General features: G+C 40.1%; 2 protein-coding genes across 10 annotated transcripts; one reads left to right on the forward strand and one right to left on the reverse strand.

Moving 5' to 3' along the window:
- Window positions 1-10,548: 10,548 nt before the first annotated feature.
- NMRK1 (nicotinamide riboside kinase 1) lies at window positions 10,549-37,906 on the reverse strand. 8 transcript variants are annotated; one of them, XR_003512268.1, is made up of 11 exons: window positions 37,574-37,774; window positions 37,141-37,176; window positions 33,202-33,255; window positions 25,133-25,223; window positions 24,797-24,845; window positions 18,020-18,167; window positions 17,868-17,939; window positions 17,137-17,243; window positions 14,899-14,982; window positions 11,606-11,700; window positions 10,549-11,262 (listed from the first exon to the last, which is right to left on the reverse strand). XR_003512268.1 is itself a non-coding variant. In XM_027549487.1 (10 exons), exons 3-10 carry the CDS (start codon window positions 33,228-33,230, stop codon window positions 11,243-11,245), a joined length of 600 nt encoding a protein of 199 aa, XP_027405288.1. In that variant the 5' UTR covers window positions 33,231-33,255; window positions 37,141-37,176; window positions 37,760-37,906; the 3' UTR covers window positions 10,549-11,242. The 8 variants fall into 8 exon arrangements, 6 of the variants coding, with proteins under 6 accessions (XP_027405288.1, XP_027405287.1, XP_027405285.1 ...); XR_003512269.1 differs by lacking the exon at window positions 14,899-14,982 and having other exon boundaries at window positions 37,574-37,775; XM_027549487.1 differs by lacking the exon at window positions 11,606-11,700 and having other exon boundaries at window positions 37,760-37,906.
- A 154-nt stretch (window positions 37,907-38,060) lies between these two features.
- OSTF1 (osteoclast stimulating factor 1) lies at window positions 38,061-99,239 on the forward strand. 2 transcript variants are annotated; one of them, XM_027549482.1, is made up of 11 exons: window positions 38,069-38,310; window positions 69,445-69,491; window positions 76,147-76,197; window positions 79,110-79,173; window positions 81,002-81,055; window positions 82,533-82,640; window positions 83,540-83,589; window positions 87,275-87,353; window positions 90,513-90,611; window positions 98,252-98,282; window positions 98,664-99,180. In XM_027549482.1, exons 1-11 carry the CDS (start codon window positions 38,277-38,279, stop codon window positions 98,689-98,691), a joined length of 645 nt encoding a protein of 214 aa, XP_027405283.1. In that variant the 5' UTR covers window positions 38,069-38,276; the 3' UTR covers window positions 98,692-99,180. The 2 variants fall into 2 exon arrangements, with proteins under 2 accessions (XP_027405282.1, XP_027405283.1); XM_027549481.1 differs by lacking the exon at window positions 98,252-98,282 and having other exon boundaries at window positions 38,061-38,310; window positions 98,664-99,239.
- Window positions 99,240-144,179: the final 44,940 nt, after the last annotated feature.

The following is a 144,179-nucleotide window of genomic DNA, read 5'->3' on the forward strand; positions in this document are numbered from 1 at the left end:
CTACTTGTAGGTGGTCCTGTTGTTTTGCCACACAGGTTTTTTGCACAGGACTGCTTGAGTCTTCTCACAATTTGTTTGCTGGTTTTCCCCAGATCAAGCAATCCAAGAGAACAAGGCTGATGTGGTATTATACAATTTTACAGCTGGGATGAAGCTGTCTTTGAGTGGGAGGAGGGGGACCATTATAGATGGGATATCTATTGTTCCAAAGGCTGAGGACCATCCTTACACAGTGCTTTAGGTCCTAGAGCAAATATACCATATGTTCCAACATACCTGTTCATTTTGTATAGGGTAAAAATGATTAAAATTGGAAGGCTTGAAGGTGAAAAATAAGAATTTTAAAAACCTCAAGGGGTATATGTGACTCACCTCTAACTGTGATGATAGACTTAGATCTGTCTTACTAAGTCTTTAGTATCTTTGACATTTGCAGATTCCTTTAGAGTTTCTTGGATGATTTCATAACATTTTATTTGATCTTAAGAATAACCTTAGGTTTGTAGGATGAAATCTGAAAGATAGAGCTAATAATAGTGAACACCCACCAAGTGCCAGGCATTTGACTAAGCATTTTATATTCATAACCTTTTTAACCAAATGCCATGAGGTTAATATTAGTCATTTCAGTTTTGAGGGAGGTTTAGCTTCCTTGGGCTCAGAGATGTTAAATGATGTGCCCACAGCCAAGCATTAGATCCAGAAGGAGAACCCAGGTTTTCCTCCACCAGTCCTATGTGCTTTCCACTTGGCTGCTTCCTTTTCCAGTCTCACCAACCACTGATGCTACTTTCTCCACAGGCTATGCCCTTGACTTAACCTTCATCTTATGGTAGACTGGGACTCCCAAAATACAGAGGACCCAATAATTGCAGACCCAGACTTACAGTACCCTAAGTACTGTTTTTTTTGTTTTCTTTTTTTTTTTTTGGCAACCACTTTATTACAAGCCTGTTGGAAAGAAAAAAAGAAAGGCAAAGGAAAATATATTGAAATAAAAAAGATAATTCACAGTTTGTACTGAAATAAATTCCATTTTCTAGGAAGGTGTACCTTTGTTTTATTTTTATTAAAAATCTGTCTCCAAACTAGACAACTTGAGTGGCCACAAATAGCATCTTGGCATCTCATTTTCCTTTGTTGTCTAGTTGGGTAATATTTCTTAAGTTTGGCCTAACTTTCATGGGTGTGGAAGGATGGGTGGCATGAAAGATAAAACGTACTTTGTGTGCCTACAAGTGTTTGAGTTAAATAATTTTCAAGAGGTAAACATCATCTCTATTACTAACGACCTCAAACCTCTAACTCCTCTTATACCATAAAAGTATGCAATTACATTTCCATGTTGTTTATGGCTTATTAAAAGCAATACATAATAAAAATACCTGAGATTATCAAAAATAGATATCAAGTCTCTCATCAAATAAATCTGTTATTTTTAGCATCTGTATAGCTAAGCAAAATGTCCTCCATTCGGTATTGTCAAGGTGATCATAGCTCCTTTTCTAAGCTCTGTACAACCTTTGCTTCAGTAAGGACCACATCAAAATAGAAATCTGGATGTTCTCTCCTGTTACATACCCTACATATCCTGGCTTACAGGACACTCAGCCAGTCATTTTTGTTGTTCAGTCAGTCATGTCTGACTCTTTGTGACCCCATGGACTGCAGCACACCAGGATCCTCTGTCCTTCACTATCTTCTGGAATTTGGTTAAATTCATGTCCATTTAGTCGGTGATGCTATCTAACCATCTCATTCTGTGTCATCCCCTTCTCCTCCTGCCTTCAATCTTTCCCAGCATCATGGTCTTTTCAAATGAGTCAGTTCTTCGCATCAGGTGGCCAAAGTACTGGAGCTTCAGCATCAGACCCTCCAATGAATATTCAGGATTGATTTCCTTTAGGATTGACTGGTTTGATCTTGCAGTTCAAGGGACTCTCAAGAGTCTTCTCCAGGACCACAATTGGAAAGCATCAATTCGTAGGTGCTCAGCCTTCTTTATGGTCTAACTCCAGTCCATACATGACTACTGGAAAAAACCATAGCTTGGACCTTCGTCAGCAAAGTAATGTCTCTGCTTTTTTATACGCTGTCTAAAGGTATAGACATATCCCTCTATAGCTCTCCTAGGTTTGTCATAGCTCTCCTTCCAAGGAACAAGCATCTTTTAATTTCATGGCTGCAGTCACTATCTACAGTGATTTTGGAGCCCAAGAAAATAAAATCTGTAACTGTTTCTACTTTCCCCCCTTCAATTTGCCATGAAGTGATGGGACAACATGCCATGATCTTAGTTTTCTGCTTGTTGAGTTTTAAGCCAGCTTTTTCACTCTCCTCTCTCATCTTCATCAAGAGGCTCTTTGGTTTCTCGTCACTCTCTGCCATTAGAGTGATATCTTCAGTGAAGTCTTATTCTTTAACCCCCTCATTCCAGTCCACCAATTGTGTAGTCAAGCATTCCTGTTATTATGGTAGAGTGTAGTGGTTAAGAGCATGAAATTGCAAACCAAGTTTGGATTTAGCTCTGCCACAACTTGTATGGCCTTCAGCAAGTTATTTTACCTCCTTGTGCCTCAGTTTCTTCATCTGGAAAACAACAGAATCTTCCACGGGTTTAAATGAGATAATATATGCAGGAAGTTTAGAATGATGCCTGGCACATGGTAAGCACTCTACAAGTGATGGCTACTTTTATTATCACATGTGTTTTTCATACATGGTTACTGTCTGTCATCATATGGAGCCCTTTCATAGTGTATAGATTAGGCGGCCAAGAGCTGTGGAGGTCTAGCCGCAAGCTAAGTGCAGTGACAACAGCAAGCTGGGTCACAGAGTTTCAGGACTAGCCTTGTAATACACAGCAGCACAGTGGTTCACCATTTACGTTCATGAAGTCTTTTTTTTTTTTTAGGGTCATGAAGTCTTGGGCTCCAAATCTGGTTCCAAAAAATGTTAACACGGTGACTGGGTAGTTATGCTATCTTTCAAAGCCTCAGATTTACATAGTTGCTGTGAGGATTAAATAAAGTAATATATGTAAGGTAAACTGTCAAGATATACTTTCCAAAAGTTAAAAACATGACTCTCATACAAATATAAAGTGAGCATGTGTAGAAGATTCACTTCACATATGACCGAGAGAGAACAGACAAAACGGTTTAAAGAACATCGGAGAGAGCAAAGTATTTATGGTGGCTAAAATAAAAAGGTTGAATAAGATACAAAACTGGTTAATGTACATAGCAATAAAACTATAACATGTGGGGTTGTCTTCTTTATCAGGTAAATAATTCACATCACTAGTGAACAAATTTAATTTTCTTCACAATCAGCAGTTGTTCTCAATTAGGGGTAATTTCTCCTTCCAGGGGATGTTTAGCAATGTCTGAAAGAAGCCTGGTGGGCTGTATAGTCCATGGGGTCACAAAGAGTTGGACATGACCAAGCAACTGAGCATGCATGCATGCAAAGACATTTTTGGTTGTTATAGCTAGGTGTGTGTGTGTGTGTGTGGCATCCAGTGGGGAGCGAGCAGGGATGGTCTTAAACATCCTTCAATGCACAGGACAGCCCCCAACAAAAAAGAAATATCTGGCCCCCAATGCCAAAGGTGCTGAGGTTGAGAAATATTGTCTATCAATTTCTACAAGTTAACATCTACTCTTCTGAAGTTTATCAATAAAATGTCCTAATCAAGAGAAAATAGCAAGTCAAACAAAGATACACACTCCTGGAAACTAGCTAACCCTTGGTGGCTGGGTGGGTTGGCTAGAAAATGCTGAGATAACTCTGAAAGGATATGCAGGAGCCCTTTGGCCTATTTCTTAGTTTTGGAAAATTTTCTTAACAATAATTGACATCATACCTAAAACATGGTAGGTACTAAGTGAAGGTTAGTTATTTCTATAAATTTATAGGCCATTAGATAGAAGTCCGAACACCCATACAGTAAAATAAATACCATACTTTTACATAAGCATTGTCACTGTTAAATATTTTTTTCCTGTTTAGATTGTTTCATCATGGTCACTTTGAAGTTTTAAGAAAGTCCTCCAATACAACCTTCGGACTTACGATGATAGATCTATTAAAAAAGACAAGTTATATTTAAAAAATTTTCCTGAAAGTCTGATTCAAAAAACTGAGCCTCTCCTCCTGCATGGAAAACTTTACTGTCACATTGAGACTATCCAAGATACCCTTAGGGAATCCATTTAAAGTCTGTTACAGAAAGGATGGTAAGGTACAGATCATAAGATTGCAGGCTGTGGCCCTTTTTACTGGTCAAAGTGTGGGGGTTTTTGACATTTACAAATTGAAGTATAATTGACATACAATATTAGATTTAGGTGTATGACACAGTGATTCAATATTTATATACATTGCAAAAATGATAACCATAATAAACCTAGTTACTGTCACCATACGAATTTATTATAATATTACTGACTATATTCCCTATGCTTTACATTACAAAGGCAAAAAAAGGAAAAAAAGCAGCCCCACAGTTGCCCAAATTCATCTTGTATAAGTCAGTTGAATAGTATTAATATATCCACTGGTTGTATCTATCCACTGGGTCCAATAAGGGAAGAAAAACCAGACTAATATGAACAAGAAAAGTTTGATATAAAGAATTTTATAAATTCTTTACATAAAAATCAATGTAATTATTTTAAAAATAATTTATAGAAATTTAATAAAGAATAAATAGAAAATGTACCAAAATGGCTGTAAATAAGTATATAACATATATTTAAATATATATTTATATAAAGCATATGTTTAAAGTATGTAAAATAAAAATGTGTAAATATATAACACATATAAACAAATTATAATTAAACAATTAATGATAATATTTTATAAATAAAACACCAGCAAGAGATAACATTTTATAAATAAAACACAAGGAAGGCTGCTAAGGAGTAAACAGAACTTTGAAGAAGATAGAGGTAAGGAACACCTAAAACCACAAGGGCTGAGAAGGAACACCAAAGGAAGAGACTTTACCATACGCACTCCCACCCCACCCCACCGCACCCCCCCACCCCACCGCACCCCCCCACCTCCACCCCCACCCCCACCCATCTCCATTACTAATGAGAGCCAGACCTTGCTGGCGAAGGTATTGCCAAGGCTCAGAGTGTCAGGGAAGTAGCTGTGGTGCAATGTTGGCTAAATTTGCTGGCAATCCATTCAATGGAATTTGGGGTAAATCCGCCTCTAGGATGCCATGGAAAAACTGTTCCTCAGGAGATGTCTCAGCAGAGGCACTCATGGACGGAGGAGCCTGGTAGGCTGTAGTCCATGGCGTTGCTAGGAGTCGGACACGACTGAGCGACTTCCCTTTCACTTTCATGCATTGGAGAAGGAAATGGCGACCCACTCCAGTGTTCTTGCCTGGAGAATCCCAGAGACGGGGGAGCCTGGTGGGCTGTCGTCTATGGGGTTGCACAGAGTCGGACACGACTGACGTAACTTAGCAGTAGCAGAGTCACTGCTTAGAGGCTCAGTCGGGTCCGACTCTTTGCGATCCCATGGGCTGTAGCCCACCAGGCTCCTCTGTCCATGGGGATTCACAGGCAAGAATACTGGAGTGGGTTGCCATGCCCGCCTCCAGGGGATCTTTCCAACCCAGGGATCGAACTAACATCGCCCGCATTGCGGATTCTTAACCGTCTGAGCCACCAAGGAAGCCTAATTCAGCGGAAGCTAAAAGCAAAATCTTTCTCCTGCAACGGCTCTCCAGCGCCCCCTATTGACAAAGCTTAACATTGTTCCACTTGACAAGAGAAAATTATTTAGAGGGCCCAGATTCATTTTCACAGAAGAAGCAAAAAAGAGATAATTTGGAGCTAAGAGTGAGTAAAACCAGTAACTGACACAAGAGTTATTCTGTAATACTTTTAAGGGCTGATAGTAGTGATAATTTCAGGTTGATGGTGTCTGAATAACAGCCAGTGTGGGTCCTCCTGGGCCTGCCCGCTGCTATTTGTCAGCTATAGAGCAGTAACTCCACATGATCCCTGGGTCAGCAATATCAACATCATGTGGGAACTTGTTAGAAATGCAGATTTTAGTACACTACCCCTAACCAATGGAACCAGAAACTCTGGGGTTGGGGACCAGCAATCTGGGCTTTTCATAAGCCCTCCAAAGAATTCTGGTACACACTAAGGTTTAAGAACCATTGTTAACAACAGTAAGTTCTAGAAACTTGCTGTTCAGGCACGAAGAAGAGTCAATAAGGATTTATTTGTATGAGTTTAAATCTCAATCTTTATTTTATTTATTTACTTATCTGGCTGTACTGCCCCTCATGTGAGATCTTAGTTCCCTGATCAGGGATCAAACTCAGCACCCCTTGCAGTAGAAGCATGCAGTCTTAATCACTGGACCACCAAGGAAGCCCTAGTCTCATTTTTTAATTTTGAAGAAGACAACCTAACTTCTTTAGGATCTGGAAGCTACCAGGGAGCATGTGATTTTAACCTCTGCTTTCACATTGATGATGTGTTTCTGGACATGTCGGCATGAATGCATCAACTATGCTCACTTTGGTAAGAAATTCTGTTTTTGATGTGCTCTTATATACAGGTCATGCTACCTTGATGAGGGCCCCAAAGTTGCTATTGCAATTTTCATTTGCTTCTATGGGTGCACAGATGTGGAGTGTAATACCTATTCTGCCTTTCCTATATCTGTGCTTTTTCCTAGGTCTCCACCATGGCTTCAGTTGTTGAAGAACAGCTGGAGCCACAAACCTAAGATCAGCAACAGCAGACAGCACCATGGAGCTCACATAAGCTCTCCACTGCACCTTGCCCCTCAGATAACCTCATGAGTTGGCTTGCCTCCTTGACAAGGCTCCAACTGTCCAGAACAGAAAGTTTCCCTTTCCCCTGACACAGCCTTTGCCTTTCCAAGCTCCTTAATTTTCACCTTCCAAAGGAAAGATGGAGAGATGATATACTCTAGCAAGAGATTTTCTGCCATTTTTTGCTTTAAAATGGAAAGTGTGTGTGTGTGTGTGTGTGTGTGTGTGTGTGTGCATGTTTGTATGTTGTAGGAATTATGGCCTGGCCCTGGTTCTGCTAGTAACTAGCTGCATGGGGTTGGGCAGGTCACCAGCTCTGGTTCTAATTTCTACACTCAAATACAGAGCATCAGACCAGCTGAGACTACTCCAACATCTTAAGATTCTATGTACTACACAAGTGTATCCTTAGAAGATAACTTGTTGGGCTTCAATGTCACCCTATAGTATAACAGTCTATGCACAAGGCCCTCTTCTAAACTCCTTCCTCTGGGCTTAACATTTAGCATAACAAAACCTTCCTACAGCAAATTCAACCTAAAGGGATTGAGGTTATTTATGCACAGAAAAGTGAAGTCTTCAGCAGATTTGCTCCTTTTAGCCTTTCTAAACAAATATCAGATCAGATCAGATCAGTCGCTCAGTCATGTCCGACTCTTTGCGACCCCATGAATCGCAGCACGCCAGGCCTCCCTGTCCATCACCAACTCCTGGAGTTCACTCAGACTCACGTCCATCGAATCAGTGATGCCATCCAGCCGTCTCATCCTCTGTCATCCCCTTCTCCTCCTGCCCCCAATCCCTCCCAGCATCAGAGTCTTTTCCAATGAGTCAACTCTTCGCATGAGGTGGCCAAAGTACTGGAGTTTCAGCTTTAGCATCATTCCTTCCAAAGAAATCCCAGGGCTGATCTCCTTCAGAATGGACTGGTTGGATCTCCTTGCAGTCCAAGGGACTCTCAAGAGTCTTCTCCAACACCACAGTTCAAAAGCATCAATTCTTCGGCGCTCAGCCTTCTTCACAGTCCAACTCTCACATCCATACATGACCACAGGAAAAACCATAGCCTTGACTAGACGGACCTTTGTTGGCAAAGTAATGTCTCTGCTTTTGAATATGCTATCTAGGTTGGTCATAACTTTCCTTCCAAGGAGTAAGCGTCTTTTAATTTCATGGCTGCAGTCACCATCTGCAGTAATTTTGGAGCCCAGAAAAATAAAGTCTGACACTGTTTCCACTGTTTCCCCATCTATTTCCCATGAAGTGATGGGACCGGATGCCATGATCTTCATTTTGTGAATGTTGAGCTTTATAGGTTTGGCCAAAAAGTTTGTTCAGATTTTTTTCCATAAGATCTGATGGAAAAACCTAGGGGAGCTTTTTGGCCAATCCAATCCCTCATTAACTGCTTTGATGAGTAACTAAATGTGAAAGCACATAGTGGAAATGAAATACTAGTATTCTTCATTTCAAATTCCCAATTTGTTTCTCATTGAGAGAAGTAAACAAAAACATTTCATTCTTCCCAAAATGATTTGAATGTTTCCATTTTTAATGTCTGTTAGTGTTGCACTACCCCCCCCCCCCCCCCCGCCCACCCCGCCCCAGCACACACACCAAGATAAACAGTCTCTCTCTGATCTATTTTCACATGCTGAAATGGGTAAAGTCAAGTGTGATGCTTCTCAATCAACAGTGACAATATTCTCTGTGGGGAAGAGTATTTCAGAAATTTGAGGAAATAAAGTTTGAAAAGTCATATCTAGATTTTGATACTAAAAAAAAGAAAAATCTTGGGACTTCCCTGGTGGCCCAGTGGCTAAGACTCTGCACTCATAATATAGGGGGCCCAGGTTTTGAGCCCTGGTCTGGGAACTAGATCCCACATGTAACAACTAAAGACCCTGTGTGCTGCAATGACAATTTAAGATTCCACATGCTGGAACTAAGACCTGGCATAGTCAAATAAATAAATATTAAAAAAATTTTTGTAACTGTTTGGATAAAACAAATTACATTCATCTAAGCTTGAGAAAATTATAGCCAGAGAAGATAAGCAGAAAAAAAAATGTGGTAATACTTGCAAAATACTTGCAATTGCTTATCTGTTTCCTCCTCTTTCTTTAGTAAAAGTGTTCCGCATCCCCTACCTTTCCTCAACTTGGCAACATCCCCAGGCAGTGATTTGTAACTGGTTAGAATCTGTCCTAACAACTTCTTCCCAGCTTCTTTTGCAGTGAGAGTGGCCATGGGAGCCATGGCTGCTGGGGTCACTGTTGGGTAATTTGGGGAGCCCTATGGCTGTCTGCCTCCCGTACCCAGTTCCTTCCTTGATAGTTGACACTGTGCTGGGAGCTTCTGTGGGGCCTTCCTGTGACCTCCTGGTGATAGCTCCACAGGCCAAGGATGAAAGACTGTGGCTTTTCTATGACACTTTCGAGTTGTTGAATTTCCGAAGAACAAGTCTTAAATATGTAATAGTTAGGACTTGAAAGTTGTTTAGAGTTTATCTGAAATTCAAATTTAACTGTGTGCCTTCTAATTTTGTTTTTTTTTTTTTCCCCCTTAAATCTGACTCTATGTAAAAACCCTAGACTACATGTCTTAAACTTTGTTATATAAAAAGGATTACCTCAGTAAGTTACTATTAGTCAAATTAACATACTGCTTGCATGTGAACTCATTCCTGATATAGTAGTAATTTATAAAGAGTACCCAGCATTTATTATTTCACTATGTGCTGGACACTGTGCTAGTTAACAGGGAGTATTTGTAATTGAGCCTCAGAGGTAGGTCTTGCCTTCAGGGAGCTTGCAGTCTAGCTGGAGAGACAGCCACTGAATGAGTGATTCTGTAAGTGGCAGAGTAATTACAACTGTGACCAGCACTTTGAAGGAAAAGTAGAGGAACCTTGAGAGCACCTATGAGGGCGGGGTAAGGAGAAGGGAAATCCTTGAGAAGTGGCATCACAAGAGTGAACTGAAGGCGGAGTAGGAGTTAGCGGGCCAGCTGGAGGGAGGGTTGCAGAAGTTTGCTTTAAGCCTCAGGAACAGCACGTGAGGCTGCTGTGACATGGGAAGAGTCCTGGTGAGTTTGAGGAGTGGAGGTTCCAGTGGCTGAGCAGCAGAGAGTTGAGTGATGGGAAATGCAGGCAGAGAGGCACTTAGAAGGTGGATCATGGATGCCATGGGGGCCATGTTAAGGATTTCAAAACTTACCTTACTCTCCACTATACCCACAGTAAGTACTGTTGTTATCCTCACCTTACAAAGAGAAACAAAGACTTAAAAGGGTTTGATCAAAAACATAAAAAGCTATTAAGTGAATGAACTATAATTTTAGCCCAGATTTTTTTTTTTATAGTGTATGTGAGCAAAAAACCCCTAATCATTACTGAGTGCAAGCTAGTTACAAACTTCTAAGTAATGGGAGCTGATTAGATGAGTCTGTAGAGATTATTTAAAGTTAATTTAAGAATATATTTTATAGTTATGTAAAAACTGTGAATGTGAGAAATCTATTATTAATAAATAAGAAGTTGATCAGTAATTTAAATTCCAGTATTGAATGGGGCATCAAGAAATTATACAATTTACAGATTACCTGTTTGTGCTTTCCAATGAAAGGTCCCCTATACTGCATACCACTTAAATCCCTGTGGCTTACTTATGCAATTTTAGACGATCGGTTTGACAAAAACAAAATAAAACATGCACACAAAAATCCTTATTTGTAACAAAGTCTCAATATAAGTGACACAAATGATTCAGCAGTTTTAGATACATATGAGAAACAATTACAGCAGTAACAAGGACAAAACATACAAAAATATACCATTGCAAATTGTTGATTTATTCAATATGATTGCTACTCCTGGTAATCCCATTATTTGCAGGAGGTGGGCATCAGTATGGGATGGTAACAAATATTTTTAAAAAATTAAAAATAGAAAAATATAAAGAGTAAACTGTATGTGAAGTAAATGTTATATGATAATTGATATGATGCATGCAACAAATACAGACACATATGCATACATATATAGACTCATCCACACACACATACACATCAATAGATTACATATATACTGGATTGTGATCTACATCTTATTTTTTACTTTGGGTCCCATTCATAAAAGTTTGAAAATCATTAGTGTAGTGAAATGACTCAGTCTTTGTGAGCTATGCTGTACCTGTGCACTTCTTGGTGTGAGAACAGCATTAGGGTAAATTTCTGTCCATTATCATGGATAGCCACTTACTGTTCCATGCGTTAAAGAAATCATGTGTGACAGAACAAACAAACAAAACAGCAGACTGTCACTGTACCAAAGCGCACAATGTGTCTTGGTTATGGCACTTGAGTAGATTCCTTTGAATTTCCCAGTTCACTCCAGGAAGGTTTCAGTCCCTTCCAACTTTATACTGTCACTTGCACACCTTGGGAACAATGACAAAAAGAAAAGACATTAATGAAGAATTCCAATTGTCATTTTATTACATCTTCACACTAACATTAAGGTGTGTTAAGATTACACAGATTCTGGGACCAGAAATGCTGGTTTTCTGTAAAGAACTAAATTGAGTCCAAATCTCATTCTTTTAATCCTTGTGCTAAATTTAAGCCTATTTTCAGATATCCAGTATTATTTGCAATTGCTATAACGATCCTTGACTCTAAGTAATAATTTGAGAACTAGAAGAATATCACAAAAGGTGGCTGATACAGTAATATTCTTGTTTTAGAATGATATCCTTAGTTTGAAGAAAGAAGTATTCTTACCTTTTTTAAAAGTAAGGACGTCGAGCTGAATATTTAGTGACTTTGGCTTAGAAAGTCAATGATCAGCCTGCCGCATTCTTATCACACATCTCATGCTAGAAAAGCACACATTTTTTTGTAATCTTTGAAGCATGCAAAATATAAAAATGATTATACTCTTTGACTCAGCAAGTGCTACTTCTGAAAATTTTAAATATCATTCAAGAAGAAGAAAACCAGCAACACACACAGATATTTTACAGTACATTATTTGCCAATGTAAAAATCTTTTTAACAATACTAAATATCTAACAGTAGGAAATGGTTCAATAATTTTATGGCAATTATAGTGTTACTTTATAATTGGAAATTATATTTTAAATTCAACATAGAAAAATATCCCCCCAAATTCATTTTATTAAATTTTTATTTTGCAATTTTTATCCCTCTGATTTGACATCTTTCTTCTGCAGGAAGATGTCAATGTCAGGTTTTATAATTTACTTTTACTGAGCAAAACAGAACTCAACCTTGAATCCTTTAACTGGAAGAGCTATTTAGTTTTATTGTTTCATTATATAATGGACTCTACAAAGCTTATTCAACATTAAATATTAATTTAAAAATAAAAGTAAACATGGCAATTAACCATGTAAACCATGTAAGAGAGATTTAAATTCAATCTTTGTTTCTGTTTCATTATTATTGCTGTATCACAATTATGATTCTATATGTTTAGAATAGAAAATTAGTTTATGAGATACTATAAGAAGCCTGAGGTATATTCAACTGAAATATTTGAAGGTGCCCAGAACAGCCTGGTTTAACCTCACTGAGGGTTAAACCAGGCTATGCTAAGGATCCCTCCAGGCTAGCTTTGCCAGGACACTGTGATTGGAAGAACTGGGAAAGGTGATGGGTTACTATAAATAACGCAGTAACTTATTTATACAACAGAAAAAAAAAGAAAAAAAAACGAACATAAATCTTGGAGGTAGGAAGAGCTGATATTCCTTGGATTTTATGTCTCATAATATTTCTATTATTTTTTTCTTTTAAGCTTTATCCAATATCTCAAACGAAGGCAAGATAGTCTTATGAAGGAATACTTCCTTACAAACCTCTAGGATGTAGGTAAGGAAAGAGGAGGGTGTTACAGACATGGAAATGTACTTTCCTGTGGGTTTTCAGCCCCCGTCAAAACATGCCAGCTTTTCTTGGGTCTTGGACCAGATGGCAAAAGCTGGCATTCTGTATGCAATCTGCCTGAGCTACATGATCAAGGCTTGTTTTTATCAGCAGATACAGCATAAGGCCAAACGTCAGCATGTGACTTGGTCATTAAAGGACAACTGGACCCAAGCCTAACCATTATTGAGAGAATGGAAAGGTATAGGTGTTCAACCACTGCAAGTATCAACACCCTGTAAGTACCCTATCAAGGTCAGCAAGGGAGCAAACAGCTCTCAGAGAAGTGGCTCTGGCTCAGGTGCTATCATTTACAAAGGCTGAGCCCCTCCCTTCACTCTACATTCTCTGTATCCACTGATGCTCAGTCTGAGCTTCGTGATGAGGGGCATGCCTTTCATCAGAGTAACAGATGGCAGGGGTGAGCAGGCAAAACTGGCAAGGATTTTAAGTTCCACTTACAGGAAGAAATTTTAGTATGGTCCTGACATTTCTTTAAATAGGTTCATGCCTACATGAAGGGCTGATTCTGAAACTAGGAGTGTGTTAGGATCAATGAGCTGCCTGGCTGGACTCAAACTTCTAGTCAGTTAGGAATTTACTGAGGACACAGGAAATCTAATTCTTTCTGAGAGATGATGACATTTGCACCAGAGGAGTTGCTTCTCACCAAAAGAGCATGTAATATTCTTCACTGCCAAAGTGACTCATACTGTCTTCTCCTGAGCCAGCTGATGACTGCATTTTGTATGTTAGCCATGAAAAGTGTTAGTTCAAACAGTGCCAGTGAAAGATCTACATCTATAGTTTTGTTTCCCCAGCACACTTTGTCATCCTTCTTCTGGTTTCTACCTCCTACTCTGCCTTCCCTTTGGGGGATTTCTCCCCTTAAATCAGGACGCCTTTCCTAAGGTACTCAATTACAAGATGAGTACCTGATCCACTTCTAGCCAACAAAAGTAAGCCATCTCTCAGGCACAGTGATTGGTTTAACCAAAGTCATGTGACCCAAATAGGACCAATCAAAATGTTTCCTGGGACTTTTCAGCTGGGATAATATGGAAAATTGATTTAAAAATGTTTAAAATAAAGAATTTTAAATATATGCAAAACTAGTGAGAATAACATATAGACCCTTCTGTATCCAATACTCAGCTTTATCAACTCATAGACAAGGATATGAGTTGATAAAGGATAAAACTGTCTTTTTACTGGGGCTATTGGATTTAGGAGGATAGTGTTGCCAAAATACTTCATGTCTGTTAGTGGAGAGAGACTGACCTCAAAATATACCCAAACAGAAAATGAGAAATTGAGGCAGAACCATGAGGACCCCATCGGCGCTCCTTAACTCAGTTGAGTCTGAAGCCACTGCCACTCCTGTATTTTTTTTTCTGCTTAAGCCAGATTTAGGAGGATTTCTGTCACTTGCAAAATGTATTGTCTGATATGAAAACCTTAAAGAAATACTCAATAAGTTATTTTTAAAATCTTGTGTTTATTTTGGGAAATAAGTATTTATGAAAAATCTTTGAGGAATAAAGGAGAAAGAGAACTCTATACCTATTAAAACAAGATTATCAGCATTTAATTTCACTCAATTATAACAATAATTTCAGTCCTATTGAAATAACAGCCATCTATTAAAAAATTTGAACTAAGTAACAGAAATATCATTAAGAGAGATAACAAAGGGTGAATATTTTCACCCTCAAAAGAACTCAGAAAAGTAATCAAGTCCCTAGACCCATTAAGAGTCTCTGATTCTGAACTGTCTTCAAAGCAACGAGTGAATGGATACGATCACTCTTACATTAGCATTCTGGTATACCATTCTTGGGGCTTCCCTGGTGGCTCAGTGGTGAAGAACCCGCCTGCCCATGCAGGAGACCTAGGTTCAATCCCTGGGTCAGGAAGATCCCCAGGAGATGGAAATGGCAACCCACTCCAATATTCTTGCTTGGGAAATCCCATGGACAGAGGAGTCTGGTGGGCTGCAGTCCATGGGGTCACAAAAGAGTCAGACATGATTTGGTGACTAAAATAACAACAACATTCACGGGTATGTAATGAAATATTTTTCCTGGTTGGTCCTTCACAATCCACTTTGATTGGACAATACTAACCCTTTTGTTTTGCTAGTTCTTGTATTAGATCTTCATATACTTGTGAAAAGAGGTCTTCCTCAGATTTTGTTCCATCTAGATAAACTGAGAAGGGGAAAAAAGAGTAGTTCAAATGCTAACAGGCTTATTAATATGGGATGCTTACTCTGGCATTTGGCATCTCTTGAGGACACCATTAGTTTAAAGAACCCAGGAACTTAATTTTAAAAGAAATTAATAGCCATTAAAAAGAAAAATATAAAGCCGGGTACAATAGGTAAGAGATTTGGGTTATTACAGAGAAATTCAAACTAGCTGATGTGAAAATTATAAAAACAAAAAAGACACAGAGTTAAGTGGCATTGTGCATACATCACTTTAGGAGCACCAAATAGGTGCTTTCTCAAAACAATCATTTAAGGGAATAGTTCTCAAACTTCTTTATCAGGATAACCTGTGAAGCTTCTTAAACCATGCCGTGTGTGTGTGTGTGTGTGTGTGTGTGTGTGTGTGTGTGTGTGTGTGCTGTTGTATGTGTGTGTGATTTCTGTCACGTATGTGCTGAATCTGCATTCTCCAGGCCATGAGATTTAAATTGCCATAGTCAGTTTGGTATAAGAAGTAAGTTATAAGAAAATTCTGTAGGTTAAAGGAAGGAAAGAGCCTTCTAGTCACAATACTCCAGAGGTAGGGGAGGTAGGAGAGAACTGTGCCTGTTAAGAAAAAGATGCTCAGTTTGGAAAGGCTAGAAGGTGGGGAGGCACGAACAGTATAGAAATTAGATTTAAGAGCAAGGCTCTGCCTTAGCCTTTGGAGACCTTGTGATCCTTCCTGGCTGTTTAGATTTTATCCCAAAGGGCTGGAGACTCTTTGGAACCGTTTAAGCAAGGTAGGAGCATGAGATGGCAGAGGCGGGGGGGACAGGCAGTAGTTAGAAGAAGACATCCCTGCAACCAATGGTCTAGGTTGGAAATAATGTGACCAAAAATGTCATGAGAGGCCCTGGGGATGTGGAAGAGGGGGTTGGACTGGACTGAAGAAGGGATCATAAGAGCCTCTAGACCATGGGGAGGTCCCGTGTGCCTTCCGTATTTACCAAACAGGCCATGAAGTCTCTCACAGTAGGGGCAACTCCCTTTATTCTGAAAAGATGTATCCGCTCTGGTTGCTCCGGCTCATCCAAAAGCCTCTGTCTCCAGCCTCCTGCATCTTCTCCATGTTGTACTCTGTATCCCAAGGATCTGTTCTCAGTCCAGCCCCATAGATCCAGGTATTTGTATCTAAATCACTGCTTTAAGTCTCTCAGGCATCTCAACTGCATTACTGGCATGCAAAGCAGACTTGCATTCCTCCTTGCAAATCTGTGAGTCCTTCACTTTTTTCTGTTCTCTGAAATAATACCTGACAATTCCTGAGCTGTTGTCCTTGACACCTCAACTACCTGCACCTTCCATATCTATTCTATCATTCAATTCCTCTGAATACATATGTCCCATTTCGCACCCTACACATCTACCCTTCACAAAGCCACATGGATCTGACTGAAACAAAAACTTTCTATCTACCATATCCTTGTAATAAACCTCTCTGTAGAGGCCTTCCCACTTTCCTTAGGACGATGACCTTTGGCCTTTTAAGGTCTGTACCCTTCCTGTACCACCAACATCACCTGTTGCTTTGTCTTTCTCTACCACAACCTTCTTGCCAGTGCCCGCTGGCCTTTCCATGCACCATACCCACTGTCTGGGGTGACCTTCTATCCCACCCCCACCTTTGTCCAGTTAAATCTATCATAAAGTGGTTTACATGTGGCTTCCTCAAGGAAGCCTTCCCCGGTTGCTAAGCCTGGGACAGTCCCCCTGAAGCTCAGTGTCACAGTACTCAGCATAGTTAGAAAGGACAGCTTGTGCAGCAAGTGTGTTTAACATCTGTTTCCCTGATAGAATGTTGGTGCATAAGACTGGAGACCAAGTCTGTCTTATTTCCCTTGATAACACCAGGGCAGTGCCTTGTTCAGGGAATGCATTCAATCAGTATTTGTTGAATGAATGACCATTTAGAAGTTGCTACACTTTGACAAGAGTCATAGAGAGAGAAACAGAAGCCAGGAGAGCCAATGTGGAAAAGGAGGGTTCTGGCTTAAAATGTCCTTTTACAATCTAATACATGAGAAATATGCCTTCTAAAATCTTGTGTACTCTTGTGTACTTTGAGGCAATGACAGTGAAAAGTCTTCCTTGAAGGGAAAAAGACACTCACCAATTTCCCATGAGACATTCTCCATTTCTTTTCTGTGTTTTAGGTACATGGGCCACACGTGGCCGTCAAAGTATCCTGGGGCGTCTGGAGGCTTGTACACCCTTGTACTGTCAAAATATGTAGGAAACTTCATGTTGACAGAAACACAAAACTGATAAAGTAAAATAATGGTCAGGACAATGGGGAAATTACTCAGAAATTGAGAAGGAATAAGACCATATTTTTTAGACTCAAGGCCAGTTACAAAGACAGCACAGGATAGACTCAGTGCTCTGATCTAAAAATGAACTTTGTAACTTGCTGACTATCATTCTTAATTATCTTTCTCCCCTCAAGTGATTTATAAAAGAATTAACAATATTAATATAAATAATGATAGCAATACTGTTATGTTGTAGTAAGCTTTAAACTAACCAGTGTCCTCAATGGCTATAGCAGAATAAAAGCCAATTAATTTAAAATCATAATCAAAATGAAATTGCTCCATATGAAGATTTAGGAAGGATAAGCCAAACAGCTTGTATTAATACAAGAGCCTTTTCTTAGAAAAGTAATTTGCATTACTCCATGTGGGTGGCCACTTATGGAAAAAGGTCTTGTTCTTTGGGAAGAGTTGAGGCTTCCCTTGCTTGAAAAATAACATATACACATTGTTCAATAATGCTGTTTCCTTGCTTTCCTTAAAGTTTGTCTTTTGGATTACAATCCACAAAGGCATTTTCAAAACTTACCTCCTCCTCCGCTTACATTCTTCATACGGAATTGTCAGAAAATAGCGTCTATTCCATATAGTGTCAAGGGGCCTAAAATAACAGCATATTTAGTGCATATTTAGTTTTTTCCCCATTCATTCAGAGTCATTAATAGAGTGGGGAATGCTTACTTATAATGGAAGAGAAGGAAACCTTCAATAATTAAGATGGGAATTTCCTTAATGCTTTCCTCATGTGTTGATGCCAGAGAGTGTGTTGGGTTTTCCATCCAGCAGGAGATGGCGGACATCATTTCTTCCATGTTAAGTGCTTCGAGCACTTCAAACAAACAGACACAAATATGAAATAAATACAACAAAAGTTTTATGCTGTGGCTTTTTATGATGAGGATATCCAGTGACCTATAAACATATGAAATAACACTATTCTATTTTTCCTTCAAAACACCTAATTAACAAACATTTTAGACAAAAAATATAAACTCTAACATTGATAAGGTGGTATGCTTGATATATTTTCATTTTGGAAAAATTTAAACACATACAAAAGTAGAGCGTAGAGTGCAATGAACTCCCATGTCCCCACTTAACCAACTTTGACAATTATAAACTCATTGCTTTATTTATAACTTCTATTCCCCCTTGACTATGTAAGTGTGTAACATTTTTGGATGACAAAATATTTATAAAATAGTTAGAAAGACAGTGACACATTGGGGAAATTACCTGCAATATACTTGGCAAAGAATGGGTATCCTTAATACATAAAGAGCTCTTACAGATAAATAAGAGGAGGTAAATCATTAAAATAATTTACAAAGGATACAAATATATAATACTCAAAACTTAAAAATGTGCATACTTTCAGAGGTTACAGTTGTTAATTCTAGAAAAGTACCCTATAACAGAGATTCTCAAAGCGTGGTACTTCCAGGAGCAGCAGCTGAGAACTTATCAGAAATGCAAATTCTCACTCCTACTTCAGAATAACTGAATTGAACCATCTGTGTGTAGAGATATTTTAGTGGAAGGTTTTAAAATTATGAATTAATCCCTTTAATCGAAATAGAGCTATTAAGCTTTTCTCTTTGTTCTGTTATTTGTTTTGATTAAGTTGCATTTGGTAAGATGGTTAATTTAAGTTTTCAATTTGCATAAAATTGTTCATAATATCCTCATCTTTTTGATATTTGTGGAATTTGTAATGATGTTGACTTTGTTTTTCTCTATTTTTTTCTTGATTAGTTTTGATTAACTTTGAGGGTCACTCAGATTCATCAATCTGTAGGTTTACATCTTAGGCCAAATTTGAGATGTCTTAGACCATTACTAATTTGAATACTTTTCAGCACCACACTGTTTCTCCTCTCCTTCTGAGGCTCTGATGATATAAATGTTAGATCTTTTGTTATTGCCCCATGTTTCTGTTCATTTCTTTTCAGTCTATTTTCTCTCTGCTGTTCAGATTGAATATTAATAATTTCTATTGTTTTGTCTTCAAGTTCACTGATTCTTTCCTTTGTCGTATTTATACTATTATGCTCATCCAGTGATAAAATTTTAGTTATTATATCAGTTTTCAGTTCTAAGATTTCTATTTGGTACTTTTTCAAATGTCCTCTTTATTGAGGCTTTCTAATTTTTCACTTGATTCAAGAATGGTTACAGTTGTTCACTGAAGCCTTTTTATGGATGTCATTTAAAATCCTTGTCAGAATTCCAGCATCTGTGTCATCGTGATGTCGTTATCTGTCTTTTCTTATTCCAAATTGAAAGTTGCCTGGTTCTTAGCATGACAAGTGATTTTCAGTCTCATCCTGGAAATTCTGGGTATTATGTTATAAGGCTCTGGAGCCTATTTAATCTTGTTTTTGCAGGCAGTTACTCTGTTCAGGGGTAGTGTGCAGGTCCAGGTTGGGTGGATGTTCAGCTGTCTGCTGAGCATCACCATACTGAGGTGTGGGGATAGCTGTGGAAGGAGAAAGAGGCATGCAGTAGCATCCAGGTATTGCTTCATTACAGTTCAGTGAGGACAGAAGTTCAGCTCTCCAGTGGGTCCTGCACACAGTAGCTGACACAAGTTGGTTAGGAAAAGTGGAATGCCAACTCACACCACCTCACACTGCCTTATTCTTTTTTTTTTTTTTGCTGCCAGTTAGGTGTAGAAGTTCAGCTTTCTTTTTAGCATTACTGATATGATTCCTATGCTAATATGGAAAGCCAATGGACCCTGCTGTGCTGGTGCTGCTGGTCCAAAAGTCTAGAAATGCACTGCGCCCTGTTAACACCATGAGGGGAAGTTGTTTTTCCTTTTGTTTGGCTACAGTAAAGTGGATATTGCCAAAGTAATTTTCTCTTCTGTTACGGCACTGTTTTCCTATTCCTTTGACTAAAGGGAACAGTTTTTTGGGCTCCAAAATCACTGCAGATGGTGACTGCAGCCATGAAATTAAAAGACGCTTGCTCCTTGGAAGAAAAGTTATGACCAACCTAGACAGCATAAAAAGCAGAGACATTACTTTGCCAAAAAAGGTCTGTCTACTCAAAGTGATGTTTTTTCCAGTGGTCATGTGTGGATGTGAGAGTTGGACTGTGAAGAAAGCTGAGTACCGAAGAAGTGATGCTTTTGAACTGTGGTGTTGGAGAAGACTCTTGAGAGTCCCTTGGACTGCAAGGAGATCCAACCAGTCCATCCTAAAGGAAATCAGTCCTGAATATTCATTGGAAGGACTGATACTGAAGCTGAAACTCCAATACGCTGGCCACCTGATGCAAAGAACTGACTCATTGGAAAAGACCCTGATGCTGAGAAAGATTTAAGGTGGGAGGAGAAGGGGATGACAGAGGATGACATGGTTGGATGGCATCACCAACTTAATGGACATGAGTGTGAGTAAGCTTTGGGAGTTGGTGATGGACAAGGAAGTCTGGTGTGCTGCAGCCCATGGGGTCGCAAAGAGTCAGACATGACTGAGCCACCAAACCGAACTGAACTGAAAGGGAACAGAGTTCTTGGGGGGTTTTAGTTATAGCTATTGATGGTTCCATGTAGCATACTTCTCTACCATCTTTTTCCAGATATATATGACAGGCAAAAAAAAAAAAAAGTGCCCAGGGAACTCACAGCAATGTCATTCCTCAAGATTCAAAGTCCCTAGTCAATATGTTCTCTTCATCTTTCAGAGTCTTTGCTTGTTGTATTCTATCCAGGGTTTTTAGTTTTAAGAGGGAGGAATAGCAAGTGATGGGGCCAAGCCATCTTGGGTAGAACAAGAAGTACCATTAGTTTTAATATATTTTCTTTACATTCAGTTAAAATATTTTCTAATTTTCATTGTGATTTGTTCTTTGACCCAAGGGATATAATGAGGAGTCTTGCTTCAGATAGAATATGATGATGTCTGGGATCTGCTTCAAAATAATACAGAAGGAGAAAGTGGGTGAGGGTACAGATGAAATATAATTGGCCAAGAGTTCATCATTTTAAAAGCAGAATGGTGAATTCATGAGAGTTCATTATACTTTTTTTGCCTCCTTTTGCATCTGCTTAAATTTTTCTATAACAAAAAGTTTTTAAAATCAGAAAAAAAACACTGATTAATTTTCAAACACTTTGGAATTTTCTACTTACTCTTTTGCTATTGATTTCTAATTCAGTTCTCTGTAATTAGAATATATCTCTATATTACTTCAAGACATTGAAATGTATTAAGACTTAAAAAAAATCCAAAGTCTGACAACCTGTTAACATGTTTAGTTGATTTAACTTAATATAGCTGATATATTTGATTTAAAGCTATCATTTTACACCATCTTCTATTTTTCCACCATCTTTTGATATTTTAGTTCTCTATTTTTTACTTCTTTTATATTTATCAGCTATATTATAATGATTCCATCTATTTATAAATGTGATAGCTATATACTTTAAAACTATTCTTTTGGTAGTTATAAAGATCATCATTACCTTGACTTACCTTAAACTTGTACATTTACCTAAAGAGCTCAGAATTCTGCTTAAGATAGATTCCTGGAGGTGGGACACTTGAACACATGGCATGAATATTTTAAGGTCTTTGGGACATATGCTCAACCTCCTTTTCAAAAAAGATTGTACCAATTAATATCCACCTCTAAGTTATTTTGGAGAAGGCAATGGCAACCCACTCCAGTACTCTTGCCTGGAAAATCCCATGGACAGAGAAGCCTGGTAGGCTGCAGTCCATGGGGTTGCACAGAGTCTGACACGACTGAGCAACTTCACTTTCACTTTTCACATTCATGCATTGGAGAAGGAAATGGCAACCCACTCCAGTGTTCTTGCCTGGAGAATCCCAGGGATGGGGGAGTCTGGTGGGCTGCCGTCTATGGGGTCGCACAGAGTCAGACACGACTGAAGAGACTTAGCAGCAGCAGCAGCAGCAGCATAAGTTATTTTAATGGGCCTATGCCATTATTAATTTATTAGTGCTTTAAAAATCTATTCATGAGGTAAGAGGGAAAAAATAAGCTTAATTCTTTAACTACTTTTGAGGTTGACTTTTTATTGTACATTCATTAATCAAGTAACCTTATGCTTCTATGAATAACTTATTCACATTATTGGACAATTTTCATTTGAGATATTAGTGGTTTTCTTATTAGTTTGTAAGAACTCATTTAAATTAGGAATAAATCTTTATCAATTATCAAAAATATTTTTTCCTTGGTTAACTCTTACTGTGTAATAATCTTTCTCACTAACCAATAGAAGGGAAGAGAAGAAAAAAATATACTGGCTCAAGACATAAGAGCAGATAGCCAGTCAAGGATTTTGCCTCTCTTAAAGCTATCATGTTTCTGTAAGAATTGACTACACACACACACACAAAAAGAATTGACTACATAATATTTTCCCTTCCAGGTTATCAAAGTTAAAAATAAGGAACATATCTCACGGCTCTTTAAGAGAGCTAGTTTGCATAAGTACTCAATTATCTTATTAAAAGTTGATAAGACCATTAAATATGGTTTCCTAGCACGATATTTCTTTACAGGTATCAGTTCAGTTCAGTTCAGTCGCTCAGTCATGTCCGACTCTTCGAGACCCCATGAATCACAGCACGCCAGGCCTCCCTGTCCATCACCAACTCCCGGAGTTCACTCGGACTCACATCCATCGAGTCAGTGATGCCATCCAGCCATCTCATCCTCTGTCGTCCCCTTCTCCTCCTGCCCCCAATCCCTCCCAGCATCAGAGTCTTTTCCAATGAGTCAACTCTTTGCATGAGGTGGCCCAAGTACTGGAGTTTCAGCTTCAGCATCATTCCTTCCAAAGAAATCCCAGGGCTGATCTTCTTCAGAATGGACTGGTTGGATCTCCTTGCAGTCCAAGGGACTCGCAAGAGTCTTCTCCAACACCACAGTTCAAAAGCATCAATTCTATGGCGCTCAGCCTTCTTCACAGTCCAACTCTCACATCCATACATGACGACAGGAAAAACCATAGCCTTGACTAGATGGACCTTTGTTGGCAAAGTAATGTCTCTGCTTTTGAATATACTATCTAGGTTGGTCATAACTTTCCTTCCAAGGAGTAAGCATCTTTTAATTTCATGGCTGCAGTCACCATCTGCAGTGATTTTGGAGCCCAAAACAATAAAATCTGACACTGTTTCCACTGTTTCCCCATCTATTTCCCATGAAGTGATGGGACTGGATGCCATGATCTTCATTTTCTGAATGTTGAGCTTTAAGCCAACTTTTTCACTCTCCTCTTTCACTTTCATCAAGAGGCTTTTGAGTTCCTCTTCACTTTCTGCCATAAGGGTGGTGTCATCTGCATATCTGAGGTTATTGATATTTCTCCCGGAAATCTTGATTCCAGCTTGTGTTTCTTCCAGGCCAGCGTTTCTCATGATGTACTCTGCATAGAAGTTAAATAAGCAGGGTGATAATATACAGCCTTGACGCACTCCTTTTCCTATTCGGAACCAGTCTGCTGTTCCATGTCCAGTTCTAACTGTTGCTTCCTGACCTGCATACAGATTTCTCAAGAGGCAGGTCAGGTGGTCTGGTATTCCCATCTCTTTCAGAATTTTCCACAGTTGATTGTGATCCACACAGTCAAAGGCTTTGGCTTTCTGGAACTCTCTTGCTTTTTCCATGATCCAGAAGGTGTTGGCAATTTGATCTGTGGTTCCTCTGCCTTTTCTAAAACCAGCTTGAACATCTGGAAGTTCATGGTTCACGTATTGCTGAAGCCTAGCTCGGAGAATTTTGAGCATTACTTTACTAGCATGTGACATGAGTGCAATTGTGCGGTAGTTTGAGCATTCTTTGGCATTGCCTTTCTTTGGGATTGGAATGAAAACTGACCTTTTCCAGTCCTGTGGCCACTGCTGAGGTTTCCAAATTTGCTGGTATATTGAGCGCAGCACTTTCACAGCATCATCTTTCAGGATTTAAGTAGATGCTTTTCTGATGGACTTTACCCTATTAGCTTCAACTCAGTGTTAGAGTGGGCAAGGGGGTGAAGTGAATCCATCTAAAAAATATTTACTAATCTTTTTTGAGCAGTGACAAGACCCAGTACTTAGGTCACTGGGAAAGTAAGGTCAGGAGGCACATAGTCCTAGAGTTTGACCGAGGCAAGATGGGACACAGATGATCGTCTAGGTAGCTGTGTGCGTGCTATGGAGGGATCAGAACAACAGAGACCTATCTTGCCCCACCTTCAAAAGAAAAATCTATTGTTCCAATGTTTTCAGTTTTAACCATGAAACAGGGGAAAGGGTTTCATTTATTTAAACAGCTAAACATGTATCAAAAACCCTTAAAAAAGCATGCTTAAAGTACAGCAACATATTTAAACTTATTCTTAGACTCTCTTCAGAGATAGCAAAGTTATTTGGGTTTGAAAAAGGAATGAACATTAGCACATGATGTTCTGTAAGCTCATCTACTTACCATCATACTGCAGAAATCCATTTTCATCTGTCTCTATCTCAGACTCTGGCTGGAAAAACAATAAAGTACCCAAAAGAACTTCAGTGCAGAAATAATACAGTCATAGAAGGAAGAGGTGACCAACCTTTAACAAATGCTTTGGTGATGAGGATAAATAAAATCAAAGATTAGCTCCCATAAGTGTGCCATCTGGTGGATAAGTAACACTATTGCATTGAGCCTGTCTTCACTACAAAAGCTCAATCACTTAGCAAAGGCTTTTGGATGTAATTCAAGTAACATTGCTATTATAACTGTTTCTATTTAAATAAATAATTTGAGAAGTTTCATAGATACCTTAAAAAAATCATCCTGAGATAGGACACTGCAGTTTGGAAGGTGTTTCTGCAAATTCTTAGCCAGTGTTGTCTTCCCACCATTTGTCACACTGAACCAAAAAAAAAAAAAAGAGAATACTGAGAAGGAAGATGCATTAAAAGAACATAAAACATTTTAAATTGACCTTACAAAAAGGATATTTCACACAATAGGTAATAACCAAGAAGAATTCTCTCCTTTATAGATAATATTTCTTTGTTTGGCAAAACTATAGGCCCAAGTAGGTCTTATGAAACAGACAGGATGGAGCAGAAAGGTAACTAACTGCTGCGAAAGTGAACTGGGTAATATTAAATACTAAGACTTAAATTACAGCTATTGTATTGGAAGTAAAACAAATTTTTGTCTATGCTGAAACATTTACAGGGTTCACATGGCACTCAGAGAAGGTGAGAAGCACATCTTAGTGCAAGTATATGAAACTGTACATGCTCACTATGATTCCGTCTCAATGTACAGTGAAGAAAAGTGGAGAATATTACAAGCCCACCTATCAAGACTTTTCATCTCCTTGGGGTGCCTCCTTTCCTTCTAATCTCTCTCCACTGGTTGGGCTGGTTGGGAGGTCCATTGTAGCTTATTGCATCCAGTCAGTTACTTGTCTCTTCTGGCTGGACTGTGACATTAAGGAGAATGGGGACCCTGACCACCTCCTCTGCGTATGTATCTAGTTTTCTGGTACTCAGAAATGTGCATAGTGGGTGGAAAGCACTTCTCGATTCAGTAACTCAAACAGATTTTTTTTAACCTGGGGTTGACATAACTCTAAAGAGTCTATGGACAGATTCGAGGTCTTTGTGAACTTGAAATAAATTTACATCTTTATTTTCACTAAATTCTAACAGATTTTAGGCATTTCCTTTCATTATAAATATAAATCAGAAACAACACTATTGTTAATTGTACCTGTGACTTTTTCACCAATAGAAATCACAAATAGATAGTTTCATAACATGTTGCACTTGGGACAGAAATCTTGTATTAATACCATTGATACTCATTATTACTTCAAATTTACTGTAGTTTTTAGACTTACCATTGGACAGTGCTATTTAGTGAGTTAACAAAGAAGCACGTATATCACAATGCTACAAATTTGCTTTTAAAAATATTTTTATAACTGTATTATTATCACAGTTGGTTTCCTTTGCATTCCTCTTTTATTTTGTGCACTTAAAACCACTATTGTAAGAAATCAAGACTTCACCATACCAACAAATGTCTATAGTACAAAAAACTCCTGACTGCACATGTATTTGTAAGAACCCAGTAAGATGAACTGTAATACGTTTATAATCTAGAAAGGGGAAAAGGATCTAATATTTTTTCATCAAAATTGTTTACTAGATATAATTCAGTTATTACCCAAATACCTTATACCTACAAAGTAAAAGAAACTTGATTCACAATTTTCTTGTTGTTGTTGTTTAACCTCAGTTCAGTTCAGTTGAGTCACTCAGTCGTGTCCGACTCTTTGCGACCCCATGAATCACAGCATGCCAGACCTCCCTGTCCATCACCAACTCCCAGAGTTCACTCAAACTCATGTCCATCGAGTTGGTGATGCCATCCAGCCATCTCATCCTCTGTCATCCCCTTCTCCTCCTGCCCCCAATCCCTCCCAGCATCAGGGTCTTTCCCAATGAGTCAACTCTTCACATGAGGTAGCCAAAGTACTGGAGTTTCAGTTTCAGCATCAGTCCTTCCAATGAACACCCAGGACTGATTTCCTTTAGGATGGACTGGTTGGATCTCCTTGCAGTCCAAGGGACTCGCAAGAGTCTTCTCCAACAACACAGTTCAAAAGCATCAATTCTTCAGCGCTCAGCCTTCTTCACAGTCCAACTCTCACATCCATACATGACCAATGGAAAAACCATAGCCTTGACTAGATGGACCTTTGTTGGCAAAGTAATATCTTTGCTTTTCAACATACTACCTAGGCTGGTCATAACTTTCCTGCCAAGGAGTAAGCATCTTTTAATTTCATGGCTGCAATCACCATCTGCAGTGATTTTGGAGCCCAGAAAAATAAAGTCTGACACTATTTCCACTGTTTCCCCATCTATTTCCCATGAAGTGATGGGACCAGATGCCATGATCTTCGTTTTCTGAGTGTTGAGCTTTAAACCAACTTTTTCACTCTCCTCTTTCACTTTCATCAAGAGGCTTTTCAGTTCTTCTTCACTTTCTGTCATAAGGGTGGTGTCATCTGCATATCTGAGGTTATTGATATTTCTCCCGGCAATCTTGATTCCAGCTTGTGTTTCTTCCAGGCCAGTGTTTCTCATGATGTACTCTGCATAGAAGTTAAATAAGCAGGGTGACAATATACACCTTGACGTATTCCTTTTCCTATTTGGAATCAGTCTGTTGTTTCATGTCCAGTTCTAACTGTTGCTTCCTGACCTGCATACAGATTTCTCAAGAGGCAGGTCAGGTGGTCTGGTATTCCCATCTCTTTCAGAATTTTCCACAGTTGATTGTGATCCACACAGTCAAAAGCTTTGGCATAGTCAATAAATCAGAAATAGATGTTTTTCTGGAACTCTCTTGCTTTTTCCATGATCCAGCGGATGTTGGCAATTTGATCTCTGGTTCCTCTGCCTTTCTTCACTGACTTAGCTGGAGCCAATGAAAAATAAGCACCCCATTTTTTTTAGACTCAGAGGAGACGGACCAGCTAGAAGGTAGTCTAGGTCAGAGAGATTTCGGGCAGGGGCAGAGGGGAGAATTTAACCTGTCTGAGCCTAGAACCTATTAGTCTGCAACCATCCTGGTGAGCTGACACCTTAAGACTCAACTCTTCTCCTTCAGTATGCTCATAACCACCTCGCACCAGGAGGCCCACAGCCTCCTGTATGTGCTCTCCAACCCCAGGGCCAGACTGTCCAGATGGAGCAGATTCCATCCTGGGATATGGGGAAGGAAATGGGTGTACTTTTGTTCACAAAACCCAAATAAATGCACAACTTCTAGTCCATTTTTCCAGTGTGACAAAAATTTTTAGTCTGTTTTTCGTGTGACAGGTAACAAGAGAGGTCACTGTATTTAGAACATGGTATCTGGCTAGGGAAATGGCAACCCTTTCTAGTATTCTTGCCTCAAAAATCCCATGGACAGAGGAGCCTGGTGGGCTACAGTCACTGGGGTTGCAAGAGTTGGAAATGACTTAGTGACCACCACCACCATCATCTGGCTAGGGAGGAGTTAAAAAAAGCTGTCTATAATTACTCCAACAAGTGGAGAATCCCTCCTGCAAGAGATAGATATTAAAATTCTCATTGTCCAGTTGAGGAACTAAGGGTTGAAAAGTTGTATGTTCATAAAAACTTGCCTAAGGTAACAACTGGAGATGAGATTAAAGTTCAACTCTAACACCCAGGGAGTTTACATTTTTTAACATCAAGGAACTTCGTGAGAATCTGATGAAAGTTATAAAACCTTTCCTTAGAAAAATGAATATCTTCACACAAGCATTCAGTTTCACAGGGTGCATGGATGCCCCTTGAATCCTTCAGAAATTTTTTTATTCCTTGCAGTCTCAAGTGAATACTTAGTTCAGTTCAGTTGCTCAGTCATGTCCGACTCTTTGTGACCCCATGAACTGCAGCACGCCAGGCCTCCCTGTCCATCACCAACTCCCAGAGTTTACCCAAACACATGTCCATTGAGTCAGTGATGCCATCCAGCCATCTCATCCTGTATTGTCCCCTTCTCCTCCTGCCTTCAATCTTTCTCAACATCAGGGTCTTTTCAAATGAGTCAGTTCTTTGCATCAGGTGGCCAAAATATTGGGAAGAAGGAAATCAGTCCTTCCAAAGAACACCCAGGACTGATTTCCTTTAGGATGGACTGGTTGGATCTCCTTGCTATCCAAGGGACTCTCAAGAGTCTTCTCCAACACCACAGTTCAAAAGCATCAATTCTTCAGCGCTCAGCTTTCTTCACAGTCCAACTCTCATATCCATACATGACTACTGGAAAAACCATAGCCTTGACTAGACGGACTTTTGTTGATAAAGTGATGTCTCTGCTTTTTAATATGCTGTCTAGGTTGGTCATAATTTTCCTTCCAAGGAGTAAGCGTATTTTAATTTCATGGCTGCAATCACCATCTGCAGTGATTTTAGAGCCCAGAAAAATAAAGTCAGCCACTGTTTCCCCAACTATTTGCATGAAGTGATGGGACCGGATGCCATGATCTTAGTATTCTGAATGTTGAGCTTTAAACCAACTTTTTCGCTCTTTCATTTTCATCAAGAGGCTCTTTAGTTCTTCACTTTCTGCCATAAGCGTAGTGTCATCTGCATATCTGAGGTTATTGATATTTCTCCCTGCAATCTTGATTCCAGCTTGTATTTCATCCAGCCCAGCATTTCTCATGATCTACTCTGCATATAAGTTAAATAAGCAGGGGGACAATATACAGCCTTGATGTACTCCTTTTCCTATTTGGAACCAGTCTGTTGTTCCATGTCCAGTTCTAATTGTTGCTTCCTGACCTGCATACAGATTTCTCAAGAGGCAGGTCAGGTGGTCTGGTAATTAGTTCACAGGGCAGCAAATTTTAAGTACAAGAATGGGAAAAACTAGAGATCTCTTCAAGAAAATTAGAGATACCAAGGGGACATTTCATGCAAAGATGGGCTCAATAAAGGACAGAAATGGTATGTACCTAACAGAAGCAGAAGATATTAAGAAGAGGTGGCAAGAATACAAAGAAGAACTGTACAAAAAAGAGCTTCACAACCCAGATAATCACGATGGTGTGATCACTCACCTAGAGCCAGACATCCTGCAATGTGAAGTCAAGTGGGCCTTAGAAAGCATCACTATGAACAAAGCTAGTGGAGGTGATGGAATTCCAGTTGAGCTCTTTCAAATCCTGAAAGATGATCCTGAGAAAGTGCTGCACTCAATATGCCAGCAAATTTGGAAAACTCAGCAGTGACCACAGGACTGGAAAAGGTCAGTTTTCACTCCAATCCCAAAGAAAGGCAATGCCAAAGAATGCTCAAACTACCGCACAATTGCACTCATCTCACATGCTAGTAAAGTAATACTCAAAATTCTCCAAGCCAGGCTTCAGCAATATGTGAGTCGTGAGCTTCCAGATGTTCAAGCTGGTTTTAGAAAAAGCAGAGGAACCACAGATCAAATTGCCAACACCTTCTGGATCATGGAAAAAGCAAGAGAGTTCCAGAAAAATATCTATTTCTGCTTTATTGACTATGCCAAAGCCTTTGACTGTGTGGATCACAATCAACTGTGGAAAATTCTGAAAGAGATGGGAATACCAGACCACCTGACCTGCCTCTTGAGAAATTTGTATGCAGGTCAGGAAGCAACAGTTAGAACTGGACATGGAACAACAGACTGGTTCCAAATAGGATAAGAAGTATGTCAAGGCTGTATGTTGTCACCCTGCTTATTTAACTTCTATGCAGAGTACATCATGAGAAACACTGGCCTGGAAGAAACACAAGCTAGAATCAAGATTGCTGGGAGAAATATCAATAACCTCAGATATGCAGATGACACCACCCTTATGGCAGAAAGTGAAGAGGAACTGAAAAGCCTCTTGATGAAAGTGAAAGTGGAGAGTGAAAAAGTTGGTTTAAAGCTCAACACTCAGAAAACTAAGATCATGGCATCTGGTCCCATCACTTCATGGCAAATAGATGGGGAGACAGTGTCAGACTTTATTTTTGGGGGCTCCAAAATCACTGCAGATGGTGACTGCAGCCATGAAATTAAAAGACGCTTACTCCTTGGAAGGAAAGTTATGACCAACCTAGATAGCATATTCAAAAGCAGAGACATTACTTTGCCAACAAAGGTCCGTCTAGTCAAGGCTATGGTTTTTCCTGTGGTCATGTATGGATGTGAGAGTTGGACTGTGAAGAAGGCTGAGCGCCATAGAATTGATGCTTTTGAACTGTGGTGTTGGAGAAGACTCTTGAGAGTCCCTTGGACTGCAAGGAGATCCAACCAGTCCATTCTGAAGGAGATCAGCCCTGGGATTTCTTTGGAGGGAATGATGCTGAAGCTGAAACTCCAGTACTTTGGTTGCCTCATGCAAAGAGCTGACTCATTGGAAAAGACTCTGATGCTGGGAGGGACTGGGGGCAGGAGGAGAAGGGGATGACAGAGGATGAGATGGCTGGATGGCATCACTGACTCGATGGACATGAATCTGAGTGAACTCCGGGAGTTGGTGATGGACAGGGAGGCCTGGCGTGCTGCGATTCATGAGGTCGCGAAGAGTCAGACACGACTGAGCGACTGAACTGAACTGAGATACAGCACAGTGCATTTGGAGGAAGGCAGGCAGGAACTATAGCTGAGTCTGGCAAGGGCTTTGCAGAAGCAGCAGCAGCAGTAAAACAAAATCCTCGCCCATGCTGAGGAAGAGACAGTGAAGAGAGGCTTTCTTAGGGAGTAATGCACATGACAAGAAAGCATGACCCAGATTTCCACATGGAGGGCTGGAATACTGAGATGAGGGGCGTTTACTCGAACGTATGCGGAATGAAGGTTGGACTGGATCCTGTAGTGGATCTGGTAGTGGCCTCCCCGGGCTCCCCCTCCTGCCACCCTGTTCCCAAGGTCTGGTTTGGAGTGACCCGCTCTCAACTTCAGAGCAGGGCCTCACTGGCCTAAACCAGTCAAGGTTGTCTCCTTGCTTTTGCCTTTGACTGTGACTGTGGGTATGTGACATAGCTGGTCAAGTCTAAGAGACCCTTGACCTAGGGGAAGCAAAGTCCCTGCCCTAGTGCTAGGCTCAGAAGTAGCACGAGGTCCCAGGAACTGCTGGTGGTCTCCTGTGACCAAATAATGCAACCAACTTTAGATGAATTCAAAAGGAGGAAGACACAGAGAGAAATGGAGTCTTTGGTGACACCCCTAAGCTCCTACATCAAATCTTTCCTGTACCCTGCCTGCCCCTGATGCTTATACATTTCATTATTTTGGATGGTCCTCATATATCCAGAAATTCAGACTGCATTTTAAATAATTGGGAACCACTGGATATCATTCATCAGGTGAGAAAATAATCTAAAAATTTTGTATAAAGATTAAACTGGTAGAGGTATGTAGGACAGATTAAGAGGAGGAGACTGGAATCAGGGAATATAAGGGCTTTAATTAGGATGGTGGCAATGAGCATGGAAAGCAAGGGATGGACAAGAGAAGCCAAGGCAGAGAAAAACTGAACTTCGTTCTAATTAGACGGGAGCAAGTCCAGGCAAAGTTCTGGCATTTAATTCACTCAATTTTACTTCTAACTGATGACTCACTATAGTAATGTAATACAATTATATGATGATCTCGCCCAAATCACAAACTTTTAATTTCAATAGTCTTAACTATTTTATTAACTAGACTATACATAATGTGAAAGTACTCAGAAGAAAGATGAATATAATGCACTAGCAAAACAAACAATGTCCTCTTGAGTTGCTGTAGTCTTATTTGAATGCCCACTTCTGGTTACATGGGTAGGGTGACCATATAATTTAGGATAATTTAGGACACTTCTAAGAGTGAGAGGGGTAAATGATTAATAATCATGCCACAGCAATAAGGACTACTTCAAGATAAAAAAGTATGTGGAAAAACGAGTAGAGGTGAAGTGGTTCCTCATTCCACATGTCCAAAACTGAGCATAACTGGAAAGAAACCATAGATTTTCTAAGTCACAGTGGAGGAGCTGTGTGGAGAATGATATATCACCCCAAACCAAAGTAGCATCTGATGAGGCCTTGCCGCTGGTGTCAGCTTCAGAAAATAAAGTCAAGCAGGTAGACTTTGTGTACTGACTCTCCTGTTTCTGTTTACAGGAAACTCTCCCATTTCTCGGCATCTACGTAGCCAATACTTAACTCTTTTAAATTCAATAGTGGCTTGTTCTCTTTTCTCTTTCCTTCTCACTGCTTCTCCTTCTCCTACCACATCCACATGGCAACACCCTTTGGACATCCTGAGTATCTTGACCAGCTATTGGTAGAAAAATTACTCACCCACTGATTCCAATGACAAATGTTTTCATAATTAGCTTTGAAAATCACGTCTTCCTAAAATTAAAAAAAAATCGAAGGCATATCACTTAGGTGTCCAAAGAGATAAAAGAGAGAGTCCTAACTTAGGAGGGCCAGCTGAAGGAGAAGATGCTACTGAACTCTGGGTTACCCTCCTTGGATTACCCACATTCCATAGGAGAGCTTCAAACAGTACCAGCTTCCCTCTGCCATACTCTCGTGCTAAGCGCCAACGGTGGGTAGTACTCAGGGCCCGAGAGCCAAGTCAAGGGAACTAAAAGGGCCCCTATGGCCAAGCACACATCCCTGAGGGTTTGTTTTCAAGGGCAGGGAAGAGCTGCAGAGCCCTGGGGCATATTACAGAGTTTCACGCTCCCCTCCGGCAGATGACTCTTCACCTACATGACTCAATCACCCAAGAATGACCCATTAACCCCAAGGCAAGGAGTTGGCTGAGATGGCCTCTTTCTCCTGAAATGGGGAGAAAGTCACTGCTGGCCAGAGGCTGGAGGGTGCTCCAGGCACTTAAAGGGTGCTCCCTTTAAGGGTGCTATTTCCTCACTCTAGGGCCAGGGTAGAAAAATTTTCAGTAATGGGCCAGCGAGTAAATCTTTGAGGCTTTGTGGGCCAGGAAGCAAAGTCAGGGTTATTATTTAAGAACTTACAAGAGAGAAACCATTTCCACAAACTTTTTGACAGAAGCCAAAACATAATAATAATTGAGTACTTTTTTTTTTTTTTTGTAATGCATGTCTACAAATGAGAAGAATGGGATTCCTTTTCTATTGGGATAACATTTCCCTTACTGGATTTCAGAATGAGTGTTTCCTATTACAAAATGTTACAAGTGTTCAGGCAAAGGGCTGGGTTTTAGCTGCAGGCCACTGCTGGCTGACCCCTGGTCTGGGGGATGGAGGGCAGTTTAATACATGGCCCCCTAAGATTTACCAAAGTACTCTTGTGGATATTCCAAGGACCACTGTCATCTCTTTAAGTGAGAAGATGAAGCCCAGCAGCAGGGAACCTTAGCACAATGGTTCTAGAAGGTTGTCTCTGACTGATGCTGCTCTTTATTCCTGACTGTTCTAGCGGAATGATTAGGAATCTAAGCTGTGCCACCCTGGGTACATGGTGGCTAGTCTTGGCTGCCCTCCCAGTTCCTACCCCGACCTGTGTCCAGACTCCCTCTGTGGGGATAGTAGGGAGAGAAATCTGGTAGAGAGAGGGATGGCGTTCCTTGGCTTTTCTTCAGCTCTTCCAGAACACAGTTGGCCCTTGGTGTCTGAGGGCTCCACAGATGCAGATTCAACCAACACTGGTTTGAAAGTATTTTGGGGAAAAAAATTTAGGAAGTTCCAAAGAGCAAAACTTGAATTTGCTGCACCAGCAACTATTTACATAGCATTTGCATTGAATTTACAATTATTTCCACAGCATGTCCATTTTATTAGGGATTACATGTCTAGAAATGATTCAAAGCACGTGAGAGGATGTGCATAAGTTAAATGCAAATACTTTGCCATTTTATGTAAGGGACTTGGGCATCTGCAGATTTTGGCATTCCTGGGTTGGTGGGTATTGTTCTGGAACCAATCCCTACCACCCTTAATACTGGAAACAACGGGTATTTCAAATTGAGTGCAACTGGGTAAGGTGAGGTTCCAATTTCATTTACTAGCCTATGTGAGACAAGAATGTGACTGTGACAGAAATAAAATAATACATCAGGTTGGACATCTGAGTTTTACTGGGAGTTGCATAATATTGAATATATTTATCCCCATCCAAATTGCCAAAGTGTATCAAGGGAACAATTACATATAATGAGTATTATAAAATAAATTTTTACATTGTAATTTTTCTGCTTTTGAATTATATTTTACCCTATTCTTATTTTCAGTATGTCAGTGCAAGCCTGCCAACTATCCTTTTTTAGGATGGGAAAGGCTGCCCTTTATCCTGAGATAGTAGCTTTCTTACATCTTAACATCTTACACTTTTAAAACATGTCCTTTTTCCTACAAAATTATGTTGGCAGTAGGTAATAGTAGATTCATGTCCTTAATTAGCAAAATAAGAACAAAAAAATTCAGACTTTGTTGTTTCTTGCTTCCAGCTCACCTATTTTTGGATAATTTATCACAGCCTAAATTCTCAAGCCTGGAGAGATACAATCTTAAGAGATCACATGGTCCACACTCCTTCATTCTACACAAGTTGAAACTGGCCCAGGCAATGGAGTGACTTGCTCAAGAGCACACATACAGTACATGAAAAACCAGAGGGAATTCCCGGGTGCTCCATGGTTTAGAACTCAGCACTGTCACTGCTGGGGCCTGGGGTTGGATCCTGGTGGGAGAACTAAGATCCTGCAAGCCACACGGTGCAGCCAAAGAACAAAACAAAACTAGAAACAAAACTCAACCAAATGAGTTAACTTCTAATCATCTTTCAAAGCTGCTAAAAAGCACTTTACTACCAGGAGCAGAGAAAGGATGCTGTACGTGTGCTGCCTTAATTGTGAGGCTCTCCTGTATAACAGATGTTACTTTGATTGATTTATTATTGGTGGGGTATTTTCTGTGCCCCATCTGGAAAAATCATAGCTTTGACTAGACAGACCTTTGTTGGCAAAGTAATGTCTCTGCTTTTTAATATGCTGTTTGTCATATGCTTTTAATAGGTTTGTCATAGCTTTTCTTCCAAAGAACAAGCGTCTTTTAATTTCATGGCTGAAGTCATTATCTGATTTTAAAGCCCAAGAAAATAAAAAAATAGTCTGTCACGGTTTCCATTTTTTCCCATCTATTTGCCATTAAGTGATAGGACCGGATGCCTTGATCTGTTTTTTAAATACTGAGTTTTAAGTCAGCCTTTTCAGTCTCCTCTTTCACCTCCATCAAGAGGCTCTTTAGCTCCTCTTCATTTTCTATCATTAAAGGCAGTAGTTATTTCCCCTGGCAATCTTGATTCCAGCTTGTGAGTCATCTAGCCCAGCATTTCTTATGATGTACTCTGCATATAAGTTCCATAAGCAGGGTGGCAATATACAGCCTTCATGGACTCCTTTCCCAATTTGAACCAGTTGTTCCATGTCTGGTTCTAACTGTTGCTTCTTGACCTGCATATAGGTTTCTCAGAGGCAAGTAATGTGGTCTGGTATTTCCATCTCTATATTTAAATTATTTCACTACTAAACAGTGTACATTTTGTATACTAAACTGCAAAACAGTCAGAGGTGGCATGTGTAGAATCAGCAGATTATAAGAAAGCTAGCAACTCCGTAGTTGGAATGGATGATGACAAAACTAAAAAGGTTTTTCAATCAGTTAAAACAGCAGCCTGGTTTTTCTAGAAGAGTGAAATGTTCCAGGACTTCTCACTCAATTTATTTTCTTCAACATTTGATTATTTTCTATGTGACAGGGAAGTCTTTTTCTACTATTTTTTTTTTTTTTTAAACTTTGCTCCCTTTTGGTAAACACCAAGGCTTGCCTGTCCGAATACACAACCCTTGCCCCTTTGTCTTGGAATCACTGTTTCACTTAATTCCTAGTAGACTTCGAAGCTTCATTTTACATAGACTCGCATGCAAGGTTTTTTCTTCTCAATTTTTATTCCTCCCCCCAAATACAAGTGATTTATCATATTGCCTATGCTATTCTAAATTTTCGCCCACTGCGTTTCTTGTCTGTTCTAGCCCCTGCCTCCCAGTGGAGATTCAACCTGCTAGGTCTGGGGTGGGCAAACTTGCTCTGCTAAGTTCTAGACCGTAAATGTTTGGGGTTTCGTGGGCAGCTGCTCAACTCTGCCGTTAGGAAGTGAAAGTGGCCGCAGGCAATTCAGAAGCAAATGAGCGTGGCTGTGTTCTAATAAACTTTATGGACATTGAAATTTGAATTTCATATAATTTCCACGTACCACAAACTCTACTTCTTTTGACTTCTTTTAATCCATCTAAAAAAAAATGTGAAAATCATTCTTAGGCTGTACAGTAACAGGCAACAACGAGGGGCTCTGTTAGTCACTCTCAACGCTAGAGGAGAAGACTGCCTCCTCCGGTAGGGATCAAGACCTCACCCCTACCCCAGTGACTTCTCCCCAAAACCTGTATGGTCTCCAGAAGACCGACTCCCATTTTAAGGATTATTAGGGGGCGTGAGAGTAGTACCCCATCAGGACAACACTTTCTCCTGGGCAGGCCACTTATCAGTCCATTTAGGGTGGTAGATAGCCTAACAGAGCTTGCAAGACACAGCCGGGCTCAGGCTCCAGCGCAGGAACACTCTGGAAACACCTCCAGGCCCCATCGAGTCTGTGTGGCGGGGAGCGGCGGAGTCAGGTAGGTACTCACCGGGCGCTAGTTCGTTCGACTGCTCCCGAGCAAAGTGGCACAGGCGATCGCTAAGCGCGCGCCTGTCACTAACCCGCCGCAACCCCCGAAGCTCGTTAACCAAGAGGGGCACAGCCTCTTTCCCCGCTCCCCTTCCGGGTCAGAGGCTGCCCAGGGTAGAGAAGGCCAACCTAGGTTCCGTACCACCTGGAGCGGACGCGGCAGCAGGCTCTGGCCGGCGTTGCTGGGGGCGGGCCTCCGGCGTGCGTGGCCCCGCGCCTACGCGCGCACGCGGTCCTACCCTGTCCGGCCCTTTCCCGATCAGGGCGCGCGAGGCCGGCGCGAGCCTGGGGCTTCCCCGTCCGGCTCCGCCTGGTTCTGCCTCCGGGCGCGCAGCCGTGCGCGCCGCCCGCGCTCCTGCTGCGGCGAAGCGGGCAGCCGGGGAGCCAATAAGCGCTCGGCTAGGCGGCGGCTACTTCCTCGTCTACGGGGCCGCGCGCTCCAGACAGCTCGGTCGGCCACGGGGCGGGGCGGGGCGGGGCACTTCGCTGAGCTGCCTTGCCTGCCTCGGCTTGTCCGGCTGCCGAGAGTAGACACAGGTCCCTGAAGGGGCACCGCGGCAAAGCAGACAAAAAGAAACTGAGGCGCTCAGAGTGTCGGCTGGAGGCGCGTTTGGCTGACTTTTCGTGCGTAGTCTTCAGAATCAGCCTCTCCAGGAAGAGAGATGTCGAAGCCGCCACCCAAACCAGTCAAACCAGGTAAGGGAGGTGTTCGGGGGATCCCGGGCCGGCCGCGGTGCCCCGCGCTCCCTCTGCCCCTTGGCAGGGCAGGTCAGGCACGTACCCCGCCCCGAGCCTCGCTTTCGCGACCGACGCACCAGGGTGGGAGTTGTTGCGTTCGCTCCAGGAGACAGATCGCAAGATTTCGAGGAATTTAAAAATTTTCATTTTTAAAGAGAACTCACCCTCGGTTTTTCAGCGTTGTCATTCGCTGCAACTTTCCCATCGATGTGATGGCTACGTCCCATTGACGCTTTCCTGGAAGACAGGGCCATTGATCTCCCTTAGGGGGAAAAAAAAAAGTCTTGAAATGGTTTTTTCTTCAGCCACTTCCTCTTTTTTTTTTTTTCTTCACTGTGTGTCAGTGTCAAGTTTGAGTTCTTGACCGGCCAAAACGAACGGGAAGTGCGCTGCTTATAGGGTGGGGTGGGTGAGCGAGTCTCCTTTGGGACTTTACAGGGGAGCAGTAAATTGACCTTAAGATCTTGGGAAACGCCTTTAGGAAACTGTAGTTGAGCTCCTGACTAGAAGAATCTAGGCTGCGGCAGGGTAATCTCAGTTATTACTATTCGGAAGTGTCACTTTATAGTGCTATACAAGCCCTTTGCTTTACTCCCTCTGTGAGTTTGTCGAGTTAAACTGGAAAGCGTGAGATTTCCTCAAAGGAGCTCTTTTGGCGAATGTTCCTTGTTCATTTCTTCTTCGATCCCTAGAATATTTTCTGGGACACGGAGAAAGAAGTATTTAAAAGGGACTGACGTATTTCAGTTCGATACTGTAACAAATTCATGCCTTCATTGGGTAGGTGATTACAGAAAACGTAGGAAATGGACGAGAAATGGCTCAGACATACTCTCAGCTTTTTTCTTCCTGGTCTCAGGTAACTTCAGTATATTACAGACTGAAATGTATCTATTTACATCCAGTTTCAAAGTAACCTTGATTAGGAGAGAGTCGTTTCAGTGATTGATTTTTTTTCTTGATTTTTCTAAACTTTTGTCAAGCTGTTCAACTTTTCATCTCATCCAGTTTTCTTTCTTCACGACATCATGCAGTGGTAGTTTCAAGTCATTTTATTTGAAAATTCTGTACACACTCGCATATATGACATAGTCACCCGGGACTTGAATTTTGGTGGACTGGGTGTGACTTTGCTGGCACTTTGGCTCTGGTATGAGCAAAGGTGGGACATGGCTAGGATTGGGCTCTCTGTTTCTTTAGAAATGGAGTCTGATGAGGAATTTGCCTTCTAAGTGCGTTTGTGGGAAATGGCAGCTTTCTAAACTTATGTATAAATCAGGACCTCAAGTAATCAACACAGCAGAGTTATTCTTTGATAACTGAACAGAGTACTTTATTTCAAAGAAGGTCCTGAGAAGCCATTCATGAGGTTTTTCATCTCTAGACATTCAGTGACGTCTGTGCTACAGCTGGAGGGGCACGGACGTGATGTGTTTTTGTGTATTTGCCTGGGTGTGGTTTAGGGATCACTCTGTGACCAGTTGGAAATACACTTTCAGGAACCATTTTTGTTGTCTGACCTTACTGCTTTCTCCTGTTCAGTAAGTCAGAAAGCAAATTATTAAGAAATGACTACTATTCAGACTCCACACTGATTTGTAAATGAGATCCAAACTAAAATAAGATCACCCTAGAAATAATCTGTCAGTGACCTAATTTACAGTGAGAAATACTACTTTTAATCCAACTTGAAACTTTGTGTGGCCTGGCTTAGTTGAAAACAGAAGGGGCCTATTATAGTCCTGGCTCTCGTTTACAGTGTGCCAGGCACTGATCTAAGCACTTTCCGTGTATTATCTCATTTACGTCTCACAATAACCCTGTGAGGTCAGTACCTGCATTGTTCCCATTTCACAGATGCGGAAATGAAGCTAAGTCAAGAAAGGTCAAGTTAAGGAGCCCAAGATTAGCCACTGAGTGGAGAGGAGTGGGCAGAATTAGAACCCAGGTAGTTTGGCCCCAGAGTCTGAGCTCTTAACCTTGATGTTACTATGCTTTACATCAAAGCATACCATTAACTCCTGTCATCATGTGTATTTTAACTTTTTTTACCTTCCTGGTAGGCAGGAAGTGGGAAGGAAAGTGTCTCTGGTCCTCAGTCAGACTTTCTTGTCACAAACGCACCCCTTGGCTGTAGCAACAAGAAGGGTGGTGCTGACATTTACTTTCTTGTCCTGCAGGCAAGATAGATGGGTGAAAATGTCTAAAGCATACTTGGAATTGGACGACATGGTGTATTTAATTCTTAGCTTTTTGGTTTGTTTATACCCCTGCCTCATCCTGAATGAAACTTGAAAAAAAAAAAAAAAAAGATGCAGGAAGTGGGGTCCTATAGAGGGAGGAAAGAATAATAAGAGGAAACTGGAGAGAAAGTTATCTTACAGACATGTATGTTGTAAGGTCCTGCAAAGTTTCTAAAGAAGGCCTGTAGATTTGGCTCTTTGCTTCAAGCAGAGAGAGAGAACAGATCAATTACTAAAATTCGCAGTGTTCATAAAATTAAAATGTATTACTTGCTCTGAGAAGAGTTATTACAGTGGTAGTGAGATCTGAAATGAACTTCTCATGGGTGGGTTCTCTTTAAGTATTGCAGTGGACTGGACATCTCTACAAGAAACACAAGTGGGACATCATAATGCTAGTCTTTAGAGCTTCCTGCAGTGCAAGATCCGGGTGAAGCAGCATGGTTCAATTTCAGAGGCAGTGTGGAAATGAGGGGAGCTAGGTGAAGGAGGACAGAGGACTTACGGGAAGATTTTAGTAGCAGTGGACATGTAGCTATAATGTGGGCTGATGTATATCTGTCAGGGTGATTGGTGTATACTCAGTAGGGGTACCATTTTCCAAAGGAATGTTCTTTCAGAGTCCTGGTCAGCTGCTGGCAGGAGAGCCCTGCCACTTCATTTCCTTTTTTACCTTCCTGAGGTTATACCAGAGTTTGGGTTAGTGGCCATATCCAGAATTCGTTTGCTAAACACTTCTTAATACATGCAGCTTGTATTTTAGGCCCTGTGCCGGACCCTGGGGCTCCAAGGAACAATAAAATAAGATCTTGTCCCTGAAGCTTTTGAAACTAACGGGGGGGATTTAGGTATCTCCAGAAAATATCTTAGATTGTCGCCTATCTACAATTGGATGGCTGACTTATCCATTTTGCTTAAAAAAATCTTACAGCTAAAAAAGGAAGGAATATGTTTTTGTTATAGAAAATTTAGAAGCTATAGTACAGAGAACAATAAATAAATAAACGAAAGTATAAAAATCATCCCTAGCTGTCATCTAGTGATAGCTTTAACTGATTCATTTATTCAGAGAGGAAAAAATTATACAAAACTTCAGATCATTTTAGATGAAAACCTTTTCCCTCTCAAAGATGTTATATAAGCAGCATATGTGTGACATCTTTGAAGATTTGTGATGTTTTTACTGTAAATATGAAAGAACCTAAAACATTGACATTTGCTTCTTCAAAGCCCTTTGAATTTATTTTCCCAAGACAGTGAAATATTTAGACCGCTTTACTTCCATCGCAAAAATCAATAAGCCATTTAAAAGAATTGGTCAAGGTCAGACAGACATCAGGTTTCCAGCCACATGGGAAGGTTATCAGACCTACTTAGAATGAGAGGATTCTAGTCCAAATCTCATTCAACGTCCTTTGGCCTATTTTTACATCTTGGGATGACATTTTCTGATCCCCTTCATCTCATACCTCAAGTCCAGTGAAAACCATTGCCAAATTTGTCTTCACTTGCGTAACGGCCATGGGAAACAAAATACATGGGCTTGGGAAGAGGGAGAGAGACGGGGGACAGACACATCCTTTTAGTGGGCTGATTTGAACTGTTAAGTCAAATTCTCTATTCATTTGTCATTTCATTCATACTTAAATAAAGCTGGGGAACAAACATTATCAAACAAATTAAATGAGCTTGGGAAAATAGTTTCAGATACCAGTATATAGAGAGATTTTTGATTCTTTTGAACAGCTTTCTAGTACTCTGTTGTATTTATTTAACCATACCCATGAACCACGCTTCAGTCATTTCTTCTGTTATAGCAAATAGTGTTAAAACAGCCTTGTTGCTTACATGTGTGAGTATACACACAGGACAGAGTCCCAGCAGTGGGATTGTTGTGCCAGAGGGTATGTATTAATACATTGCCACATTCACACACACTTCCAAAACGCTCTCCCAAAGAGGTAGTTCTAATTTACTTTCCTACCCAAAATGTTTGAGCATGCCTTACACAGAAAAATTGCCACACATGTGATAGGAGGTATTATCAAAGTGTAGTTAGAGGGCTAGAAGTACAAGGCAAGGAGCTTGAAGACGCTGAGATGGTGTTGCTAAAGAGGGAAAATGTAAGCAGGGTCTCCAATGCTGAGTAAGAATTTAGTAGGCAGAAAAGAGGGAAGTCATTTGACATGTGGAGAAATGAAATAACTTGACACGATGGCCTGTCCATGTTTGCTTGACTGCACAGGGCCTGAGCTCCTCTCACAGAAGCCAGGGATATTTGGTGTGGAACTGTGAACTGGAGAAATTTGTCCCAAATTAAAGAGAAAGCCTTCTGCCTAGTGTCGCAGTTTGTGAAAAACATTATTGCTTCACACAGAAAGTGAGCATTTGAATGTCCACATGTGAACCATCTCTCCCGCGTTTATCAATTTGTCAGTTGTTAACAAGAGCTGTGGGTGATTAGTTTGCAGACGTGAGTTAAAGAGGGTCACAGCTTCAGCTCACTCACACAAGTCACTGGTGGGGCTGCTGAGGCCACGTCCTTTTTATTAATTCTTTCCAGTTGTTTCCCACTCAGTGTTTGAGTATCTGTAGAATTTTTAGAAAGTTACAAGGCAAATCCCTCAACTTACTCTTAGGGTAAGAGTTAGGGGAGAGTTCTGTATTTGTGCATTTTGATGAGCATTTTTAAACTTATTAGCTTCCTTAGAATTTGATAAATTGCTTTGGTTTTATATTCTTGGAATCAAAGAAGGTACTCATTCTCACCCCTGTCTCCACCTCCTGCCGCCCTTGTGTGATCTTGAATTTATTAGGGGCGCCAGGTCAGAGGGGTACAAGTTGCAGATTGGGAGAAAGGGGTAGTGGGCCTGGGCAGCCCTGTCAGCCACAGGCCAAGAAGACTGGAGGCCTGAGGGGCCACACCCAGTAGAGCACTGCATCAGCAGGCAAGCAGACAGACTGTTCTTCACTGTGCAAGTGTCAGGGCTGAGGGCATGACCGTAGCTTTGAGAGGAAGTGGAAGAGGTAGGTGCCTGGCTTCAGTGGCTGCTGGGAGGACAGAACAGTGAGGAAGCCCCCATTCAGGCACTTGTGTAAGACAAGCAAGGGGTGGGGATGGTGGCAGCAGCAGCAAGCCACAGAGGGGACCATGGAGTGGTGAGAGCTTGGGGTCCCTGGAGGGGAGGTATGTGGTGGTTCTTTCCTAGTCTAATGTTCCTGTTTCCCAGGGAGCCTTAAAGCCGTTTAAATTCAAATTAAGGGAGACCCTAGAAACTGACTCTAGGGTGTCTAGACCAGGTTTTTTCTCTTGCTGGAGGGTCTGCCTCCAGCCTCTTACAGTGATCTGAAAGCAGCCCTGAGAGCCTTTCTGACATCCCTGACTCAGGGATTTTGCTGGGTTCTGGGAAATTCAGGGCTTCTATGTCAGGATTCTCTTGTCTATGAGGACAGACTTGATTCAACCCACTGGTATGATACTTGTGTGACTTCCACTTGGAGAGTATTCTGGGATGGCTGTATCTTCTAGAAATGTCTTGATCCAATCCATGCTTATGGAGAGGATCCCTCCAAATTCTAGTTCTCTGAGCACGGATGAGAAATGCTAGGCTGAGAGAAGACCCTCCAGGTTTTTTGGGACAGTTGGCAGGTGTCTCCAGACTCCAGATTTGGAAGATTCCACAGAGTCTCATATTTCCTTTCTTGGAAATCAGACTCTCAGGACTTTCTCTAAGTTGTTGTCTATGCAGGTTTACAGGGTTTGGGAGCTGCTTTTGGGGCCTGTTGTTTTGATGAGTTTGTGAAAGTTTGTTGACAGTAGCCCTGTTGTTGTTCATTCGTTCAGTTGTGTCTGACTCTTTGTGACTCCATGGACTGCATCAAACCGGGCTCTTCTGTCCTCTGCTATCTCCTGGAGTTTGTTCAGATTCATGTCCATTGAGTTGGTGATGCCATCCAACCATCCCAGTGGCACCCTTCTCCTGCTGTCCTCAACTTTTCCCAGCATCAGGGTCTTTTCCAAAGAGTCGGTTCTTCACATCAGGTGTCCAAAGTATTGGAGCTTCAGCATCAGTCCTTCCAATGAACATTCAGGGTTGATTTCCCTTAGGATTGACTGGTTGTATCTCCTTGCAGTCCAAGGGACTCTCAAGAGTCTTCTCTGGCTCCACAATTCAAAAGCATCAGTTCTTCAGCATTCAGTCTTCTTTATGGTCCAGCTCTCACATCCATACATGACTATTGGAAAAACCATAGCTTTGACTATATGGGCCTTTGTCAGCAAAGTGATGTCTCTGTTTTTTAATACACTGTTTAGGTTTATCATAGCTTTTCTTCCAAGGAGTAAGTGTCTTTTAATTTCATGGCTGCAGTGATTTTGGAGCCCAAGAAAATAAAATCTGTCCCTGTTTCCAGTATTTACCATGAAGTGTTGGGACCGGCTGCCATGATCTTAGTTTTTTGAATGTTGAGTTTTAAGCCAGCTTTTTCATTCCTTTCACCCTCATCAAGAGGCTGTTTAGTTTCTCTTCATTTTCTACCATTAGAGTGGTATCATCTGCGTATCTGAGGTTGTTGATATTTCTTCTGGCAGTCTTGATTCTAGCTTGTGCTTCATCGGCCCGACATTTTGCATGATGTGCTCTGCATATAAGTTAAATAAGCAGGGTGACAATATACAGCCTTGACATCCTCCTTTCCCAATTGTTAATCAATCCGTTGTTCCATACCTGGTTCTAATGGTTGCTTCTTGACCTGAATACAGGTCAAATAGCCCTGGGAGGACCTAAACTGAAGGTATTCTTACTGGTGTTTCAGACCAGAAAACTGTCTGAGAAACATAGCAACAAACACCAGTCTTTGCAAAGTTAGTTTCTGAATAATATATCACACCCAAGATTGTTTTCAGCCTAGTTTTTCTGCTGAGGACTTTTGTTCCTCAGAACTCAGGTTATAAATCGAAGTCACCTAAGGAGCTGCTAATCACAACCTGGGTGTACATTAAGAAGAGCTGTTGAGTGGGAGTCAGTGCTTATGGTGACTGCCCACTTCCTCTTTCAGGGAGCCTGTCACATCAATAGAGCTGCTTCTAGTTCTTGCCTAATGTCTTCCTACTCAGGAGAGTCCAAGTTTATACCTAAATATTGAGTCTCTAAATGGTCCCTAGGACTTGACACTGACTTAGTAGGAGCTCTGTTCTCCACAGTGGGTTCCTGCTCATTTCCTGATTCTCGGTTGGCACGTATCTCTCTGAAGTTTTGACATCTAACCAGGCACTCTCTTGTTGACTGGCACTGGGATGTATACTGCTTGGTCTGCCCTGAACCCTTGTCTTTAGCTTGCTTGGACACATGTTTCCTGTTATATGGCCCTCTGGCTAACACACTGAGCCTTTCCAGCATGCTGTGACCTTAAGATTGGCGTGGGTCTATGTCTGATCTTAGACAGATTTCCCATTGGGTGTCCATCCTTCTTCAGACCTAACCTTTGGTAGACCTGAGTGCCATAGTCTGTTGTTGTTGGAGCTCTGATTTGGGGACCAAGGCCACGTGGCCAGAGAGCCTTACAGCAATATCTTGCCCAGGCGCATCCTGGTTTTCGTCACTGACATCACCTGGCACTTGTCTTCCTCTTTTCTCAGTTCCATGGGCCTCTGAGAATAAACTCATTGCTTCACATATGATGAGCAGATTTACCTGCGGTGTTAAACAAATCATTGATTTATCAGAATCATCTTCCCCAATGTGCTTACATTAAAAAATAAGCTAAAAAAAAGATTCCTGAGAAATTTCCTTTTTCGGATGAACTAGTTGTTACTGATAGGAATTTAGGCATAAAGATGGGCTAATTAGGGTATTCTAAGACCAAACTCTGATTTGGAGGGGAGAGAGGCAGAATATAGTAATGGGAAATGAATGTTAGCTTTGGAGTGAAATTCTGATCTCAATTTTTTTTTTTTTTAATTAACTTATTAGGTCACTTTGATAAGTCAGTCCATAGACTACTCGGGACCTCAGTTTTTTTGTTTGATTCTAAATCTGATTCTGAATCTCTATTGCCTTAGACTGACTTTTCAAATAATTCCTCAGATTTCTACATAATTTCATCCTGTGCTTTTTATGAGCCCTGGGACATTTTTGATAGTCCCTTACCCATCTCCCTGCTACTCCCAGTGATCAGTACCATGGTAATGAAAACATGGAAGAGTTAAATACTTTTTAAGGGCAGTTCATAAATTCAGATTTCTATGAGAGAGAGAGGATGGCAAGTGGGCTAGGATGGGGACATAATATATTCTTAATTAGGTCTGGCGTGATTTCACTTAGGTTTCCGGCTACACAGGACAGTGGAGTGTGTTCTTTTTTCCTTGCACCTGCCTAGAAGGCAACATTGGGGTGGTTCTGCAGAAATGTGTCTGGGGTCTGCATGCATGGATGCCAATAAGATGCTCGCAAAATGTGGCCATTGTTGTTGCAGGAAGGGAGACTACTTCCAGGGCCCAAGAGTGGGCTTTTGTCTACACTCAGAAATTAATTGTCCAAGGAGACGCATGTGCTGACAAAGCAAGAGACATTATGGGGAAGGGATGCCAGGGCAGAGAGAGAAGGAAAGAGAGAAGGGCAGGGTAAGGGAATCCAGGAGAACTGCTCTGCCACGTGGCCTGCAGTCTCTGGTTTTATGGTAATGAGGTTAGTTTCCTGTTTGTCTCTGGCCAGTCATTCTAACTCAGATCAGATCAGATCAGTCGCTCAGTCGTGTCCGACTCTTTGCGACCCCATGAATTGCAGCACGCCAGGCCTCCCTGTCCATCACCAACTCCCGGAGTTCACTCAGGCTCATGTCCATCGAGTCGGTGATACCATCCAGCCATCTCATCCTCTGTCGTCCCCTTCTCCTCCTGCCCCCAATCCCTCCCAGCATCAGAGTCTTTTCCAATGAGTCAGCTCTTCACATGAGGTCCTTCCAAATGGCATGTGCATCTCTCAGCCAAGATGGGTTCCAGTGAGAAGGATTCTAGGAGTTTGGTAGGATGTACGGACTGGTGTCTTCTCTCTCCTTTTAACTTTTCCTAAATTATTCTAGTTGGTGATATCTTGTTACTTCTGCATTCCTTAACTAGGACCTCCTGTTGTAAGATAACTCATGCAAGTGGTTACTAGGTGCCTGGCTGGAGGGTGGTTTCAGTTAGTGCTTCCCCTAACAATTCCCCGCTGAGACTTTATACTCAATATACTTCCTGGGAGTTGAGGTAGAGGTCTCTTTTACAAATACTTCCTGTTGAGAGTGGGAATAGTCCTGCCTAGTAGAGTAGAAGTCTCTCACCACCTGGCTTAAATCGAGGTAGTCTTCACCCAAAACCAGCATTCTCCCTCAGAGTAGCATGAGTTTAGTCTGAAACTGTTGGATCCTGTCAGAGGTAAACCTTGTAAGCAGTTGACAAAAACAAGAGCCAAACAGGAGGCCCAACAGGATGGTCATCGCTGGGCCCTGAAAAGGAAGGCAAAATTTGGGGTGGGGGCTGCACGGTGTGTGGCTCTTTTAAGATTGGTTGGTAGTGAGGTAACAGGGCAGTTGCTCCAGGAATCTAGCACTCAGCCTGAAGTTACCATTCCCCACCTGCACGGGGGTCTTATTTCCTGCAGAAGAACTCAAAAGTACTGTTATTCATAGTCCTTGAAGAGGAACTAGGACCTTGCTCTGAGGCTGCACCACTACTTAACTGCTCCTCCCCTGTTTCTGTGTCCCTTCCCTTCCCTGGTTAGCAACTGTTTGAATCTTTCCTTTAGAACTCAGGGAAGGTCATAGAGGCTGAATAAGACTTGTATCCTACAAACAAGAATCGGGGGACACAGAAAGGATTTGTACCCTGGAGCCCCACAGAGCCTGCTCAGTTGCAATTCAAGGAACTGGACGACATTGGCTCTGGCCACTCCCTGCTAAAATTGGGCACAGTCCCTCAATTTGGAGAACAGGCACTGAATTGGACATATTTCTGAGTTCCAGGTCTTGGATCTGAACCTTGTATGATTAAAATCTCAATCCCTTGGCATTCTATTTTGGTGTAAAAGACCCAGTTAGAAGTAGTTGGAGGAGTGACACCTAGAATTTTAATAGACAAAATAAATCTCATTCCCTGAGGAATTTGGGAGTGTAAGCCTGAATGCCAGTCTGTGTACCTTGGGGAGACTTATATGTAGCCAGGTAGCCAATTGTTTGCTTTTATCTAAGTAGATTTTAACTTCAGATGTGCTATTAACATCTATATTACAGGAGCTATTGGTCACTTCAGTTCAGTTCAGTTGCTCAGTCATGTCCAACTCTTTGCGACCCCATGAATCTCAGCACGCCAGGCCTCCCTGTCCATCAGCAACTCCCGGAGTTCACTCAGACTCACGTCCATCGAGTCAGTGATGCCATCCAGCCATCTCATCCTCTGTCGTCCTCTTCTCCTCCTGCCCCGAATCCCTACCAGCATCAGAGTCTTTTCCAATGAGTCAACTCTTCACATGAGGTGGCCAAAGTACTGGAGTTTCAGCTTTAGCATCATTCCCTCCAAAGAAATCCCAGGGCTGATCTCCTTCAGAATGGACTGGTTGGATCTCCTTGCAGTCCAAGGGACTCTCAAGAGTCTTCAACACCACAGTTCAAAAGCATCAATTCTTCGGCGCCCAGCCTTCTTCACAGTCCAACTCTCACATCCATACATGACCACAGGAAAAACCAGCCTTGACTAGATGAACCTTTGTTGGCAAAGTAATGTCTCTGCTTTTGAATATGCTATCTAGGTTGGTCATAACTTTCCTTCCAAGGAGTAAGCGTCTTTTAATTTCATGGCTGCAGTCACCATCTGCAGTGATTTTGGAGCCCCCCCAAAATAAAGTCTGACACTGTTTCCACTGTTTCTCCATCTATTTCCCATGAAGTGATGGGACCGGATGCCATGATCTTTGTTTTCAGAATGTTGAGCTTTAAGCCAACTTTTTCATTCGCCACTTACACTTTCATCAGGAGGCTTTTTAGTTCCTCTTTACTTTCTGCCATAGGGGTGTGTCATCTGCATATCTGAGGTTATTGATATTTCTCCCGACAATCTTGGTTCCAGCTTGTGTTTCTTCCAGTCCAGCATTTCTCATGCTGTACTCTGCATATAAGTTAAATAAGCAGGGTGACAATATACAGCCTTGATGTACTCCTTTTCCTATTTGGAACCAGTCTGTTGTTCCATGTCCAGTTCTAACTGTTGCTTCCTGACCTGCATACAGATTTCTCAAGAGGCAGGTCAGATGGTCTGGTATTCCCATCTCTTTCAGAATTTTCCACAGTTGATTGTGATCCACGCAGTCAAAAGCTTTGGCATAGTCAATAAAGCAGAAATAGATGTTTTTCTGGAACTCTTCCTTTTTCGATGATCCAGTGGATGTTGGCAATTTGATCTCTGGTTCCTCTGCCTTTTCTAAAACCAGTTTGAACATCAGGAAGTTCATGGTTCACGTATTGCTGAAGCCTGGCTTGGAGAATTTTGAGCATTACTTTACTAGCATGTGAGATGAGCGTAATTGTGCGGTAGTTTGAGCATTCTTTGGCATTGCCTTTCTTTGGGATTGGAGTGAAAACTGACCTTTTCCAGTCCTGTGGCCATTGCTGAGTTTTCCAGATTTGCTGGCATATTGAGTGCAGCACTTTCACAGCATCATCTTTAAGTATTTGAAATAGCTCAACTGGAATTCCATCACCTCCACTAGCTTTGTTTGTAGTGATGCTTTCTAAGGCCCACTTGACTTCACATTGAAGGATGTCTGGCTCTAGATGAGTGATCACACCATCGTGATTTTCTGGGTCATGAAGATGTTTTTTGTACAGTTCCTCTGTGTATTCTTGCCACCTCTTCTTAATATCTTCTGCTTCTGTTAGGTCCATACCATTTCTGTCCTTTATCGAGCCCATCTTTGCATGAAACATTCCCTTGGTATCTCTAATTTTCTTGAAGAGATCTCTAGTCTTTCCCATTCTGTTATTTTCCTCTATTTCTTTGCATTGATCGCTGAGGAAGGCTTTCTTATCTCTTCTTGCTATTTTTGGAACTCTGCATTCAGACGCTTATATCTTTCCTTTTCTCCTTTGCTTTTCACTTCTCTTCTTTTCACAGCTATTTGTAAGGCCACCCCAGACAGCCATTTGGCTTTTTTGCATTGCTTTTCATGGGAATGGTCTTGATCCCTGTCTCCTGTACAATGCCACGAACCTCATTCCATAGTTGGTCACTACATGTCTCATTTTCTGCTAATATCTGATCTAATGCAATTTCATTTTCTAAAAATTTAATAGTTACAAGAGGATACCTTGAAACCATAATGGTGCACATACCAGCTATTAGCAGACATTGTTTTGAAAATAGCTGGTAGTGTCTCAAGTTTGACCCAGCTCAGAAGACTGAAATTCTTAGCAATACAAGGACTTGTCTGTAATCACATACATAATGTCACCTAGTATTACCTTGAATATTTGAACCACTGCTATTCCATTTTGACTTTCAATTACATTTCTGTCCTTAGTGGCCAAAGCAGTTGACACTGTTAATGATTTTAGTGCTTTTCTAGATATGAGAAGATGCAAGAATTGGGGCGCATAAAATCTCCTCCTGAAAGTATCTATCTGCAGGCCAGTTCTGCTGGTTTTTCCCAGTGCACAGTGTGTCGCAATTCTGATTTCCACCCTGAACTCCTTTCAGGGTGTGTTGAAGGTCAGTGGCTGCAGTGGCCGTTGACCTAGTCCTTGAAGAGGCATATTGCAAGTGCCAATTTGGCCCATTCAAAGTCATACATTTGACTATGGTTTGGGGGCATTTCATGACCATTTTGTCCCTTGGTACTGGGAGTGCTCATTCCTGGGTCTGGGAAAGATTTCACTGACAGGCCACTCTATCTGCTGTTACTAGTCTAGGCCTTACTCAGCAGTAGCCAAAAGTGTCTGGACCACCTGTCTTAATAGTCTTTTATGGTCCCGGAAAATATTCCCTGTTGTTTCTTCTTCCTATGATTAGAGTTACACTATTACCATTGTTGATCTTGGTATGCTATGGAACTTCATTTTTTCAGAGCCAGAGTCACACTTTTGGTAATGCAGAGAACAATTTAGCTAGCAGTATTAGTAAACTCCTAAGTACTTACTTCTTGGAAGGAAAGTTATGACCAACCTAGATAGCATATTCAAAAGCAGAGACATTACTTTGCCAACAAAGGTCCGTCTAGTCACGGCTATGGTTTTTCCAGTGGTCATGTATGGATGGGAGAGTTGGACTGTGAAGAAAGCTGGGCGCCGAAGAATTGATGCTTTTGAACTGTGGTGTTGGAGAAGACTCTTGAGAGTCCCTTGGACTGCAAGGAGATCCAACCAGTCCATTCTGAAGGAGATCAGCCCTGGGATTTCTTTGGAAGGAATGATGCTAAAGCTGAAACTCCAGTACTTTGGCCACCTCATGTGAAGAGTTGACTCATTGGAAAAGACCCTGATGCTGGGAGGGATTGGGGGCAGGAGGAAAAGGGGACGACAGAGGATGAGATGGCTGGATGGCATCACCGACTTGATGGACGTGAGTTTGAGTGAACTCCGGGAGTTGGTGATGGACAGGGATGCCTGGCGTGCTACAATTCATGGAGTCGCAAAGAGTTGGACACGACTGAGTGACTGAACTGAACTGAAGAATTTAAGTCAAGAACTTCCATTAGGTGTGACCCGTTATATCCCAGATCGTCTTAATCTGTTCTGTACCAATCCTTATCTTTAAGGGAAATTATGTATTGGCACTGTTCATAAGGCACCTAGCCCAGTTTCTTAGTGTTACTATGCTGGTTATCTCTGCTGCTGCTGCTGCTGCTAAGTCGCTTCAGTTGTGTCTGACTCTGTGCGACCCCATAGATGGCAGCCCACCAGGCTCCCCCGTCCCTGGGATTCTCCAGGCAAGAACACTGGAGTGGGTTGCCATTTCCTTCTCCAGTGCATGAAAGTGAAAAGTGAAAGTTAAGTCGCTCAGTTGTGTCTGACTCTTAGCGACCCCATGGACTGCAGCCACCAGGCTCCTCCATCCATGGGATTTTCCAGGCAAGAGTACTGGAGTGGGGTGTGCTGGTTATCTCTAGTATGGTTTAATTTTCCCCAGCATGAGGGGAGCCTTTATGTTTAAACGACAATACGCGGGTGTTAACCTCCCGGTTGCAGGTCATGGAGCACCTGATCTTCATCCAAAGATAGGTTACTCAGTTGAGCTTCAGAAACAAACTTAGAGTGCCTTTCTCATAATTCAGTTAAACTTTGCAACAATATAACATAACAGCAAGGAACTAAGAAATGAGTCTCAGGGGATACAGACCTCATTAAACAGAGTTAGATTTTGATATCCACTGAAACATCTCTTGTTCTCTAAAATTACCCTCATTTTTTAAAATGTAGTCTACTGCTTGGTCGCTCAGTCATGTCTGACTCTGCAATCCCATAGACTGTAGCCCACCCAGGCGCTTCTGTCCATGAGATTTTTCAGGCAAGCATATTGGAGTGGGCTGCTATTTCCTTCTTCAATATAGTCAAATCAAGGTTAATTTTTTCACAAATTAAGTGTGATCAATTGATGAAAGGTATCTCTGAGCCAGGAAAGCCAAGTCAATGACTTGTCACAGATTTCTGCTTAGGTAAATTCTTCTTATTGAGGCCTACAAAGTACCTTCAGACTCCTGCACCTGTCAGGAGGTGGCTTTTCTGTTTTATCTGATAAAGCTGCTGGCAGCCTAAGAGTTTCCAGTCCATGGAGGGGTCAGGTAGAGATAAAAGAAAAATATTTCAGTCCTGCTTACAGAGGTGTAATTATTAAATTGCTGGTACATCATAATTAGTTTGAGGGGAAGGGTTTTTTATATCTGGAAAACACAGATTAAAAGTAATGTTTCGGATAGAAAAATAAGCATTATAACTGTATTCACCAGTTCACTCAGTAACTAATCCTCTTGTTAAACTTTTGATGAAGTCATCAAGTTTCCTTAAGATTCTTTCTTAACCAGTTCCTCAGTATAATTTAAGATTTAGCAGAGTACAACTGTCTATAAATGACAGAAATATTTAAAGAGTCATGATTAAATATCCAATCATAATGTAGTTGATAAGAAATTTGCTATGACATGCAACATTTTGAAATAACTGCTGCTGCTGCTAAGTCGCTTCAGTCATGTCTGACTCTGTGCGACCCCATAGACAGTAGCCTACCAGGCTCCCCCGTCCCTGGGATTCTCCAGGCAAGAACACTGGAGTGGGTTGCCATTTCCTTCTCCAGTGCATGAAAGTGAAAAGTGAAAGTGAAGTCGCTCAGTCGTGTCCGACTCTTCAAGACCCCATGGACTGCAGCCTACCAGGCTCCTCCGTCCATGGGATTTTCCAGGCAAGAGTACTGGAGTGGGGTGCCATTGCCTTCTCCTTGAAATAACTAGAATAGAGCATACTAAATTTTTAGAAATTTCATGTAATTTCTAGAATAACCCCAGTTTTAGTCACTCAGTCATGTCCAACTCTTTGTGACCCCTTGGACTGTAGCCTGCTAGGCTCTTCTGTCCATGGGATTTTCCAGTCAAGAATACTGGAGTGGGTTGCCATTTCCTTCTCCAGGGGATCTTCCTGACCTAGAGGTTGAACCCTGGATTCGATTGCAGGCATATTCTTTACCATCTGAACCACCAGGAAGGCCTAGACTAGACTGTACTGTATTAATAATGTACTAATAATGTACATTATTAATGATAATAATGTACGAATCCATACTGTATTAATAATATCCATACATTATGGATATATATTTTTTAAAAGGTTATCACTCTTGTAATAATAATGTTCACTAAATAATTTAATGTACTAGTTAAATATTTCTCTCTGAGATGCATTATGGCCTTCTAAAATATCTCAAAGTTAGCTGGAGGTCAAAAGAATTACAATTAAAAATTGATATTTTGGAAGTTTGTCAGAAAAATATCAAAAGATTTTGAAGTTTGTCTGAAAGATATCAGTCCTATCTACTCAGTCAAATAGGATCATGGGTCGCTCTGAAACAGTAGTTATTCACTTAGCCCAAGTAACAGTACAGTCCACGGGATTGCAAAGAGTCAGACACGACTGAGCAACATCACCAAAAAAAAAACAAAAACAAACCCAAAAATAACAATAAAATATTTCAAAGGCAAATACAGAACAGATCACTTAAAAGGTAAAGAAACTTAAAATCTGTTATCAAAGGCAATCCAGTATTTTAAGAAAACTTGTCCTCATCAGAGAGAGAAGCTTAAGTTATAGACCAGTTTAGTTTTAAAATATACTCAATTTAATTTATTCTAAACTTAGCCAGTCCTGACTATGTACAAAGCTCTTTTTTCAAGGTCCGCTTCCCACAATCCTCCCCTCACTTTCTGTATCCATTACTTTTTCTTTTTCATCCAGAAATCATTAGCTCTCAGGCAGACTTCTTTTCTTTTTCCTAATAAAATGCAATTCTATTCCTCATATACCCTCTTTATTCCTCATATACCCTCATATAGCCGAAAACATATATCCGGCTTCCTACTGTATACAGAAATGCTTCCTTTATTATTTCTGTTAACCCTAATTACATGTTTGAATTAGACTCCTCAACTCTTGAAAACCTTAATTTCTAGTGAAAACTAAGAATGAAGCAATTATGAACTGTCTTACTTTAGCATTCTGTAGATTGGTCAAAATAAATGCCTGTGATAATTTTAAAAAGATTTGCTTTTTTATAGAGAACATCTCAGGGTAGCTCCAAGCATATTCATTAATAGTCCTAAATATCTTTAGTTTCTCTATTTAGTAATTGATGTCTCAGTATCTTATTTTATTTGGGAATGACCAAGCTATTCAACAGATTTTCATCATTTAAAGCTTAATTTAACACAGCTGTAAAATTTCACATTACCAAATATCTGAAGAGATCATGCTCAAGTAGACATTCCTAAAACATAATTATTCTTTAAAAGTTCATCCAAAGCATTTATTGCACTTACAAAAATTTCATCATACCAAATTATTTTTCTTGCTGACAAATTTGCAACAGATATAATAAGGCCTTGTTTGACTTCTATTAAACCGAGGCACAATAAAGATATTATGTTTAATGTTGGTGACTTTAAAGACGTGTCTGTGTTAATTAAATCAACAAGCTTAAACGTTAATACCAAGTATTAATGTAATATTGAATATTTCCCAGTTCATGTGAACTGAAATTAATTCTGGCCAGTTATCTTGTGTGTGTGTGTGTGTGTTGTTTTTTTTTTTTTTTGAGAATTTATATAAGCACTTAATTTCCTTTAATCTAATTAAGTAGTGCTCACTTGCAAATTAATTTTGATAATACCATCCAAAGGTAAAAACAAGGATAATGCACACATAAACGTATAGACAGGCACAACCAGAGATCCCATAGCCTCATTTTCTAAACTTAGTTATGAATCAGATATTACAATATGAAACTCATTAGCTTATAAATAACAGTTGGAATAGGTAAAGTTTAAAAGACTTCTTACCCATTCCCCGAGCCTGAGAGCTCTGATCAGGCACACAGAGAGAAAATCAAATTCTCTGCTCAGTCGTGTTCAACTCTTTGTGACCTTGTGGACTGTACCCGCCAGGCTCCTCTGTCCATGGCATTTTTCAGGCAGGAAATACTGGAGTAGGTTGCCTACTCTAGGGGATCTTCTTGCCCCAGGGGTCAAACCCTTGTCTCTTGTGTCTCCTGCATTGGCAGGCGGATTCTTTATCAGAAAGGAGGGTTTTCATTGCTTTTCTCTAAAAGTTAATTGATAGTCCTCCTCTAAGAGAGTGATTCTCAGCCCACCCTTTACACTGTCAGCTATGTAGATCTGACACAAGAAACCAATTTTTTCAAGAAAATAACATTTACATATTTACAGGGCTTCTGATATAATGGCAATATTAAGAACGTAGACTTGTACTAATGGGAATAAGTTTTATTGCTGTAACTTTAGACTCAAATACAAAAAATTTGGTTCACAGTTGAAAATTGTTATAGTGATCTTGAGTGTTAATTTTTCACTGAATGTCTTTATAGTTAAGGGACTGCAATTTGTTAGGACAGATGACAAGAAGGGAGGGCACTTCTGCATCTGGATGGTGGGACACATTCCTAGTAATTATTATGGAAGCCTGCAGTTTGGGTGACCACTGAATATTGGTGGAAAGCCAAACCCTAGAGAGTGCAGAGTTTCCCCTCTTCCGTCCCTGTGGGCAGAGCAGTTATTTTCACTGTCTACCCTTCCACATTATAAACAGCAGATAGTTTTGCAAGCTCAAGGGAGGGGACCAGAGGTTTTCCTAGAAGTTTAAGAACAAATTCCAAATTCCCTATGACCCCATGCCCATGTTTCTGAAAAAGAGAACTGATCTTCTGGGCATCCATTAATGAAAAAGAGTTAAAAAAAAAAATCCATAAGCAATTTGCCTTGGGTCTTAGAGTGCTGAGGTTAGTCCCTGAAAGTAAGTATGTAACCCTCAGGAATTTTATCACAGCTCCACCCAAGGCCTCGAGTAGAAGGAAGATTTTCCTAAGAATGGTCCTGTAATTATCCTGTTTTAATTATAGCTCCAGAAAACTACAGCTCTTTGTGTTTGTCTCTGTCTAGCCTTTGGGGAAATCCTCAGGACTTAATTCTCACTCCCTTGTCCTCCTAATAGCTAATCTGGTTTGGAAAAATACCTGAACGTTTGTTTGGGTTAAGATTCTCCCCTGACCTTTTCCAGGAGTCATTTGGACTCTTTGGGTCTTTCCAGACCTTCCAGTTGTAGCCCCTCCTTTCCGTAAACAGTGTTGACTTTCAGAACCAGGTTGAGTTGGGTGGAGGAGCTCACAACCGAGCACATCCCCTTTCTGGGGCTGAGTCTTCAGCAATGCCAGGTCTGGCCCTGGGATGGCCACTGGGTGTAGCTTCCAACAGAGGTGTTATGTCCAACTTTTCTGGGGCCACCAGGCAAGGTTCACCACTGTCGCACCAGGAACATGACCCTTGGGAGCACTTCATAAACCTTTTGAAGGAGCACTAGTATATGACTTGAGAAGGAATGTAATTGGGGAAACAGTTTCCAGTTTAAAGGCTGTTGTCTTAGTGAGTCAATGATCTTGGAATAGTTTAGACATCTTGTTGGTTTCCTATAGGTGACCTCTCTAAACTCACTTTCCTGTTTTTGGTTCTGTTATAATTTTGGATAGAAACTTGTTTAGAGTCTCTCATATGTGCTATAGAAGAAAATTTGAATTATTTTTTTCTGAACTGAGAGAGACTCAAAGTTTTTGCTTACTCTTTGCTTCCACTTATTACATTTTCCTGTTGTATTTGATAATATTTTTCACTCATCCAGAGTGTATTATATAAGAGTTCTAGGATTAACTAGAGGTAGTAAAATGTTCTCACTACAGATTTGACCCCTGTGTGTCTATTGGGTAAGTAGGAAGTGAGTCCTTTAACTCTGTTCTATGTCTCTAGAGATTCTCTAATCATTTTCTTAAATATAATGTATATCTTTGTCCCTATATCAGATTTTAAGGGGTTCTGCTTTAAATAAAAGAAAACATTTTATCATCATGTTATGGTGCTAGCTTTTGTTTTTATAGAGGACTAAGACCATTTGTTTTGTTATTGTTGCAGAGTTTTATTTTCTATGTACAATTGTAATTTCCTAAGGAATTAGTCATTCATGAAAGTCATTCATGAAAGTCATTCTGTAAGCTTGTCCATATATTATTTGCTCAAATTTTTAAAAAATTTCTTGAAAAAATAGGATACTTTCCAAGGCCATTTTTAATATATTCTGAGAGTATTTTATTTTTACAAGGAGTACCAGATATCTAATCTGAAAAATTCCCATTTGATCTCTAGACACTGGTTATATACATTCATATATAAATGTAATGATAAGTATTTCTGAAAAATTTTTTTGTTTTTTGAGTGTGTGTTTCCTGGGTCCTGATATGCAAAATGTTTATTGTTATGGGTCTCAGAAAAATTTGAGAACTCTGTAGCCTGTCTGCACTCATGTCCCCAGCCTAATCTCTCACCGTTTCTCCTGCCAGGCTTCAGGCCTGTTGATATTCAAGACATTCCTAAGCCACCTTTCACCCTTTCTGGCCCCTCTGTCTACTTTCTGCTCTGTATTCTAGTCTGCCCTACACTGCCACCAGCCCCTCTTTTCAACTCCTGTTATTTTTCCAAAAACAAAGTAGGTGCCATCTCCCATATGACCAGCACTGACCTAAAAATCTACTCACTGTCTGTGTTACTTACATGATCCCTGTATTCTCACTTTTGTGAGCATACAGTTCACAAAGTATTACAGTTGCTTGTCTTTCCACCCATAATTTTTTTTTTTTTTTGGTAGTGAGATCAGAGAGTCCAAGAGGACAAAAGAGAACTCATATTAATAAATACTCTGCTGATAAATACAGTGCACATAAATTTTTGGTTGTCCTTCAATAGGACATTAAACTAGACCACCTTTTCCTGGTTATATATGGGATTTATATTCTTTTAGACAAGAAAATAGAGAAGAAAATAAATATGAATTATAGTTCCATCACCCAGAGATGAGTGTTAACATTGTAGTATTGTTTCCTTCCAGTTTTTCTTCTATGCATATCTTTATTTTACATAGCTGATTGTATATATAATATTACCACCTGTGACATTATGTTTATGTATCTGTAAAATGTAAGCATATCTTCCAAAAGCTTATTTATAAAGGTCATAATAAATCCTTTTTTAATTAATTACTGTGATAACCTATATTCCAATGTACGTATATTTTTATGTTCATGCATTTCTGTTTTTTTTTTCCCTATAATTCTGTATTCATTGCCATTATAGACTGTGTTTATGTTCCCCCCAAATTCATGTACTGAAGCCTTAAACCCAATGTGATAGGGATGGGGCCTTGGAGGAAGTAATTAGGGTTAGATTAGGTCATGAGATTGGGACCCACCTGGTGGGATTTGTGGTTTTTTAAAAGGAGTGAGAGAGAGATCTGTGTGTGTGCATACCAAGGAAGGGCCATGTGAGCACGCGGTGAGAAAGTAGCTATCTGCAAGCCAGGAAGAGCCCTCTCACTAGAAACCAAATTTGCCAGCACCTTGATCTTGGACTTCCCAGCCTCTATCTAGAACTGTGAGAAGTAAATGTCTGTTGTTCAGGTGCCCAGTTCATGGTATTTTGTTGAGGCAGCCTGAGCTGACTGAGGACACTGGCTATAGGTTTCAAAATGACAGTGAGGTTTAAAACTCTCACTGAATTCTTTAATAGCCACTAAAGAATATAATATTCTTCCCTGGTGGCTCAGATGGTGAAGAATCCGCCTGCAATGCAGGAGACCTGGGTTCGATCCCTGGGTTGGGAAGATGGAGCAGGGCATGGCAACCCACTCCAGTATCATTGCCTGGAGAATCCCATGGACGGAGGAGCTATGGGGTTGCAAAGAGTTGGACATGACTGAGCAACTAAACATAGCACATGCAAGGTCTATAATATTGGCTGTTAGGCTTTGTTTGCTTAACAGAAGCATTTCAGCTTCTCTGTGGGGGTATTATAAATGATAAACTAATATATAGGATATAAGGGTATATATATATAATATAAAGGATGTACATATAATATATAGGATTTTGATAAGGCTGTCTTGCCAGTGAAGATAAAAACACAAGGGATAAAGTACAAATTTATAGTAATTAATAAAAGCTAACATGGGTACATACAGTGTCTCAGGAATTGCACATAGTACTTTACATATATAAATTTGTTTAAATCCATTTAATCCCAGTGTGCCAGCAATAAAAGCTCAGATCTTTCTGAGCCATGTTCATAGTGTTCAGAGCATGAACCCTGAGCCAGACAGCCTGGGTTTAAACCTTATTTCTGGCACTTCCTAGCTGTGTGGACCTGGATTCCTTACCTACTCTAACCTGTTTCCTCAGCTGTAAAATAGTGTGAATAGGTAATTATGTTTCAGGATTGTTTTGATTAAAAGTTGCTACAAGTCAGCCCTTTGTATGGTATCTGGTCTGTGTTAAGTGTCCCATAAATGTGAGCTTTGATGGGTCATTCCCTTTTGGATTAGAGATATCAGTGTTAGGAAATTCTGTGTCAGTCTTGGATGTATGAATTCATTTGCCCAACAGGTCATTTCCCACAGGACAAGGCTGAGCCCCAGGCTGCTTGCAGGGCAGTCAGAGGCAGACCTACTGCCTCCTCAGGCTGTGACACGTGCTTCTTTGGTCTGACTTGTCCTTCACCAGATCAGGGGGCAGCAGACTTTTTCTGTAAAGGTACAGATTGTAAATATTTTAGGCGTTGTGAGCCACAGATGGTCTCTATTATAACCACTTGACCCTGCCATGGTAGTGGAAAAGCAGCCGTGGATGACATATAAATACTGACTCTGTTCCAGAAGAACTTTATTAATGAACACTATAGTTCGAATTTCAGGTAATTTTCATATGCCATGAAATGACATTCCCTCCCAGCCAATTTAAAATATAAAGCCATTCTTGGGACTTCCCCGGTGGCTCAAATTGTAAAATGTAAAGCCATTCTTAATTCTTAGCTCACAGATTGTACAAAACAGGCACTGCTATCACGAGTTGGTCCCCAGACTCACCTCGTCCCTTCGCAGAAGGTGCTGTGATCAGTGGAGCCTTTTTACTTTAAATTCCAAAAACTGAAATCAAGAATTTTTCTCCATTCTTCTCCGAGATCTCCCTGACTTTGGAAGCAAGGTGTCTTGAGATGAAGAGTTTTACGGACCATTGCTCTCTTTCCTCTAATTTTTAACCCATCAAAACATATTGGCAGTGAACTTGTCATTTGAAAAGTCCTGCTCTTAGGGACTTTTATGTTATACTGAGAAGAAATAAAAATAACCAGCGGATGTGAAAATAATGAAATTTGCTGAAAAGCACTGAAAAGTATAGGCAAAGGAAAAAATGGGTAAGAAAGGCACACTGTTAATAAACAGAATCCTTTTGTCAGAAAACACACTGGCTACTGTTTTTAATGAGTCTGCCATTCCTGCAGCTGAAATCAAGACACATTTCAAATTCTTTAGTTTTTTTTTTGAATTGCATAAGAGGGCAGCAGGAAAGAGATGGTGCTGGAGTAAGGAGAGATGAAAGCATTACGTTCATAGTCTTTTCTACTAATTATAATCTTTAAAGTTACATGTAAATAGAGTTCGTTGGATTTGATTTAACTCATCCAAGAATATAAGTATGAAGGGAGAAACTTATTGCTGTACTCACATAGTGATCTTCTTTGCAAGAAAACCATTTTATTTTCAAGAGCAGTGGACTTTTGTGGACTGACAAGAGATTTTCACCCAGAAGCCTGTTCTGAGCTGACCATCCTATTTATGGGCGTTGGAGCCCACAAAGCCCATGGGAGCCCATGTTGACCTAACAGAGCACAGCTGTTTCCTTTCACCCCAGCAATGGAAGTGATGGCCTTGACTCTTGAATGCTATCACATAGGCTCCTTCTGTTTTGTTTTTGAACAGAAAACATCCTGTTTCATCATGCTTGTTGAATAGAATAATTTAAACATGCCTTGTGGAAATAATATTAATACTTTTACTTAACCTAAGATTTTTTTTTTTTTTTCATACCCACATGATGTAAAGTAAGAAGAGTAATACACCCTGCTTGTGCTTAGTTACTCAGTCGTGCCCGACTCTTTGCAGTCCTTTGGACTATAGCCCACCAGCCTCCTCTGTCCATAGGATTTTTCAGGGAAGAATACTGGAGTCTGTTGCCATTTCCTTCTCCAGGAGATCTTCCCGATCCAAGGACAAACCCAGATCTCCTGTGTCTCCTCCATTGCAAGCAGATTCTTTACCTGCCAAGCCACTGGGGAAGCCCAATACTCCCTGTATGCACTTAGATAAATGTGAGGAATATACATATAAAATAAGTTCTTATTTTTCTGTAATTTTCCCTTTTTGAAGTAATTTTCTTCCTATTTCTTTTTGGTTGGTTATAATTATTTAAAATGGTTAGAATATCTGCTTTGGGGGTGATGAGAGAATATTATATTTTATATGTTAGCTGAATTTTGAGATTCATGAAATAAAAGAATATTACCCATTCCTTAGAGTCCTGTAGCAAATCTCTAACTTGATCAGATAGTTTGGAGTAGTGGCTTTCACACTTTTTTTTTGACCTTGACCTCCAGTAAGAGATGTATCTTTTACTTAGTGACCTGGTACATTCAAAAATGCACGTGCATAGACACACACATATACACATGAGCATAGGAGTACACAGAAATTTACCTTTGCCTCAAATTTCTTCCAAAACCTGCCATTCAGCTTTGGGTCACTGACCATATGGTGAAATGCATACTTCAGTGTCATTTTTGGCACACCTTGTATTTTATCAAGGATTGTAGATTGCTTAGGTATTCCTCATGCCATGCCAGTGATGCAAATAAGGCATGTCATTTGGATTTATTGTTTTCTCATGTACTTGTGTCTTTCTTTGAAAGACAGGTATATAATACTCTAACTTTAATTTAGTTCCGATATCCTCTTTGTACTTTATATTTGAAAATTCTCTCAGTCAACTGAAAGTATAAGTGTACGTTTTTATTGGAGAATAAAATATTGTGGTAATTAACGATAATTGTGAGGCTATGGATTTTAAATGTCCAAATGTTATTATATAAATAGTTAAGATCATAGGTGTGAATTGACATTGTTGAGAGAATATGATCCCTAATAATTTGGGGGAAACCATTGTGTCTTTGTGGGATTGTTTTCAGTGAAATTGCATCACCAGCATTAGGCAAATCTTTTAGCCCAGGAGATGAAGAGGAGGTGAGTCTGGACCCCAGTCAGTTTCTATTAGGGAGGAAGGACCTTACAAACTGTGGCAGAATCATCACAGGCAAAAGCTACGCTGGCAGAACTAGCGCCATAATATCTTGATTTTACACAGACCTCATTTTATAGAGAATGTTTATTTAGTTTTGCAGAAGCTTCATTCAGGCTACAGTTAGCAATGTTGAGGAATTATAGTTCCTGCCCTTTTATATCAAGCTTTAAAAATGGGTCTACTAGAATTTTTAATAATAAAACTATAATCGTAATTAATTTTTGAATAAAATTTCAGATTTACATTTGTTTCCCAGCAGTTCATTCTGTAAAGGCAACATTTAGTTTTGGAAAATGTTGATTTTAATATTTGACCATTTGGTGTTATGTCAAAATGTGTATTTGGTAAATTTCTAAAATAAACACTCATGTCTCTACTCATTTGTCCAGTCCCAGTGAAACAAAAGTTTCACAAAATCATAATTGGTTCCATTATGTGCAGTGTACTCTGATGTTTTCTGTTTTATTTAGTATTTTTAAAAACCACTAAGTTAGTTTTACCATCTGCTAATATGTCATGATCTACAGTTTAAAAATGCTGAGACTCACTGTACTCTGGGGATAGTAATACCATCTGGGAAGGGTCATTTTTGTATGCAATATTAGGATGGTTTTCTTCCTCAGAATGCTTTTAGGATCTCAAAGACATGTTAAGACTTGTAAAAAAAAAAAAAGTTAATGCTACTTCCAAGTAATTTTCTGTAGTGGTTGTACCAGTTTACACACCCACTGGTAGTGTCTGAGAATTCCAGTTGTCCCATATCCTTCTTAACACTTGGCATTGTCAGTGTTTTTAGATTTAACTGTCATAGTCAGTGTGTGGTAGTTACCATAGCCATTTTAAATGAAGTCCATCTAAAATGTCTCATGCCTCCCAACATTTTTCAGCAGAATGTAAATGAAACAGTTGATCTGTTAGTTCTGGTATTTTGAATAGTCATTCTCTTGCTATTTATGGTATGTTTATCCATTGTAGTGAGCTGTCACCTTTTATTGCTGTCATAGTGGCTCAGACTAGCAGCTTCTTCACTCTTTCACCAACAGAGAATAAAGTAGATTAGAAATTTTGTGTTTGGGTTTATAAGCCCCCAGTCCTTCTAAGTGCTGCTTCAGAGCCTTAGTGGTGCAACAATACATATTCTTTTTGCAGACCTCAGAAACAGCACATTCTCTTATCTGTTGCCTGTTCAGGTCCCTGTCCCAGATCCCCTTCTACTCCATCAGCCTCAATTACTCTGGACAAAGATTAGTTTAGTGAAGTCCGAGAGTGTGGATGAGGGGAGCAGGGACAGTCAGCCTAACTCCAGAGGAAAACAGTGTTTGGCTGATGACTAGTAGATTCAGCTCTTCACTATGGGTCTGGGTGGGGTTTCAGAGAAAAGAGAAGGGAGTTCCTGGCAAGGTAAGGAGCCAGCCACTGTTGGTATCATGGGAATTTACTTATTTTGCTTATGTCAGGAGGCCAGCCCTACTGAAATCCTTAGTACCATTCACACGCTAGTTCATGTTTATGAGAGTCACATAAAGCATCAGGCAAAAGATTGGGCCCGTTTCCAGTCTTAATTCAGGGTGAATTCAATTCATGTTATCTTCTTGGCTCCACTTTCCCTTTGTGGCATGTGTAACCAGACTTCCTTGAGAAAATGATCAAGAGGGAGGGCACCTGAAGAAAGCATCTAATTTAGCCTCTTGGCAGTATACAAGAACACAACTATTTTGCATTGTGAATCCGCCTTCGTTAAATATGTTTGGAATTGATCAGCGCAATGATTTGTTAAGACTTTTTTTTCTTCAATGTCTGCAAAGACCGTACTGAGCTTCCCAGGTGGCACTAGTGGTAAAGAATCCACCTGCCAAGCCAGGAGATGCAGGAGATGTGGTTTTAATCCCTGGGTCAGGAAGATCCCATGGAGGAGGAAATGGCAACCCACTCCAGTATTCTTGCCTGGAAAGTTCCATGGACAGAGGAGCCTGACGGACTACAGTCCATGGGACTGCAAAGAATCAGACATGGCTAAGCAACTGAACACACACACACAAGGACAATACTATAGAAATACAGAGGACCCTGATTTTTTGACCTTCATTGCTCTGCATAAACCTGTACACCTATAGACCATTGCACACAGTTGAGTTAAACATGATGTAAGAATGATCAGTGAGTTAAGTCTTATTAATTGGTATTTTCTTGAAAGGCTCTACCCACGGTTGGTAAACTGTAATCATGAAAGTCATCTGCTTTTCCTCTTTATGGTATTCTTTCATAACCTCTGCCTGTTCTTTGTATTGTTTTGTTTCAACTTGACTCAGCCTTGAGGATGGAATAAATTAAGGCCTCAGACTTTTATGATACATGGGTTCAAAGGGATTCTTAAAGGGCGAATTCTCAATATTAATTGATTAAAAGATTTGTATGTGAAAATGTTTTCTGCAACATTACATGAAGAGAACATTCCCTCATGTGATGGCCTGAAGAGTTGCCTGATGCTCTCTGCTTAGTATAAATAGAGATGAATAAATCTCCAACTTTCTTCTTAGTTGTATACATTTTATAGTAAGACAGTCACAAAAGATACAGTTACAAAGAATCAGCAGCTTAGTCCCACTCCATTTAATTTTTCTCCAGGTTTTAAAATTTAAGCTCATTAAGTTGACATTGGATATTGTTCCCAAAGTCAGCCATCACTTGTCTCATCACTGCCTTGCCCTCAAAGGAGCAAGAAAGTTCTGTCATTACTGATTTTGGTCACCAGTGTATGCTTCTTTGTGTAACTTCTCCTTGGAAAGTTTGACGTAATCAAGACAGTTAATCTCCCCTTAGACAGTTAGGTCAGCAGAAAATATTTCTCCTTCCATTTAATGTTTCCTTTCTTAGACCTAAGGATATGGGGGTGAAAAGCAAACTCCAAATGAAAAAGAGTTTTCACTTTTGCTTCTGGAAGTGGCACTAGAATTCAGATTGCAAAAATAATGTTTTTTTGCAGCCACACCAAGTAACGGGATTTGAGCAGCTCTTCTATATTAGGGTGTTTAAAAGAAAGTGATTTCCTGTACCTCTGTGCCTCCAGTGAAAATATCTTTTTTGTTTTCATTGATAACAAAAGTAGTACATGCTACTTTTATTAGTAATAATGAATTTAAACCATGTATGTAAAGTAGAATGTGAGGATTCCCATAATTGGTGTTTCCAATCAAGATGTGTGTGGTCAACATAAATGGATGGTACTTGGCATACTGTTCTATAACTTGTTTTTTCCCACTGAATATTTTACAGGCTCTTTGCCACATCAGTGTCTGTGAGTCTGTCTGCAGCATTCTTTTTAAATGACTCTATCATGTAGATGAATTGGAGTTGATTTATGTAGTCCCCTCCTGATGGACATAACATCACTTCTCATTTTCTCATGTTCTAAATTTGTGTTGTTCAAGATGCCAGCCACCAGCCACTTGTGGCAGCTTAACTTAATTCAAATTAAATGATGTGTAAAAATCAGTTCTTCAGTCACATTAGCCATATTTCATGTGCTCAGTAGCTCTGTGTAAGTAGCACAGATGGAGAGCTTTCCCATCATTATGTAAAAATGTATTGCTGCTGCTGCTGCTAAATCGCTTCAGTCATGTCCGACTCTGTGTGACCCCATAGACGGAAGCCCACCAGGCTCCCCCGTCCCTGGGATTCTCCAGGCAAGAACACTGGAGTGGGTTGCCATTTCCTTCTCCAGTGCATGAAAGTGAAAAGTGAAGGTGAAGTCGCTCAGTCGTGTCCGACTCTTAGCGACCCCATGGACTATAGCCTACCAGGCTCCTCCATCCATGGGATTTTCCAGGCAAGAGTACTGGAGTGGGGTGCCATTGCCTTCTCCGAAAAATGTATTAGACAGTGCTATTCTAATCTGGTTTTCAGACTGCTTTTTGAGTGCATGTTCCTTTCTTTTATTCATCCATTCTTCATCCCTTCAGTAAATAATTATTAAGTGCCTCCTATGTGCCAGGCATTGTGCTAGGTACTTCGATATACCACGCATAAAACACTTGCCCTCATAATTCTTAATATTGTATCAATGAAAGGTTTTAACTGCTTCCAATAATGTATTTTTGGTTTAGTCGTTAAGTCATGTCCAACTCTTGCGACCCCATGGACTGTATGGTTCCCCCTGCCTGCCAGGTTCCTCCGCACATGGGATTCTCCAGGCAAGAATACTGGAGTGGGTTGCCATTCCTTTCTCTAGGGGATCTTTCTGACCCAGGGGTTGAACCGGGTCTCCTGCACTGCAGGCAGATTCTTTATTGTCCGAGCCACCAGGGAAGCCCTATATGTATTCTATATCATGCTGTTATATTTTAAAACATGTTAAAATAGGAATGAAAACAAATAAGATAAAAATGTACAAAATTCCACTGTAAAAAATTTTTTATTGGGATATAGTTGATTTATGGGCTTCCCAGGTGGCTTAGTAGTAAAGAATCTGCCTATCAAGCAGGAGGCAAAGGTTTGATCCCTGGGTGGAGAAGATCCCCTGGAGAAGGAAATGGTAACCCACTGCATTATTCTTGCCTGGGAAATCCCATGGACAAAGGAGCCTGGCAGGTTACAGTCCATGAGGTCGAAAAGAATTGGATATGACTGAGTGACTAAAGAGCAGCAGCGGTTGATTTAAACGTCGTGTTGCTTTCAGGTGTACAGAAAGTGAATCTGTTATACGTGTATCCACTTGTTTTCGGATTCTTTTCCCATATAGCCCTATACAGAGTACTGGGTAGAGTTCCCTCTGCCACACCGTGGTCCTTATTAGTTATCTGTTTAAAATGTACATAATTTCTGAAGTAGTCTTCCCACCGTGGGAGCCACTGTTCCTAATGGTGCTCTTGGACTAGGCGGTTATCTCTAAAGGTTCTTCCAGTACTGAAATTGAACTGTTGTCACATTTTAAGTAGGTCTTTGATTTTGATATTTGTAGGCTTTTCCCTATACTATCTTTGTTCTTATCAATTTATTTAGCAAGAATTTATTAAGTTCGTACTATATGCCAGGTAGGTGCCAGGAGATTGAACAGGTCAGGGTTCCTGCCCTCACATGAGACAGGCTTGCACATCAGTTATTTCTGATACCAGGTATTCTGGAAATGCAGCGAAGGGACATATAAAAAGGGAGATGGCTTGGCAGAACAGAAGATGTGTGCTGTTTTGTTATGTACTCAGTTGCTCAGTTGTGTCCAACTCTTTGCGGCCCCCTGGACTGTAGCCCGCCAGGCTCCTCTGCCCGTGGAATACTGGCGTGGGTTGCCATGCGCTCCTCCAGGGGATCTTTCCCATCTAGGGACCAAACGCATGTCTCTTGCATCTCCTGCATTGGCAGGTGGGTTCATGGTTTGGTAGAACAGAGGATAGTTCTCATGAACATGACTCATTTGTGGATTGCACTCTGTTGTGGGACTTCATGGAATCATAGATTTTTCCAACAGGTAGTTTTTTTCTTTCTGGTATTTCCTTTCTCTTGGAAAATATAAAATCATGAGCCATTGATTTAAGAATATTTAATTACTGTTAATTTTCCCAGTAAGTATCTTTATGTTAAACTTAGATCTTTGGGTTGGAGAGGCTTTACATAGGACAGAAGCTGAGTACAAATAATTAGGTAGCTCCTGTTGTTTGAGAGAGGGAAGCAAAATCACCCCCCAGAGGTGTGTGTTTATTCATACTTTAATTTAACAAATATTTAAGAAAATACCTTCTATGTAGAAAAAACATTTAATTCCAAAATAATTTCTCAAGAGGCTTTTAGTTAGGGAATTCTGAAGAATATAAAGGATAATAAATACTATTTACCAAAAATTAAGAAACGAAAAAACTGATCATGTGTTTTTTGTTTCCTTTCTTTTAGGGCAAGTTAAAGTGTTCAGAGCTCTTTATACGTTTGAACCCAGAACTGTAAGTATATTGGTCCCAATACTGACGTAAAGGGACTTCCCTGGCAGTCCAGTGGTTAAGACTGTGTTTTCACTTCAGGGGACACAAGTTTGATCCCTAGTCAGGGAATCCTGCATGCCATAGGGTGTGTACTTCCTTTTGTCCTAAATGGCCATGACCTGCTGCAACCCTTGAATTGACTATGGACAGAGTCCCATGTGGTTCAGCCCCCTTCTAAGTCCTCCTGTCCTCTGCTCCTTCCTCTTGGTGGATTATTCCAGTCTAGATTTGGTGCGCAGTAGAACTCACCTATGACCTCTTTCTAGACTTATGGCTCTGCACCCCTCTAAACTCTGATTACACCCTTCTTCTTCCATAAAGACTTTCTGATCATCCCCCAGTGGAGTGAGATGTCTGTCCCTGCTCTGAATTCTACACTTGGCTTGAAATCCTGCTTACCAGCACAGTGTCTAGGGTGGAGAACACAGGGGTTTCAAGCTGCCAGTAGCTTTAGGACCCGCTCTGCCTCTTTTAACAGCTGTGTGACCTGTTAAATTCAGAAATTACCTAACCTCTGTGCTTCAGTATACTTTTCTGTGAAGTGAAAGTTATAATAATAATTTCATAGAATTTTAATGAGAATTAAGTGATATTATTGTGTAAAGCTGCTATTACTATTAAGGAGTCATTGTTACTGTTAGAAGTAGTGCTATGCTATGCTATGCTAAGTCACTTCAGTCGTGTCCGACTCTGTGCGACCCCATAGACAGAAGCCCACCAGGCTCCCCCGTCCCTGGGATTCTCCAGGCAAGAACAGTGGAGTGGGTTGCCATTTCCATCTCCAGTGCATGAAAGTGAAAAGTGAAAGTGAAGTCGCTCAGTCGTGTCTGACTCCTAGCGACCCCATGGACTGCAGCCTTCCAGGCTCCTCCGTCCATGGATTTTCCAGGCAAGAGTACTGGAGTGGGGTGCCATTGCCTGTGATTTCTATATTCATAGACTCTTGTTGTTCAGTCACTAAGTCGTGTCGGACTGCAGCACACTAGGCTTCTCTGTCCTTCAGTATTCCTGGAGTTTGCTCAGACTCATATCCATTGAGTCAGTGATGCCATCCAACCATCTCATTCTCTGTCTCCCCCTTCTTCTCTTGCCCTCAGTCTTTCCCAGCATCAGGGTCTTTTCCAATGAGTCAGCTCTTCACATCAGGTAACCAAAGTACTGGAGCTTCAGCTTCAGCATCAGTCCTTCTAATGAATATTCAGGGTTGATTTCCTTTAGGATGGACTGGTTTGATTTCCTTTCTGTCCAAGGGACACACAAGAGTTTTCTTCAGCACCACAGTTTGAAAAAAGCATCCATTCTTTGGCACTCAGCCTTCTTTATGATCCAGCTCTCCAGCTCTCTTAACACATATTTTTGATTGGTTGATACATTGATTACTTTAATTCAACTCCAGTTCTACTCCAAGATGGAATCTCTACTGCTTTTTAAAAGTCTTAGTTATTATCAAATGCACAGGAGGAAATATAATTCATTGCATGCTAAGTCGTGTCCAACTCTATGCAACCTTATGGACCAGAGCCTGCCAGGTTCCTCTGTCCATGGGGATTCTCCAGGCAAGAATATTAGAATGGGTTGCCATGCCCTCCTCCAGGGAATCTTCCCAACCCAGGGATTGAACTTGCATCTGTTATATCTTCTACATTGGCAAGTGGGTTCTTTACCACTAGTGCCACATGGGAAGCCCATTTAACTCATTCGGGTCTTTGTTTTTGACCACAGCACACAGCCTGCTGAACTTCCCCAACCAGGGATTGAACATATGCCCCCTACATTGGAAGTGTGGCATCTTAGCCACTGGACCACTAAGGAAGTCCCTACCTCATTAGGTTCTTTGAATATTCCCCATTTAAAATGCTATTTTTAATATCCATGGTCCTGAGGATCCTGGACTATAGAGCAGTGCTGCCAATTCATTCTGTATGTACTAGATGGTCATTAATGACTACCCCATGCCCTGCTGGCCCCACACTCTGCTCCTCTCCATCTCCCCTCAGTCCAGATGTTAATGGGGAGGCATCTGGCTGAGCAGGTAGCCCCTAGGTCTTAGAGGGTCTTCCTGACTGGTTAAGTGCCTGTGCTTTACCAGTTGTTCAGTATTTTAAACATCATCCCAGAACTAGGTTAGTCTTACATTTGTTTTCTGAATGAGAATTTCTGTTAGACAAACTCAGTTTGGTCTCTCCCCTGAGACCAAGTAGCTGTCTTCTCTAGTGGGATCAGTGTACTGCCAATACATCCTAAACTCACCTAAAAGTCACTGAGACAAAGCAAGTTGGAAGGGCTGAGCTGTGAGAATATCGCTGACATGTGCAGTACCCCAGGAAGACCTGGGTCCAGTTTTTTGCTATTGTACTACTCTCAGGAATAGGCACAGCAATGCCCAGCTTTCTTGGTGAGCCACTGAACAAGTAGGACACTGGAAGCTTGTCGCTCCTGGTTCTTCTGGCCAATCTATTTCTTCTCTGTCTTGCTCGAAGGTAAGGTAGTCCTGGCACTACCCAGCCTTGTTTGGTTCTCATTTCTTGCCCAACCCTCAGTCTAATAAACCACCATATAGAGGTCCTGCAAGACTGGATAGACCAGTGTACAGTTGCACTGATGCAGAGAGGGCAGCATTTCCTATGTGCTGGATTTATGTTGATTTCTGCAAGGAAACCAGTAGGACCCACCTCTATCATATAGTGCTTACTGGACTCCTCTAGGTTTGCAGCACTATCTGTAGTGGAAGGAGCCCTAGAATGGGATTCCAAAAGCTGTTAGGAGCCCAGCCCTACCACTCACAAACTGTGTGATTTGTGGCAAGTTCTTGAACCTCTCCAAGCCTGCTTGTGAGATGGAGATTATACCCATGACCCAGCCCTCCCTTAATGGATTGTTGTAAGGATCAAATGAGATTAAGTATGCTTTGCAGGTATAGGGTACTGCTGTTGATTTTGCTGTATTGCATTATGTTGGGCTAGGGTAGGGAGAAACAAGAGATAATTTCCACAGCCATTGCCTTTTATCCTGGTCATGACACCATGGCAACCAGTAATGGCTATGCAAGATGCTCCGGTATGACAGAAAGCAGAGGTGGCACTGAAGGACAGGGACCCCAGAATCTGCCTGTCATGGTTCAAGTTCAGTGTCTACTGTGTACCTGCTGTGTGGCCTTGGACAAGCTCCTCAGTTCTAATGTGATGATAAGAATAGCACCCACTTCACAGTGTTGCTGGTGAGATTATAAGTGTCCAGGTCAGTGCCTGGCACATGGTAGTACTATAAAGTGCTAATGAAAGCATCTGTAGTGAATTTGATCTTTTTTCTTTTATTAATTCTTGGGACTCCAGATTGACAAAAGTGAAAAATTTTAAAAGGATGTCACAGTCTTTCCAAAAATTTTCATAAAATATATATTTGCATAAACCAAGAAAATTAATGCCTTGAGAATTATATGTTACCAAGAATATATGGAATAGGAACAAGGATATACATTACCAAGTTTGTACTCATCGCCATAACATCCCAGTGGCCAACAAGTAGGAGACAGGAAAAAAAATATGGTTAAAAACCAAAGAACAAACTGGAAATAGAGAAGTGCTTACTTGATTGTGTCACTCTTTTCCCATCATATTCCGTGAATATGATGCCAGGAATTTAAAAGTGGATCCTCATTGAACAGTTTACATTAAGTGTCCCACAAGTGGTTTCTTAATGGAAAATATGAATATTGGAGATAAAAATCTAACTTTTAAAACCATGAAATTGCCTTGTTGTCTATACTGCCAGCAGTCTGAAGAATTTGATGGAGCACCTCCTTAGCTCAGTTAGGGAAAACTGCTCCTAGTTTCTTTGCAAGAAGATATTTTACTCTTACTAGAGAGTAGCATTGTGTGCTGGGAGCTATTGATTAAAAAGAAAGTAAACCATCCATTCTCTTTTCTCTGGCTGAAAAATAGCAACACTTTTTCTACCTGACTGAAATCGACTGCCTATTGTTGCTGCCTTAGTTGAAAAATAAGTCTGATCTAATACATGGCTGAGGCAGACACCGCTACTGAACAGCATTCATTAATTTAAAATCTGAAATAGCGCTGAGAAGTTTTGAAATGACTGTACTTGGTGACATTTTACAAATCATGCATTTTACCAAACCATGAATGACAATAATTATTTGAGACCATACAATTTAAAATATTGAGGTAAAATTCACATAAAACTAACCACTTTAAAATAAACAGTTCAGTGACATTAGTACAGTCACAATGTTGGGGAGCTGTCACCTCTGTCTATTTCCAAAATATTTTTATTATCCCCAAGGAAAACCCTGTACCCATTAAATGCTTACCTCCCACTCTTCCAGGCTTTATTCCTTTTTATGATGAAGACTAATAACAGGGACTCGCGCGTGTGTGTATATGTGTGTGTGTGTGTGTGTGTGTCTGTGTGACTCTGTGTTCTTTGTTTCTTTTTAAGTCATTTGTTTGGTTCTTTGTTAAAATGTACCTTTTTTTCAAGGGTGAATGATCTTTGTGGAAATTTAGGCAAACTTGACCTTTGTGATTTTAGAAGGTCAGAACTGTCGGTAGAGATGACTGTGTCACTTACACATAAGCACTGATTGAGGAGGATTCATTATTAGACATAAGTGGGCAAGGTTAACTTCTATTCAAGACATTGAAGTCTTTCAGAACTCTTAGAAACTCAGTTACTCCAAAAAAATGCGAAGTTTTCACATATACCCTGTTTTCTTTACTTCCTTACATTCTGCTTTTTGCTCTCCTCCCATTCTTTACTGTCATCTAAAGGAGAGAGAGTCTATTCAGATTGCCAACGAAGGCCAATCTTACTGTTGTAGGGGTGGCCGCTGTGTCCTGCCGGGGATACTGTGGTGGAAAGTGAGTTCCCTTTCTGGCCTCTGACAAGTAAGCCAGTTTGCAGAAGGGAACTCCTAAAGTAAATAGTTTGTTTCTCTAATTATTATTTCCATCACACATTGGTTGTAATATTGAGCATAGATCATCAGAGCATTTTAGAGAAAGATTAGAGAAAATCTTAGAAGGCTTTACTCTCTTTCTTCTAAATGCCTATTTGCAGTAATTTTAAAATGTATGCCATTAATCTATATAGGTTCAGCTGATTTTGCATAGATATACTATGTGTAAGTCTAGTGTCTGCAGATCGAAGTGTAAATTCAACAGATGTTTCAGGAAGTGCTTTCTAGAAGAACTCAAACATTTTTTGGTTTCCTTAATCGTTTGCTATTTTATATATGAATGCATATTGCATCTAAATATTTATGAATTGTGGTTGCTTAAAGCATGATATACTATTCATTTATATTCAAGGAAAATAAAATAATAATAGAGATTATCTCTGAAACTAAATAAACTACTGGTACAGAGTCACATTTACTGCCCAAGTCTGCAGCTGAGAGAGCTCAACAAAAGGAAAATGAAAGAGTGAAGTAAAATTTGTTTCACTAGCATAATTGTTATTTGTATGGAATAGTAACCATAATCAAAAATATCAAAGCCTTTAAAAAATATTTTTCACACTAAAATTATGAAAGTAGTCCATGCTCATTATAGAATTTTATTCATAATTTTGATCTTATCCAGTGTGAAATTTTGTGCCCTACACTTTTCACTCAATATGGTAATGTAAACATTTCCCAATATATGAAACTTGCTCTCAATAGATATTATATATATATATGTCTGTGTATAATTTTTTTTTTTTTTTTTTGGTTGCGTGGCTTGCATGATCTTAGTTCCCTGACCAGGGATTGAACCTGGGCCATGGCAGTGAAAGCACTGAGTCCTAACTACTGGACGACCCGGGAACTCCCTAGACATCATTTAATTTAATAAAGTTATGCTGATAAATGTTATCTACTGATGGGAAAAAGAAGATGTTTAATCAAAGTGCCTGGCTTTATTCAAAGAGTTTGGTTGGTCCAAAAGCACATATTGTCCATGTAATCAATTAACCCTTTAGAACTGCTTGTGGTCCAGACTGAGTTACTGCTTTATATCTTTCAGCTCTTTAGCTTTATTAATGGTTGAATTATTTATTAACTGTTTTCATATATGAGATGTTCATTCTCTCCGAGCATGAAGAGATAAGGTAATGGTTTTCTCAAAATAAGTAGATAGTGATGTTGATATGAAAATGTTTAGATTTGAAGCCTAATCATTTTGGAGAGAGCCAAACTTCTAGCTGTTTTTTCATGGTTTTAATTGTAGACATTGATCCTTTTATGAAAATATATATATCACCATTTGAAATTTTATAGTAAGAAACTTTTATTAATAATCCTGTTTTGGCATAAAAGTGCCTTTCTTTTATTGTGCAGGAAAATAAGATGTGTGTATGTGTGTTTGTGGAGCTGGGAATTCTTATTTGTTATGTTAAATCTTTGAAGCTTCTCATGGGAAGATTCACCTTATACGTATGTTAATTTGTCAATAATGTTTTGTTATGTGGTTATGTGCAGATTTAAGTATGTAAAAATCTATGCTGCCTATAAGGACATTTTAGAATTTGGAATTTATGTAATTATTTTCATGATTGTGTTCTAATTCATGAAAAAAATCGCATAGAGTAAAACTTAAAGTTTTTTTTCCTTCAGCCAGATGAATTGTACTTTGAAGAAGGTGATATTATCTACATTACTGACATGGTAAGCCCAGTTAATATTTTTTCATACCAGGCATGAATTAAAGATATATAAGACTATTTTTCAGTACATTATTTACATGTACAGCTTTATAGAAATACATACACCCAAGTCGATTCACTTAACACAATTTGTAATAGCATAAGATCGGAAGTAACCCTTATGTCCATCAGTAGGAAAATAGTTGAATGAACTTTGCTGTATATACAAAGAAAGTATTATTCAGCCATAAAAAGGAGTGAGGAATATCTCTATATAATATTACAGGGTAATTTAAGTGAAAAACAGCAAGGTGAAAAAATTGCAGATAGTGTGCCTTTTCTTATCTAAAAAAGGATGAGAGGATATACGTATACTTATTTTCCTCAATTTAAAATAAAAAGTCAACGGAAGAGTTACACATTTTTAAAAAGTAGTTTCCTCTCTGAAAGGAAAGGGAAATAGAATGGAGGAAATATATAGACGGAATAGAGACTTGCAAAAAAATTACATCTTGTTTTGGAGAGCACACTTTGTAATCCTGTAAAACTTTTGTGTAGTTATAAAATTGAATGATAAAAAAGCAGTACCTGAAAATGAAAAGCAGAATGAATCAAATGAACTTAGTTGTATCCCAGAGAGGTAGAACACACAGAAAGGAACTATTTCAATTGACTTTAAAACTCGGCATTTTGACTGAATATCTCTAGTCAAATAATATAAGGAACAGAAAGAACTGCCGCCCCCACATTATAGACTGTTTTTAATTATGATGTTGTTGGAGAAATGTTGGTATTGTTATTCTGAGATTGCTGCAAGCATGTTGCAGTTTAGAGCAAATGAGTCATTAGGTCAATGATGTAGAAAACTGGGAGTTTCAGTCTGCAAGAAAGGGTATATAGATAGATATAAGATCAATGAACTTAAGTAGCTTTACATTTGAATTCAAAGTGTGTTGTTTTTTACCTAAAAGAAACAAAAATATTTCTTAATCTGTCCTTTGAATAGGTGAAAAAAAAAAAAAAAAAAGACCATCCTGATAATAATATATTTCCCATTAAAAGAAAAAAAGTTCTTTTGAAAAATGTCTGGTACTAGGTTGAGAGCAGCAGAGGTATAAGATAAGCCCAGGACATCTTCCTATTAGAAAGCAAGGAAGCCAGCAAAGACTATGAGGGTCACACTGGAAAAACACTGGAACTAAATAGAAGAGGCTGCCACTAGTCAAAGATAGGACAATTTTAGCAATCAGTTAGGGCGACAATCCCAAGGATTGAAATACATCTACTCTGTTTAAATTCATGAGCTCCTAATGGTACTTAAAAACAAAACTAAACATCATTGGTCAACCTGAGAGAATGCTAGGGAACCAACTTTTTATTCTGGCAACTGTTAAGGAAAAGAATCAATATTTGTTCTGCCTTTTCTTTATGAACTTTATCTCCGGGTCACGTGAGAGTTGATGAGGAAAAGTTTGTCTTTAAAGTAATATTCTAGTTATTTAAGGGCTTTCCTGGTGGCTCAGCAGTAAAAAAATCCACCTGCAATGCAGGAGACACGGGTTCAATTCCTGGGTCGGGAAGATCCCCTGGAGGAGGAAATGGCAATCTCATGAACAGGAGAGCCTGCTGGGCTACAGTCCACGGGTTTCCGAAGAGTCAGACACAGCTTAGGCACTGAGCATGCAAGTGCATACTAGTTATTTAAATGAAGAAGGAATGATAGAATTAGAATGTCACCATTTGCAAGCCTTATGAAATAATGGATCCAGATGCTCATCATTGGTTACTAATGCTACAAATAGAGAGACCTAGACACTGAATGTCTCCTGATGGAAGAATCAATGCTACAGATGAAATAATCTTGCTGAAGTTGAATCTGAATCTAATTAAGCCTTTAGAACTAATCAACACTTTTTAAACAATACAAGGTGCAAAGGAGCACATTTTTTTTTATAACAAGGGATGCAACATGCAAAATCCAGACTATTTGAAACTCTTCAGAACAAACTATTTTCTTCAACAAGCATATTGTGAAGGAGTGAAAAAAAAAATAAGTGAAGGGGGAAAATATAGACTAAAAGAGACGTAAGAGACAAATCATCCAGTCATAGTGTTTGGCCTTATTATGAGACATATCAGAAAATTTGAATATTGTACATATTTGATGATATTAAGGAATTGTGGAAAAAACTCTAAGCTGTGATAATGGTATTATCATTATGTCTTTGAGAAAGTCCTTATCTTTTAGAGAATCATATTGAAATATTTACAGATAAAGAAGATGATGTCTAGAATTTATTTCAGAATAATCTGAAGGGGAGGGGAGTTGTAAGTGAGGTAATACATTAAACAGTATTGGCTATGAGTAAATAATTCATGCAGTTAAGAAATGGCTATGTGTAGGTTCCGTACAGGTTTGCATTTTTTTTATGATTAAAAAGTTACCAAAAAAACCAAAAGTGAAATAAAGAGATCTTTAGAAAATCAAATATATGTATATCTTGAGACTAAGAAATTAGACTTTGGGCAAAAAAAATCCTATAGATAGTCTGAACTAAACATAATTGTTTTACTTCTCTTTCATATTATCTTTGTGTGATTTGTTTGAACATTGGAACTCTTCGATTGAAGTGTATTTGATTTGTTACAGGCAGATGTGTGTATATTTGTAATTTAATGATAAAGGGAATGGATAACCATAAGTAAGGAAACAAGAAGCTTGATCAATGTGACCAGGGCCGATGGAATTACTGTTCAAAGCAGTAACTCCACATTTGAATTGGAAGCGTGTATTTTATCTAAAAGAAGACAAAAATATCTCTTGCTCTAGCCTTTGAAAAGGCTAAAATGAGGCCAGCATGAGCCACATGGTTTTAATAGTGATTGAATGTAAACTGGATTTGGTGCCACTTAATTTAACTCTTCTTTCACCAGAGTGATACCAATTGGTGGAAAGGTACCTGCAAAGGCAGGACTGGACTGATCCCAAGCAACTATGGTAAGATGGCTGCAGTGGCTTTCTTGGGCTATATTCTGTGCATTCTCGATTATCTGGTTCCTGAGACCTTTCTGCTTTCTCCTATGGCTGAGAAATTGATGGAGTCATTGCTAGTCTGAGACATTTTCTACTCTGAGCCTTCTCTTAATAGAGTGGTCATGGACCCTGGAGGTGCTTGAACTTGACTCTTTGGCTTAAGAAAATGCCCATTGTAACATTCTTGAAAGAACTTAAGGTTTCCAGGGAAATGCTTTTGGCTTTACTTTATTCAAGGTTAGAACATTTTTCTTTTTTTTTACTTTCTCTTTTGTTTTTTAGACTAGCCCTTTCTTTAGTAAGTTACTTTGCCTTGTTATGTTAATTAATGTCTGGGGCAGTGATGTTCATTAAATGAATAATAGCACAGTGAGACGTGAGCCCTTGCCATGAAGCCACTTCTAGTTGCAAGGAGGACAAAGCAGACTTTGATAGAAATCTGCAAAGTAAAAAGTGTACACAAATTGATAAACCAAGGGTCCTGGTTTTTAATTCTTCTTCTACTCCTAACAATGAGGGACCTTACTTAAGGGACTTATCTGGTGCCCGTGGGACCATTTCTCCATCTGTATCATGAGAAGTTTGATTCAAATCACTTCCAAGGTTCCTTTGGACATTTTAATTAGATATATCCTTGGACCAATAGTGCTTGCATCAGGCACTAGTTCCAAACACTGTAAGGTGACTTACGAAATTTCTAGGAAGCACTTCACAGTTCCTAGGGGAGGAGAGGGGAAAGGAGGAGAGGGGAAGGTTGCAAAGGAGAGGAGGGGAGGGGAGGAGACAGAGGAAAGGAGTGGAGGGGAGCAAAGGGGAGGGAGAAGGGAAATGAGTAAGGCTAAGCCCTTCACACAGGGGCCTCACTTACCTGGTCTAAGGGCCATATCATTCTGGATTTTAAAAGGCTTTAAACATTTCTACACTCCTCTTTGAAATCCCAAATAAACAACTTCTGTGCACTCCCTTCCCAGCTGCTCAGAGACACCGAGGGTGCAATATGTTCCTCAGTTGCTAGATCCCTGGTAGCCAAGGGAGTGTCCAGTTACAGCCCTCTGGTGGGAGGGGTGCATCTGAAGTCTCATTTGAGCAACAGTCTTCATGTGGTCACTCCTGCTGATTCTGTGACAGCAGTGAACACACCTTTCTTAGAGGCAGGTAGGCGTGCTGATTGTGCTGATTGCCCTTTCTGAATACAGAAAGCAAAATATTCCTGCTTTGCCCCACCCCTCTTATGCATGCATACAAGGGAAACAATTATTTTCAGCCATCTTCAAAGCAGGGTGTTTTTAAAGAATGTAAAAATGAATCTCGAATGCTTTTGCAGTTTCCTGACTAAATTTCTTGTTGAAATATTTGAGCAAGCTAGTATGCAGGCCTTGGATCTGTGTGTTTTTATTTATTGTTGTTCAGTTGTCCAGTAGTGTCCAACTACTGCGACCCCATGGACTGCAGCCCACCAGGCCTCCCTGTCCCTCACCATCTCCCGGAGTTTGCCCAAGTTCATGTCCGTTGTTTTTATTTATACTTCGAATTAATTACTGCACTTATTTCTGTTTATACTCCCAGTTAATTGTGTTATTGTCTTAACTTGGTTTCTTTTGACACATTTAGCTTCTTTCAAAGCATAAAACATCACTTTGATTTTCTGCCATTTTTAAAATCCACAGTAAGTCAGGGTAGCTGTATGGTGGAAAGATCCTGGCATTTCTGAAGCTTGGGTACTAAGCTGGTTTCACGGAATCCTTTGAGTGGCCTTCTCAGCATTGATTTGCACTTTTTCTTTTCAATCTAGTGGCCGAGCAGGCAGAATCCATTGACAACCCATTGCATGAAGCTGCAAAAAGAGGTAGGTATGATTCTTTTTGATTGAGATAAACAGTACTGTTAAACACACAGATAATAATTATATAGTTTGATGACTTTTGACAAATGTATACACCCGTGTAACCAACACCCAGGTCAAGATCCAGAACATTTGCATTATCCCAGAAAGTTCCTTTCCTAGTTAAATCCTTGCCTCCCACAAAGACAGGCTCCATTCTGCCTTCTTTCACTTTACAGAAATGTGTGATTTTAATTTTTAAAATGTCAACAAATACTTTTGAGCCCCTTACCTGCCTTGTGCTTAGTGGCAAGTGGAAAGGCATGGTCTGTGACTTTCAGAGCTTAGAATCTAGCAGGCAGAGATGTGTGTAGCACATCTTTACAAGACGTGATAAGGACCGTTGTTGAAGTGTGGGTCAGTTAAACAGGCTCTAGAGGCCAGAGTGAGTAACTGGCCTCATTCTGGGCAGAGGGTTGGGGCTTCTCAGGGGTCTAGGCTCTGGGAGAGTGTTGGTATAGGGCTGGTATGTATGGGAGGATGGACTTGGGGAGGAAGGGAGCCACCGGAGATGGGATTTGAATTGGGCTGGCCAAAAAGGGTTTGGATTTTTTCTGTAAGATGTTATAGAGTACATGGGACTTGATCCTATTGATCAGTGGTTCTCCACTGAAGGGTAATTCCTCTCTTCAGACTTTGGGCCATTTGGCAGTATCTCGAGGGATGCTGGCACCTTTTGGGTACAGGCTGGGGGTGTCACTCAACACCCTGCAGTGCACGGCACTGCTCCCATAACAGAGAATCCTCCAATGCCAAGTGTCAGTTTGGGCCACTGTTGAGAACCCTGCCCTAAGATAATGGGGGTTTTTGTCAGGCTACAGTAAGCTCCCATTTAATTTTAGATTTTCTTGAAATCTGAGTATATAAAAGGAAATTATTGGTTTAGGATTATGTGTAAATATAACTACTAAATCGACATTTTTAAATTTCTAGATATTTAAAAAAATTTTTTTTAAGTAAATATTTAGGGCATTTAGCCAGAGGATTTTAAATTAATAGCTATACTTTAACATAAAGAACAGCACTTAGAGTAGGTTATTTAGTTTTTATGTCCTTGTAGGAACTGAAAGTGTGTTTTAAATATGAATATGAGTAGTGTCTGCTTGTTCTTAGGTTTGATTGTTTTTTTTTCCTCCCCAAAGTTTTAGGAGTTCACAAAGGAAAAACAGTTTTTTCCACAGTGTAAAAATACCTTAAATAGACCCATTTTAGCAACTGTTCCCATTAACCTACCATTAAAAATTGATGTGAATGCTTTCCATTAATAAACTGGAAGTCAAGATGCACCATAGAGAATGCATTACAAGGGCAGGTTTTAATTTCAGACTTGCTGACTAATCCTTTGCAAATACAAATTTAGGCAGGATGAAATTGATTTAAAAGCAAAACAAAAAAATGAGAATATTTTTCATGTGTTTTTATAATTATAAAACGTTTTCAGGCAACTTGAGCTGGTTGAGAGAGTGTCTGGACAACCGAGTGGGTGTTAACGGTCTGGACAAAGCTGGAAGCACTGCCCTCTACTGGGCTTGTCACGGGGGTCACAGAGGTATTGCGTTTTGTTTGTTACCGTGAATGTCTTTGCCACTGAAAATGTGCTTCATCCAGGGGAGCCAGCGTTACAGAAATGAAAAAGAAAACTTGCTTATTCTTTTTAAATTCTTCCGAACATCAGCCTTTTAAAAGCCCAGTTCCTGAAAGTTCTGTAAAACTGTAGGTGGAATGTGACTGGTCAGCCTCACTGTGGGCACCTTTCCACTTAAAAGAGTGAAAGCTTCCTTTCCTCTCTCAGGCTTGGAAGAGCAACAGGAAAACAACAGTAATAGAAAAACACACCCCACTGTCTAACCTCACTGAAACAAGGGCCACAATTGACTCCTCTGGCTTAGTTTATCCCCCAAAGCTTTTACGATTTACATTCTAAGTTTAAGGTTTAGGAGAAAGACAGCATTTGCTTGAGTTGGTGATTCAGTTGATAACTTTCTCTCTTACAGTAAATAATAATGACAGATGGAATTTCTGGATGTATTTCAGCCTGGTGGAGAATCTACCGCAACCTACTCTCTTGCTCCCTCTCCCTACAACACACAGAAAATAATCCCAATAGTATTGGGAAACAAAGAATCCAAAAAGTTAAATAGCATGGCCAAAGGAAAATTTAAGCACAAATTAGTGATATGAATTTTAGGTACCCCAGCAAGTGTAAAAATATTCCTATCACAGATGTCATGTGACAATGCAAAAGCCAAAATATTTGAAAAAAATTATCCCTAAATAATTCTGTTTTTTAGAGTCTTAAGTCTTCTATTTACATAAAGGTTGAAAAATTTGTGATAAGGAGTTTTTTGAAGATTCTTCTAAAAAGAATCCTTTTAAAATTATTATACAGAGTCTTATCAGGCTTTTATTCCCATTCTTTAAAAAAGATTGTTTCTATTTGAATTTCAGATATAGTGGAAATGCTGTTTACTCAACCAAACATTGAACTGAACCAACAGGTGAGTTTGCTTACATAGAAATCGTTTAACCCGCTTGCCTTGCTCTCATAGTACAGCTTATAGGTGTGTAAAATCCTGTCGACGTCTTGAAACTCAATTTTTCCCATTTATTATCTTTCATAAAACTTTTAATCTAAATACTTCAAGCACATAGTTAAAAATTATTTTTGCATTAAAGTGCAAACTGTATAAAGCTCAGAATGCCTGCCACACTTCTCCTAGTATATCACTTTAAGCTTTTGGTGCTTTCCTCTTAATCTTCACATTACTGAGAAATATGTTTGTGGAGCTGTCTCACAATTCACCATCTTCATAAGTGTTTTGGGATCCTATCTGGTAGGTAGAGCGATCCATACTTGTCAACAGCCTGTCATCTTCCACCACCCAACTTCCAATCTCTCCTCCTTTGGTTCTCCTAATATATCATAATTTTTGGTTATATTACTATATGATGCTCATGGTATTGTGGCTGTTTCAATATTGTTCGCTGTTTATATAATTTCTTTTGTTTCTGTATTTATAGCCTTTTATTTAGTACTTTTTTTTTGTATCCAACAAAGACCTCTACACTGTTTTGTACTCTTTTGATATACTTTTCTAAAATGTATATGATAGTTGCTTTCTTGTTTTTCTTTCTGGAATCATACTGAAGGCCTCCATCTTCATCCTCTGATTGGAGCAACTTGATCTCTACTACTCTTTGATGTCTTCCTGGGAAACCCTTCACTGCCCTCCTGTGTTGTGTCCTCACTTTTCTAAACCCTGTGTCTTCCATTAGTTAAAGAACACCTTCAATAGCTTCCTGAGAAAGGGGAGCTTGGGCTTGATTATTTGGCTGATAGAATTCTGGGTTGAATCACTTGTATTTTTGAGCATGAACAGTAATAATTCAGCACTCTTTTTCGACCACCGACTGCCTCACTGTTTGGCCTGAGCACACCTACCAACTCCACCGTGGTGACGACAGAATGGCACAGGTTGCTTCTGGAAAGCAACATTTTTTTGTAAAGCAACATTCTTCTGTAAAGCAATATTCTTCTGGAAAGCAACATTCTTCACCTGTTAGGTGGCTTTTTGGATATGCATGCCCTTAGTGGCCTGGGCAGTTTCATGAGTGTTCTGAAAGTGAACATGAGGATTTGAACCTCTTGATTTGCATGATTTCTGGGTTTTTCCAGGTTTTTCCGGGGTTTTCTGGGTCAGGTGAATAGCGAACCATTTTTAGAGGTCACTGCAGGCCGCTTACCAGTAAAGCAATTATATACATATTTAAAAACATTTCCTGCTATTCACTGTACTGTATCTTTTCCCTCTGAGATCTGTTAGTTTGGTTTTGATCTTTCTTCAAATCAGTTCAGTTCAATTGCTCAGTCATGTCCGACTCTTTGCAACCCCATGAATCACAGCACGCTAGGCCTCCCTGTCCATCACCAACTCCTGGAGTTCACTCAGACTCACGTCCATCGAGTCAGTGATGCCATCCAGCCATCTCATCCTCTATCATCCCCTTCTCCTCCTGCCCCCAATCCCTCCCAGCATCACGGTCTTTTCCAGTGAGTCAACTCTTCGCATGAGGTGGCCAAAGTACTGGAGTTTCAGCTTTAGCATCATTCCTTCCAAAGAAATCCCTGGGCTGATCTCCTTCAGAATGGACTAGTTAGATCTCCTTGCAGCCCAAGGGACTCTCAAGAGTCTTCTCCAACACCACAGTTCAAAAGCATCAATTCTTCGGCACTCAGTTTTCTTCACAGTCCAACTCTCACATCCATACATGACCACAGGAAAAACCATAGCCTTGACTAGATGGACCTTTGTTGGCAAAGTAATGTCTCTGCTTTTCAATATACTATCTAGGTTGGCCATAACTTTCGTTCCAAGGAGTAAGTGTCTTTTAATTTCATGGCTGCAGTCACCATCTTCAGTGATTTTGGAGCCCAAAAAATAAAGTCTGACACTGTTTCCACTGTTTCCCCATCTATTTCCCATGAAGTGGTGGGACCAGATGCCATGATCTTCGTTTTCTGAATGTTGAACTTTAAGCCAGCTTTTTCACTCTCCACTTTCACTTTCATCAAGAGGCTTTTGAGTTCCTCTTCACTTTCTGCCATAAGGGTGGTATCATCTGCATATCTGAGGTTATTGATATTTCTCCTGGCAATCTTGATTCCAACTTCTGCTTCTTCCAGCCCAGTGTTTCTCATGATGTACTCTGCATAAAAATTAAATAAGCAGGGTCACAGTATACAGCCTTGACGTACTCCTTTTCCTATTTGGAACCTGTCTGTTGTTCCATGTCCAGTTCTAACTGTTGCTTCCTGACCTGCATATAGGTTTCTCAAGAGGCAGGTCAGGTGGTCTGGTATTCCCATCTCTTTCAGAATTTTCCACAGTTTGTTGTGATCCACAGAGTCAAAGGCTTTGGCATAGTCAATAAAGCAGAAATAGATGTTTTTCTGGAACTCTCTTGCTTTTTCCATGATCCAGCGGATGTTGGCAATTTGGTCTCTGGTTCCTCTGCCTTTTCTAAAACCAGCTTGAATGAACATCGGGAAATTCATGGTTCACGTATTGCTGAAGCCTGGCTTGGAGAATTTTGAGCATTACTTTACTAGCGTGTGAGATGAGTGCAATTGTGCGGTAGTTTGAGCATTCTTTGGCATTGCCTTTCTTTGGGATTGGAATGAAAACTGACCTTTTCCAATCCACAGTGCCTCAAATACATACTGCCTTTGTTCATTCATGTTTGAGTGTGTCTAGAAGCTCTGTGTGCTTGTGGGGCTTACTGACTGGTAGGTTTCTCTGTAGGGTGAGATGGTGAGGTCCTCAATGTTTTTCTGGCTTATATCCAGATGCCAGTTAAAATAGTCACTTCTTCCTCTCTGTTGGGGCTGTTCAGCTCTATCAGAGCAGCATTCTCCAGCCTCCTTCTTGGGGTAGATGCTAGACTATACACACTGGGGCTGTGTTTGTGTGTGTGTGTGTGTGTGTACACTGGGGCAGTGGGGTGTGTGTATGTGTGTGTATATATGTGTATGTACAAGCTGGGGCAGTGGGGTGAGGGTATGGGGGTTAGGGAAAGGCAGCTAGGAGAGGGGTCTTACTGCTCAGTGTGTAGGTTTTTCAGCTAGCCCCCTGCTTTTAATTCCTGGCCTCATTACCACCTTCTCTTATGCCTCCAAGTTCCATAACCTTGGAAACTGTCTGGGTAATTTCAAAGTATGATAATTCTACCATCTGTACTGGGTCATCTGGCAGCCAGGAGAGAGAAAGGTGATCTGGGGTTTGGGGGTTCTAATTACTCAGTAGAAACACTTTCACCCAGTACTCTTGGTTTCACTCCATGCCTCCTTCCTGCTCCAGAGTCTCCAGTGTCTCCAATTCCTCATTCATGCTAATTTCTACAGGGACAGATCTGCTTGCTTCCTCCTAGTATCTCCGTCTGTGAGCATCTGCATTTCCACATGTGCTCTGCCAAGTCAGTTGCTCCTCCGCCATTGCATTCCCTCTCCTCATATGACTCATCGCTCATCTCTTGAGTCTCTTTTCCCTCTTTGGAATTTTATATGGTTTTTTCACTTTATTCTCATTTTAGATTTACTTAGGCTAGAGTAAACCTAAATTTGTGTATATTTTCAATCCTCACTCTCTTTTTAAAAAATGCTACTCTCTCTTGTTATCACCATAGAACAAGCTGGGAGACACAGCTTTGCATGCTGCTGCCTGGAAGGGTTATGCAGATATTGTACAGTTGCTTCTGGAAAAAGGTAAAGTGTTTAGTTTTTCTGGTTTTGCATCACTCTGAAAATCAAACTCCATCCAATTACACCATTTAAAAATAGCAGGGAAAATAATGGGCTTCTTATTTTATAACCGGGATTTTGATCTCTGTCTGCATCATGGTGTTTTTCTGATAAGATAAAATTATTGAGGTGGTTTCTGTTTTTCATTTTAAATTAAAAGTTTGGTAAGCTTTAGCATTATATATGTTACTTTTAGTAAGAATTTATTTTTCTGCAGGATTTAATCCTACATTTCTTCAGGATTAAAGGGACCTAGATGGAAGGTATGTGTGTGTGTTTGCATACATGTGTGTGCACACATACAGAGGAGATCTCTCTAAGAAAGCTGTGTGGGTAAAGTTGCTGAGGCCCCGGGTTCTCACAGGCAAGTCTTGATTAGATAAGAAAGGATGCTGTGGCACAGTGTCCTGCTTTGAGCTGAGCAGGTGCTCAGTGTACAGCAAATGAGAAGATGCCTTGATTCCACATTTTTACACAAGTCAGAAGGAACACTGAAATAATGGACTCAACCATCTATTCATCTGTCTGTCCCACAAGCTTTAGTTAACCCTTATAGGGGGCCAGGGATATCACCACACACTGCACCCTGGTCTAAGGCTATAATATAGGATACTTGAGTTCCCAGCCTGCATGTCATGTGGAGGTACTGTCATTAGGGATCCTTGGAGCAATGTTGTGAGTTTTCGATTTAAAGTTTGTTGATGATGTGAACTCTAGGAATAAGAGATCAGACACCTTGATGACCTCTATAGTACCCCTCACAAGTATACCAAGAGCTGTGTTGTCTGCTATGGCAGTCACTAACCACACAGGTTGCTGAGCACTTGAGATGAGGCCAGTCTGAATTGAGATGTGCTAGAAGTGGAAAATGAACATCAGGTTTTGAAAACCTAGTGGGGAAAAAAAGTGATGTATCAATAATTTTTATATTGATTACATGATGAAGTGATAACATTTTGGATATACTGGGTTAAGTAAAATATATTGTTTAAATGAGTTTTACATGTTGAAAATGCAGCCACTAGAAAAGTTTAAATTACATCTATGGCTCACATAATTTTCTGTTGGGCAGTACTGGTTGAAATGGTTTTCTTTTCTGGCATCCTGTCTCTGAACATTTCCTGTCCTGACAGAAATTATGTGTGTGAGTTCTCAAGTGTAAAATAAGATATGATTAATCACAGAACTGTGAACCCACAGAATGTTTGACCTGTAGCACAGCGAGAGAATGAGGTTTTGTATATAACCCCAGCTGTGGATAGATCTCAGGCTCTTGACGAGAGATTCTTCACACACAATCACCATATTCCTAATTAAATGTGCTTTCTCTCTCTTTTTCTCTTGGCTTTTTTTCCTTTTTTTTTTTTCTTTTCTTGGTGATATTTTTGTGCCTTTGAGTTTTAGGACATTTATTTTTTGTTTACCAAAGAGGATGTGTTTGTAGAGAAAATGGCACTCTCAAACACTGTGGCAGAAAGTGTAAATTGGTAAGCCTTCTTGGAAGACAATCTGACAATAGCTAACAGAATGAAGACATACATATCCTTATATTTCAACGCTACTTCTAGAAAAACATCCTTCAGAAATACATAAAAGATGTGTTTCAAGGAGGTTCATGACAGTATTATTGTGATAATGAATATTAGAGTCTAAGTGCCTCTCAGAGAGGGGTGGTTAAATAAATCTTGGAACATCCACAAAATGGATTAATTATCAATGTTTAAATAGATTGAGTTATAAGTTCGTGTACTACTAAGGAACAAATAGCATGATATATTGTTAAGTTAAAAAAACCAAAACTAGTATGGCAGAAGCCAACACAATATTGTGAAGCAATATTCTCAAGTCAAAAAAATATCAAAACTATTGGTTATGAGTGAGGAGAGGGAAGGGGGAAGGATAAAATAGAGCTAGGGGATTAAAAGGCACAAAGTACTGTGTATAATAATAACTATAAATGGAATATAATCTTTAAAATTTGTGAATCACTGTTGTACAACTGAAACATATAGTATTATACATCAACCACACATCAGTTTTTTTAAAAAAGGAAAATACCACTGGCAAAAAAAAAAAAAAAAAACCACATCAAATTAGACCAATACCTGTAGTATGATTTTGTATATGTGTGCACAAGTGTCTGTGAATGCACTCTTGCATGTAAGGGAGATGGGAGCTGATGCCCACTTGTTGGGAATGGTCACCTATGTGGAAGATAGAAGATGGGGAAGGAAGGGGTTAGTTGAGAGCTGAAATGATACATAAGCTTTTGTTTAGCATATATCTATATTTTCAAATCTTTGACAATGAGAATATATTTATGAATTCTGATGTAATTTGTAATAAAGATGGGGAAAAGGTGAGTGGAAGATGGGCTATGCAAACAATAGATTGCCTCCAGATTTCAAGGTTTACTAATTCTGCTAATAATGTTTGAAAGTATACTTAAGATAAATATTAATCTCCTCAAGCTCAACTCACATCGTCTTTTCTAAAGACCTTCTTGAACGAAAGAGGCAAAGGGTGTATAGCAAGGCACGTTGACTCTAACTGAGCTAGTGTTGTACATGGAGACAGTAAACTTCTCAGGGAAAGTTTCACACGCAGGGACTTGAAAGGAAAGGCTGTATTTCAATTGTATATAATTATTACAGGTGCAGCAGTAAGCTCCCTGATTAAAGATGCCAAATATGCTGTTGCTGTTTTGTGAAAGTTTTACTGAAAGAGCTTACTTTAGGGTCAGATGATTCTGTCCTTAGTTTTGCCAAAAGCGATGTTTTGATGGAAAGAGGATTGGCTGCTCTATAACTAACATCATTACTGTTTGTTATGTAAGAAAGTTAAGAGAGTAAATCCTAAGAGTTCTCATTACAAGGAAAACATTTTTTAATATTCTTTTAATTTTGTATCTATATGGGATGATGGGTGTCCACTCAACTTGTGATAATCATTTCATGATGTTTCATTATGCTATGTACCATAAGCTTATAGTGTTGTGTGTCAATTATATCTCAGTATAACTTGAAGAAAAGAGAGGAAAAAGAAACTTAAAAAAGAAAAAAAAGATTGGCTGCTACTATAGAGTCTTCAAAACACCTAATTTCTTTTCTTGTGTTGGGGAAGGTGCTAGAACAGACTTAAGAAACAATGAGAAGAAGCTGGCCCTGGACATGGCTACTAATGCTGCCTGTGCATCTCTCCTGAAAAAGAAGCAGGGAACAGGTACTTGATTTTAATCCTTTTCCCTCATAAGGCCGTCACGACTTAAGATTTATCAATTCAATATTGGGGAAAGTTTTTTCTTGCTGAATTCTACAGGTGATTCTAGAGTTAGATTTTATATCCTTGGTCTGAATCAGAACCTCCAACATGGACAAATATATCTATAAAAATAAATTTGTAGAGACATTGATCTTTTGCTGTGATTAGTATGTTTCTTTTATTCCTTGCAATCAAGTTCTAATTACCTTGCTTTCTATTATATTATATATATAAAGAGAGATTTCTATTTCTTTTTATCAAAGAACCATTGTTTCCATACTTTTATTTTAGATTATATATATATTTTTAGATTTTTAATTGAAGGATAATTGCTTTACAGAATTTGTGGTTTTCTGTCATACATCAACAAGAATCAGCCATAGGTATACCCTTGTCCCCTTCCTCCCAGACCTCTCTCCCATCTCTCTCCCCACCCCACCCTTCAGCCTGTCGCAGAGTACCTGTTTGAGTTCCCTGAGTCATACAGCAAATTCCCATTGGCTATCTGTTTTACACATGATATTGTAAATTTCTGTTACTCTCTTCATACATCTCCCCTTGTCCCTCCTCCCCTCCCACCTTGTCCATAGGTCTGTTCTCGGTGTCTGTTTCTCCATTGCTGCCCTGAAACTAAAGCCATCAGTGCCATCTCTTCAGATTTCATATATATGTGTCAGTATATGATATTTATATTTCTATTTCTGACTCATTTCACTCTGTGTAATGGGCTCTAGTTTCGTCCACCTCATTAGAACAGATTCAAATGCATTCCTTTTTATGGCTAAGTAGTATTCCATTGTATATATGTACCACACCTTCTTTATCCATTTATCTGTTCCATGTGCTGGCTATTGTAAATAGTGCTGCAGTGAACATTGGGGTACTCGTGTCTTTTTCAGTTTTCATTTCTTCAGGGTATATGTCTAGGAGTGGGATTATTGTGTCATATGGTGGTTTTATTCTTCACTTTTTAAGGAGTCTCCATACTGTATTCCATAGTGGCTATATCAGTTTACAATCCAGAAATGCAAGTGTTCCCTTTTCTCCACACCCTCTCCAGCATTTATTGTTTGCAGACTTTTTGATGATGGCCATTCTGACTGGTGTGAGGTGGTATCTCATTGTAGTTTTGATTTGCATTTCTCTAATAACAAGTGATGTTGAGCATCTTTTCATGTGCATAGCCATCTGTAAATCTTCTTTGGAGAAATGTCTCTTCAGGTCCCTTTCCCTCTTTTTGATTGGGTTCTTTTCTTTTTTGGTATTGAGTTGTATAAACTGCTTATATATTTTGGAAATTAATTCTTTATCAATTGTTTCCCTTGCTATTATTTTCTCTCATTCTGAGGATTGTCTTTTCACCTTGTTTGTAGTTTCCTTTGCTGTGCAAAAGCATTTAAGCTTAATTAGATCCCACTTGTTTATTTTTGTTTTTTAATTTCCATTATCTAGGAGATGGGTCATAGAAGATCTTGCTTTGATTTATGTCATTGAGTGTTCTGCCTGTGTTCTCCTCTAAGAGTTTAATAGTTTCTGGTCTTACATTTAGGTCTTTAATCCATTTTGAGTTTATCTTTGTGTATAGCATTAGGTAGTGATCTAATTTCACTCTTTTGCATGTGGCTGTCCAGTTTTCCCAGTACCACTTATTGAGGAGGCTTTGTCCCATTGTATATTCTTGCCTCACCCCACTCCAATACTCTTGCCTGGAAAATCCCATGGATGGAGGAGCCTGGTAGGCTGCAGTCCATGGGGTCGCGAAGAGTCGGATATGACTGAGCAACTTCACTTTCACTTTTCACTTTCATGCATTGGAGAAGGAAATGGCAACCTACTCCAGTGTTCTTGCCCGGAGAATCCCAGAGACGGGGGAGCCTCGTGGGCTGCCGTCCATTGGGTCGCACAGAGTTGGACACGACTGAAGCGACTTAGTGGCAGCAGCAGCATATTCTTGCCTCCTTTGTTAAAAATAAGGTACCCATAGATACGTGGGTTAATCTCTGGGTTCTCTATCTTGTCCCATTGGTGGCCTAAGTATTGGAGTTTCAGCTTCAACATGAGTCCTTCCAATGAACACCCAGGACTGATCTCCTTTAGGATGGACTGGTTGTATCTCCTTGCAGTCCAAGGGACTCTCAAGAGTCTTCTCCAACACCACAGTTCAAAAGCATCAATTCTTCTGCACTCAGCTTTCTTTATAGTCCAACTCTCGCATCCATACATGACCACTGGAAAAACCATAGCCTAGACTAGATGGACCTTTGTTGACAAAGTAATGTCTCTCCTTTTTAATATGCTAGGTTGGTCTAGGTTGGTCATAACTTTCCTTCCAAGGAGTAAGGTTTTTTGAGTGGTTATTGCTAAATATTTTTTATTTATGTATTCAAGAGTTTTATGATTATAATTTTTGTTGTAAATGATGGTATCAATAAGCTGTGATCAAAATTATTCTAGACTTTGGAAACTTATCTGGTCACAGTTCTGTGGGTGGTTTTTAAAGATAGAGTGTATGCTCTCAAAGATAATATCTATTGATGTGGGAGAAGAGGTTTGAAAGGTTTACATGCACTTCTGAACAGTTTGGTGGTTTTGAAAGTGTGTTAAAGGAAAGAAAAGGTGTTAAACACATTTGTGCCATTCATGATACTATTCATAAACTGGCTGTTTATTTGACTTCTCAGTGTGTAGCCTATTGAATGTGCTCCTCCAGATTCATTCTGATATGGTGATTTTCCGAAAAGGAGTGCTGGGAGGAGTAGAAGGGTGTGCCTTGAACTTTTCTTCCCATCCATCTCTCCTTTGTCCCTCTTTCATTCTTCATTAGCCTCCTGGCCCATGAGAAACCCAGAGGGGTTTAAAAAAAGGATGCTTGGTTGGAGAGAACATTTGAATTCAGTCCCCCTGCATTGGGAGCATTGATTTTTAGCCACTGGACTACCAGGGAAGTCCCATGGATACATTTTTACTACTATTTTCTAGAAAGGAACTGTGCTTAGTCACTCAATTGTGTCTGACTCTTTGTGACCCCATGGAGTGCAGCCCACCAGGCTCCTCTGTCCATGGGGATTCTCCAGGCAAGAATACTAGAGTGGGTTGCCATGCCCTTCTCCAGGGAATCTTCCTAACTCAGGAATCAAACTGGGGTCTCCTGCACTGCAGGCGGTTTCTTTACCAGCTGATCTACCGGTGGTGAGGAGGTGGGGGCAGGGGCAAAAATGGAAGACTCACCTTTTGCATGCGTTCACATTGCTACTCATCATTCAGGACTTTTTTTTAGTATTGCTTTAGGGTCCAAAGTTTAGTTTGATCCCTGTTAGTGGAGAATCACCAAAACAACTTTTTAAGAAATTTCTATTATAGAGGGTAAGTGCATGTATTTTCATTTTATCCTTAGAATATTATCATTTTCAGAGTTCTCAAACTTGGGTCAATGAGATACTCATTTCTGTTTTAATCATTTGAATCAAATTCCAATTCATATTTGAATTCTTGGGAAACTTATTTCTCCTATCCCTTGATTTATGAGAAGAGTCAATATTATGCTGTCCCATAGTCCATTTCTAGCAGTAAAGTACAGTCAGTTGCCTGGTCTCCTGGCTTCACCAGTCAAAAAAAGCAAACATCCTGTCTCTCTTCTTGGCTTACCAGGGGCGCTTCCCAGAATCATCCTTCTTGTGTACATGTGTGCTAAGTTGCGTTAGTCATGTCTGAGTCTGTGCAACCCTTTGGACTATAGCCTGCCAGGCTCCTCTGTCCTTGGGATTCTCCAGGCAAGAATACTGGAGTGGGTTGCATGTCCTCCTCCAGGGGATCTTCCCACCCAGGGATCGAACCCACATCTCCAGTGTCTCCTGCATTGGCAGGCAGTTCTTTACCACTAGTGCCACCTGGGAAGCCCCATCATCTTCCTTACCTATCATCAAATTCTCATCATAGTTCTCCTCACAAATCCATTGCTCCTTTTGTTCCTTATTTCAGATGAGTGTTTATACCAGATTTTTATTTAACCTCAGTCCAGGTATAGTATAAACTACTAAGCAGTTAGGGATTTCTTAATTATTCAGTGCCATGAATGTTCACTGGCAGAGCAAGTTGTCCTTTAAAGGAATTACTCATGCATAGATTTATACAGGTTCTACTAACAAAGTAAGAAAGTTTTTACCAGCCGAGTGGTGCTCCCCAGCAACATTTTGACCGAGAAGCCATATTTGAAGCCGTGTGGGAGAAACCCTTTTATTTGAGGTAGATCTCCTACTCCCTGCTGCCTTGGTTGAGTCAGGAAGAAGGACTGTGACCTAGTTTCCTTTCTCTGCCTCTGACTTCCTATTGCTATATTAGTAGCTCCAAAGCATCCTGACTGAGGAGTACCAATCTCTTATGAGTTAAAGGTTATCAGTCTCATGCACATTGAGTGTGATTGTGATAGATAAGGAAAATATCACACCTGCTCAGACCCCAGAGAGCTACACCTAGAAGGCTCCAGATGAGCAGGAGGAAGCAGGTGACAAAACTTTTCTCTTTTTTCCCTTAGGTTTTTTTGTAGTCTTTGTAGAAAAGGGCTGGGAGGTGGAGGCCCTTTTTCTCTGTTTACTCCAAGTATCTTTAGTCTACCTCTCTAAATCTGTGCAATACTCAATTCAGTATTGAGGTATAATCTTGGGACTTGGCACACAGAACCAAGAAATGAATTTTCATATTTCAGTTTTCATATTACCTTTTTCTCTCCTTTTTTTCTTCTTTCATTCCCCCAGTCATCCAGTTAAAATTTTTTAATTTGTATTTTGATCCTAGTTGGAATAAGAGCTTGAATTCTGGGTCATATAGCTAATTGCCACCATGAACTCTAAACTAGAAAAGGTATATTTTCATATTGTTGGCCACTTTTGAAAGTATCTCTTGAATTTCTTATAGGGACAAGGTAATTTACATGTTACACTAACATGAAGAGTAACTTTAGGATATAGGGGTAGGGTCAGGCCATGACTGAGGACTGAACCTTGAACCTTTAAGTTGTTCTTCCAGTTTTTAAAAGCTGGGGTATAATTTACACTAACTAAAATATGTAAATCCTAACTGAACATCTTGATGATTTTTTTTTTTTTTTACTGTGCTTTGCTTTTTTTTTTTTAATTCATTAACCTGGTTTAATTCACACTGAAATTTTGTTGTTCTTGTTGTTTTTTGGCTGCATCATGAGGCTTGTGGGGATCTTAGTTCCCCCATGAGGAATCAAACCTGGGTCCCTGAAGTCGAAGTGCAGAGTCCTAACCACTGGATGGTCAGGGAATTCCCACTGTGCTTACGCGTACTAACCACAACCCCGATCAAGATGGAGGACACTTCCCGCATCCCAGAAGCCTCCTTCAGCATCCCCGGCTTCTCTCACCATAGATTAGTTTTGCCTATTTTCAAACTTGATATAAATGGAATCAAACAGTATGTGCTTTTTGGTGTCTAACTTTTTTCGTGTAACACGTCTGTGAGATTTATCCATGTTGTGTTTTTCCCGCCATCATTTATTTATTCATTTGTATGTCTGTCTTAAGTTCTGGTGCTTGACTTGGAATGTGTAATCCAGGGCAGTGAGACTGAGAAAAAAATGGAAGTGAGGTAGGAGAGGCTGAGAAACACCGTTGGGAGACAGAGTACCATGATGGTGATGCCCCAGGATGGGCTGTGAAGATACAGCTCATCATCAGCACTTGGCCGTATTGGAAGTTTCCAGAGAAAATGTGTCTCAGAGAGTCTATAGAAGTAAGGAAGGAAGGAGAAGGAGTTTATTAGCCTGCCTACCTCTCACTTTCTATTTGGTCAGCATTTGTACCATGGCAAGTTATCTTTCTCTTGCTTAAAGCAAAGTGCCAAAGTAACGATTGAAGGATAGAGAATATTTCTGATATAGCAAAACATAGGATTGTAGTAGCAAAGTACAAAAGAAAGGGGAAGAGTTTTGCTATATTTGTCTTTTTGTATTTAACTTAAAAAGCTACCAGTTCACAGCCAGTTGTGAAGTTCATGGGTGTGTGTGGGATAGAAGAAGATACCTTCCTCCCAGGTCTCCAGAGCTCCTTTAAAGGAGAATGGAGACAAGTACAATCAACCTGGAGACTTCTAGTAGTTTGGAAGCTGGTGTGAAATCGCTGAAGCACACTTCTGTTCTGCTTATACCTACTTGTTCTTTTCCCTTTCTTTTTGTTCCATGTATAAGATGTAAGATAAGTTGGTTTCTATATCCCTCATATTGACTCTCCCCTGCCCCTCCCTTTTTAAAAATAATTATTTTCCTAAACATATTCTTTAAAAAACTACAGTATCATCAAATATCTTGTTATAGTCTAGATTTACCATTTTCTTTTATATGTTTATTTATTCTTTGCTTACTTATCTATTTATAGTTTAAGTAGGGTCCAAAATGATAGCTATGTCTCTTATTTATCTGCTTTTTTCAATTAATGCTTCCTTCCCCTCTCATTTTCCTCTTTGTTTGGCCTTGCTTTTTATTTGTTAAAGAAATTGGGACAATTTCCCTGAATTTCCCAGTCTAGACATGGCAAGCATGCGTTTCCATGGTGTCGTTTGTCATGCTCCTCTGTCCTCATCTTTTTGTCAGTTGGTGTTATGTCCAGAAGCTTGGTTAGACTTAGATTTTTTAGGGGTAGAGGGAAGAATACTTAATAAAGAAAATTGTGTTCTTCTGTCAGAGGCACATAATATTAATATCTGTTTGTCACTTGTCCTGTGATGTTGGCATCCATGGATGATTATTGTCTAGATCCATTGTTTCACTGATGGTTACAAAATGGTGATATTTTAATTTCATTCCCTTCTCGGTTATTAGTTAGAACATCCTATAAAGAAAAATTTCCCCTTATCAACTGTTTGCTTACTTAGAGCAATAGTTTGTATAGCAGGGGCAGAGTAAGAGTTCTGCCCCTGAAAGCCCTTTAAGAGTTTTCAAAGTAACCTGCTGGTTCTCTGTTATTTTTTGAAGGGAACCACACACTCTTTGGTGTGTGTTGAAATATTTGCTGTGTTTTCATCCAGTATTGTTAATTACTGGTAGCCTACCTTTGGCTAGTGGAGACCCCTTCTGGTTGGATCCTGAGCCCTTTTAAAATGATGCTGTGTTTGCTAGAATCCTTGCTTTATAGCTTAAGAAGGGGTTTCAGGTCCATCTTTTACAGTTTCTGTCCCAGACTTGGAATCAATCATATCTCCAATGAGCAGGGGCTTATAGTGTTTAAAGACAATGTTCTGGGTGCTATAATACACATTTATTCAACTGTAACAATGTGTTTATACTTGCATTTCAGTTTTTCCCTTAAAACTATACCTTGTGTAAGCTGTTGCTGTAGGAATTTGACTAGACTATTTGAATTTGAATGGACAGGTGAACAGGTAAAAAGATCAGATACCTTCCTTTTGAACTCTGTTTAGGGTTGACAACATTTGATGGGATTCAGCTCTTTCTGTTTTAAAACATTATTTATTTTTCATTTCAGTTTCCTTTTCTTCTGCATATTCTTTATTAGTGTTTGCTAAAATGAAACTGAAGCTTCTGTGTTTTCATTCTCTTTCTTTTCCTTTTCCCCCCTCATTAGTTATCTTTCTACCCAGTGACCTTGCCTTCAGGTAAGGCTACAGGTTGTGGACTGGCTGAAGCCTCCTGTGCACTTGTCATTGGGAGAGGAGGTTTGGAAGCACAGCTGTCAGGGTGGACGGGCTTCTGGCGTGTCCCACGTTGGTCACGGTGCATGTGGCTGGTGGTGTTCCGTGGTGGGAGGCAGACTGACAGCTCCTCAGCACCACGTTTGTTGCTTTTTTGCGTGTCTAGGTAACGTGCAGACAAATGTAGCTGTCAGCCTCTGTGGCAGCAGAAGCTGATAATTAGACTGGAAAGCAAAAGTAGAGAAAGATCCTTGGGGGAAATACAACCCCTAGGAGCTTTGAAAGTGAAAAAGAATCCAAGCCATTTCTAATTTTTCTGTTTTGCTTTTCCCCCTATTCCTTTAGATGCAGTCCGATCATTAAGCAATGCTGAGGACTATCTTGATGATGAAGACTCAGATTAATTCCCTTCCGGAGCTTTGAGATCTAAAACTTCTGTTGCTTTTGCCATTCCAAAACCTTGTCTTTGTCAGAAGAGTGTTGATAACTGTAAAAAAAAAAAAGAAAAGTCTATATGAACGTGGCAGTATTGCACTGTGTTTGAATAAAACCTGTAAGTGACTAGTTCTCACCTTCAGTTTGCCAATAAGTGACTGGATATTTTGCTGTATAAAGTACATGTTTGCTCACCAGAGTAGAACAAGAAGAGATTATTTCTATTTATCAAGCTTAAAGGAATTTTAAGAATTTTTTTCTTTAAAAAAGTCAGGTTTGTTTTTTTTTTTAAAGTTCTTTACCTCAAGGATTGAGATATTTTGAATGGATTTTTCAAGGGAAGAATGCTTATTATAATAATAAACCAAAAGATTTAACAGAAAATTGTCGGCTATTCTGACAAAAATAAACATTTTAAGAGACTTTATTTCTTTTGTCTGTTTTATGGTATTACTCTTTGCTGATAAATAAAGCTTTTTATATTTAGGTAAAGCCTGATTTGATTTTTTTTAAATACATTTTGTATTATTAGCAGAGAAGAGTCATAGCAGCCAAATTTCTTTCTTTTTTTCTGGGTACAGTGTACTTTATTGTTGGTACAAGACAAGGTGGTGCTCCCTAAGCCCCTCCCCTTCTTCAGGGATGTGGGATGGAAACTGTGTGGACATTGGAGATTCTCAGTGCGTTAGGGGATCAAGTTTGGCATAGTAGTGGAATTTCTGTTCAGCCTTCTATTGATATATCTGCTTTGATTAAAGTCAAGGCAGCAATCATTGAGGAGATAGATTTCTAATAAAATATGTAAACTTAAAAAAAAAACTTTTTATATTATATTGGGATATAGCCAATTAACAATGTGATAATTTAAGGTGAACAGGGAAGGGACTCAGCCATATATATACATGTATCCATTCTTCCCCAAACTCCCCTCCCATCCAAGCTGCCACATACATTTAGTAGAGTTCCCAGTGCTATGCAGTAGGACCTTGTTTGTTATCCATTTTAAATACAGCAGTGTGTATGTGTCCATCCCAAACTTAAACATTGTGAGACTTTCGGTTTTTCTCTCCAATGTTATACTTAATGTGAAAAAATTTAGCAGCTCATTACAGTTTGCTTAAGATTTGAAAGATGAACAAAAAAATGATTTCCTTATTATGAAAGATGCTGTAGTTTTCCATAATGGAGGAGTCATGAGCCATGAAATTTTTTCCCCATTCAGTTTTTTACTTTGGTAAGTTATTTTCTCTAAACATGGCTCTAGTTCATAATGATCTGGCTTCTTTTGATAAAAAATCAGTGTAACATTACAGGGAGCCTTCTGTACTACCGAAGTGACACTTCATTTGAGATTCTAATTTTGATCACAATAGTGATGATACTAAAAAATGACATGGCCATTGGCATTTGCCTGGATTTTAGGCCTCAGATCCAGAAGTATGTTTTGCAAGAGTTTGATGATAATTTCAGAAAACACATTGGTGATGAGAAGGAAATGTTTGAAGAAGGAAGTGGGCTAACTCAGGAAATGAATAACTGCCTGTAGAGGAGTTTCCTCTGTCTGTGACTTTGGTTTTTCTCTCCATGGGTGCTTTGAGAAAGGATACCCTGAGAAGCCTGTTCAAGGTCAGTCAAATATCCCAAATAAATTTTAATAGACATCTGTATAAGTATTAACAGAGATGAGCACAAAATCTGAAATTAGTTAAAAAAAAGGATATTGTATTTTTAAAACAAACACCTAAATTTAAACATTTTTATTGCTTTATAAGCATAGTCTTGAATATATGAAATCCTTGCTGAAATTCTTTTCCCACAGAACCTTTTAAGTATTTGTTTTTTAAAATGGGAAATCTCTGACTTTTTATTCTTGTGTACTTTGGGCCTGGGACAGTCAGGATAGAGGCCAACTAAGCACTCAAATTTTTTTTTTTTTTTTTTAACATTGGTAGAGATAATAAAGTTTGTAGAAATATAGATAATTTTAATGAAAATACTGTGTACTTGATGTAAATGTATAATGCATTTGAGGAAAAGAGGCCTTACTGTCATTGCTTTAACATTAAGAGAATTCTAGAAAGTTGGCCAACTATATATAGTTTTTTTGGCAGTGAAGGGCAGACTTAGGTATATACTCAGTTTTTTCTGTTGGAACAGCCACAATACACAATTTGGCTGTGGTTGAAACTCCATGAGAAAATTTACTTTGCTTCTTGTTTATTCAGTCTAGCTTATCTGAGCTTTCTCAGAGATTGTTTAATGCTGAACTCAGCAACAAAATTCAGTTCCAGGAAATTGCCACCACTCAGACTCTGCAGAGGAGAGCTCTGATTATATTCTAGAAATGACAATGGAGGTTTTACTGCAACCCGAGCTTTCTGATAGTCACTGTGGCCTGAACTCCTTCCCAGCCGTTGCATCCTTAACAAAGAAGATGGCCTTCCAGCCCCTCGGGCAGTGAGAGATTGGTCCAGCTATTGGCCCAGTGTATGTGCTTAGTCGCTGAGTCATGGCTGACCCTTTTTGACCCCATGAACTATAGACCGCCAGGCTCTTCTGTTCATGGAGATTCTTCAGGCAAGAATACTGGAGTGGGTTGCCATGCCCTCCTCCAGGGGATCTTCCCAACCCAGGGATCAAACCCAGGTCTCCTGCATTGCAGGCAGATTCTTTACCATCTGAACCACCAGGGAAGCCCGTAACCTCATGCAAAAAAAGCCCAGTTTTTATCGTAGGTTCCCATTTTAGTTTCTTTCCAGGACTGCTGTGGTGCAAATTATTTGTTGTTGAAGTGCCATGCATTACAGTTGTCAATTTCTGTGTTTCTTCACTGATCCCCCCTCACCCCTATTGGCTACTTTTAAAAATAGGATTGGCTATGTTGTTACCCAAAGGGAAATGTTGAGCAAAGCCATGGTGACCTTATTTTTTTTTCCCATCTTAAAAACCAAACTAGAAATGCTGAAAATGAAATCTAAGATAATTTTAGGCAGAAGAAAACAATGTTTCCATATAAGCTTTCTTCATAAATGTTTTTTGCTGTGTAGAATTTCTGATTCACTGGTATTTCTTCTTTTCTTATAAATGATGCTTTCTGATAGGCTACGAGAGTCTAACATTGACACTGATCATCTGCATTTCCCTGTTAACTCTGACTTTGTGCTTGTTCTCCTTAATTTTGTGTTGTAAATACATATGCAGCAGTAATACACAGACAACTATACGTTGTGGAGTCAAACTTCAAAGTGTCTGATTACTAAAAGTTGAGGTTTTGGTGGGAGAAGTATTGCAAAAGACCCTGCTCTTGCTATTTTAACTGAAAATATAGCTTTGGTGAACAGTTTTCTTAAGTGAAGGAAAAATTCCAGACCGCAAATGTATGGTTTCTGTCTCTTTATTTCTTAATAACAAGCCTGTACATCTTCTCCTCCCTTAAAATGATATAAAATTAAATAAAACAACCATTTATTAAGTGTCTATGCTGCCAGTTCTGTGGTAGGCACTTTCATAGACATGACATCACTTGATCTTTACAGCACAACCCCGGGCAGCAAACATTAATGCTCTTACCTTTTTACAGAGAAGACAAGGTTTGAAGAAGTTAAGTAACTGTCTCAAGGTTGCACTGCTTAAAGGTGGAAAAGCAGGTCTGGTTGACTCCTGAGCTCGTGCACCTGCTGCCTACTGCAACTGGCAGGTGACGGAAAAATTGACGCAGACCTGCTCATTTTCTAACTCAGGCTTTGGATGTAGCATCAAATAAACTGAGCTAACTTAATTAAATGTGTTATTTAACTAACCCTCAAAAAGAATTTTTTTAAAAAAAGATCTCCTTTTTTACCCCAGAAAAATTTTGGCAACATTTTTGGGTCCTTCCCTGCTGGCTCAGACAGTAAAGAATCTGCCTGTAATGTGGGAGACCCAAGTTCCACTCCTGGGTTGGGAGATCCTCTGGAGAAGGGAATGGTAACCCACTCCAGTATTCTTGCCTGAAGAATCCCATTAACAGAGGAGTCTGGAAGGCTACAGTCCATGGGGTCGCAGAGTCAGACATGACTGAGCAACTAACAACACACACAGCCCTGGAGAAGTATGATCTAACGAAGCAGGTCATACCCTCAAGTTCCCCAAATTTCCAAGTTAATGCACAGTAGACTGAGTAAGTGTTAAAGAAGGAAAGTCAAGATTAGCAGCTATTCACCTTGCTCTGAGTTTGCACTGCTAACTTCACCATTTCCCTCGGATAGTCTGAGAGCTCCTCACATATTTACACCTCACCATGAAAATAAGTGCGTCTCTTCGAAAGGGTCAGGGAATGTCTCTTACACAAGTGTGCAAGCTCATCGTGGACACGGTTGTAACCTCACATTTCCCAGGCAGTTCTGCTATTCTGCCGGTGGCTTTCTGCTAATGGTTTCCATCTAAACTTGTGCTGTTGCCAGCTAGGAGCTGAGTGAGGCCAGGTTCCCTGGCTGTGGCTGGAAAACAAAATGGAGGAATCCAAAGGTGTGAGTTAGACTGAGAGGAAGCAGGAAGGGAAATGGAAGAAGAGACAAAAAGGAAAAGAGGCTAATCAGCAAAGGAGATAATGGTGACCTTCTCTACATCACCCATAGTTCTGATATAAAAGAAGAATGCTTCAAGAAGTGACTAAGAGTATGGGCTTTGGAGTGGAATTCTCTGATTCAAGTCTGGTTCTGTTGCCTGTTGCTGAGTCACATGGACAGGTTACCTAAACACTCAGATTCCTTAACTGTAAAATGGAAGAATAGTACCCATTGCCTAATGTTAAAAAGGATTAAATAAAATGATCTATGCTGATGACTTTGGGTAGTACCTGGCAGAGTAACTGCTAAATAAATGTTGGCTGTACTCATAAGCTTGAATGAGGAAGTTTTCATTAAAAACAAATTGATGTGTACAAATGAAGAATGTGTTGACAAACTTGTGTTTCAAAAGCACCATTATCTGTGAAGAGTGGATTCCCTAAAATACTTTTAAAATGGGAGGAAAGTGAAAGTGAAGTTGCTCAGTCGTGTCTGACTCTTTGCGACCCATGGACTGTAGTCCACCAAACTCCTCCGTCCATGGGATTCTCCAGGCAAGAATACTGGAGTGGGTTGCCATTTCCTTCTCCAGGGGATCTTCCCAACCCAGGGATTGAACCTAGGTCTCCCACATTGCAGGCAGACGCTTTAACCTCTGTATCACCAGGGACAATGGTATTTCCTTAATGGCCATTTAGGTTAGTGGTTTTCAAGATAAATATACTTTCTGTGAAGTATAGGGAAGAGGTGCATAACTTGACCTGGTTGTTACTATTATTATTAAAATAATTCAAAGATGAAGTGAGGAGATTATCCCTGCCACTGCTTCAGTTTTATTTTGTTGCTTTGGAGTGCTTTGATGGGCTTGAAAGACCATAGGTCCTGTATTTAGTATATGATGATTTCGAATTGAAAGGCTATTTGGTGTTACCATTTTGCTCTTATTTTGTTGTTCAGTTGCTCAGTTGTTTTCAACTCTTTGTGAGACCATGGACATCACTTTCACCATCTTCTGGACCTTGCTCAAACTCATGTCCATTGAGTCGGTGATGCCATCCAACCATTTCATCCTCTGTTGTCCCTTTCTCCTCCTGCCTTCAGTCTTCCCCAGCATGAGGGTCTTTTCCAATGAGTGGGCTCTTCCCATCAGGTGGCCAAAGTATTGGAGCTTCAGCTTCAGCCTCAGGCCTTCCAATGGATATTCAGGATTGATTTCTTTTAGGACTGACTGGTTTGATCTCCTTGCAGTCCAAGGGACTCTCAAGTATCTCTCCAACAGCACAGTTCAAAAGCATCGATTCTTCAGCGCTCAGCCTTCTTTATGGTCCAACTCTCACATCCATACATGACTACTGGAAAAACCATAGCTGACTATACAGACCTTTGTTGGCAAAGTAATGTTTCTGCTTTTTAATATGCTGTCTAGGTTTGTCATAGATTTTCTTCCAAGGAGCAAGCATCTTTTAATTTCATAGCTGCAGTCACCATCTGCAGTGATTTTGGAGTCTGAGAAAGGAAAGCCTGTCACTGTTTCCCCAACTATTTGCCATGTAGTGATGGGACTGGATGCCACGATCTTAGTTTTCTGAATGTTCAGTTTTGAGCCAGCTTTTTCACTCTCCTCTTTCACCTTCATCAAGAGGCTTTTTAGTTCCTCTTGGCTTTCAGCTGTAAGGGTGGTATCATTTGCATATCTAAGGTTATTGATATTTCTTCCTGCAATCTTGATTCCAGCTTGTGCTTCATCCAGCCAGGCATTTCTCATGATGTACTCTGCAGTTAAATAAGCAGGGTGACAGTATATAGCCTTGATGTAGTCCTTTCCCAATTTTGAACCAGTCTGTTGCTCCATGTCTGGTTCTGTTTTGCTCTTATATATTGCCAACAAAGGTCCGTCTAGTCAAGGCTATGGTTTTTCCAGTGGTCATGTATGGATGTGAGAGTTGGACTGTGAAGAAAGCTGAGCACCAAAGAATTGATGCTTTTGAACTGTGGTGTTGGAGAAGACTCTTGAGAGTCCCTTGGACTGCAAGGAGATCCAACCAGTCTATTCTGAAGGAGATCAGCCCTGGGATTTCTTTGGAAGGAATGATGCTAAAGCTAAAACTCCAGTACTTTGGCCACCTCATGCGAAGAGTTGACTCATTGGAAAAGACCCTGATGCTGGGAGGGATTGGGGGCAGGAGGAGAAAGGGACGACAGAGGATGAGATGGCTGGATGGCATCACTGACTCGGTGGACTGTGAGTCTGAGTGAACTCCGGGAGTTGGTGACAGACAGGGAGGCCTAGCGTGCTGCGATTCATGGGGTCCCAAAGAGTCGTACGACTGAGCCACTGATCTGAACTGAACTGAACTGATGCCTTCAAAATGGAAACAGCCTATTTAAATAGTAAGTTTTGCAACATTGTATGTTTCCGCCATAAGGTCAGGGCTTAAAGAATTTGGTCTCCCAGTGTCAACAATATATGGTAAAGCAATGGTAAAGCAATGGTCCTCAACTTTTTTTGCACCAGGAACTAATTTTGTGGAAGATAGACTTTTCACAGATAGACAGGGTGGGAGGCAGATAGGATTCAAGCAGTAATGCCAGAGACCGGGAGTGATGAGGAGCTGCAGGTGAAGCTTTGCTACCTTGCCCACCCCCACCTCCTGTTGTGCTCTCTGGTTCCTAACCAGCAGAGGACCAGAGGACCAGTACTTAGTACTTGTCTAACAGCATTGTCATTATACCCACCAAGGAATCCTAAGAATGAAACTATGGTATGTTATGTTTCCTTTGAACCAAGAACCCAGTAAACTTGTATTGACTGCAAGTGAGTGAGAATAAAAGGTCAGTTTCACTTCTTCATTTTTTAATTGCTTATTGTAATGGCTTGCATATATTTTTATTGCTGTGTTAGTAATGATTTTACATAAATTCACACCATTAGGAAAAATCTCATTGTGTTCAAATTAGTTTGTGGGTCTCTTCTGCTGCATATAATTGTGGTTTAATACTAACAGTACACATCTAGTACTATCAAATTTTCCTTTTTCTGCAAGTTGTATAACAAGCTTTATTCTCTATATGTCATTTTTATTTCTCTTTCAACATAATTTCTTTATTGTGAGAAAAGCCACCAATACTCGTTTTTTAAGATTGTTTCAATTTATACTATTTTTTTGTTCCGTATTTTATAAAATCCATGAAAATTCTTTCCTCATCTCAGTACCAGTAAGGAGTTTTAAACTGTGATCTGTGTGTGCTCAGTTGCATCTGACTCTTTGTGACCCCATGGACTGTAGCCTGTCAGGCTCCTCTGTTCATGGGATTTTCCTGGAAAGGATACTAGATCAGGTTGTCCTTTCCTGCTCCAGGAGATCTTCCCAACCCAAGGGATCAAACCTTGTGTCTCCTGCACTGGCAGATGGATTCTTAACCACTGTGCCATCTGGGAAGCCCAAATATGATCTGAGAGATTGTTTATTATTTTGATCTTTTTGGGTTTCCTCATGCTGTTGCTTAAAATACTTTTAAGTTTTTAATTTGAAGTTGTGGTGGCCTGTTCCCAAACAGTTTTTATTGCCCTACATGTATTTTTTTTTAAGTAAAGAAAAATTGGTTTCACTTAAAAATATTGATTAAAGCAAACTAATATTTAAATGCAATTGTTGGATAATAATAAAATCATCACTATGTGTATTTCCTCCTTTTAGAACTTCGAAACCTGTATTTGTTCTTTCTTCCCTATTCCTTTATCCCTTACATCTAATTTACAACCCTTGTGAATCCTAACTCTAAAATGATGTCTCTCAAATCTGTGCTTTCCTTTCCATTTCCACTACTACTTCCTGGATTTTCAAGAAGGAGTTTGAGTCTCTGTTTTAGAGGTAGCATCTAAGTAGAGGTTGGTGGTAAAAAAAAAAAAAAAAAAAGCTGGAAAGGGATATCCTTGAGGATTTGAGGACAAACTATAGGCAAAAGACACCATAATCATAATTAAGAAGAGCCTAATTTGCAGCAGCCCACTCCAGTGTTCTTGCCTGGAGAACCCCCAGAGGAGGCTGGCAGGTGATAGTCCATGGGGTCGCAGAGTCAGACACAACTGAGCGACTAAGCATGCAGGCAAGTTGCAGCAAGTAAGATGAAGATATATGCCACATTTGTAAATGAGGCAAAAAACTCTTGTGGGAATAAAATGAAGATGTGGACCAGGTGAACCTTCTACATGGTATCCAAGGTATCTTGCAAGGGTGGGTCCAGCTGCCTGGAAAGGCTTACTGTGCTAGATGGCCAGCATGCCAACTCAGGCTCTCCCCAAACTCCTTACCATCTAACCAGGCACACTTTTTGCCCTCAGGCACTTTCTGTTCTGTTCCTTCCTGCACACCAGTGATAAGATGATCTAGCTGACCATTTTCCACAGGGAATGATCATCTGTCTTCTCTTGCTCTTGAAACTGAAATTCAAGGCAATCTTGCCCTGAAGCATTTTCTGTTTAGTTAAGCTGGAAATGATCTCTTTCTCCTTTTATTTCTTGTAACATTTGCTGTTTTTACTTTTCAGTTATCATGTGTCAAATATTTTGTGCCATAGTTACTTTGTGTTTATCTTCACTCCTTATCTCATTGAGCAAATTGCTTTTGCTTCAGATAACATAGTGCCTGGCATAGAGTAAGTGCTTTAAAAAAGTTATGCAGTCAAGTTGACTCTTCCCCCTTTTCTATGTAGAGTCCTATGAATTTTAACAATGTGTATATTTGCATAACCACCACAATCAGGATATAGAATAGCTCCCTGCCTCAAATAACTTCATGGGCTGTCCTTTTATAGTCATACCCTCCTGCTACTTCACCGGCTGTCAATTACTCCAGTGACTGTCAATTACTGATCTGTTCCCCATCCCTGCTGTCTTCCAGAAAGGCATGTAAATGGAATCATTCAGCATATAATCTTTTGAGACAAATTTCTTTCATTCAGCATATCTCTGAGGTTATTCAAATTTGTTGCACGTATCCTTTTTTAAACTTCCATTTTATGAATGTAACACAGTTGTTGCTGAATGTTTGGGTTGTTTCCAGTTTTTGGCAATTATGAAAAGCCATAAACATTTAGGTACATGTTTAGTACTTTTTTGTAAGAATGGAAAACAAATCAGATTTCCCTGTATATCCATCTTTAGGAGCGGGTGAAGCTGCAGAAATGGAACAGGGGCTTGAATTCTAACCTCCCACAAGTGCTTGGACCTTTTCTTGCGCCCATAATTTCCTTCCCCGTCCCGTCCTTCAAATTGTTGTTGTTGCTAAGTCACTTTAGTCGTGTCCCCCTCTGTGCGACCCCATAGACAGCAGCCCACCAGGCTCCCCCATCCCTGGGATTCTCCAGGCAAGAACACTGGAGTGGGTTGCCATTTCCTTCTCCAATGCATGAAGTGAAAAGTGAAAGGGAAGTCGCTCAGTCGTGTCTGACTCTTAGCGACCCCATGGACTGCAGCCTACCAGGCTCCTCCGTCCATGGGGTTTTCCAGGCAAGAGTACTGGAGTGGGGTGCCATCACCTTCTCCAGTCCTTCAAATCTGTTTACTTTGAAAATCTACATTTCTTTGGCCACACACTCAAGGCTTGGTGCTCCGATGTGTGCTACCTTAACCAGGCTATACTTGTATATCAGATTTTCCTGATGCATTCAGCAGCTGGTCCAGGGGGGGTCTCCACAGGGTTCTCCCCTCCAGACTAGTATGGGGTCCGCGCGGGCCACTACTGACTACCTGTTGTTGAAGGGGACCGTGGGCAGAAGCACAACTAAGGAGGCTGGATTGAGGCAGCATGGGGCAGGTCTCTGGAGGACCCTCCCCACTGCCCTCACCTTGTTGGTCCGCCCCCTCCCACCTGACCTGGCTAGTCTCTTGAGGTCTGGGCGAGGAGGGTTCTCCCCACTACCTGCAGCCACAGGTTGGCGTTTTGGGGAGGCTGTGGCTTTGGCACCTGGAACAAAAGGCCTCTCGCCAATGTGTTTTGTGCTCTGCTGCACCCTCTGCCTCTGGGGCAGCCAGCATCCCTGCTGTTGCCACATTTCCGAGTGAGTTCCACAAAGGAAGGCTGCCGGCATCCTTGCATTCATATCCCCTGCCCTGGGGCACCGGAGCCCAGGCCTCCACTTCCAGCTCGGCGCCAGCCACCTCTTAAGCGCCTTTTCAGTGAGTAGATGACACATGGTCAACATTGTTTCAACTGCTGGCTCTTATGGACTGCTTTATGTTAGCAAAACTGGGGATAGGCCTCAGTGGAGGCCAAAAGAGAGAATCTGTTTACTGTTCACCTGTAATTCAGTCAGTTCTGACACTCAACCTCGGGTTAGCACTAATATCGCGCAAGTTAAGGGCTTAGTCCTACAAGACTGCCCCTGGCCACCCTTCAGAGGCCAGGCACAAGCCCAGTGTGCTTCTGACCTGCTAGTTATGATTCAGATATACTTATGACCTCCTGCCCCATCTTGAGTGTGATAATTTGCTAAAGTGGCTCATAGAACTCAGGAAAATAGTTTACAGCCAAGTGGAAGAGCTGCATAAGGCCAAGTGTGGGGGAAAGAATGAGGTGGCGGAGGCGGGGGGGTGTCCCTGCCTCTCTGAGTGTGGTGCTCTCCACATGTTCACTAACCCAAAAGTTCTCCAAACCCCTTCCCTTAGGGTTTCTTAATGGAGGCTTCATACACATACATGGTTGATTAAATCATTGGTCATAGGTGATTAACTCTACCTCCAGTCCCTCCTTCCTCCCAGGTGGGACTGAATGTTCCAACCCTCTAATCACAGGCTTGTTTCCCTGGATTAACAGCCTTCATCCTGAGGCTTTCCAAGATCCCCAGCTGTTAGTCATGTCGTTAGCATACAAAAAAGATACCACTTCAGAGGTTACAAGGGTTTTAAGGAACTGTGTGCCAGGAAAAGGAGTGGGAGATCAAATACACATTTCTTAATACATATTTTCTCTCTATATGTATAATTAATGTATATTTTATACATACATAAAAATTATACATACAAGTTACATTGTATGTGCATATATAATGAGTAGTTCTGAAATAGTCATACAATGGTCTTTCAGATTTCAGACAAAGAGAATTACTTCTGGCTAATTGTGGGTGTCACTGAGGTATGATCAATATTATTTGGATTCTGAAGTCAAATAGTTGCTTTCCAAACAGAGGCTTGACCTTGCAAATCAAGGAAATATAGGCACTTATATAAAGATTTATTTTGTGATTTATGTAGAACTGACCATTTCTGAAATGCTTGTTTATATCATTTGTATCAAACGATCTGAAATGTCAGTTTATATATCATTGATAGAATCATTCCCTATGATTCAGAAATACAGAATATTTTAAATATAGCTGTTTTTATTTTAAAAAGAAATTGTCACTGTAGACATTCTTAGAAATTTCAAATAGAGCAAGACATTCTCAGAAAAAAGTCAAAAGAGTACAAAACATTCTGACTTCTCCTTTTACTAACAGAGAGCCATATGTTTTACAAAATATGGCATAGAGAAAAAGGCATTCATTTTCAGGGAGAATTGTTTTAAGTCTTGGATTAGCTGCAAATTTCCTCATCTCTTAAATGAGAGTACTGTTGGCTACCAAGCAAAATGGGTTTGCAGATGTCGAGATAATATACAGAAAATACTAGTTGTATTATTCATTTAATAAGTACTAAGTTCTTGTCTTCTTCTCTGAAATTTAACTTCCTTATCTGTAAAATTTCATTTTAAATTGTCTACCATGAGTCAAACCTAGAGAATAAAAGAGAATGTAAAACATAATGGGCTTCCCTGGTGGCTCAATGATAAATAAAACCCCCCACCCCACCACCCACCCCCCGCCACTGCAGAAGACATGGTCTCCATCCCTGGAAGATCCCCTGGAGAAAGAAATGGCAGCCCACTCCAGTATTCTTGCCTGGGAGATCCCTTGGACAGAGGAGCCTGGCAGGCTGCAGTCCATGATGTCACAAAAGAGTCAGACATAACTTAACTGATCACCAACAACAAAGGACATAATAGTTAACTTGTTGATCTTGAAATATTGTGTCTGGAAGATACATCTGTTCGCAATTCAAGCAATCACAAAAAGTAAAAATAAAAAAATCCAGAGCTTTAAAAATTTTTATAAATCATTTGGTTTTAGTACTACACTTAAAGATAAGGAGGGCTTCCCTGGTAGTTCAGCTGGTAAAGAATCCTCCTGCAATGCAGGTTCGATCCCTGGTAAGTTGTTTTCTATTTAAAATTTCTTCAGAGGGTATGATGCAGGAGGTTATGCATTGTGATTCTATCTTTCAAATTAAGAACTATATAAATAAGGAATAATGACATTAAATGTTTAACCTTGAACTCAAAGATTCCCAAATGCTCTGTCAGTTCAGTTCAGTTGCTCAGTCATGTCCAATTCTTTGCGACCCCATGGCCTGCAGCATGCCAGGCCTCCATGTCTATCACCAACTCCAGGAGTCCACCCAAACCCATGTCCATTGAGTTGGTGATGCCATCCAACCATCTCATCCTCTGTCGTCCCCTTCTTCTCCTGCCCTCAATCTTTCCCAGCATCAGGGTCTTTTCAAATGAGTCAGCTGTTCACATCAGGTGGCCAAAGTATTGGAGATTCAGCTTCAATATCAGTCCTTCCAATGAATACTAAGGACTGATCTCCTTTGGGATGGACTGGTTGGATCTCCTTGTAGTCCAAGGGACTCTCAAGAGTCTTCTCCAGCACCACAGTTGAAAAGCATCAATTCTTTAGCACTCAGCTTTCTTTATAGTCCAACTCTCACATCTATACATGATTACTGGAAAAACCATAGTCTTGGCTAGATGGACGTTTGTTGGCAAAGTAACGTCTCTGCTTTTTAATATGCTGTCTAGTTTGGTCATAACTTTCCTTCCAAGGAGTAAGCATCTTTTAATTTTATGGCTACAGTCACCATCTGCAGTGATTTTGGAGCCCCCCAAAATGAAGTTTTGCACTGTTTCCCCATCTATTTGCCATGAAGTGATGGGACCAGATGCCATGTGTTAAGATTCTAATTATTCTTCTTATAAGATAAGGCAGTTTTCCTATAAGAATGCTCTTTATGGAGATGGGTACTTCAGTCTTATGATAGCCTTACGCTTAGTCACTTAAAATCCTTTCCCAGCCTAATGGTACAAGCACTCCCATTAATGTGCCAAGATTGGCTCTTACCTAAGACTGCATGCCCAAAGCAGGGTTTTGTAGATATTGCATGAGCTTGCATGCTCCATTCTGTCTGACACCTTGCGACCCCATGGACTATAACCCACCAGCCTCCTTTGTCCTTGGCATATTCCAGGAAGAATACTGGAGTGGGTTGCCATTTCCTCCTCTAGGGCATCTTCCTGAGTCAGGGATAGAACCTGCATCTCCTGCATCAGTAGGCAGATTCTTTACCACTGAGCCATCTAGGAAGCCAGATATTGCATAAGTGCCCCTAAGTTCAAGTTCCCTTCCAGACTCATCTACTTTTCTTGGCTTGGGACTTACCTGGTTCATTGGTTAAGAATCAGTGCAGGGGACATGGGTTCAACCCTGGTAAAGGAACTAAGATCTCACATGTCTCAGGGCAATTAAACCTGCATGCCCAAACTAGAGAAGCTACAATGAAGACCCAGCTAGCCAAAACAAAACTAAAATACTGTGGCTTGTACATCAACTTTCCTGTGCCCCTTAGCCAATTGATGTCATGTCTATTCATGATCAGTTTCTGTATATCTGTATTTGCATTTATTTGTATGGCACCTTTAGACTTTTCACCTTGACACAAACATGGAGGTTCTGTAGGATGGTTCTTCCAGTAACTACTCAGTGCTGCATACTGCAGTCACTGGCAAGAATTGCTTCTCTTCTAAATTCTGCTAGATGAGTTTGATGATCCTCTAACCCGCTTACCATCTGGGTATTAGCCTAAGATCCTAAAACAAGCCATGGAGATGGGAATTGAATCAAGATCTACCTGACTCCAGAGCTCTGTTTTCAAGTTTTAAGCTAAATTGCTAATGCAGTCCCACTATTTGGGTCTCAGTTAACATGAAAAGGGCTTCCCTGGTGGCTCAGCTGGTAGGGAATCTGCCTGCAATGTGGGAGACCTGGGTTCGATCCCTGGGTTGGAAAGATCCCCTGGAGACGGGAAAGGCTACCCACTCCAGTATTCTGGCCTGAAGAATTCCATGGACTGTATATAGTCCATGGGGTCACAAAGAGTCGCACACGACTGAGTGACTTTCACTTTAACATGAAAAAGGTAAATTTGTGTTAATTGCATCGAACATTTTAGTTTTTCAGATTTTAGTTTCCTCTAAGGATTATGATGGTTCATAAATAGATAAGGAATTTTGGAATCACCCAGAAAGTAGGCATACTCACTCTTCATTGATACTGTGCTCACTTATCCATATCAGCTCTCTAGATTGATCTGAGATCACTGAGGGAAGCACAAAGAGGTTCTGAGTAGTGAGAAATGACACAGAAACCACAGCTTGCAAAACTGTACCATAACTTGCAAAACAGAGAAACTTGTACCAAACCATGACTGCAAGGCAAACTAAGCTCTGATCCCTAACACCAGCTCATTCAGACTCCTACATTCAAGAGAAGTCACAAACTTGATTTAATGGTAACTGTATAAGGACTTGTATCTTTGAAAGATAAAAACCACTGATTGTACCAATAACTCACCTAGTTGGCAAATTTTTACTGATCCCCACCAAAGACCTTGCTCGTTATCTTCTGTCCTAAAACAACTGAATGACAAATTCCAGGCTCCCAAACCCTGTAAATACCTTTCTCTAAATATTCTAGTTTGAGATGTGTGTGCTCCCTCTTGCTACATGAAACTAATAAACTTAACCCTTTTTAAAAAAAAAAAATTTTTTTATTTTACATTCCATGAACTGAGGAGCCTTGTGGGCTACAGTCCATGGGGTCACAAAGAGTCAGACACGACTGAGCAACTAACGCTTTGATTTCATAGCCAATTAACAATAGTTTCAGGTGCTCAGCAGAGCGACTCAGCCATGCTTATACATGTATCCATTGTCCCCCAGACCCCTTTCTCATCCAGGCTGCCACGTGACATTGAATGGAGTTCCCTGTGCTATATACAGTGTGTCCTTGTAAAACTAACCTTCTTTTGATCAAGACTGTGTTTTGGTAATTTTTGGTGAATCAACTTTAATAGCAGAAGAAAGAGACTAGTGAAACAGAAAAAGAAGAATCAGATATTACATCTCGAGAAATATAGTACTGTGCGTGGCCGCTCCAACGAAAGATCACGGACTGGCTGGCTTAAAGAATAAAAATGTATTTCCTCAGTTCTGGAGGCTGGTGGATTGAGATCAGGATACCGGCAGGTTTGGTTCCTCCTGAGGCCTCTTTCCTCTCTCCTGAAGATGGCTATCTTCTTGCTGTGTCTTTCTTTCATGGGTGTATACCCCTGGTGTCTCTTTGTGTGACCACATTTCCTCTTCTTACAAAGACATCAGTCAGATTGGATAAGGGCTTACCTCAGTGGCTGCATTTTAACTTAGTCATCTCTTTAAAGAGATGTAACCACAAGCATAACACAGTGAGTAAAATCTTTTCCCCTCAGAATGGACACTTTTTTTAAAAAAAATTATTGTTTAATTGAAGGATAATTGATTTACAGAATTTTGTTTTCTGCCAAATATCAACATGAATCAGCCATAGGTACACATATGTCTCCTCCCTCTTGAACCATCCTCTCTTTTCCCTCCCCCTCTCACCCCTCTAGGTTGATACAGAACCTCTGTTTGATACAGAACCCCTGAGTCATACAGCAAATTCCCATTAGCTATCTACTTTGCATGTAAGTTTCCATGTTATTCTCTCCATACATCTCATCCTCTCCTTCCTCCCTGCACACTCCCCCCACCCCACTGTGTTCTTAAGTCTGTTCTTGTCTGTTTCTCCATTGCTGCCCTGCAAATAAATTCATCAGTACCATCTTTCTTGACTCCATATATATGCATCAGTATACAATATTTATCTTTCTCTTTCTGACTTACTTCACTCTGTATAATAGCTCTAGGTTCATCCACCTCATTAGAACTGACTCAAATGTATTCTTTTTTATAGCTGAGTAATATTCCATTGTATATGTACCACAGTTTCTTTATCCATTCATCTTTTGATGGACATCTAGGTTGCTTCCATGTTCTAGCTATTGTAAGTAGTGCTGCAAGGAACAATGGGATACATGTGTCATTTTCATTTTTGTTTCCTCTGGGTATATGCCTAGGAGTGGGATTGCTGGGTCATATGATGGTTTTATTCCTAGATTTTTAGGAATCTCCATACCACCTTCCATAGTGGCTCTATCAATTTACATTCCCACCAACAGTGCAAGAGGATCCCTTTTCTCCACATTCTCTCCAGCATTTATTGTTTGTAGATTTTTTGATGATGGCCATTATGTCTGGTGTGAGGTGATATGTCATTGTAGTTTTGATTTGCATTTCTCTGATAATGAGTGATGTTGAGCATCTTTTCATGTACATCACACTTACGCAGATAGTGAAGAAGAACTAAAGAGCCTCTTGATGAAAGTGAAAAAGGAGAGTGAAAAAGTTGGCTTAGCTCAACATTCAGAAAACTAAGATCATCACATCCGGTCCCATCACTTCATGGCAAATAGATGGGGAAACAGTGGAAACAGTGGCTGACTTTATTTTGGGGGACTCCAAAATCACTGCAGAAGGTGATTGCAGCCATGAAATTAAAAGATGCTTACTCCTTGGAAGGAAAGTTATGGCCAACCTAGATAGCATATTCAAAAGCAGAGACATTACTTTGCCAACAAAGGTCTGTCTAGTCAAGGCTATGGTTTTTCCAGTGGTCATGTATGGATGTGAGAGTTGGACTGTGAAGAAAGCTGAGCACCATAGAACTGATGCTTTTGAACTGTGGTGTTGGAGAAGACTCTTGAGAGTCCCTTGGACTGCAAGGAGATCCAACCAGTCCATCCCAAAGGAGATCCATCCTGGGTGTTCATTGGAAGGACTGATGCTAAAGCTGAAACTCCAATACTTTGGCCTCCTGATGTGAAGAGCTGACTCATTTGAAAAACCGTGATGCTGGGAAAGATTGAGGGCAGGAGGAGAATGGGATGACAGAGGATGAGATGGTTGTATGGCATCACTCAGTGGACATGGGTTTGGGTGGACTCCAGGAGTTGGTGATGGACAGGGAGGCCTGACGTGCTGTGGTTTATGGGGTCACAAAGAGTCAGACATGACTGAGCAACTAAACTGAACTGAATTAGCCATCTGTATGTCTTCTTTGGAGAAATATCTGTTTAGGTCTTTTTCCCACTTTTTGGTTGAGTTGTTTTTCTGGTATTGACTTGAATGAGCTGCTTGTATGTTTTGGAAATTATTCCTTTTTCAGTTGCTTCATTTGCTATTATTTTCTCCCATTCTGAAGGCTGTCTTTTCATCTTATAGTTTCCTTTGCTGTGCAAAAGCTTTTAAGTTTAATTAGGTCCCACTTGTTTATTTTTGTTTTTATTTCCATTACTCTAGAAGGTGGGTCATAGAGGATCTTGCTTTGATTTATGTCATCGAGTATTCTGCCTATGTTTTCCTCTAAGAGTTTTATAGTTTCTGGTCTTACAATTAGGTCTTTAATCCATTTTGAGTTTATCTTTGTGTATGGTGTTAGGAAGTGTTCTAATTTCCTTCTTTTACACGTAGCCATCCAGTTTTACCAGCACCATTTATTGAAGAGACTGTCTTTGCCTCATTGTATATTCTTGTCTCCTTTGTCAAAAATAAGGTACCCTTAGATATGTGAGTTTATCTCTGGGCTCTCTATATTGTTCCATTGGTCTATATTTCTGTTTTTGTGCCAGTACCATTCTCAGAAAGGACACTTTGTATCTTGTGTTTTTCATGTCGGTGGCTCAGTCATGTCTGACTCTTTGTGACCCCATAGACTGCAGCATGCCAGGCTTCCCTGTCCATCACCAACTCCCAGATGTTACTCAAACTCATGTCCATCGAGTCGGTGATGCCATCCAACCATCTCACCTTCTGTTGTCACCTTCTCCTCCTGCCTTCAACCTTTCCCAGCATCAGGGTCTTTTCCAATGAGTCATTTCTTTGCCTCAGGTGGCCAAAGTATTGGAGCTTCAGCATCAGTTCTTCCAATGAATGTTCAGGACTGATTTCCTTTAGAATTGACTGGTTTGATCTCCTCGCAGTCCAAGGGACCCTCAAGAATATTTTCCAACACCACAGTTCAAAAGCATAAATTCTTCAGTGCTCAGCTTTCTTTGTAGTCCAACTCTCACACCCTTACATGACTACTGGAGAAATGATAGCTTTGACTAGATGGACCTTTGTTGGCAAAATAACATCTCTGCTCTTTAATATGCTATCTAGGTACATGTCTTTCATGGACCTAGTAAGAAACCTTTACATTAACATGATATTGAATCAATTCTTTACCTGCAGAGCCATGAACAGATACCTAGTTGCCTGATTAAAACATGGAGTTTCCCATGTTCAGTGCAGCTTTAAAAACTGCTGCTGCTGATCTTATATTTACTTTTTCAACAAGATCTCTTTGTACAGAATTCTTTCATTCTCTACTCTCCACCCTTGCCAGTAAGAATATCACTCTTGTTCTGGGATAAACACATTTTTAAATTCAGTCACATTCATAAGTATTGGGTGTTAGGCCTTGAACACCCAATGTGAATTTGAGGGGTATACAGCACAGCCTATAACAAGGAACATAGATGTTTGGGGCTGTTTTGGATAAGCATACTGGTTTGGGTGTGAGGGTACTGAAGGAACAATCTTTTTTCCTTGGTTCTCTACTCTCATCATTCAGGGAAGTATGGGCCAACCCTTGGTTGAGCCTTCCTCAACCGGGGAGTTACCAACAACATATCAGGTGAATCATCAGGACAGGCTCCCTCAGTGAATTCCATGACATGAATCATCTCAAATTTTTTTCCTGCATTGAAACATGATGGATAATATTCCCCAGTACAACATAACCATGGTCATGTTCTTACTGCCCTCAAGCTAACACTTACTTTGCCTTTTTCAATCAGTTAAGTATGTTAAGTGCAAGTAAATAAGGGTGATACTATACAGAGAACAAGACCATTCTACTTTATTTTATTTTTAGAAAAACACACGAATAATTTGCAAACTTCAGCTCTTTGATACTCATCAATTTGTTGTCTGGTTGTCTTCATATCCTTGGAGATTATGTGATCCTAATATAATTATTTCAACATTAGTCTCACATGCTATTGGAAATCTGTGTTTTCCCCAGTATCTCCAGAGTTCTCCAGACATTTATGTTTCTTCAGGTCACCCCTGCTCTAATTTCTTGTTTCTTCTGAATCCTCCTAGTTTTTTCCTTGCTGTGATCTCATCTTCCCTATTAATTTCTTCTTCTTGTGAATACCAACACAGCCCTTGGAAAGCCCTATAGTAACCACAAGATCACATGCCTTACATGGATCTTCTATATACTTACCATGTATACATTTTGTCCGGAGAAGGCAATGGCACCCCACTCCAGTACTCTTGCCTGGAAAATCCCATGGGCAGAGGAGCCTGGTAGGCTGCAGTCCATGGGGTCGTGAATAATCGGACATGACTGAGAGACTTCACTTTCACTTTTCACTTTCATGCATTGGAGAAGGAAATGGCAACCCACTCCAGTGTTCTTGCCTGGAGAATCCCAGGGACGGGGGAGCCTAGTGGGCTGTCGTCTATGGGGTCGCACAGAGTCGGACACAACTGAAGCGACTTAGCAGCAGCAGCAGCATACATTTTGTCAAAATTAAATTTTCTTTTGGTCTGCTGTCACCTTTCTCATCTTTCAACACTCTACAGAGTTATTCTCATGTTTATATTTTTAAAATTATTTATATTTGAGTGTGATTGGGAAGAAGAGAGAGGGAAATGTGTATGCTTGGCTAGTTATCTTGAAAACTAGCCATCACTGCTAGTTTTTAAAGGGAAAAAAGGTAAGTGATTATATCATAGGTAAAAGAAAGTCAAAGAGTTAAAAATTTCCATATCAACATTCATGATTCATTAAATCACACCCAAGATTTCTGGTTTGTGTTGCAATTACTTACTGAAATAAATTTCTACACCCAAGATGGAGCTGCAGCTGCCTGGGGTGCCAAATAAGCAAACTGAAACGTGGATTTTTGTGTCCCTGTAAATGCTTTGCTTGATCAGAAGTGCAGTATGTCCAGTCAGCTAACCCCAATACCAAGACAACTTTGGGAAAAAAGCTGAACAACTGGAGGTCAGGATATGTAGTTTATTCGTCTAGGTATCTCACATAGATATCTACAGTATCTGATATACATTAGATGCTCAATATATGTTTAATCAAGTGAGCAAGTAAAAGGCTTTAGTTTTTATTATCAGTTCTGATATTGGCCACTAGAGGGCACTAGTTGCAATGATTAAAAATTAGTATTCCTAAACAGTTATATTCAGAATTTGGTACCTGTAGTAGGAAATGGCAACCCACTCCAGTACTCTTGCCTGGAAAATCCTATGGATGGAGAAGCATAGTAGGCTACGGTCCATGGGGTCGCAAAGAGTTGGACACGACTGAGCGACTTCACTTCAGTATTAATTCTGAAATAAACTTTGATCACACTTTATGTGCAATGTGATTTCTGGTGTTTCCTTTGAAAAAGGCAGCTTTATCTGAGGGCTGCCCTGCATTTTCTGCTAAATTCTGTGAAGTCTGCAGTATGAATAATATTATAATGAAAAGAATTCAGGAATAATGGAAAGATCTTTTTTCTCAGGGAATGTGAGGAAATAGAAATAAGTTAAATAATGGAAAATAAATAGAAAAACTTAACAAATAGATAAATGAAGAGATAGGATTGAACAAGACTATACAGAGGAGAAAAGGAGAGTGGAGGGTTCATGTGTATTAAAGGGAGTATCTTTTGATGTGGTATTTCTTCATTCATTTTCCCTTTACCAGTGCTTCTCAAACTTGAGTGTTGAAGTGGGCTGAATGGAGATCCCCTTAAAGGATTTGTCTCCAGAACCGGTGAATGTGATAGGAATGGATGTCTTTGCAGGTGTGCTTAAGTTAAAGATCTCCAGTTCAGTTCAGTTCAGTTCAGTCACTCAGTCGTGTCCGACTCTTTGCAACCCCATGAATCACAGCACGCCAGGCCTCCCTGTCCATCACCAACTCCCGGAGTTCACTCAGACTCACGTCCATCGAGTCAGTGATGCCATCCAGCCATCTCATCCTCTGTCATCCCCTTCTCCTCCTGCCTCCAATCCCGCCCAGCATCAGGGTCTTTTCCAATGACTCAACTCTTCGCATGAGGTGGCCAAAGTACTGGAGTTTCAGCTCTAGCATCATTCCCTCCAAAGAAATCCCAGGGCTGATCTCCTTCAGAATGGACTGGTTGGATCTCCAGGTGAACCCTAAATCCAGTGATGGGAGTCCTCATAAGAGATAGAGAAGAGAAGGCCGTGTGGGGACGGCAGCAGGTTTGGAGTGAGGCAGCCACAAGGAATGTCAACAGCCATCAGATCCTGGAAAAGGCCAGGAAGAGAAGGAGCCTTCAGAGGGAGGCCAGCCCTGCTGACGCCTCCAGAACTGTGGGAAAATAAATTTCTGTTGCTTCAAGGTACTGGTTTCCGGTAATTCGCCATGGCAGCCCCAGGAAATGAACACGGGTGTGCACCAGACTCACCTGGAGGATGAGTGAAGCACAGACTGCGGTTCTCCAGTTCCACAGTGTCTGAGTCAGTAGGTGTGAGTCAGGGGCGAGAGGTCACATTTCTGACAAGTTTCCAGGAGATGGTGCTGCTAATCTGGGAACATTTTGAGAATCATAGATCTAGACTTAACAGGTTTTCAGTACTGGCTTTACATTACAAATTTTCCAGGGATGCTCTTAGAACACTCAGAGATTCTGATTTTTAATCAGTCTCTAGTGGGACTTAGGAATCAGTAGTTTAAAAAACTCAGCAGGTGATTCTGATTATAGCTGGCAAAGAACTACTTTAGACTTGCCATTTACTTTAAAATTCCTCCAAAGTAGCCTGATGATATGAAAAGTGATGTATTTATGAGACTTTAAAAGCAATTGATTGAATCATTAATATAAAATTAACAGTGATTGGTTTTTTCTTCCTCCCACCCCCTACCCTGACAGTGATTATTTTTAAGAAGTCAGGAATGAGAATATATTTAAATTTTTTTTATATTGGAGCATAGTTGATTAATAGTGTTGTGTTAGTTTCAGGTGTGCAGTAAAGTGATTCAGTTGTATATATAAATATTTCTATTCTTTTTCAAATTCTTTTCCCATTTAGGTTACTATCGTGTTTTGAGCAGTGTTCCTTGTGCTACACAATAGGTCTTCACTGGTTATCTATTTTAAATATAACAGTGTGAACATGTTAAACCCAAACTCCCAATCTATCCTTCCCCTCTATCGTTTTTCCCTTGTAACTGTAAATTTGCTTTTAAGTCTTGAGGCTGTTTCTATTTTGTAAATAAGTTCATTTGTATCATTTTTTTAGATTCCTCATATAAGTGATATCATATGATATTTATCTTCCTCTGTTTTTTAAGTGTTTTTATTAATTAAATAATTTATTTTGGCTGGGCTGGGTCTTTGTTGCTGTATGCAACCTTTCTCTAGTTGGGGTGAGGGGGGCTACACTCCAGTTGCAACCCATGGGCTTCTTATTGTGGTGGCTTCTCTTGTCGTGGGCGTGGGCTGTAGGGTGCTCCGGCTTCCACCTAGGCTCAGTAGTTGTGGCTCGTGGGCTTAACTGATCTGTGGCATGTGGAGCTTTTTGGACCAGGAACTCATGTTCCTTGCATTGGCAGGCAGATTCTTAACCACTGGACCACCAGGGAAGCCCTTTCTCTGTTTACTAAGTATGATCATCTCCAAGTCCACCAATGCTTCTGCAAATGGCCTTACTTCATTCTTTTTAATAGTCGAATAATATTCCATTGTATACATGTATCACATCTTTATCCATTCATCTGATGATGGACATTTAGGTTGCTTCTATGTCTTGGCTGTTGTAAATAGTGCTACAGTGAACACTGGGGTGCATGTATCCTTTTGAATCATGTTTTTCTCCAGATATGTGTCCAGTAATGGGATTGTTGGATCATATGGTAGCTTTTTAGTTTCTTAAGGAACCTCCAAACTATCCAATGAGAATCTGTTTTAAAATGATTTCCTAAAACCATAAGGTCTTAATGTTACAGTTAATTCTCAGATAATGGGGTCCAAAGGAAGTGCTACATTTTTGTTAGCATGTTACACTGACAAATGGTTTGGTACATTTCTTCTCTGCAATTAATTTCTGAGTAATGTCCTTAATATGGTATTTGGGACTTTGTGGTGTTAGAAATGCACATCTTGTAGAGTAGAATTTAGAACTCAAACACTAGAGATTTAAAAGATGACTGATTACTGGCTAGATTGGGCTCTCCTCTTTTGACTTCCTCTCTTCTCCTCCTAGTCACATCTGTCTCCCTCCTCCCTCTTCTCCTCTTCTCCATGTAACTCTGTGCACCTCTCTTGGTATCCCTCACTGTGGAGAATTTTTTCACCATTAACCTTAATGTTTTATCATCTGTGCTGTATGGATGGAGAAGTCTTGAGGCTACTGTAAGAATAAGACTGAAAGCCAGAGGCAGGAGGCTTAAATCCAAAACTTGAGAATACCAGAGAACTCCTGATTCCAGGGAACATCAATAGACAAGAGCTCATCCAAAAGTTTCCATACCTACACTGAAACCAACTCCACCCAAGAGCCAAGAAGTTCCAGAGCAAGACGTATCATGTGAATTTTCCAGCAATGCAGGAACACAGCCCTGAGCATTAAAATACAGCCTGCCCCAATCCATGCCAAACCCATAGACACCCCAAAACTCCCTACTGGACACTTCATTGCACTCCAGAGAGAAGAGATCCAGCTCCACCCACCAGAACACAGACACAAGCTCTCCCCTAACCAGGAAATCTTGACAAGCCACTAGTCCAACCCCACCCACAGGGAGCAAGCTCCATGATAAAGAGGAACCACAAACTTCCAGCCTACAGAAAGTCCACCCCAAACACAGCAATCTAAACAAAATGAAAAGGCAGAGAAATATTCATCAGGTAAAGGAACATGATAAATGCCCACCAAACAAAAAAAAAGAGGAGGAAATAGGGAGTCTCCCTGAAAAAGAATTCAGAATAATGATACTAAAGATGATCCAAAATCTGGAAAACAAAATGGAGTTACAGAAAAATAGAGTAGAGACAAGGATTGAGAAGATGCAAGAAATGTTTAACAAGGATCTAGAAGAAATAAAATAGAGTCAATTAATAATGAATGATGCAATAACTGAGGTCAAAAGCACTCTGGAAGGAACCAACAGTAGAATAACTGAGGCAGAAGACAGGATAAGTAAGGCAGAAGATAGAATGGTGGAAATAAATGAAGCAGAGAGGAAAAAAGAAAAAATAATTAAATGAAGACAACCTCAAAAACCTCTGCAACAATGTTAAATGCCCCACCATTTGAATCATAGGAGTCCCAGAGGAAGAAGACAAAAAGAAAGGGCATGAAAAAATACTTGAGGAGATACTAGTTGAAAACCTTCCTAAAATGGGAAAGGAAATAGCCACCTAGGTCCAAGAAACCCAGAGAGTCCCAAGCAGGATAAACCCAAGGCACAACACCCAAGTTCAGTGCAGTGCAGTTGCTCAGTCGTGTCCGACTCTTTGTGACCCCATGAATTGCAGCAGTAACCACTCCTGGAGTTCACTCAAACTCATGTCCATTGAGGGGGTGATGCCATCCAGCCATCTCATCCTCTGTCGTCCCCTTCTCCTCCTGCCCCCAATCCCTCCCAGCATCAGAGTCTTTTCCAATGAGTCAACTCTTCGCATGAGGTGGCCAAAATACTGGAGTTTCAGCTTTAGCATCATTCCTTCCAAAGAACACCCAGGGCTTATCTCCTTCAGAATGGACTGGTTGGATCTCCTTGCAGTCCAAGGGACTCTCAAGAGTCTTCTACAGCACCACAGTTCAAAAGCATCAATTCTTTGGCGCTCAGCTTTCTTCACAGTCCAACTCTCACATCCATACATGACCACTGGAAAAACCATAGCCTTGACTAGACGGACCTTTGTTGGCAAAGTAATGTCTCTGCTTTTGAATATGCTATCTAGGTTGGTCATAACTTTCGTTCCAAGGAGTAAGCGTCTTTTAATTTCAAGGCTGCAATCACCATCTGCAGTGATTTTGGAGCCCCAAAAATAAAGTCTGACACTGTTTCCACTGCTACCCCATCTATTTTCCATGAAGTGATGGGACCAGATGCCATGATCTTCATTTTCTGAATGTTGAGCTTTAAGCCAACCTTTTCACTCTCCTCTTTCACTTTCATCAACAGGCTCTTTAGTTCCTCTTCACTTTTTGCCATAAGGGTGGTGTCATCCGCATATCTGAGGTTATTGATATTTCTTCTGGCAATCTTGATTCCAGCTGTGCTTCGTCCAGCCCAGCATTTCTCATGATGTACTCTGCATAGAAGTTAAATAAGCAAGGTGACAATATACAGCCTTGATGTACTCCTTTTCCTATTTGGAACCAGTCTGTTGTTCCATGTCCAGTTCTAACTGTTACTTCCTCACCTGCATATAGGTTTCTCAAGAGGCAGGTCAGGTGGTCTGTTATTCCCATCTCTTTCAGAATTTTCCACAGTTGATTGTGATCCACACAGTCAAAGGCTTTGGCATAGTCAATAAAGCAGAAATAGTTGTTTTTCTGGAACTCTCTTGCTTTTTCGATGATCCAGTGGATGTTGGCAATTTGATCTCTGGTCCCTCTGACTTTTCTAAAATGGCAAGACACATAATAATCAAATTAATGAAGATCAAACACAAAGAGCAAATATTAAAAGCAGCAAGGGAAAAGCAATAAAATAACACACAAGCGAATCCCCATAAGGATAACAGCTGATCTTTCAAAAGAAACTCTTCAGGCTAGAAGGGAATGGCAGGACATACTTAAAGTGATGAAAGAGAAAAACCTATAACCTAGATTACTATCCCAACAAGGATCTCATTCAAATAAGGAAGGAAAAATCAAAAGCTTTACAGACAAGCAAAAGCTGAGAGAATTCAGCACCACCAAACCAGCTCTTCAACAAATGCCTAAAGGATTTTCTGTAGACAGGAAACACAGAAAAGGTTTATAAACTCGAACCCAAAACAACAAAGTAAATGGCAATGGGATCATCAGTCAGTTCAGTTCAGTCGCTCAGTCGTGTCTGACTCTTTGCGACCCATGAATCGCAGCACGCCAGGCCTTCCTGTCCATCACCAACTCCTGGAGTTCACTCAAACTCATGTCCATCGAAGCGGTGATGCCATCCAGACATCTCATCCTCTGTCGTCCCCTTCTCCCCCTGCCCCCAATCCCTCCCAGCATCAGGATCTTTTCCAATGAGTCAACTCTTCACATGAGGTGGCCGAAGTACTGGAGTTTCAGCTTTAGCATCATTCCTTCCAAAGAAATCCCAGGGCTGATCTCCTTCAGAATGGACTGGTTGGATCTCCTTGCAGTCCAAGGGACTCTCAAGAGTCTTCTTCAGCACCACAGTTCAAAAGCATCAATTCTTTGGCACTCAGCTTTCTTCACAGTCCAACTCTCACATCCATACATGACCACTGTAAAAACCATAGCCTTGACCATGTAAGTGCCCAATATGCTACTGGAGATCAGTGGGGAAATAACTCCAGAAAGAATGAAGGGATGGAGCCAAACCAAAAACAATACCCAGTTGTGGATGTGACTGGTGATAGAAGCAAGGTCTGATGCTGTAAAGAGTGATATTGCATAGGAACCTGGAATGTCAAGTCCATGAATCAAGGCAAACTGGAAGTGGTCAAACAGGAGATGGCAAGAGTGAAAGTCGACATTCTAGGAATTAGCAAACTAATATGGACTGGAATGGGTGAATTTAACTCAGATGACCATTATATGTACTACTGCAGGCAGGAATCCCTTAGAAGAAATGGAGTAGCCATTATGGTCCACAAAAAAGAGTCTGAAATGCAGTACTTGGATGCAATCTCAAAAATGACAGAATGATCTCTGTTTGTTTCCAAGGCAAACCATTCAATATCACAGTAATCCAAGTCTATGCCCCAACCAGTAACATTGAAGAAGCTGAAGTTGAACGGTTCTGTGAAGACCTACAAGACCTTTTAGAACTAACACCCAAAAAAGATGTCCTTTTCATTATAGGGGACTGGAATGCAAAAGTAGGAAGTCAAGAAACACCTGGAGTAACAGGCAAATTTGGCCTTGGAATACGGAATGAAGCAGGGCAAAGACTAATAGAGTTTTGCCAAGAAAATGCACTGGTCATAGCAAACACACTCTTCCAACAACACAAGAGAAGACTCTGCACATGGATATCACCAGATGGTCAACACTGAGATCAGATTGATTATATTCTTTGCAGCCAAAGATGGAGAAGCTCTATACAGTCAACAAAAACAAGACCAAGAGCTGACTGTGGCTCAGATCATGAACTCCTTGTTGCCAAAATCAGACTTATATTGAAGAAAGTAGGGAAAACCACTAGACTATTCAGGTATGACCTAAATCAAATCCCTTATGATTATACAGTGGAAGTGAGAAATAGATTTAAGGGCCTAGATCTGATAGATAGAGTGCCTGATGAACTATGGACTGAGGTTCATGACATTGTACAGGAGACAGGGATCAAGACCATCCCCATGGAAAAGAAATGCAAAAAAGAGAAATGGCTGTCTGAGGAGGCCTTACAAAGAGCTGTGAATAGAAGAGAAGTGAAAAGCAAAGGAGAAAAGGAAAGATATAAGCATCTCTATGCAGCATTCCAAAGAATAGCAAGAAGAGATAAGAAAGCCTTCCTCAGCAATCAATGCAAAGAAATAGAGGAAAACAACAGAATGGGAAAGACTAGAGATCTCTTCAAGCAAATTAGAGATACCAAGGGAACATTTCATGCAAAGATGGGCTCGATAAAGGACAGAAATGATAAGGACCTAACAGAAGCAGAAGATATTAAGAAGAGGTGGCAGGAATACACAGAAGAACTGTACAAAAACGATCTTCATGACCAAGATAATCACGATGGTGTGATCACTCACCTAGAGCCAGACATCCTGGAATGTGAAGTCAAGTAGGCCTTAGAAAGCATCACTATGAACAGGATCATACTTATCAATAATTACCTTAAATGTAAATGGGTTGAATGCCCCAACCAAAAGACATAGACTGGCTGAATGGAATAAAAAACAAGACCCCTATATATGCTGTCTACAAGAGACCCACCTCATACCAAGGAACGTATACAGACTGAAAGTGAAAGTCTGGAAAAAGATATTTCATTGAAATTGAGACCAAAAAAAAGTAGGAGTAGCAATACTCATATCAGATAATATAGACTTTGAAATAAAGATTGTGAAAAGAGACAAAGAAGGACACTATATAATGATCAAAGGATCAATCCAAGAAGAAGATATAACAATTATAATTACATATGCACCCAACATAGGAGCACTGCAATATGTAAGGCAAATGCTAACAAGTATGAAAGGGGAAATTAACGTAACACAATAATTGTGAGAGACTTTAATACCCCACTCACACCTATGGATAGATCAACCAAACAGAAAATTAGCAAGGAAATACAAACTTTAAATGACACAATAGACCAATTAGAGCTAATTGATATCTATAGGACATTTCACCCCCAAACAATGAATTTCACCTTTTTCTCAAGTGCACACACAACATTCTCCAGGATATATCACATCCTGGATCATAAATCTAGTCTTGGTAAATTCAAAAAAATTGAAATCATTTCAAGCATCTTTTCTGATCACAATGCAGTAAGATTAGATGTCAACTACAGGGGGGAAAAAAACATTAAAAATAGAAACATATGGAGGCTAAACAACATGCTTTTGAGTAACCAACAAATCGCAGAAGAGATCAAAAAAGAAATCAGAATATGCATAGAAACAAATGTAAATGAAAAAACAACAACCCAAAACCTATGGGATTCAGTAAAAGCAGTGCTAAGGGGAAGGTTCACAGCAATGCAAGCTTACCTCAAGAAACAAGAGAAAAATCAAATAAATAACCTAACTTTACATCTAAAGTGACTAGAAAAAGAAGAAATTAAGAACCCCAGGTTAGTAGAAGGAAAGAAATCATAAAAATTAGGTCAGAAATAAATGAAAAAGAAAGGAGACTATAGGGAAAAAATCAACAAAACTAAAAGCTGGTTCTTTGAGAAGATAAATAAAACAGACAAACCATTAGCCAGACTCATGAAGAAAAAAAGGGAGAAAAATCAAATCAACAAAGTTAGAAATGAAAATGTAGAAACCACAACAGACAACACAGAAATACAAAGGAGCATAAGAGACTACTATCAGCACCTATAAGACAATAAAATGGACAATTTGGAAAAAAATGGACAAATTTTTAGAAAAGTATAACCTTCCAAAACTGAACCAGGAAGAAATAGAAAATCTCAACAGACCCATCACAAGCATGGAAATCGAAACTGTAATAAAAAATCTTCCAATAAACAAAAGCCCAAGACCAAATGGCTTCACAGGTGAATTCAATCAAAAATTTAGAGATGAGCTAACACCTATCCTACTCAAACTCTTCCATAAAATTGCAGAGGAAGGTAAACTTCCAAACTCATTCTATGAAGTCGCCATCACCCTAATACCAAAACCAGATAAAGATGCCACAGAAAAATAAAACTACAGGCCAGTATCACTGATGAACATAGGTGCAAAAATCCTCAACAAAATTCTAGCAAACAATTCAACAACATAGTAAAAAGATCATACATCTTGACCACATGGGCTTTATCTCAGGGATGCAAGGATTCTTCAATATCTGCAAATCAATCAATGTGATACACCGCATTAACAAATTGAAAGATAAAAATCCTATGATTCTCTCGATAGATGCAGAGAAAGCCTTTGACAAAATTCAACAACTATTTATGATAAAAACCCTCCAGGAACAGGCATAGAAGGAACATACCTCAACATAATAAAAGCCATATATGATAAACCCACAGCAAACATTATCCTCAATGGTGAAAAATTGAAAGCATTTCCCCTAAAGTCAGGAACAAGACAAGGGTGCCCACTCTCACCACTGCTATTCAACATAGTTTTGGAAGTTTTATCCACAGCAATCAGAGCAGAAAAAGAAATAAAAGGAATCCAGATTGTAAAAGAAGTAAAACTCTTCACTGTTTGCAGATGACATGATCCTCTACATAGAAAACCCTAAAGACCCCACCAGAAAATTGCTAGAGCTAATCAATGAATATATAGTAAAGTTGCAGAATATAAAATCAATACACAGAAATCCCTTGCATTCCTATACACTAACAATGAGAAAACAGAGAACTTAAGGAAACAATTCCATTCACCATTATGTCGAAAAGAATAAAATACTTAGGAATAAATCTACCTAAAGAAACAAAAGACCTATATATAGAAAACTATAAAACACTGATGAAAGAAATCAAAGATGACAGAAATAGATGGAGAAATATACCACGTCCATGGATTGGAAGAATTAATATAGTGAAAATGAGTATACTACCCAAAGCAATCTATACATTCAATGCAGTCCCTATCAATCTACCAATGGTATTTTTCACAGAATTAGAACAAATAATTTCACAGTTTGTATGGAAATACAAAAAACCTTGAATAGCCAAAGCAATCTTGAGAAAGAAGAATGTTACTGGAGGAATCAACCTGCCTGACTTCAGACTACACTACAAAGCTACAGTCATCAAGACAGTTTGGTACTGGCACAAAGACAGAAATATAGAACAATGGAACAAAATAGAAAGCCCAGAGGTAAATCCATGCACCTATAGACACTTTATCTTTGACAAAGTAGGCAAGAATATACAATGGAGAAAAGACGATCTCTTTAACAAGTGGTGCTGGGAAAACTGGTCAACCACCTGTAAAAGAATGAAACTAGAACACTGTCTAACACCATACACCAAAATAAACTCAAAATGGATTAAAGATCTAAATGTAAGACCAGAAACTATAAAACTCCTAGAGGAAAACATAGGCAAAACATTCTCTGACATAAATCACAGCAGGATCCTCTATGACCCACCTCCCAGAGTAATGGAAATAAAAGCAAAAATAAACAAATAGGACCTAATTAATCTTAAAATCTTTTGCACAGTGAAGAAAACTACAAGCAAGGTGAAAAGACAGCCTTCAGAATGGGAGAAAATAATAGCAAATGAAGCAACTGACAAAGAATTAATCTCAAAAGTATACAAGCAGCTCACACAGCTCAATACCAGAAAAATAAACGACAGAATAAAAAATTGGGAAAAAGACCTAAACAGAAATTTCTCCAAAGAAGACATACAGATGGCTAACAAACACATGAAAAGGTGCTCAATATCACTCATTATCAGAGAAATGCAAATCAAAACCTCAATGAGGTACCATCTCATGCCACTCAGAATTGCTGCTATCAAAAAGTCTACAAACAATAAATGTTGGAGAGGGTGTGGAGAAGAGGGAACCCTCTTACACTGTTGGTTGGAATGCAAACTAGTACAGACACTATGGAGAACAGTGTGGAGATTCCTTAAAAAACTGGAAATAGAATTGCCATATGACCCAGAAATCTCCTGCTGGGTATACACACCAAGGAAACCAGAATTGAAAGAGACACATGTACCCCAATGTTCATCACAGCACTATTTACAATAGCTAGGACATGGAAACAACCTAGATGTCCATCAGCAGAATGGATAAGAAAGCTGTAGTACATATACACAATGAAATATTACTCAGCTATTAAAAAGAATGCATTTGAATCAGTTCTAATGAGGTGGATGAAACTGGAGCCTATTATACAGAGTGAAGTAAGTCAGAAAGAAAAACAGTATATTAACACATACATATGGAATTTAGAAAGATGATAATGATGACCCTATATGTGAGACAGCAAAAAAGACACAGATAAAGAACAGACTTTTGAACTCTGTGGGAGAAGGTGAGGGTGGAATGATTTGACAGAATAGCATTGAAATATGTGTATTACCATATGTGAAGTAGATCACCAGTCCAAATTTGATGCATGAAATAGGGCACTCAAAGCTGGGTGCATTGGGACCACCCTGAGGGGTGGGATGGGGCGGGTGGGAGGAGGGTTCAGGATGGGAGACACATGTACACCCATGGCTGATTCATGTCAATGTATGGCAAACACCACTACAATATTGTAAAATAATTAGCTTCCAATTAAAATAAATACATTTTTAAACAAAGGTTAAAAAAAATGATTTCCTAAAATTATAAGAAGGTCTTAATATTACAGTTAATTATCAGAGAATGGGGTCCCAAGGAAGTATTACTTTGTGTAATTAGCATATTATACTGACAAATGGTTTGGTACAGTACTTCTTTGCAATTAATTTCTGAATAATATCCCTATATGATATTTGGGACTTTGTGGTGTTAGAAATGCACATCTTGTAGAGTAGGGTTTAGACGGAAACACTAGAGATTTAAAAGATGACATTGCCCAAGAGGCAGAATCAGCACATAGAGCCATTAAAAGCACAGATCTTGCATAACAGACTTAGACTGCTATTCTACCACTGTTATTACTATGAGTAGAACCTGTGACAGGTTACAACTTAAAATGATTCATTTTATTATTGTTAAAATGGATCTTCATGCTTAACTGATATTCTGTATTCTGATTTTCAGTTTCATATATATTCTATTGATTTTCTACTAGAGAAGTTGAAGTTTTATCTCTCTTGTACACCCTCAACCCATGTTCCCATCAACCCTATCTAAGCTTTGCTCCCATCTTCTTATAGAGTCATATTATTCATTTTTGGTGAAATCATTATTTACTATTTACATTATTTTGATCATGTAAATATTCAGTTCAGTTCAGTTCAGTTGCTCACTCATATCCAATTCTTTGTGATCCCATGGACTGCAGCACACTAGGCCTCCCTGTCCATCACCAACTCCTGGAGTTTACCCAAACTCATGTCCATTGAGTCGGTGATGCTATCCAACCATCTCATTCTCTATCGTGCCCTTCTCCTCCTACCCTCAATCTTTCCAAGCATCAGGGTCTTTTCCAATGAGTCAGATCTTCACAACAGGTAGTCAAAGTATTGGAGTTTCAGTTTCAATATCAGTCTTTCCAATGAACACCCAGGACTGATCTCCTTTAGGATGGACTGGTTGGATCTCCTTGCAGTCCAAGGGACTCTCAGGAGTCTTCTCCAACACCACAGTTCAAAAGCATCAATTCTTCAGCACTCAGCTTTCTTTATAGTCCAACTCTCACATCCATACATGACTACTGGAAAAACCATAACCTTGACTAGATGGACTTAGCTGGCAAAGTAATGTCTCTGCTTTTTAATATGCTGTCTAGGTTGGTCATAACTTTCCTTCCAAGGAGTAAGCATCTTTTAATTTCACGGCTACAGTCACCATCTATGGTGATTTTGGAGCCCAAAAAATCAGTCACTGTTTCCCCATATATACCATGAAGTGATTGGACCAGATACCATGATCTTAGTTTTCTGAATGTTGAGCTTTAAGCCAACTTTTTCACTCTCCTCTTTCACTTTCATCAAGAGGCTCTTTAGTTCCTCTTCACTTTCTGCCATAAGAGTGGTGTCATCTGCATATCTGAGGTTATTGATATTTCTCCTGGCAATCTTGATTCCAGCTTGTGTTTCTTCAGTCCAGCGTTTCTCATGATATACTCTGCATATAAGTTAAATAAGCAGGGTGACAATATACAGCCTTGATATACTCCTTTTCCTATTTGGAACCAGTCTGTTGTTCCATGTCTGGTTCTAACTGTTGTTTCCTGACCTGCATACAGATTTCTCAAGAGGCAGGTCAGGTGGTCTGGTATTCCCATCTCTTTCAGAATTTTCCACAGTTGATTGTGATCCAGACAGTCAAAGGCTTTGGCATAGTCAATAAAGCAGAAATAGATGTTTTTCTGGAACTCTCTTGCTTTTTCGATGATACAGTGGATGTTGGCAATTTGATCTCTGGTTTCTCTGCCTTTTCTAAAACCAGCTTGAACATCCGGAAGTTCACGTATTGTTGAAGCCTGGCTTGGAGAATTTTGAGCATTACTTTACTAGCGTGTGAGATGATTGTTCATACATAAATTATCATAAAATGTAATGTGATTGTAGTTCTTTACATTTTCTTCCCCTGAAGTTTATGATGGCTATGTTTTTTCATATGTGCCTATTATTACTTCTTCCCCAAACATTTTTTTCAGAATGTACATGTCTCTCTTGCAGAGCCACACTCATCAGATAATCTACTAGATTTACCCCCACCATGGGCTTCCCTGATTGCTCGGCTGATAAAGAATCCAGCTGCAATGCAGAGACCTTGGTTTGATTCCTGGGTTGGGAAGATCCCCTGGAGAAGGGATAGGCTATCTACTCTGGTATTCATAGGTTTCCCTGGTGACTCAGAGGATAAAGAATCTGCTTGCAATGAGCGAGACCTGTTTCAATCCCTGGATTAGGAAGATCCCCTGGAGGAGGGCATGGCAACCCATTCCCGTATTCTTGCCTAGAGAATCCCCATGAGGAAAAGAACCTGGCAGCCTACAATCCATGGGGTGGCGAAGCGTTGGACACCACTGAGCGACTAAGCATAGCGCAGCACCACCATGCAGACAGCTCTTTTGGAGTCTTTTCATCGCACTCCTCCAGCCTGGGCTGGTTGACTCTAGGCTGTTGAAGAACTGCTCACCAAGAAACCACTCCTTCCAAATTCCCTCACCTCTCTCATTGTTTAGCTTCTTCTTTTTTGTATCTTGTGACTTCTGTTGTTTAGATTTAATTTCTTAGTGTTGGCTGTGTTGAGTCTTCATTGCTGCGAACGGGGGCTCCTCTCCACTTGTGGTGCTCCAGCTTCTCATTCTGGTGGCTTCTCTTGCTGCAGAGCACAGGCCTAGGGTGCGCCAGCTTCAGTAGTTGTGGCACAACGACTGCATAGGGCACAGGCTCCGTAGTTCTGGTCCATAGTTGCTCCGCTATATGTAGGATCTTCCTGCATCAGCGATTGAACCTGGATCACCTCAGTGGATTCTTTACCGCTGAGCCCCCGGAGAAGCCCTCTTGTGGCTTCATGGTTTGCTCCTTTTTTTGGCTGGAATTTACACTCTAATAGCTTTCTGGGAAACAATTCTTGAGAGAGATGTTACCTGAAGAGTACCTTGTATTTTAAAAAGTCTTTATGCTTTGTTTGATCATGTAAATGGGAAAGAATTCTAAGTTGGAAAGTATTTCTTCCTCAGAATTTTGATGACATTTTCTATGCCTCTCCCCCTTATTTTTGCTTTTTAGATGTCTGATGACATTCTTATTCCTGAATCTTTATTGTGTCCTCTTTTTTTTTTTTTTTTTTCTATTTAAACTTTTATGATCTTTTTGTTTCTGGTATGCTAAATTGTATGATGAAGTTCTTAGCATTTTGGGGGTACTTCATGGGCCTTTTCAAATTATAGGTTTATTTTCTTCAATTCTGAGAAAATTTCTTCTATTATATCCTTTATAGCTCCCCTTCCACTATTTTTTGTTGATATTCTCTTTTTTTGAAATTCCTATTTCAGATGACAAACTCCTCAAAAATACACTCTGATTTTACTGTCTTTCCTCTACTTCCTATCAGTATTTAAAAAAGGAGGGGGGGATTTTTTGACTTAATCTTCCCAACCTTCTTATGAATTTTTAAAAACATTTTGTTTTTTTTCAAGAACTCTACCATTTTCTTTTTGAAATTCCCCTTATTTTAAGAGTGTCTTGTTGTATTGTATGAAGGTTATGCCTTCTCTAATTTATTTAAAGTTGTTAATTATTACTTTAATAATTGCTGTTTGGTTCCTATTCCCTGTATTATGTTTCCTCTGAATTCCTTAACTCTACTTTGTTTTTCTGCTTCTGTTTTTTTTTTTTTTTTTTTTAATAAATATGGTACTTATTTATCTAAGCTGAATGCTTCATCATTCACACTTGGTCCTCTACTGCTGCATCTGGAAGTCTACAAACTACATTTCTCAGGCTCCTTTGCCAGCTGGTCTCCTCTTAGGTTCTGTCATTAAGAGGGATTTGTGAGATTTCAGAAGTGAGAGGAAATGATACATTTTCTGCTTTTGGCTTACATAGTAGCAGACATTATAGTTTCTGAAATTTACTAGTGATGTATGGGTTGTGGTATGGCAACTATATACTCTGCAGCTGCTGCTAAGTCACTTCAGTCGTGTCCAACTCTGTGCGACTCCAGAGACAGCAGCCCATCAGGCTCCCCTGTTCCTGGGATTCTCCAGGCAAGAACACTGGAGTGGGTTGCCATTTCCTTCTCCAGTGCATGAAAGTGAAAAGTCAAAGTGAAGTCGCTAAGTCATGTCCGACTCTTCGCGACCCCATGGACTGCAGCCTACCAGTTTCCTCCGTCCATGGGATTTTCCAGCAAAAGTACTAGAGTGGGGTGCCATTGCCTTCTCCGACTATATACTCTGCTGCTGCTGCTAAGTTGCCTCAGTCGTGTCTGACTCTGTGCGACCCCATAGACGGCAGCCCACTAGGCTCCTCTGTCCCTGGGATTCTCCAGGCAAGAACACTGGAGTGGGTTGCCATTTCCTTCTCCAATACGCTGCTGCTGCTGCTGCTGCTGCTAAGTCACTTCAGTCGTGTCTGACTCTGTGTGACCCCATAGACGGCAGCCCACCAGGCTCCCCCGTCCCTGGGATTCTCCAGGCAAGAACACTGGAGTGGGTTGCCATTTCCTTCTCCAATGCATGAAAGTGAAAAGTGAAAGGGAAGTTGCTCAGTCGTGTCCGACTCTAGTGACCCCATGGACTGCAGCCTATCAGGCTCCTCCATCCATGCGATTTTCCAGGCAAAAGTTCTGCAGTGGCTTTAGTGGTTCCTTAATCAACAGTAGCTCCTCTGGCATTACCACTTCTCCATGGCTGGGGAGCCGTTCCATGCTTCACGCTGCCTCCTTATGAAGAGAATGAAGAAAAGTGAAATGGTCATTGATTTGCTATTCATGAAGGTTAAATCCAAACACATCTCATTTTCAAGGAAATCATCTCCAGAGACGGTAAATGGGAAATCAATTCACCTTACCAATTCTGTACTCTCTTGACAGAATTGATGTAAACCTTGCTCTATCCTTCTTGAACAAGATGGATAAATTACATTAATATGCTGTATATTTTATGTGAACTGCAAGAGAGAGAATCTAAGGGAATGTGTTGGATTTGAAATAGATTGGTAGCATCTATAGAAAACTTGTTTAAGACATAGCATTCTGCTTGGCAGCCTATGCTTGTCAGGAAAATGTTACATTTGAATTGGAAATAGGATTTGAGGCCATTTATTTCTCCTTATATGAAAACACATTCAGTGTTTTCTATTCATAGTAGATTGTAGGCCTTTCAAAGGTCACGAAATCTTGCTTCAGTTACATTTGTCATCAGGTTCATTTGTACTTCAGTGTGCAGTTACCCAGGTAACATATGCGTATGTGTGTGTGTGTGTATTTAAGATCGTTAGTGCTAAACACTGTTGCCATATGGTTCACCAGAGTTTTTCCATGTTAATTACCTTTATGAGTCAATAAAGAGACAAAGATAAAGGCAGAAAAATTAGAACTATGCATTTTTTTGGTGCATGAGCATAACACAGTTCCCCCTACCCCCCGCCCATTGGTTAAGTTACAAAAGTTGGAAAACTCTTTTTAAAAAATATTTACATTTTGATTTTTTTATTTTAAAAATATTTATTTGGCTGCACCAAGTCTTAGTTGCGACACACAGGATCTTTGATCTTTCTTATGATATACAGGCTGTTTAGTTGCAACATGTGGAGTCTAATTCCCTGATCAGGGATCGAACCTGGGTCCCCTGCATTGGGAGCACAGAGTCTTAGCCACTGGCCCACCAGAGAAATTACCTGGAAAACTTTTATTTATTTATTTTTTAAAATTTTATTTTATTTAACTTTACAATATTGTATTGGTTTTGCCATATATCAAAATGAATCTGCCACAGGTATACACATGTTCCCCATCCTGAACCCTCCTCCCTCCTCCCTCCCCATACCATCCCTCTGGGTCATCCCAGTGCACCAGCCCCAAGCATCCAGTATCGTGCATCGAACCTGGACTGGCAACTTGTTTCATATATGATATTATACATATTTCAATGCCATTCTTCCAAATCATCCCACCCTCTCCCTCTCCCACAGAGTCCAAAAGCCTGTTCTATACATCAGTGTCTCTTTTGCTGTCTCGTATACCGGGTTATTGTTACCATCTTTCTAAATTCCATATATATGCATTAGTTTACTGTATTGGTGTTTTTCTTTCTGGCTTACTTCACTCTGTATAATAGGCTCCAGTTTCATCCACCTCATTAGAACTGATTCAAATGTATTCTTTTTAATGGCTGAGTAATACTCCATTGTGTATATGTACCACAGCTTGCTTATCCATTCATCTGCTGATGGACATCTGGGCTGCTTCCGTGTCCTGGCTATTATAAACAGTGCTGCAATGAACATTGGGGTACACGTGTCTCTTTCAATTCTGGTTTCCTTGGTGTGTATGCCCAGCAGTGGGATTGCTGGATCATAAGGCAGTTCTATTTCCAGTTTTTAAAGGAATCTCCACACTGTTCTCCATAGTGGCTGTACTAGTTTGCATTCCCACCAACAGTGTAAGAGGGTTCCCTTTTCTCCACACCCTCTCCAGCATTTATTGCTTGTAGACTTTTGGATCACAGCCATTCTGACTGGTGTGAAATGGTACTTCATAGTGTTTTTGATTTGCATTTCTCTGATAATGAGTGATGTTGAGCATCTTTTCATGTGTTTGTTAGTCATCTCTATGTCTTCTTTGGAAAAATGTCTATTTAGTTCTTTGGCCCATTTTTTGATTGGGTCATTTATTTTTCTGGAATTGAGCTGTAGGAGTTGCTTGTATATTTTTGAGATTAGTTGTTTGTCTGTTGCTTCCTGGAAAACTTTTAAAGAGACTCTGGCCCACAGATTTTGAGTCAGAAGAGATTCCTCATCCAAGTCATTAGGACCATGTAAGTTAGACAAGAACTTTATTTTTTCTTGACAGTATATCTCAAAAAGCATATTATTTAATAAACTGTCAGCCAGTTACTCTGGAGTGAGAATTGCACTTATTCGAGCTGGGCAATCAGTGGCAATCAATATAAATTTCTATGTATGTGTTTGTAGGAATTTTTGCATGTTCTTTTCTGTATTTGTGCAGACCTATGTATGGAAAATCTAATGTTCTGTATAAATCTCCCCCTTTGGCATAGAGAAAAAATATTAGCTTGGGATTCAGAAGAACTGGGATCTAGCTCCAGGTCAGAGATAATTCTTGTACATGAAAAACCTCCTAGGAGACTTAACCAGAAGAATGTTTATCCAATATATTATTTATAACAATGAAATTTGAAAAAAAAAATACACTGAGTTTCCAAGAGTTGGGAATTTTAAAACAGATTATGTTAAATTTACCTAATAGAATTTTTTCAGCCATATAAAATACTGCTGTAGACTAATATTTACTGGCATAAAATTATATCTTCACATATAGATTTACTTTATAAAATGTTAATTCTTTTTGCCTATTTAACAGCTTTTACATTTTTGTTTAACAAATTTCACATATTTAGCATTCTTCAGACAACTCTTTAAAAAAAAATATTGTTTTTCACCCAAGCAATACTAAATAAATATGCTTCTTCTCAACCCAGAGATTGAACCAAGTTCTCCTGCATTCCAGGCAGATTATTTACTGTCTGAGCCACCAGGGAAGCACACAAGGTGAAAAGTATGCTGGGATTGTTCCAACATGGAGGAGGTTCATGACACTGTACAGGAGGCAGGGATCAAGACCATCCCCGAGAAAAAGAAATGCAAAAAAGCAAAATGGCTGTCTGAGGAGGTCTTACAAATAGCTGTGAAAAGAAGGGAAGCAAAAAGCAAGGGAGAAAAGGAAAGATATACCCATTTGAATGCAGAGTTCCAAAGAATGGCAAGGAGAGATAAGAAAGCCTTCCTCAGCGATCAATGCAAAGAAATAGAGGAAAACAATTAAATGGGAAAGACTAGAGATCTCCTCAAGGAAATTAGAGATACCAAGGGAACATTTCATGCAAAGATGGGCTCAATAAAGGACAGAAATGGTAAGGACCTAACAGAAGCAGAAGATATTAAGAAGAGGTGGCAAGAATACACAGAAGAACTCTACAAAAAAGATCTTCATGACACAGATAATCACGATGGTGTGATCACTGACCTAGAGGCAGACATCCTGGGATGTGAAATCAAGTGGGCCTTAGGAAGCATCACTATGAACAAAGCTAGTGGAGGTGATGGAATTCCAGTGAAGCTATTTCAAAACCTGAAAGACAATGCTGTGAAAGTGCTGCACTCAATATGCCAGCAAATTAGGAAAACTCAGCAGTGGCCACAAGACTGGAAAAGGTCAGTTTTCATTCCAATCCCAAAGAAAGGCAATACCAAAGAATGCCCAAACTACCACACAATTGCACTCATTTCACACGCTAGTAAAGTAATGCTCAAAATTCTCCAAGCCAGGCTTCAGCAATACACGAACCGTGAACTTCCAGATGTTCAAGCTGGTTTTAGAAAAGGCAGAGGAACCAGAGATCAAATTGCCAACATCCGCTGGATCATCGAGAAAGCAAGAGAGTTCCAAAAAAAAAAATCTACTTCTGCTTTATTGACTATGCCAAAGCCTTTGACTGTGTGGATCAGAATAAGCTGGAAAATTCTTAAAGAGATGGGCATACCAGACCACCTGACCTGCATGTTGAGAAACCTGTATGCAGGTCAGGAAGCAACAGTTAGAACTGAACATGGAACAACAGACTGGTTCCAAATAGGAAAAGGAGTACGTCAAGGCTGTATATTGTCACCCTGCTTATTTAACTTATATGCAGACAGAGTACATCATGAGAAACGCTGGGCTAGAGGAAGCACAAGCTGGAATCAAGATTTCCGGGAGAAATATCAATAACCTCAGATATGCAGATGACACCACCTTTATGGCAGAAAGTGAAGAAGAACTAAAGAGCCTCTTGAGGAAAGAAGAGTGAAAAAGTTGGCTTAAAGCTCAACATTCAGAAAACGAAGATCATGGCATCTGGTTCCATCACTTCATGGCAAATAGATGGGGAAACAGTGGAAATAGTGTCAGACTTTATTCTTCTGGGCTCCAAAATCATTGCAGATGATGATTGCAGCCGTGAAATTAAAAGATGCTTACTCCTTGGAAGGAAAGTTATGACCAACCTAGACAGCATATTAAAAAGCAGAGACATCACTTTGCCAACAAAGGTCCATCTAGTCAAGGCTGTGGTTTTTCCAGTGGTCATGTATGGATGTGAGAGTTGGACTACAAAGAAAGCTGAGCGGCGAAGAATTGATGCTTTTGAACTGTGGTGTTGGAGAAGACACTTGAGAGTCCCTTGGACTGCAAGGAGATCCAACCAGTCCATCCTAAAGGAGATCAGTCCTGGGTGTTCATTGGAAGGACTGATGTTGAAGCTGAAACTCCAATACTTTGGCCACCTGATGTGAAGAGCTGACTCATTTGATGCTGGAAGGGATTGGAGGCAGGAGGAGAAGGGGATGACAGAGGATGAGATGGTTGGATGACATCATCAACTCGATGGACATGGGTTTGGTTGGACTCTGGGAGTTGGTGATGGACAGGGAGGCCTGGTGTGCTGCGGTTCATAGGTTCACAAAGAGTCAGACACGACTGAGTGACTGAACTGAACTGAACTGATACCAAAATTGTCCCCAGTGATTATGGTGTTAGTTGGTGGATGCTTTTATTCTTATTATATCCAACTGCTTCTCCCTACCCATTCTTTCCTTCTTTCTTCTTTTATTTGCTTAAGTGAAGAGATTATATTTGGAAAGATAAATTAATGTTCTTCCCTGCCCTGCTCTTCCCCTGCCCCCATAGATTTTGTACCTCTGTGTCAGCTTGATGTGTTATGAAATTCACCTTCATGCCATGGGAATGAGTAGACACAGTGTTGATCTTAACTTTTATTTTTGAAATTAAGCCTCTGCAAAGACATAAGTCTCATGCATAAAGGCTGGGTAGCATCTGGCTAGACTTGGACAGGGCAGAAGAAAATCAGAAGGAAAGCATGAAGGTCTGAGATGGACCATGTTCTAGAATTTGGAGAGAGGAGGAGAGTGACAGAACCTTCATTTCATCTGGGGATTTGCAAGCAGGAAAGGACTTCTTTCAGAGGAATTAAAATGTGCAGGTAGACAGAGTCACCTCAAAATGACAGTAGCTGTGATGTTGCTAGCTGCTGATTTAGGATTGTTCACATTTGGATGAGGAACAAAAGGAGGGAGAAAATGAAAGAGAGGGATAGGGTTGGTTTCTTCCTAGACTCAGAGATTTCTGTCTTAACCATAGATTAGTCAGGTTCTGGGTCAATAAAATCCTTTGATTATGTGCAGAATATTATCATCTCCAAATAATAACGATAACCAGCATTATAATAACAGAGGTAGATTTTCTGGAATTTGCCTGGCTTCAGAATACATTTACTGGAGAAGGCAATGGCACCCCACTCCAGTATCTTGCCTGGAAAATCCCATGGACAGAGGAGCCTGGTATGCTGCAGTCAATGGGGTCGAAAAGAGTCGGACATGACTGAGCGACTTCACTTTCACGCATTGGAGAAGGAAATGGCAACCCACTCCAGTGTTCTTGCCTGGAGAATCCCAGGGACGGGGTAGCCTGGTGGACTGCCGTCTATGGGGTCGCATAGAGTCAGACACGACTGAAGCGACTTAGCAGCAGCAGCAGCAGCAGAATGCATTTATAGTTGCTCTCTAGCTACTTTACAAATAAATGAAAATCAGTTTTGAAAGTTCAGAGATTCACAAGGCTTCATTTCTATTAAAACCTAATCTGAACAAAATATACCAGTGTAGTTTCACATGGGGTTGACATGTGACTTCATTTCTAACCTGCCAAGTTACTTAATTTAAAAAATAGCATTGCACAAACAAAGTATCTCTTTATGCCTGTAGTAATGAACTCTGTCCTACTATTTACATCTATTAAAAAAATTACAACTCAAGGGTAAAAAATTTGCAAATATGTATTGATTTCATTTCTCATGTTGTTTTACCTCCATTTTTCTTAGAGTTTATTCTGCATAAGTGAGTGAGTGAAAGTCATTTAGTCATGTCAGACTCTTTGTGACCCCATGGACTATACAGTCTATGGAATTCTCCAGGCCAGAATACTGGAGTGGGTAGCCATTCCCTTCTTCAGGGGATCTTCCCATCCCAGGGATCGAACCCAGGTCTCCCACATTGCAGGCAGATTCCCTACCAGCTAAGCCACCAGGGAAGCCCTATTCTGCATATTCAACCCCTAACCCTGCACCCCAGGTGCTGACCCTCTTTTCCAGGTCATGAGCATCTACCTTGCTGCTTGATCCTTGGTTCCCTTCTTTGTCCCTGCCTAACTCTGCCTCTCATTAACATCTGGCCCTGTTACTCATGCCCTTCTCCTTGACCTCCCCCACCCTTTTACTTTCTCCACCATTCAGTTCAGTTCATTTGCTCAATCGTGTCTGACTCTTTGCAGCCCCATGGACTGCAGCACACCAGGCTTCCCTGTCCATCAACTCCCGGAGCCTGCTGAAATTTATGTCCATTGAGTTGGTGATGCCATCTAACCATCTCATCTTCTGTTGTCCCGTTCTCCTCTTGCCTTCAATTTTTCCCAGCATCAGGGTCTTTCCCAAGGAGTCAGTTCTTCGCATCAGGTGGCCAAAATGTTGGAGTTTCAGCTTCAGCATCAGTCCTTCCAATGAATATTCGGGACTGATTTCCTTTAGGATTGACTGATTTGATCTCCTTGCAGTCCAAAGAACTCTCAAGAGTTTTCTCCAACACCTCAGTTCAAAAGTATCAGTTCTTCGGCACTCAGCTTTCTTTATACTCCAACTCTCACTTCCACACATGATTACGGGAAAAATCACAGCTTTGACTAGACGGACCTTTGTTGGCAAAGTAATGTTTCTGCTTTTTAATATGCTGTCTAGGTTTGTCATAGCTTTTCTGCCAAGGAGTAAGCATATTTTAATTTCATGGCTGCATTTACCACCTGCAGTGATTTTGGAGTCCCCCCAAATAAAAGTCTCTCACTATTTCCATTGTTTCCCCATCTATTTGCCATGAAATGATGGGACCATATGCCATGATCTTAGTTTTCTGAATGTTGAGTTTTAAGCCAACTTTTTCACTCTGCTCTTTCACTTTCAACAAGAGGGTCTTTAATTCCTCTTCTCTTTCTGCCATAAAGGGTTGATGTTTCTCCTGGCAGTCTTGATTCCAGCTTGTGCTTCATCCAGCCTGGCATTTCACATGATGTACTCTGCATATAAGTTAAATAAGCCAAGTGACAATATACAGCCTTGACGTACTCCTTTCCCAGTTTGGAACAAGTCTGTTGTTCCATGTCTGGTTCTAACTGTTGCTTCTTGTCTTGCATAAAGACTTCTCAGGAGGCAGGTCAGGTGGTCTGGTATTCCTATCTCTTTAAGAATTTTCCATAGTTTGT

Source organism: Bos indicus x Bos taurus, chromosome 8, assembly GCF_003369695.1.
Source record: "Bos indicus x Bos taurus breed Angus x Brahman F1 hybrid chromosome 8, Bos_hybrid_MaternalHap_v2.0, whole genome shotgun sequence".
In the NCBI taxonomy this organism is placed as follows: domain Eukaryota; kingdom Metazoa; phylum Chordata; class Mammalia; order Artiodactyla; family Bovidae; genus Bos; species Bos indicus x Bos taurus.

Bases quoted from the DNA above. Each gene is read 5' to 3' on its own strand.
- NMRK1 (XM_027549487.1), bottom strand. From the start codon at position 33,230: ATGAAAACATTTGTCATTGGAATCAGTGG. The intron at 24,846-25,132 runs GTATCTATGAAA...TTGTTTTTCCAG, and splicing joins CTCAGGATGATTTTTTTAAG to CCAGAGTCTGAGATAGAGAC. The intron at 14,983-17,136 runs GTGAGTGTCTTT...TCCCCTTCTCAG, and splicing joins GAATGTCTCATGGGAAATTG to TTTATCTAGATGGAACAAAA.
- OSTF1 (XM_027549481.1), top strand. From the start codon at position 38,277: ATGTCGAAGCCGCCACCCAAACCAGTCAAACCAG. The intron at 76,198-79,109 runs GTAAGCCCAGTT...TTCTTTCACCAG, and splicing joins TTATCTACATTACTGACATG to AGTGATACCAATTGGTGGAA. The intron at 83,590-87,274 runs GTGAGTTTGCTT...TTATCACCATAG, and splicing joins ACATTGAACTGAACCAACAG to AACAAGCTGGGAGACACAGC.